This window comes from Dama dama, chromosome 33, assembly GCF_033118175.1.
Source record: "Dama dama isolate Ldn47 chromosome 33, ASM3311817v1, whole genome shotgun sequence".
NCBI lineage: Eukaryota > Metazoa > Chordata > Mammalia > Artiodactyla > Cervidae > Dama > Dama dama.
Genome location: NC_083713.1, coordinates 29,579,291 through 29,686,463, shown reverse-complemented (window position 1 = coordinate 29,686,463; position 107,173 = coordinate 29,579,291). Strand labels below are relative to the sequence as shown.

At 35.5% G+C, this 107,173-nt stretch overlaps 5 protein-coding genes and 1 non-coding gene across 16 annotated transcripts; 2 read left to right on the top strand and 4 right to left on the bottom strand.

The window, feature by feature from the left end:
- Positions 1-1,881: 1,881 nt before the first annotated feature.
- Positions 1,882-35,145, bottom strand: FASTKD1 (FAST kinase domains 1). The gene is made up of 15 exons (XM_061135527.1): positions 34,838-35,145; positions 32,758-33,277; positions 31,175-31,243; positions 25,134-25,259; positions 22,748-23,146; positions 20,914-21,024; positions 20,041-20,172; positions 15,461-15,947; positions 14,110-14,224; positions 9,281-9,409; positions 8,465-8,596; positions 7,982-8,095; positions 4,145-4,283; positions 2,884-2,998; positions 1,882-2,333 (listed from the first exon to the last, which is right to left on the bottom strand). Exons 2-15 carry the CDS (start codon positions 33,090-33,092, stop codon positions 2,238-2,240), a joined length of 2,499 nt encoding a protein of 832 aa, XP_060991510.1. The 5' UTR covers positions 33,093-33,277; positions 34,838-35,145; the 3' UTR covers positions 1,882-2,237.
- On the bottom strand, positions 5,739-6,124 carry LOC133050801 (ATP synthase membrane subunit K, mitochondrial). The gene has a single exon (XM_061135058.1). It carries the CDS (start codon positions 6,031-6,033, stop codon positions 5,857-5,859), a length of 177 nt encoding a protein of 58 aa, XP_060991041.1. The 5' UTR covers positions 6,034-6,124; the 3' UTR covers positions 5,739-5,856.
- Positions 17,545-17,651, bottom strand: LOC133051373 (small nucleolar RNA U13). The gene has a single exon (XR_009691867.1). It is a non-coding gene; the product is annotated as a small nucleolar RNA U13 (small nucleolar RNA).
- Positions 35,146-38,980: 3,835 nt separating the features above from the next.
- Positions 38,981-79,658, top strand: PPIG (peptidylprolyl isomerase G). 9 transcript variants are annotated; one of them, XM_061135506.1, is made up of 15 exons: positions 38,981-39,115; positions 53,468-53,533; positions 54,750-54,796; positions 55,046-55,180; positions 55,282-55,356; positions 55,912-56,019; positions 57,020-57,064; positions 57,756-57,843; positions 61,882-61,911; positions 62,005-62,144; positions 69,603-69,816; positions 70,541-70,702; positions 72,085-72,172; positions 73,658-73,794; positions 73,961-79,658. In XM_061135506.1, exons 4-15 carry the CDS (start codon positions 55,120-55,122, stop codon positions 75,066-75,068), a joined length of 2,256 nt encoding a protein of 751 aa, XP_060991489.1. In that variant the 5' UTR covers positions 38,981-39,115; positions 53,468-53,533; positions 54,750-54,796; positions 55,046-55,119; the 3' UTR covers positions 75,069-79,658. The 9 variants fall into 9 exon arrangements, with proteins under 9 accessions (XP_060991489.1, XP_060991495.1, XP_060991490.1 ...); XM_061135513.1 differs by lacking the exons at positions 38,981-39,115; positions 70,541-70,702 and adding exons at positions 39,323-39,526; positions 70,367-70,492; XM_061135511.1 differs by lacking the exon at positions 38,981-39,115 and adding an exon at positions 39,347-39,526 and having other exon boundaries at positions 55,075-55,180.
- Positions 79,659-79,778: 120 nt separating this feature from the next.
- Positions 79,779-101,162, bottom strand: CFAP210 (cilia and flagella associated protein 210). The gene is made up of 11 exons (XM_061135387.1): positions 101,129-101,162; positions 100,419-100,716; positions 100,143-100,354; positions 98,565-98,791; positions 95,440-95,613; positions 95,150-95,343; positions 92,283-92,439; positions 88,462-88,601; positions 86,362-86,554; positions 85,532-85,696; positions 79,779-80,561 (listed from the first exon to the last, which is right to left on the bottom strand). Exons 1-11 carry the CDS (start codon positions 101,160-101,162, stop codon positions 80,217-80,219), a joined length of 2,139 nt encoding a protein of 712 aa, XP_060991370.1. The 3' UTR covers positions 79,779-80,216.
- On the top strand, positions 100,339-105,900 carry PHOSPHO2 (phosphatase, orphan 2). 3 transcript variants are annotated; one of them, XM_061135140.1, is made up of 3 exons: positions 100,339-100,628; positions 101,142-101,175; positions 105,138-105,900. In XM_061135140.1, the coding sequence occupies exon 3, from the start codon at positions 105,164-105,166 to the stop codon at positions 105,887-105,889; it is 726 nt and encodes a 241-aa protein (XP_060991123.1). In that variant the 5' UTR covers positions 100,339-100,628; positions 101,142-101,175; positions 105,138-105,163; the 3' UTR covers positions 105,890-105,900. The 3 variants fall into 3 exon arrangements, with proteins under 3 accessions (XP_060991123.1, XP_060991121.1, XP_060991122.1); XM_061135138.1 differs by having other exon boundaries at positions 100,340-100,504; XM_061135139.1 differs by having other exon boundaries at positions 100,340-100,594.
- Positions 105,901-107,173: the final 1,273 nt, after the last annotated feature.

Below are 107,173 nucleotides of genomic sequence, written 5' to 3'. Positions count from 1 at the left end.
TTTATCACACAGTAGGCTCTTAGTAACTGTGTTATGAAATAAATATAAGACAGAAAATCATTATCCCCTCAAAATGTATGGGATCAGACCAGGTCAAGATTGGTCTACTTTGGGGGCTTCCTAGTGGCTCAGTGGTAAAGAATCTACCCACCAGCGCAGGAGACACAGGTTCAATCCCTGGTTTGGGAAGATCCCACATGCCACAGAGCAACTAAGCCTGTAGGCCAGAACTACTGAAGCCTGCATGCCCTAGAGCCCTAGTGCTCCACAACAAGAGAGAGAGAGAAGTCACTTAGTCGTGTCTTCGCGACCCCATGGACTAGCCTACCAGGTTCCTCCATCCATGGGATTTTCCAGGCAAGAATACTGGAGTGGGCTGCCATTTCCTCCTCCAGGAGATCTTCCCGACCCAGGGACTGAACCTGGGTCTCCCACATTGTAGGCACACACTTTACCGCCTGAGCCACCATGGAAGCTCACAACCAGAGAAGCCACAGCAAGAAGCAGCCCAGGCACTGCAACTAGAGAGTATTTCCCAGCTCACCACAGCTGGAGAAAAGCCCTCACAGCAATGAAGACCCCAAAATAAATAAATAAAGACAGTTCTTAAATAAATACAAGTTTTTAAAAGATGGGTCTACTTTCCCCTTAGCTACAACCCCCTTTCTTTGCTTTCATTTGTAAGAAAACTATCTCCTCCCACTTTTTTTTTGAAGCAGTCAGGCTTTCATAGCCACCACTTCACCAAACCTACTCTTTTCAAGGCTAACAATGATTTGCGTGTTACTAAGTTTAATGGACACTGCCCAGTCCTCATCTTACCTGAACCATCAGCAGCATTTGGCTCTTCCTCTTCTTGACTTCATGTTGGCGCGCCAGGACTTCAATCCTCAGACCTCTCCTCCATTCACACTCTCTTCTGATCACATTTTTGCGACTCTGTCATCTCTCATCACATTAAAAACTGCTGTCACCTTACAAATTTATAACTAAGGCCTGGACCACTCCCATGACCTCCAGATTCATTTATTGAATTGCCTGCTTGATATCTCCTCTTAGATGTTTAAAAGGTATCACAAACTCTATATGTCTAAAACCAAACCCATGATCTTCTCCTACCCCCTCTTCCTCTTTTCATAGACTTCCCAATCTCAGTCAATGGCAATGACATCCTTTTAGTGGCTCAGGATAAGAACTTAGAACTATCTTTAACTCCTTTCTCTCATACCTCATTATCCAATCAGTGAGCAAGTGGTGTCGCTTCTGCCTTCAAAATACATTAAAAAACTGACAACTTCTTGTTACCTCCCCTGCCACTACTCTCTCCAAGTCACTTCTTGTCTGGATTACTGCAATCACCTTTTAATGGATTCTCCTGCTTATACAGTTGCCCCACTGCAGTTTTTTTTTTCTTCTCATCAGCTAAACAGAGTAGCAAAAGTGATCCAGTGAAAACACGAGTTTTTATTTCTTTACTAGGAACTCTCCAGTGGCCTCTTAGCTCAGGGTAGCCAGGAGGTAGTATATATTTGACACTGTTATCAGGCTTACCCTTTAATATACTTCTAACCTCCACCTCCCACTTGTTCTGCTCCAGCCACAGTAGATTCCTTGTTATTTTCAAACATGCCAGGAATACTTGCACTTATTGGTTCTTCTGCCTACAATTCTCTACTCCCAGATAACTCCTTATGTCTTGACTCAAATATCACCTCAGTGAGCCTTTCCCAGATTACCCTATGTAAATTACACCCACCCACAATATTCCTATCACTCCCCCACCAAGGTTCAAATTTTTCTCTACAGTTTTTAGTATCATCTAAGATATTGATATAACAAATTGTATTAATTTATTGTGTTTAACTCAACCCATGAAAGATATACTGTACTAACTCCAGTATACCCAGTGTCTAAAATAGTTCTTGGAACAAAAAATAATTAAAACAAAATAAAAAATAAAATAGTTCTTGGCACATAGTATGCACTCAAAGAATGAATGCCAAACTATTTAAGTTTCCTAAAAGCTATATGTCTTTTATCTTAAGAATTTTAAACAGTTTCCCAACTAGACAGTAGAGAAAATAATTGTAAAATGTCTGTTAATTTTAATAGATATTCAGTTGACCTAGAAATCAGTCAATTCTACCTTATTACTTTTTAATTGAATCAAGTCACTTTAATTAAAGTAAGTCCAAATATGACACAACATGATAACTAATTTTCAGTAAAAGCTACAGTCATGATTTGCCTTCTCCAAATATCCGTTCTCTCAAGTAGTCCATTCGAGCAGCCTTTGTTGACAATGCCATGGAGTTCCATTCGAAAGGAGGGATCTGTAAAATTAAGTAATGTAGTCTAAACAAAAGCTCAAAAGCAACAACAAAAAAGATCAGGGAAGGCTCCTAAGAATACTGAAAAGAGCTGTAAGACCCTAAGACGTTAGTTTACATAAGCATAGCCTATGAACCCTTTTTGGGAGGTTTTCCTTCATGACAACAGCTGGAAGACCCTTTTCTGCCTCAGAGTTTTCATGCTCCTAGTTCCTACATAGCAAAAATGGACGTTTTTTCCTGTGTGCCTGTCTTATATTTATACACTAGCCTTTTTCTCTTACAACTCCATCCATCTGCATAGAGCCTCTCTTCATTGTAAAATAAATATAAAAATCAAGAGATCGTCTAGAGACAATTTAAAAACTGATTTTTATTTGCTATTCTTCAAAAAAAAAAAAATGGAGAGTATTCTATTTCAGAGTTATTTTAATATAGCTTTTCTTAATATTAAAAAAAAAAAGGTAAATCTATAACTTTCACCTTAAAAGAGGATACATGTAAAACCAATGTCTCTGGGGTTTTTAGAGGCTGAATTATAAGTATTTCATACCTGAATCACATGATAGCCCAAAATTTCCAAATGTCGTTTTTTCATAGCAGATTTTCCTTTTAAATGAGGGATGTTTCTACAAAATGCTCTTGAATCCAAAAATTCCAAAGCGATCCTATGTAAAAAAAATAAATATTTGCTTTTGAAATTAGAATGAGAAACTGAGTAATTACAAACACTTCAGAAACAAGGGTGTATCCTTATCAACTAAAAAAGCCAACTGAGTATACTAAGTTATTTTTCTACTTAAATTAGTAATGACAAGTAATCCTCTCCATTAGATTAAACCAAATTATAGTATCTACATGCTTTCATCTGTGTGTTTCTCTGTCCTGCATATATTTATTATTCACCTACCATATGTAAGGCACTGTGAGAGACATAAAAATAAAAAGACACAGCTTATAGTCAAACGTACTAAAAAGCAGAGACATCACTTCACTGACAGAAGTTCATCTAGTCAAAGTTACGATCTTTCCAACAGTCATGTACAAATGTGAGAGTTGGACCATAAAGAAGGCTAAGCGCTGAAGAATTGATGCTTTTGATTGGTGGTGCTGGAGAAGACTCTTGAGACCCCCTTGGACTGCAAGGAGATCCAAAGGAGATCCTAAAGGAAATCAGTCCTGAATATCCATTGGAAGGACTGATGTTGAAGCTGAAGCTCCAGTACTTTGGCCACTTGATGCTAAGAGCTGATTCATTGGAAAAGACCCTGATGCAGGGAAAGATTGAGGGCAGGAGGAGAAGAGGGCGACAGAGGATGAGATAGATGGTTGGATGGTATCATCGACTCAATGGACATGAATTTGAGCAAACTCCAGGAGATAGTGTAGGACAGGGAAGCCTGCCGTGCTGCAGTCCATGGGGTCACAAAGAGTTAGACACAACTGAGCGACTGAACAACAACAAACAGTCAAACAAAGACCATAAGATATACAGCACATAACTGTAATTCAGTGTGGGAAGCAGCGGTGTGCTTTTCAGAAAAGTAGAGAGGCATGGGAGGTCCAAAGAAGAAGATACTATTTATTTCCAATGAGGACAATGGGAAGGTTAGTGCTTTAGAGATTGCTCAGCTTTGGACAGTGAAGGATGGCACTTGAGGTAGAAAACACAACAAAAGCAAATGTATGTAGGTAGAATTTGTGACATATATGAGGAATATATTCTACTATAAACAATCCTTGATAGTTGAGCTCATTAAATTGTGTCAAATTTAACATTTAGATAATAAAATCTGAAGCTAAGAGAAAGTTACTTTTCAGCTCCTGGTGGCAGTCTTGATCCAGCTATTTGAGTATTTGATTCCAAGTGTATTTTTGGCAGTTTTTCCAAAGTTGTATTATGGCTTCCATAAGGAAGAGGGTTTCTCCTTTTATCCAAGATACACTCAAAGTCTATAAGGAAGCACAGGAACCAACAACATGAATCAGGTAAATTCTTATAGGTAAAATTTTAAGATATATCTTAAATATTTACACTGTATATAAAGACACACGCTCACAAACATGAAGAATGAGGTACCTCTCTAATTATCCAACTTGTTTCATTTATTTACTTATTTAGGCCACACCGTGTGGCATGTGGGATCTTAGTTCCTCTGCTAGGCATAGAATCCATGCCCCCTGCAGTGGAAGTGCAGAGTCTTAACCACTCGACTGCCAGGGAAGTCCCTATCCAACTTATTATATGATCTAAGAGCACCTCTCTTTGAAATCGATCAATAAAAATCAACCAGCAAATATTACTAAACTATTGGTTAGCATGAAGGCTATAATTAGCACTGAACTAGGCCAAATCACAGCTTCCTTGGTAGCTCAGACGGTAAAGCATCTGCCTGCAGTGCGGGAGACTCGGGTTCGATCCCTGGGTCAGGAAGATCCCCTGGAGAAGGAAATGGCAACCCACTCCAATACTCTTGCCTGGAAAATCCCATGGATGGAGGAGCCTCGTAGGCTACAGTCCATGGGGTCGCAAAGAGTTGGACACAACTGAAAGACTTCACTTCACTTCAAGCCAAGTCACATTAAGAAGTTTTATCGTAATCCCTTTAAATCTCTTGTTCACAGTCTGAGAAGCTAAACCAACTCATCAGAAAATTAGCAAAGACAAAGATTCAGGCAAGTCTTTCCTGTATGAACTGTACATCGGGTAACTAAACAGGTGACACAGGAAAGATCTTTTAAGACAAATTCCAGCTAATAAATGCAGAAGAAATGATAGATGTAGAGTACCACTACTTTGCTACCCCTGATGAATGATGCATTTAGATAATAATTTAAATGGCTGCTAAAATCATTAGGTGAAAAGCTGAGGAGCAAACTTCCTAATGGATGAACTGATGACCTACAAACACACAGATGAATCTTAATATAATAATAGTAAGACAACTAGAATTGTATGTCTTATGATAAGATGCAATAAGAAGCACATACCACTTATGAAAGAGCTGGCAAAAAAAACCACCACTACTGTCCCCAAACTAACCTAGTTGACTAGTCTAGTCAAACCTCTAGATCTAACTTTTGGTTTACAGGAAAAATGGGGGATGCAGGAGCATGTTGAATGACATCACAGAACTGCAAATGGAAAAGTTCAAAATATGAAAAAACAAAAAACTTATTTTCAATAAATAAACTGTAAGGGGAAAAAAGACAGAAAGGTAGAACTTAAAAAGACAGATCACCCAAAGGTAAAATTTGGATTCCAATTTTAACAAACAGTAAAATACAACATATACAAGATAACGGAAATACTTAAATGTTGATAAGCAATATAATATTAAGAAATTATTATGAATAGTTGTAGAGATGAAAATGATGACACTATGGTTATATATCCTTTTATTTTTTATTTTTTTTATTTTTCCAGGTTCATAATTTATTGTACAAATTGAGTATCACATGATGAGTTGACATTAGCTTCTTCAGGCATGGGAACTTAACAGATAATGTACAGTTCAGAATCTGTTTATGTTGCTTTCACAGCTGGAGTTTTTTTAGACCTTAACTTGAAGTATAAGACTATCAAAGCAATACTTCCATATGTGGCCAGCACACAATTCATTCTCCCTGTGAGAGTGTAAGAGTTGAAATATTTTTTGATACCAGTGAAATGGAACTGGGCATCAGCTTCTGGACCTGCCATGATTTCAATCTTTCAAGGGGTTCAAACTCCACAGCCTATGTCCTTCACCGTACGCTGCTGCCCCTCGACCCCACCTATATATCCTTTTAGATATACATTCTAAAATGATATATTATCTGTGATTTGTTTGGAAAGGATCAGGTGGGATTCTGGTTAGTGAGTATTGATCATTTTTAATGCTGGATGAGGGTTCATTATACTATTCTCTATTTTTGTATATGCATGAAATTTTTCTCATAATAAAAACAATGATAAAAGTATTAAACCAAGAAAAAAAAAAAGAAAAATGAAAAAAGAAACAAGGAATGAAAAAGAAGAAAGAGTGGATTTAATTATCTATTCTTCAGGGAAACTGAGGCACTGAAGTATCTTCAAGTTAATTACGAAACATGAAATATACTTTTCTCATTTTTAAGAGAATGAATTCTGGAGCTAGAATGCATAAGTCATTCTGGCTTTGCCATTTGCCAGCTACATAACCTTGGGCAAACAACAATGTCTCTGGGTCTCAGGTTCCTTATCTATAAAAATACAGTATTTGCAAAACTTAAAGGGATAAAATAAGCTTATTATATATAAAGCACTTAAGGGCTTTCCTGGTGGCTTAGTGGTAAAGAATCTGCCTGCCAATGCAGGAGACATTCGTTCGATCCCTGGTGTGGGAAGATCCCACACGCTACAGAGCAACTAACCCCAGGAACCACAATTACTAAGCCCACGTGTTCTAGAGCCTGTGCTCACAAGAGAAGCCACTGCAACAGGAAGGGCACACACGGCAGCTAGAGAGCAGCCACGCTCACCACAGTTAGAGAAAAGCCCGTGCAGCAACAAAGACCCAACACAGCCAAAAATAAGTAAGTAAAAGAATTAAATAATGTCTAACATAATAATCAATATGTGAGTGTATCAATTACTATTATTATTGTTATATGAAATTACAGCATTGTTTGAGAGATGCACATAGCAGCAAAAAAACCTTAGTAAACTATAGCATACTCATTCAATGAAATATATACAGTCATTTGTTGACATAGAAAAAATATTCACAATATACAAACAAAGTTGGGTTCCCTGTGGCTCAGCTGGTAAAGAATCTGCCTGCAATGAGGGAGACCTGGGCTCGATCCCTGGGTTGGGAAGATCCCCTGGAGAAGGGAAAGGATACCCACTCCAGTATTCTGACCTGGAGAATTCCATGGACTACAATCCATGGGGTCACAGTCAGGCACGACTGAGTGACTTTCACTTCACTTTCAAAGTTACATACTATAAGAAGTCATTTTGGTTTTAAAAAATCAGAACTTTTTAAGATACATATTGCTTATACACATAACAAGTACTTGTAAAATTTAGAAAGAAAACAATGTCATTAAAAATGAACAAAAAAAAGTCAGAAAAACAGACATCAAAAGCAAACAGTGGTTGTATCATGGGTGATTTTCCTTTTTTTGGTTATCTGTCCCTTCTCTATAAGCATGTGTTATATATCATGTAAGTAAGTGTTTTCTTTCCAATCTTAGTACCATTGTACTAAGTGGTACTAAATGGTAATCATACCATTGTATTAAATGGTACTAAATGGTAATCATACAATTGTATTAGTTATACCATATCTTCATATACAAATATTACCAATTAAATCTTATTTTTAATGACATATATATTTTCACATAAAAATAAGCTTCTTGACAACATGAGGTATTAATACAAATATGAACTGGCAATACAATGGGCTTGGGACATAATAATCCCAGTTTCCTGACCAGGGATCAAACCCTTGCTCCCTACAGTAGAAGCACAAAGTCCTAACCACTGGACTACCAGGGAATTCCCTGAAAATCTTCAAGATAATGAAATAAGTTTTTTAAAGTTTTAAAATTCCAACTGATGAGATGATTCTATTTAGTCTGATTTTCTGAAAATTGTTAATAACCTACCAAAGACTTACCTATTGTGTAGTAATAAGGTGTAAGAACCGAGGCTTTCACAAAATTGATTCCTCCCAGGACCTCTGCTAACATTTTATAAATCTGCTGTTGTGCTCCATTCATGCTGCCAAAATCTTCAGGAGATAAAAACAATTAGTTCACTTAAACTAATCAGTTTTTGAATGAAAATCATTCCACATCTACAAACTAAAAAATAAAGATTAATATTTCAAACAAGAGCCTTGCTGTATTGATAATACCATATGCAATGACATTAAATTCAATACAAGTTCTTTGGCTCTCTACCAAAAGAGGTTTAGTGTCCTAAATATTAAGAAATTTTTACAACACAAATTTTATCTACAAAATATTTCCCTTAAACAAGTTATGGCACTCTTGGGAATTCTGGTGTCATGATAGGTTAAATAATAAAAACAGTGCATACTACCTAATAATGTGCTTTAGATTTAAACTTTCCTTTCTGACCCAAAGAAAACTCAAACCTTTATTATAGTGTTGTCGACAGAAGCGGTCGTGAAACCATGGAATCTGATATTCAGGACATTCCAAGCAGACTGCTCTATTTAATTCCATAAGACGAAATTGGACCTTCATATTTAGAGATGAACATATAACTGAAATTTTAAAAATACATTAATAGACTTTGAACTCAGCAAAGACAATTCATTTTTCACATTCATTTATCCCCATTAATGAATGTAACTTTTATTTTCATATTATAAAATCATTTCATTTGTATATACATGTTCTACATTTTTAAATTATTACACTCAATGGGATCATTAGGACCAACACCTATGTTGTTCTAATTATGAACATTAAAACCATATTTTAAAAAATACTGCCAAAGAATATTCATTGACCTAATATTCCACATTTAGCAATTTATCCTAAGGAAACAAAGATGAGGGCAATGTCAGATTCTATTTAAAAAAAAATCATGACATAAAAAAAAAAGGAATGGCATGAAAAATTTTTCAAAATATAGTTCAATGATAAAAGGCAACAGACAAGTGAATATAATTCAAGTTTTGTCTCAAAACATATAGCTATATCTACATATATATATGAAGGTAGGAGACATTAAAGAAACATTCTAAAATATTAAAAGTGGTAGTTTCACTTGGTGGTAAGATTATGAATAATCTTTCATTTTCTATTTTAGACTGTTCTATTTCTACAATAATAAACAGAAAAAAATCAGTATGAACATTTAAATGCTTTAAGTAGGTAGGCAGAGCTGAAACTTGGATTTAAATATAAGTGATAATTTATTAAATTAAATTGCTGATACACACGTTCAAGTTGAGAATCTAATCTGGCTAAGAATTTGATGTTAAAAATTGCCTTCAATAGATCTTCTGGAAAATATCCAAGTGTGGCCAAAGAGTAACCAAGAAACACTAACACGAGAGGATCCAATACACCTAAAACAAAATTAAGAAAAAAAAATTAAAATGTACAGCTGCTTCACATACATGTAAGTACATACTTTATTCAGGTAAAACCTGGTTTTTAAAAAATGATACAAACACAACCTTGACAAAATTAATCTATACTGTCACAAGTAAGGATGGTAGTAAAGTGGTTACCTTTGGGTGGGGGAAGAACAGGAAAGAAAGCCAGGAAGAATGTTACCATGCTCTTGATAATATTCTATTTTTTTGATCTGGGTGCTGATTTCTTACATGATTCACATGTAAGAATCCACACACACTATGTATATATGTGTGTGTGTGTGTGTATATATATATATATATATATATTTATGTAAAGGATGTATAAACATGTTTGCATTATTATTATACTTCCAATAAAAGTCTTTAAATGGCCTTGAAAAGAGAAAGACTGGAAACAAAGGCCATACCACCAAGCCATCAGCCACTGCAACCACCTACAACAGTGCACCCAGAGGGGAATTCAGGATGAAGAAAAACAGGACACTGGCCCTAGGTAGTTAAGATTCATATCAAAGGAAAAATTTCAGTGAGCCCAGACTCTTGTATTTTACCACACATAGAAAAACACTAAAATCATTAACTTGAGATGTCTGTTTTTGTGATTAACAAAAACTTTTGATGTTCAAGTACACGTGTTTTTGTTTTTCAATAAAGACTCCTATACATTGGGGGGGGGGGGGGGGGCGGGAAGAAAAGGTCAGTAAAGTATGTAAAAATAACCAGTCTCTACATACGGATGATAATATTGCTCAGACTGTGGAGAATCATTCTAAGCACTTTACAAATATTGCCTCATTCAAAACCTCACTTTAGTGTACAATAGGAATGATTATTATCTCCACTTCATAAACCAAGTGTACTGAAGCACAGAGAAGTTGAATGACTTGCCTCAGCATGATTGGCTAGTGGAGGGTGAGATTTCACTTGGGAGAGTCCAGCTCTGGAGTCTGAACCACCGTGCTACGCTGCTTTCTAAGGCTCTCAGACCTCCAGGCTGAGTGAGGACAGAAGCATATGAAGATCAGGTCTCATCTAGAACCTCCTCCCTGACATGTCAGCCAGCACCACACTGTGTATTCCAGAGTATAAGGCTTGCAGTTACTTACCTGATTTGCCTCATCCAAGAAGAATTTCCTTTCTCTCTTGTTTTTTAATTTTTTATTGGAGTATAGTTGATTTACAATGTTGTGTTAGTTTCTGAGGTACAGCACAGTGATTCAGTATATATATAACTATAATGGAAAAGAGTATGAAAAATAAAGAGAATATATACATATATTCTCTTCTTTCATACTTTTTTCCATTATAGTTTATTACAAGACACTGAATACAGTTCCCTGTGCTATATGGTAGGAACTTGTTTATATACTTTATATATAGTAGTTTTTATCCACTAATCCTAAATTCCTAATTTATCCCTCCCATCCCTTTCCCCTTTGGTAACCAACCATAAGTTTGTTTTCTATGTCACGAGTCTGTTCCTGTTTTGTCAATAAGTTCATTTGTATGATACTTTAGATTCCCCATATAAGTGATATCACATGGTATTTGTCTTTCTCTGCCAAAAGACATTTCTGATGAGAGGGAAGGGATCACCTAAAATGCACCATTAGCAGCAAATGTTCTTAACACAGGATAAAAAAAAGATGTTAAATATTCCAATTGTTTTGCTGAGTTTATTAATAAAGCAAGATCAAGGTTATATGATGATCTCTACCAGCAAAACTGATCTGTCAAAACTAATGTTTATTCAAAATAAAGAAAAGTATCATTCCATAAATTACTTAAAATTCAGCTTTAGGTCTCCAAGAATTTTGCAATCATTTTCACAGTAAAGTTTTCAAAAATCAAAGCTGTACTTTTCAAACTCTCATCTCTTATATCCCTTATTTGAAGAAAAAAAAAAAAAGAATGTACTTTCACTTCCTCTGGTTGTTGACACACAACTGAATAACCAAGAAAGCATATGCAAAGTCTCATCTTTCAGTTTCAAGTCTCATCTTCCTATATATAGTCTATTACTAAAAGGGGAGTATATATGAATGCCACACATGCATACATCTGTACATGTATAAACACACACGTCACAGTCGCATTTTACTTGTCTATTAGAGACACAAAAATAGGTCAGGCACAATCTGGCACAAAAAATATACCAGAATCCATGAACATCATACTGACATCATTAATATATTTATACTGTCTCACACAGCCTAACTAGAGGTCTATAAGCCTTGAGAAACATACCATAAAAATAGAGCCTAACATCTTATGCTGGACACAGAAGCCCTCAGTTAAGCATTTGCTGCTTGGATAACAGAATGACTATTTCTTACTCTCCAGGCACAGCAAAAAGTTCTGAGGAGAGCCAGTTTCTTCTCCTATCAACTTGGTCTCCCCTATTCCATTCCTGCCACACTGAATCTGCTGTCCTACAAAGAAATCAAGCATGTTCTCACCTCATGGCCCTTTGCACTTGCTTTTCTTTATCCTGGGATGCTCCTCTCTCACTTCATTCAATCCATGGTCAATGACATCTCCTTACTCCATCTGGCCCGCCTCACCGTCCTCCATCCTACACACCTACCCTGCTCTGGTCCTTTTAGATTCTTATCACCATTTGACCTTATGAACTTGCTTATTATGTATGCCAGTTTCACCCCGCCAGAAAGTAAACTCAATGATGATAAAGTCTCTCTGTTTTTTTACTCTCTTCTATATCTCCAGTGACTAACGACCACCTGACAGTACCTGGTGAATAGTGACTGAAAAAGCAGCAACTACTGAGCCAGACATTTCACCTCTGAAACTCTCACATTATCCTGACATGCAAGAAGTATGAATCTGAGAAGAGAAGCCCCATAAAGCCTTTTTCTTTAAGGCCAAATAGAAACAGATACAATTCAGGACCAAAATAAATGAAAAGAAAAACATAATTCCATGTCTTTGCTGTCCTCACATACTGCTTCTGCTAAGGCCAGTAGTAGGAAGGAATATTTCTATTCCACTTTTTTTCTGGTACTAAAACACTATTTAGACTTTTTAAAGAGACATAATAATCAGCACCAGAGCAACAACCTTTCTGACAATTAATAAATATCTATAAAGGACTTTAAGAAATATTTGTTTTCTATTTTTAAAAAACCAAAACTATTAAAATTGACAAAAACAATCAAATGTTACATGTCTCCAGAAACGATACAAATATCAGATATACAGCACCACATACAAAACATTTTTGCTGAAAATGTTTACTCTGAATCTAGCCAAGCATCTATAACTAACTTCCAGTTTACCAAGGATACAGATGATGGAGGAGCAAGTTAGAAGAAAGCACTCAAACAAATCCAGAATGTGGCACAACCCATACTAAAAGGCCAATCCCTTTTACAAAAAAAAAAAATCAAGAGATAAAAAGATAGAAAGTGATATAGCCCAACATTGTTTTCTTTAAAAAATTTATCAAAGAAAATTTGGTGACAATTGGGAAATTTTTATTATGGATTGAGCAGGCAGTAGTTTCCCAGTTGGCTTAGAAGGTAAAGAACCTGCCCACAATGCAGTAGATGCAGGAGACACGGGTTTGATCCCTGGGTTGGGAAGATCCCCTGGAGAAGGGAATGGCTACCCACTCCAGTATTCTTGCCTGGAGAATTCCATGGACAGCAGGCTATAGTCCATGGGGTCACAAAGAGCTGGACATGGCTGAGTGACTAATACTAGGTAGTAAGTGGTACTTGTTCATTTTCTTAAGTGTGATACTGGCATTGTGTTTACATAGGAGAATGTCCTTATAACCTGAAGTATTTAGGGCTGGCACTTCAAATGGTTCTTCATATACACAGACAGACACACACACACACACACAAACACACAGAGAAAATCAGGCAAAATGTTAGAGAGATAACCTACTGGAATGAGTGAACCTTGATCGGAGCCTGTGTCCAAAATAATCACTGTAAATAAGGTATTTTGGGAATAATGATGGAGACTTAAAAATAGATTGTATATTACATATTGTTGTTGTTTAGTCTCTAAGTCATGTCTGACTCTTTTGCAACCCTATAGATAGTAGCCCTCCAGGCTCCTCTGTCCCTGGGATTTCCCAGGCAAGAATATTGGGATGGGTTGCCATTTCCTTCTCCAGAGGATCTTCCAATCCAACGATCTTCCAACCCTGTCTCCTACATTGCAGGCAGATTCTTTACTGACTGAGCTATCAGGGAAGCCCTATATTATATATCAGGGGACAATTAATTTTCTCTGTGTGATAACAGCATTGTGGTGACTTAGGAGATCATTATTCTTAGGAGGCGTGTGTCTAAGCAATTAGATGTAAAGAGTCACATTGCCTACAACTTACTTTGAAATGGCATAGAAAAAATCAGAGCAAGAGAAACAATAAAGCAAATATGATAAAATGTGAACAATTACTGAATCTACCTAGTGAGTTCACGGGTGCTACTTGTTCAATTCTCTACTTTCAAATGCAAATTTGACATTTATTATAATAAAAAAGTTTTTAAAAATGGATCCAAAACATTTTTTTGAGGGTATGAAACTTGTGGCTACTTTTGTTATCCTTTAAAAAAGCGGTATGTCTTAAGAGTAGCAGCAACAGTATTCTCCAACCTCCTCATCCATGTAGTACTAAACAATATACCTACTTAAGTAAGAATTAAGGTGTTGAATACAAGTTCCAAAAAATTCATCCCTTTGAGGTGGATCATAGTTCAGGGTGCTGAATGGAAGAATAATAGCAAGAATTGCAAAAGGATGAATCTGTAAAAAATAGAACAAAAAAATTACTGTTTAAACCTCAGCAAAACAAAACAAAATTTAGCCTAATTATTATCCTAAGTAGAACTCTTTATCTAACATGCCTATAGTCAAATGAACATGCCCACAGTTAAATGACACATATATCACTATTAATAAGTTCTCTACCTATCTATAATCTATTTAATTCCATCACTAATCTCTAGTAACTCTAAATATTAATGCAGAAAAAAATAAATCAGATAAGCTACAAACTGATTTTATAAGTATAAAATTCTGTTCCAGAATTCCTTAGTCATTGAAATGACAAGAAGATAGTATCACTAATTTCCATGATATAAGTGAATTTTATAGACTCATCATATAATATAATAAGAAAACTTCTTAATTTATAATAATAATAATCAGACTTCATTTTTCTTTCATTCTTTTTTTAAAATTCATTCATCCAATACTTAATAAACGGCAGGCACTATGCTAGGCAAAAAGAGAGACTTTTATTTTCACTTATTAGAAATACCGTCTTCTAAGTAAAAGCCATATTCTGATATATATAATTGATTTTGTAAGTGACTGTTTTCTCACATAATTCAAAAAGCATCATTGGGGCTTCCCTGGTGGCTCAGTGGTAAAGAATTCGTCTGCCAAAGCAGGAGACATGGGTTCCATCCCTGGTCTGGGAAGAACCTACATGCCATGGAAAAACTAAGCTCATGTGCTACAACTGCTGGGCCTGTGCTCCAGAGCCTGGGCTTCCAGCAGCAAGAGGAGCCACTGCAATGAGAAGCCCATGCATTGCAACCAGAGAGTAGTCCCTGCTTGCCATAACTAGACAAAAAGCCCATGAAGCAACTAAGACCCAGCACAGCCAAAAATAAATAAATTAATTTAAAAAAACCAAACAAACAGCATTTTACAAGTTCCAGAAATAAAACTGTAAGAAGACACACTGACAATTCAATTATACTAAAGTCAGTGACGACCTACAATTTTCTCAGTTTTCACATTTATCTTACTCTTTTGAATAGTTTTAAATAGTAAAAGTATCACAGGATTATGGAAAATAAGAAAAAGAAAGCAAAAATCATACATCTCCATTATCCTAACACAACTATTATTATTTACCAGAAACTAGAGCTTAATTTTTAAACTTCAAATTCCAATCAAGTTCTTCAAGCACTTATTATAAACATTTATGCTTCTAGAAGTTGACAATAATATGCAACATTTCAATTTCACCTTTTCAATCTGTTGAAGGACCACTGAGGCTATCTTATCAAGTAGTGAAGTACTGAGGATGTTGGTTCTAGAAATAAAAGATGCAATCCCTGCAACATTGATGTAATTAATTTCATCCATCAAACGCTGTAAGGTAACAACTGTTTCTTCAAGAAGTGAATCAGCAAACCAGTCTCCTTTTAAAGATTTAACTTCTTCCCACAGCAGATTCAAACTTTTACATTCTTGTAGTCTCTGATGACCATAGTGATCTAATTTTTGAAGTACTTTCAACTGTTTCCCAGGAATATTATCCAGATACATGTGATCATACTGAATACATCTTAAAACAGATGCTGCAAAAATATTCAGGTCATGTAAGTCACACTGTGGCAAAATGGCTTCAATCTGAGACATCCTCACTTCGTCCAGGTGAGCAGAAGGGAGCATCGAAAGAGCATAGACCAGGATGGAAATCTCACTAGGTATGACACTGACTTTCAAATAACTATAAAGAAAGAAGGAAAAATAAAAAGAACAGAATGAATGTATCAGTAACAAAACTTAGTTATAAGAATTAAAACGTGAATATATAATTATTATTATACTTAATAGGTGTGATAGTTTTAAATATAATTTTAAAAGGGTTAGGGGCTTCCCTGGTGCTCAGTGGTAAAGAATCCGCCTGCCAGTGCAGGAGATGAGGTCGATCCCTAGTCCAGAAGATCCCACACGCCCAGATCAACTAAGCCTGTGTGCTACAACTACTGAGCCTGTGCTCTAGAACCCAGGAGCTTCAACTGCTGAGCCCACATGCCGCAAGTACGAAAGCCCTTGCACCCTTAAAGCCCGTGCTCCACAAGAGAAGCCACAGCAATGAGAAGCCCATGTACCACAACTAGAGTAGCCCCTGCTTGTCACAACTAGAGAAAAGCCTGTGCAGCAACAAAGAGCCAGTACAGCTGAAAATAAATAAATAAGTGAAAATAAAATAAATAGAAAGGGTTACATAAGTTCAAAGGTGACAAGTTTCACAAAGGCTTACTAAGGGAAGCCTTAAGATGTTCTAAAGCATATCCTCAATTTTTTATGCAAAAATAAAACCACAGTCCCTGACAAACAAAAGGTCAACGTTAGAACAATGTCTGCAGAGCTGTTGTAAGAGACAGAATTTGTACTGAATTTCTGAATATGACCTGTCAGAAGTTGGTAGGACCTAGAACAGGCAAAGAGTGACCACTCAGTAACAGTGATCCCCTTCTTCTGCAACGTAAGAAGCCCAACCTTTAAAAAAAACAGACAAAAAAGACAAACAGTGCATACAACTGACCCCACTCTCTACTCCTCCTTCCCCAAATCCCTATGCTCAGAGTCCCACCACCAGGACAGCAGTTGTTAAAATACAAATTAAAAACGGGAGCTTTTAAACCATCTTTTAAGTTTAGAAGTACTAGAAGAGATAATCAAATATAAATTAAAAGAAAACTGATTTACTTTTACACATATTGAGTTAGCATATTAAAATAATGATGATATTCAAGGCTAGCAAGGGTATATTGATGCGGACTTTCTGATTCACTAATAGTAAATTTAAAAAAGTTGGTGTAACCTTTCTGGAAAGTAATTTAGCAGTATAGCTTAAGAACTTTAAAAGTAACTACATCATTTGACATGATCAATCTTTGTCTAGTAAACTAACCTAAGAAAATAATCTAAAATGAAGGCAAACATTTTATGTTACGTTATTCATCATATTTTTTATGTGGCTAAAATTTGAAAACAGTCTACATACCCCAGCAAGGGGAATAGTTATGGGAATTATGATACAGTCATATGATGGGCAATATCCAATCACTAAAAACATTTACAAATAGCTTTAAATGATGTAGGAAAATGCTGTTAACATTAAGCGTGTGGGAGGAGGAACACAAAACTGTACATTCCTGATTCTCAACTACGAAGAAAACATATAGATGATATAAGTATATACCACAAGCAAATAAACCAACCAAATAAACCAAACTGTTCACCATAAATGAAAGGGCTTACAAATGATTATTTTCTTCTTTATACTTTTTTCTGTTTTCAAAATGATTTTTTTTTCACATGAGATGGGTCATGTGTTGACCTCATAACAGATCTGAGGGAAGCACATCTCATATAATAGTGTGAATACCCAATTATTAAGCTTATGAACTACAATCAAAATGATTTTCACATAATATCTGGCCCATTGCCTGACACAAAGTAGCTACTCAATAAGTACTAAATGAGTATTTTATTCTTATAACCACAAAAAATTAACATACTATTTTATATAAAGAAAAGAAAGACCTCCAGAGTTGTATCTGTTTACAGAATTTACCCAAGAGGCAGGAACTCTCAGTATTTGCCAATCTTGTGATACTAATCTGAAAATAAACCTCCAACAGACACAAACATGCCAGACTCCACTTGATGCTTTCCTTATTGTGTTCCCTAAAATTCCAAAACTCACAACAGATGCAATTGCGTTTATTTACATTCTACCACAAATCTACCGGCATGGCTAAAATAAAAATGTACCAAGTGTTGGTGAAGATCTCAAGAACCAGGAATGCTCACATTTTGCTAGTGGTAAATAAACTGGTACAGTCACTTTAGAAAACTATTTATAGAGTTTCCTGGTGGACTAGTGATTAGGATTCCGGGTTTCACTGCTGTAGCCCGGGTTCAATTGCTAGTTGGGAAACTGTTAAAAAAAAAGAAAAGAAAAAGAAAGAAAGACAAAATAGAAAACTATTTAGCAGGATCTGCTGAAGGTGAACATGTTATAACATATGTATAATCAACAATCATACTCCTCAGTAAATACCCACAGAGATGTATACATATGTTCACTAAAAGATACGAATGAGGGTGTTCACCACAACAGTATTTATAATAGCCAAAAACTGGAAATAAATCAAATATCTATCAACATTAAAATAGACTAAAAAACCCTGTTACATTCTTACAAGAATATATAGCAAACACATGGGTAAATCTCATAAATAAAATGTTAAACAAAAGAAGCAACGCCCTAAACAGGCAAAACTAATCCATGCAGTTAGAAGCAGGGACAACAGTTAGCCTGGGGAAGGGGGTAGGGGTATAGAGGAGAGAGTAGGGTCATGAGGAGGGAATATGTCTATTTTATGTAGATAGTTCAATATATCATCTTTTTTTTTTTAAAGAACATATTATTCCAGTACATGAATTTCCTGGGTTCCCCAGATAGTTTCAGGAGATATTCACACATTTATGTGAACTATTTTAACTAGGTTGTATTCCTTCGTACAACCTGCACTGAAGTGGGGGAAGGGTTAAATTTAAAACTACGGAGGTATGTAAGGGCTCTTGCTATGCAGAATTACTAAACTTCAACATTGCCGTATCTGCTTCAAACAAAGCATTACCGGTAAAGTGAAATCTCCTGTGATACTCCTACTCCTGTCTTATTTTTCTGTTAGCATACCTGTAGGCCAACAGTATTGTGTAATTTACTATTTAAAGAAACACTGTACTGGCCAAATAAATCATGTCTCTGGGCCAGTTTATGATATCTAATTTAGAACTTAATTACATTAAATTCTTAATTCAGAGGCTATATGAAAGTGGATGTTATTAATAAATATGGAGTATTTATTACTCCATATATTATTACTCCATTTATTACTCCAAATAAGTAAATATGGAATGCTATATTCATAGAAATGCAAAATTTTTTTAATTATAAAAGGGAAAATCATATGAAAATACTTTATTAACATTGCCACCACATATTTTAGTTTTAAAATTTTAAATTTTAATATGCTTTGGACTTCCTGGGTGGCTCAGTGATAAAGAGTCCTCCACCTGCCAATGCAGGAGACACAGGTTAGATCCCTGATCCAGGAAGATCCCACATGCTACGGAGCAACTTAAGCCCGCGTGCCACAACTATTGAACCCGTGCTCCTAGAGCCCAAGAGCTGCAACTACTGACACCACATGTCACAGCTACTGAAGTCTGCAAGTCTAGAACCTGTGCTCAGCAACAAGAGAAGCCATTGCAATGAGAAGCCCGTGTACCACAACTAGAGAGTAGCCCCCACTCACTTCATTTAGAGAAAAGCCCAGGCAGCAATGAAGACCCAACACAGCCAAAAATAAATAAATAAAATTTAAAATAAATTAATTAACCAAATTTTAATTATTCCTTAAAACAGGCAAGTAAGCAGACTAGAGGCCTACAAATATGAGTACTCCTAAATGGAGTTTTGCCTTCTTCAGCAGCTCTAATCTTTTCACCGATGGCTATTCCATTCCTGCAGGAAAGGACAAAGGCTTGGTTTTATGTGTTCATGCCCTAAAGCTCTCATCACCCCACTGACCTCACTTCTATTTGAAAATATATCAAGGACAAGCACTAGCAGGATGGGCAAGGCAGCAAGATAAGTGTCTTAACAATTTTAATAATAATCTACCCATTTCTGTCTTCGAAAGTTCCAACAACTTTTATATAACTAAACTTATACATAACTAAATAAAACAGGCTAGATTATACAATGAAAGACTTAAACACATCTATTTTAATCTTACCTAAGCAGTAATTCTCTGAGTTTCACAAAAAGTTCTTTACTTTGAAAATGTAGAAAAATCAACGCTTGAGTTATTCTCAACAACTCTACTGGTTTATAGTTATCCAAATGTTTATGCAGAATTGAAGTAATCCTAAAAAGAATGATAAAACATGTATTATAACCAGTTCACTCATGTACTATTATTAAACTTTTCCTGAGAAGCTGTTTCATGCCAACCATGCTCTGTGCTAGAGAAATAGCAATGAATGACCCAAAGTTTTCTGTTCTTGAAGAACTGTCTCAAGATGACGACAGAAATGTAAAATGAATTTTCTTCCTTAAATCCAGGATGGTCCTCTAATGGAGATGCATAAAAGCAATGAGAAATACAGTCAATAAATTCGAGGAACTATGGCAGAAGGAATATTTTTTAAAGGAATATATAACACATAATGAAATAATAAATATACACAATCTGAACCACATATTTTTGTTTCTTCTTAAATCTCAAGTTTAAAAAGCCAATATGTTGCAGTATAATTTCAAGGTAACAACTATAGTATGAAACAATTCAAGTTCATGTAGATAGATGTTAACAGTTCTACAGAAACTGTCCTTTTAAAAAGTCACTTGTACTTTATGCTCTCCACTTTCCTAGATTGTAATCCTCTGCCTGAGAATAAGAATAGCAGCAAATGAAATGAAAGATGTTGTAAACAATTAAAAACCTGTTTTGAAAAATTATTTAGAAAATAAACAGTGGCTTAAATGTTAATTTCTTATTTCTTCAAAACCAAGATTATAGGAAAAAAAAAAAACATTTTTTTCTCAAAAAAAAAGCAACTTATGAATGTCAACTAAACTTAACACCAAGAATTTCAGGAAAGTATACTTTTTAATCAGACGTGAATTTCTGCTTTCCATCTCTTCCATTGCTCCCATCACTGCCAGGGCCTGCTGGCCAGTCAGCTCCTCTGACATCAATAATATAGTTGATTTAAGTCTAGAAGCAAGGAAAAATATGTTAGAAAATTAATGACTAGTTTATTAAATTTTTATAAATAATAGTTCTTAGGCAATAAATAGAAATAATATAAACAAAAACTTAAATTAAAAAATAGATTAAATATATAATTCCAATTTCTTCCCCACCTAATTGGTGATAACACAAAATATTATTAAATAAAGAAAAATGTATTTTCTTCAAAGTAACTAAGGCCTTAGTACAATCTTAAACTGTCTCTTAAAAAATAGAGGCTCGGCACCCATAAAAAAAAAAAAAAGAAAAAAAAAATAGATAAAATGTTTTTAATTAATGATTTTCAAATAAGATATGGTTTCATTGGCTATAAAATACAATAATTCAATGAAACTATTCAGTAGGAGAGAGCTATGGAGCGAACAATTGATATTTCAATATTGCCCCAGTTTTTTAAAACTTACTAAGATCTAACCAGGAAGTCAACATACCTACATATTAACAGAAACCTTAACAACACTAAATACTTATTATAACACTATAAACTGAAAATTTACAAAGTTGGTCCATTTTGAAATCATCCAATGTAGTTCAGTCTTTTAGAATAATTTAGAAGGCAAGTCCAAAATATGAAATCTGAAGAAAGCATGGCAAACTAATTGTCTATTCATCCTGGATAGTTCCACACCATCCTTTTCACCAACCTTATCAAGTATTTCAAACCCAGCTTCTTCCCATAGCTTTTCCCCAACCATTTTAATCCACATTTTTCTCTTACTTTTCTGTCTGCCCACAGCAATTACTATCTATATCTATTTAGTATACTCATAGACTATATTGACGTGTCATGGTATTTACATATTTCAATTGCATATTTTTATCCTTCCAAGTAGAATAAAAATTCCCTGAAGTCAGAGACCCAAAAATTTGTACTGCCCTGGCATAAGAGATTTTAACAGCACTGGGTGACAAGAAAAAACTTCCAATAAAAGTTTTTCAATAATCATCTTATTTCCATCTTGATCCAGTCTCTTAAAATGTACCCTTAAATTTCTTCATGTAATTTAGAGGACTCTCAAAAACTCTCTATGAAGTCTTTGCTAACAGAAACAAGGACAGCTACATATACCCAATATGTAATTCCTGGAACCCCTGCTTAACTGAATCTACTAATCACACTTAATCTGTTTGCTCATACCTAGTAATCATGTATTAATATTTGCTCATCTTTACAGGGGCTTCCTTGGTGGCTCAGTGCTAAAAATCCCACTTGCCAATGCAGGAGACACAGGTTGAATCCCTGAGTCAGGAAGATCCCCTGGAGAAAGAAATGGCAACCCATTTCAGTATTCTTGCTGGGGAAATTCCATGGACAGAGGAGCCTGGGCGGCTACAGACCACGGGTTCACAAGAGAGTCGGACACTACTTAGTAACTAAACCACCACAACCACCAACGCCAGTCACGTGGCCTAAGAAGGGCAAAGAATAGCACTGATACTATGTTCTCCTTCATCACTGCTACGTTGACCCCCAGGGGATTACTGACCCCCATTCAAAACACCTTAGGAGACTGAGTTTGAGATATAAATTAGAATAACCAGAGAAAGATCAAGGAGCAGAGTACTCAACTCCCGTCTACTTTTGAGTGGAGTGACTTTTCTGACTTCTAGAACTGCAAGGAGATCTATGCGTGAAGACTCCACATATTCTCAACAGGAAAAGTAAAGCGCTTTTAGCTGAACTTACTGTTTCTTTTCTTCAGGTCCTGCCATGGGTCCCAACGCTACAAACAATTTTACACAGCTAGCAGGGTGGTCAAACAGAGGAATCATTTCTGTTAGCCTCTTCTTAGTCATTAAAATAAACTCAAAACTATGAAACTGTAGAGAGTGGTATAGACTAAGTATTTTACTGATGGAGTCCAAATCAAGATGGTTCATATTGCTCAAAAATACTTTATTACACCTTTCTAATAGTGGGTAATAACTATATTTAATATTTCGAAGAAATTGTACTATTCTTCTTGCAGTGTTGACCTGGGAAGAATCCATAGTGTCAAAAAGTAATTCTGCTTTGTTCACTAATTTCTCTTGAAAACGCTGTGATATTAAAGAGGATATGCTGACCATCAAAACAGACAAGGACCTGAAAGAGGAAGAAGATGCAAAAGGTTTACATTATCTAAGAATAATGAAAAATTCTGAGACTAAATGCTTAGAAACAGAAAGGAATTGATAAAAATACTACAGGCTTTGTACAACAAAATTTCTCTTTTAAATACTAATGGAACTTGAATTCTGATCTCCTAGTAATCAAAAGCCTGCAGACAAAAAAAGGATTGAATAATAATTTTTACTGAATGTGTATAATGTCTTGTTCTATAGATAAATACTTTGAAGGGAAATATTTTAATGAAATTTACTCAGAAATCACTCTGTACCAACAGCCAATTGAATGCAACACGGAAGGTCTTATTCTACATTTTCAGAAGAAGACTTTGCTTTATTACTCCTTCCTCTGTATTTATAATCTACCAGTAAAAATATTGGCAAAATATTTCTCACTAATAAATGACTTCCTATTTTTGATGTTTCATGCTATATTGATATTAATATATAACAGTAGGACAATACTGAACATGAATATTTCTTCACTCAATAAACACTTTTAAGAAACATAAATCAATCTTCTGGCACTGTGGAAGACACCAAAATTACAAAGGTGAGATTTCTCTTCTCAAAAGGAGATAGTTCTTACATGATACAAAAATCATAAAACTCTACATACAAGAATACACCTAATAATGAATAAGGAATGTAAAATGTAAAAGGTATGATGTAACAAACATGTGGGGATGATAATTAGAAAACATCTACAAAAAAGACATGAAAATGTGAATCTAAAACTAATCTCAAACATTCCACTATCTCAATTAGTGAAACTATTGAAGTTTTTTGTTTAAAAAGTTCTTCAATCTTTCCAATAAAACAAATTATTTTTTAAAAACCCAGCTTCTCTAATACTTCAGCTTCTCTAATCCAAATGTTTAATGCTAACATCAGTTAACATTAATTAGTAACCTAGTGTTGCTATTTAGTTTAATCATAAACTTGGATATGATTTTTTAAATTGTTTTTGTAATTGCAATTTGGAGTGGGGAAGTACCCAAAGATTTCATTAGATTCTCAAATGGGTCTATAAGAATTTTTTTAAAGTTGAAAAAATTTACAGTGATTTTTACTATCTCTGTTTTTATAAGCTACTTCCATGTGTGTGTAAAAATATACATAAGGTAAAATTTACCATTTTAAACATTTTAAAGTATACAGTTCAGTGGTATTAAGTACATTCACATTGCTCTTCAACCATCGCCATCATCCACTGCAGGACTTTTTCATCTTCTCAAACTAAAACTTCTTACCCATTAAATAGTAACTCCCCATTCTCCCCTCCTTCAACATCCAGCAACTACCATTCTACTTTGCTTCTGTGAATTTGACTGCTCTAGGTACCTCACGTAAAGGGGATTCATACAGTATCTATCCTTTTGTGTCTGGCTTATTTCACTTGGCGTAATGTCTTCAGGGTTTATACATGTTGTAGTATATATCAGAATTTCCTTCCTTTTGAAGGTTGAATGATACTCCATTATGGGTATATACAAAATTTTGATTGTCCATTCATTTGCTGATGAACATTTAGGTTATTTCCTCCCTTCAGCTAATGTGACTAATGTTACTATGAACACTGGTGTAGGCTACAAACCAAACTATGCCCTCTCCCCACAAATGTATAGGTTAAAGCCCTACTGGCAATATAGCCCTACTATATTTAGACATAGGGCCTTTTAGGGAGGAAATTTAAGGTTAAATAAGGTCATAACGATGGCAAGCAAACATGTTAGCTTGCAAGTAAGGAAAAATCACAGAGTTAACAACATTGTGTCATAGTTTGCATATTTTATGTCTACTTCCCACAGCCACATTGCACAGTAGATTCCTGTTTTGTAGGTGAGGACAGTGAACTTGCAAGAGAATAAAGTCACATAGTTAGGAACTAGCAAGTCTAAGTGTGTGTGCATTCAAAGCCCAGAATCTTTCCACCACAACACAAAGCCCCTAAATAAACTTACCTTAAGTCCTGTATGTTTTCCAAGTTCCTATTTACAATATCAGCTATTTTTCCCATTAATGGACTATAATATAAATGTTGATCTGCCAGGCAAGAGGAAAATTTTGACAGCACACTAACATCAAACCTATTAAAGGAAATATACAAAGGGGATCCTTACTATTTATTTTCACTTAAAACATAATACACAGTTTAAAATAGGCAAAAAAAAAAAAAAAAAAACAACTAATATATTACTAACATAACATAAATTTTCTAAAATGTTGATTATCTATTCTTAAAAGTAACCCAAGCTAAGAGTTAAAAAGCCAGATTCTTCTGAAAGATTTTTAAAAGTGGGAAAAAGACACTCAGAATTATTTGAACCATTTTACTTATTAATTTTTTCAGGGGACAGAACAATTTCAACTCAAAGTTGTATGTGAAAGTGAAAGTCACTCAGTCGTGTCTGACTCTTTGCCACCCACCCTGCCAGGCTCTCTGTCCATGGGGATTCTCCAGGCAAGAATACAGAAAACAACAAAATTCTGTAAAGCAATTATCCTTCAATTAAAAATAAAATTTAAAAAATCACCCATTAAAAGTTTTCTGCAAAAAACAAAAAAGAAATAAACAGCTTTAAATAAAAGACATTGCTTTTTAGCACACACACAGAAAAAGAATACTGGAGTGGGTAGCCATTCCCTGCTCCAGGGGATCTTCCCAACCCAGCGATGGAATCCAGGACTCCCGCATTGCAGGTGGATTCTTTTACCATCTGAGCCACCAGGAAAGCCCATATTAACACATAAAACCAAAAATATTTTTTAAATAAATAAAACAATTTCTACTATAATCATGCTTGAAAAACTTGATTTTTTCTATAGGACAAATGACCCAATTTCTTCAACAAAAATGGCAAGACAAAAGAGCAGAAAGGAGAATTGTTATAGATTTTTAAAGACTTTGAATTCATTAAAAGACAAGCATAAGCAATTTCACAACAGCACGATATGTAATAGCAAAAAAAAGAAAAAATGCAAAACAGCAACAATCTCAATGTCTATCAAGAGTACAATGAATAACGGCACATATTCCTAGAATTCCATAGAGCAATAAAAAAGAATAGTGCAATATCACAGAAGAATCTTTAAAATACATTGAGTGAAAAAACTAGGTGTAAGAGTTCTTACTATAGGATTCCATTTTTATAGAAAGAAAACTAACTTCTGGTGTTAGAAGTCAAGACAGTGGTTACTTTTGGTACAGAGAAGTGGAGAGTGCCTGGAAGAGAGCATGAAAGAAACTTTGGGGAAACTAGGGATATTCTGTGCTTTGATCTTGGTGCTGTTACACAGAAGTTATGAGTATTTTCAGTATGTGAAAATTTATCAAGATGTATACTTATGACTGGTATAACTATAAAAATTGGTATATTTTTATGATATTCTTTAATGAGGATTTACCAGAAAAAACAAAAGCAGAGAAAAACTTGAGACATGGCAACTACATGCAATGTGTACACCATGTTTGGATAGTTATTTAAACAAACTGCCTTTAAAAAGACCTTTATAGAGCAGGCAAAGAAATTTGAACTCAGACAGTTATTAGGTGATAATAAGGAATAATTAATCATTTTTATTAGGTATAATAATAGCATGGTGATCATACATACTTTTAAAAGAGCGCTTTTTGTCTCTCAGAAATACATACTAAGGTATTTACTGGTAGAATTATACCATAATTTTAACTATACTGAAAGGTAGGGAGGGAACTGGAGATGATCCAGACAAAACAAGACTGCTATATGTTGGTAATTATTGACACTGGATGATGGGTACATAGGAGTTCATTATACTGATCTCTCTACCTCACCAAAGGACAAAGATTGGTCTCCTTACCCTGGACAAAAAGACAGTTACAGGTAGAGAGAACGCAAACCTACAGATGAGAAGACAGATAGGTTTAGATAATGAGATTAACTATAATCACCATTCAGTAAATGGATGTGGAACTTCTAATCCCAGAGATTCGTTGGGTCAGTTCAGTTCAGTTCAGTTGGCTCAGTTTTGTCTGACTATTTGTGATCCTGTGGACTGTAGCATGGCAGGCCTCCCTGTCCACCTCCAACTCCAAGTTTACTCAAATTCATGTCCATTGAGTCAGTGATGCCATCCAACCATTTCATCCTCTATCGCCCCCTTCTCCTCCCGCCTTCAATCTTTCCCAGCATCAGGGTCTTTTCAAATGAGTCAGTTCTTCGAATCAGGTTGGAGGATTGGAGGCCAAAGGACTGGAGTTTCAGCTTCAGCAACAGTCCTTCCAATGAATATTCAGGACTGACTTCCTTTAGGATGGACTGGTTGGATCTCCTTGCAGTCCAAGGGACTCTCAAGAGTCTTCAACACCACAATTCAAAAGCATCAATTCTTTGGCGCTCAGCTTTCTTTATAGTCCAACTCTCACATCCATACGTGACCACTGGAAAAACCATAGCCTTGACTAGACGGACCTTTGTTGGCAAAGTGATATCTCTGCTTTTTAATATGCTGTCTAGGTTGGTCATAACTTTCCTTCCAAGGAGTAAGCGTCTTTTAATTTCATGGCTACAGTCACCATCTGCAGTCATTTTGGAGCCCAAAAAAAGAAGTCTCACTGTTTCCATTGTTTCCCCATCTATTTGCCATGAAGTGATGGGACCAGATGCCATGATCTTAGTTTTCTGAATATTGAGCTTTAAGCCAACTTTTTCACTCTCCTCTTTCACTTTCATCAAGAGGCTCTTTGGTTCTTCTTCACTTTCTGCCGTAAGGGTGGTGTCATCTGCATATCTGAGGTTATTGATATTTCTCCCGGCAATCTTGATTCCAGCTTGTGCTTCACCCAACCCAGCATTTCTCATGATGTACTCTGCATATAAGTTAAATAAGCTGGGTGACAATATACAGCCTTGACATACTCCTTTCCTGATTTGAAACCAGTCTGTTGTTCCATGTCCAGTTCTAACTGTTGCTTCCTGACCTGCATACAGGTTTCTCAACAGGTATGTCAGGTGGTCTTGTATTCCCATCTGCTTAAGAATTTTCCAGTTTGCTGTGATCCACACAGTCAAAGTCTTTGGCATAGTCAATAAAGCAGAAATAGATGTTTTTCTGGAACTCTCTTGCTTTTTCGATGATCCAGTGGATGTTGGCAATTTGATCTCTGGTTCCTCTGCCTTTTCTAAAACCAGCTTGAACATCTGGGAGTTCTCGGTTCACGTATTGTTGAAGCCTGGCTTGGAGAATTTTGAGCATTACTTTACTAGCGTGTGAAAAGAGTGTAATTGTGCGGTAGTTTGAGCATTCTTTGGCATTGCCTTTCTTTGGGATTAGAATGAAAACTGACTTTTTCTGGTCCTGTGGCCACTGCTGAGTTTTCCAAATTTGCTGACATATTGAGTGCAGCACTTTCACAGCATCATCTTTTAGGATCTGAAATAGCTCAACTGGAATTCCATCACCTCCACTAGCTTTGTTTGTAGTGATGCTTCCTAAGGCCCACTTGACTTCACATTCCAAGATGTCTGGCTCTAGGTGAGTGATCATTCCATCATGATTATCTGGGTCGTGAAGATCTTTTTTGTATAGTTCTTCTGTGTATTCTTGCCACCTCTTCTTAATATCTTCTGCTTTTGTTAGTTCCATACCATTTCTTTCTTTTATTGTGCCCATCTTTGCATGAAATGTTCCCTTGGTATCTCTAATTTTCTTGAAGAGATCTCTAGTCTTTCCCATTCTATTGCTTTCCTCTATTTCTTTGCACTGATCACTGAGGAAGGCTTTCTTATCTCTCCTTGCTATTCTTTGGAACTCTGCATTCAAATGGGAATATCTTTCCCTTTCTCCTTTGCTTTTCTCTTCTCTTCTATTCACAGCTATTTGTAAGGCCTCCTCAGAAAGCCATTTTGCTTTGGGTACCTTGCAATCTGTTGGGTACATTGTTTAATTTAACTCAGCTCACACCACAAAAGCCTACAGAGCTCACCCTGCAGTCATGTATGACTACAATTGTAACAATTTATCATTGTTTACACTTTAAAAAGCAATATGCTAAAAAAGAATAATGAGGATGACTAGTCCTCTCATCTACAAATAGTTACTGTTTCTTATCTTAGGCAATCCTTTCTCTTCTGCCCTAGGTTACTATTTGGTTTGGAGGGAGTGTTGTTCTGTGGTTTCCAAAAGCTCCTTTCTCTTTCCTAACTTGATTTTCCTTTCGCTCATTAATATTTGTTTTATCTCACTAGTAATGGACCATGGCTACCCAGAACCCTTAAGTTTAAAAATTCTAAGTTTTCAGAAATCACCAAAATGCCCTCTGGTACAGCTAAGAGCCCTCAGCTGTTTTATAAATGAAGAGCTTTTCATGTATTCTTTTATTATTTTTTATATATTCTTACAAAATATAAATAGTATAGTACAGAATATAATAGGCTTCTCTGTACTCCAAACTTTCTAAATTTTCTGGCAAATTAAAAAGCAGAGACATTACTTTGCTAACTAAGATCCATCTAGTCAAAGCTATGGTTTTTCCAGTATTCATGTATGGATGTGAAAGCTGAACTATAAAGAAAGCTGGGCACCAAAGAGCTGATGCTTTTGAACTGTGGTGTTGGAGAAGATTCTTGAGAGTCCCTTGGGCTTCAAGGAGATCCAACCAGTCCATCCTAAGGAAGTCATTGGAATATTCATTGGAAGGACTGATGCTGAAACTGAAACTCCAGTACTCTGGCCAACTGATGCGAAGAACTCACTCATTGGAAAACACCCTGATGCTGGGAAAGATGGAAGACAGGAAGAAAACGGGACAACAGAGAATGAGACAGTCGGATGGCATCACTGACTTGATGGGCATGAGTTTGAGCAAGCTTCAGGAGTTGGTGACGGACAGGGAAGCCTGCCGTGCTGCAGTCCATAGGGTCGCAAAGAGTTGGACATGACTCAGCTACTGAACTGAACTGAACTCATAATACTCTGAATAAATTTCATATTTTTCTAGATATTTTTTATTTTCTCTTTTTTTTTTTCTATTTTAATTTTTTTACAAACTCTGTGTCGAGGGCAGACTCGCAGAAGGGAGCTGCTCTGCTATGAAGGAAACCCCGACCCAGAAGTAAATTGTCTATGAATGCTTTAGCACCAGGTTCCCCACAAACAGGTGAGCAGGCAGCCACCTTTCTGGCTGTTCCCTGTTTTAGATGATCATTGATTATGGAAGATATAGCCATGTGTACAGTGGGAAAGATATCTGAATTGATACTATTCACAGTAGTGGACCTGAAATATTCTAAGACACCTGTGAGCTCTATTCATTGCATCTTCATAAAAATGAAGTGATAAGCAAGTACCTATAGATGTTGTTAAGCAGTAAAATCTTTCCTTTCTCATAAACTTATTCTTCTTTCTCTTTTTATGAACATCTAGGGATTTTACTGAGAGCCTATCACTCAGAATTTTTTCCTTCTGAAGCAAAACTCTTTCAGAAAAGAAAGTTTAAAAAGCATAGTCCAAAAAAAATAAAAAAATAAAAAAAAATAAAAAGCATAGTCCAAGAATAGCAGTGACTTTAGCTTAATTATATTTTGATTAATTATATATGTTTAAAAGCACTTACATTCTGCAGTCTTCAGGAATATTTGAAATATTTTTCTTTCTCTTAAGGAAAAAAACACATTCCCCATTCTTTTCCTACAAGATTTCACTGTGCTAGAAAAACACACCTTAACACAAACAAAAAACCCTAAAACTAAACTGAATTTAAATACATTTTTTTCTTTAAAAAAATTTTTTGGCCACATCACGCATCATTGCAGGATCTTAGTTCCCCAAAATGGATCAAATCCGTGCTCCCTGCAATGGAAGTGCAGTCTTAACCACAGGATCACCAGGGAAATTCCTAAATACATTTCAATAAAGCTTGATAGTTAGGCAGCAGCTCCCTATTCTTCCCCTATAAGATTTCACTGTGCTAATCCTGAAAAAGAATAACCCTGATCTTAGCTGAAGAACCCAGAGTACTTGCCTTTCCAGTCTTCTCCATGCTTCTGTAACGAGTGCTTCAACTAATGAGTCATGGGCCTCAATACCAAACCTCAATAAAATCAAGAGAAAATAATTTTCCACATAGAAACATTTTAAAATTATTAAAAGCACATATGCAGTAAGAATTATAATGCAAAAGTGAACCTCAAGTTACTACACTCTTACACAGTCAGCCCTTATTTCTGGTCTGATCCCATTTCATTCCTCTGATTTCTCAGTACTACCTAATAAACACCTATACTTTATCCCATGCCCTTCTCATCCTTTTATCTGTAACATTTCAATGCTGTCCACTGAACAATGAAAATGTTCAATGATATATTTTATCTTAAAAGTACACCTAACATGTACTACTTTGCTCTGATTACAAAAAGATTTTTAAAAGAGAAAGCTTGTAAAATAAAGAAAAACTTCAATTGGGTAATAAAAATAATTTATAACTCTGCTACTCATAAACACTCACCATCATTAATTTGTAGCATTTCTTTTCCGTTCTTTTTCTGCACACTTAATGAAATATATGTATTTCTTTCACATGTTTGTATCTTGCCTCTTTTAGTAAGTTAACACTATATTGTGGACATTTGCCCGTTATCTTTACATATACTTCAAAACATAATTTTTAATGGTTGCATACTATTATGTGAATAAAATATCATTTAAACATTTACCTACTTACTAGGATCTTAGTTTTTCAATATTATAAATAATGCTGGAATGAATAACCATGTACAGGAATCTTAACATGTATCTTAGATTACTTTCTTAGGATAAATGTTAGAAACAAAATTATTTTGTTTATAGGTATATCACTATAAACAGTATTATCACTGATATAAGACGTATATCATTCTTTTTTAGTCTAACCCTACCCCCCAAAATAAGAAAAGCCTTAAGCCCCTTTCTTTATACACTGAGCCCTAATAAAAACAACAGTATCTCTGCTCTGTGCCGTGCTGATATCTATAGTTATTTAGGCAGTATTTAACTTCAATAATTTCCACCAATGAGATAATAAACAGATTAATTTTAATTTTTTTGCTCTTTTTTCTTTGTACAGCTGCTGAATTCCTCTCCAAATAATGTAAAATTTCTTTTCTTTTTAAATTTTTTCCAGCTTTATTGATGTATGATTAACAAATATTGTATATATTTAGGTTGTACAACATATTTTTTTTAAAGAAAACATGATTTTAAACATTCATATCTTATTCATTTCTAAATGTCAGAGTTCTCGGTCAGACTTGAAAACACTTCAAAAACAAGTCTTTGGCAACCTCCAAATTATTCTTGGTGACCTTAATATCCCTCTGGCCATAGTCTTGGGATAGAGGGCATACAAAAAGCCACCTTCAGTATTAAGTTTTGATACACACATACACAGTGGAATGATTACTGTAATCAAAGAATATCCACCAAGTATCTTTAAAATATTAGATAATCAGGAAAACTATTTTAAGGGAAAAAACCACATTGCTTTTCATTTCAAAGAGATTTTTATAAAGTTAAAATACAAAAATAAACTATAATCATTTTTATAAAACCTAAAAGCACATTACTTACTGTTGTATGATGTATAACACATTCACCAAGGTACTGTCGCTCATGAATCCCATTTTAGTTGTAGCTAAATTACGAAGAGTAAGAAATTGGGGATGGTTTCTAATACAGTCCACATTTTTTACAGAGCTGGTCTTCTGCTTTTGAAACTGCCAAAGCATACTAAGTGCACATCCCACTTGTTTTTCTGAAAGTAGGGATTTGTTTTTTTCAATAAGACCGAATATTTGCTCTTCATCTGTACAATTATTCATCTGACTAATAAATGGTTCAAAACTAAAGGGTCGAAAGTGAAATACTCTCCAGGAGAATGGACGAATAGCTCTTAGGCAAAGCATATTGTAAACAATGAATCTAGGGGAAAAAAACTATCTTCTCATTTGCATCACAAATTTTCTTAGGTAAAGAAAACCATTTGTAACTAGTAGTCAGGTGCAATATGCTGGTATAAAAATAACTGTTTTTCCTTCATGTATTTTGCTTCCATTATGATGACTCCAAATCCCATTTCAATATGCAGCTTCTGTAAAGAAATTGGTTTAACATGGTCATACTTATGTTATTAATACCAAATTAATTCCAAAATTCTCATTACAGGAACAATTTTTTTCCTGAAATAACTACAGACTTTGTTCTTAGCCTGAACCAGAGAGCAGGATTTGATCCAAAGCGATATGTCCAGGAAAAGGAGTTTCTTTCTGCATTTCATCTAAAAAAATGTTAAGTCTGGACTTCCCTGGTGGTCCAGTGCTTAAGAGTCTGCCTGCCAATACAGGGGATGCGGGTTTGATCCCTGGTCAGGTAAGATTCTATGTGCTGTGGAGCAACTAAGCCCTTGCACCACAGCTACTGAAACCTAGAGCCTGTGCTCCTCAACAAGAGAAGCCACTGCAATGAGAAGCCCCTGCTTGCTGCAACTAGAGAAAGCCCATGAGCAGCAAGGAAGACCCAACACAGCCAAAAATAAATAAATAAATGTTAAATCTGACACATAAAGTTTTCAAATTTGACTATAAAACCAGATGCCTTTATAGTTTTTACAAAGAGTAGCCATGAATTCATAGCCACAATTTTTCAAATGTTTTTTTCAGAAGGATAGTCTCTGGTATATTTAATTCCAAGATAATTTCTTGCTTCTCTCTCCTTGTACTCTAAAAGCACCCAAACAATTTAATCACTATATTGGCCTTAGGTAGGTTTTAAGCAATAAACGAGATGATTAGAGCCCAATCAGGAAATATGAAGAAATCAAGTAACGTATCAGGGTGTGGTGAAGCAACATGAAAACCAAAGATTATTGTGAAAAAGAATAGTTTGTTTTTAAAGTATGTCTAAATTTCTAGTTGAGAAGCTATGGTTAGAAGAGCGGGACTAAAACCATATCATCTAACACTTCTACAACAGTTTACAACGGACTTTTAAGTATTATCCCAATAAATTCTCTCAACCCTCCAGAGAGATGCTATCGTTTGAATTTTACAGATAAAAGCTACTTTCATAAAGATTAAAAACCTACTCTAGTACTAATGAAGCTGGGACAACCACATAGTTCTTTCACTCTTTCAACCTGAACAGCCTCATTACATGAACAAACCAATTTTAAAAGTATATCTCAGAATCCTCTCTATCGCTATGCCAAGCTGTCTGCACAGAAGAATAAACGATGAGACAATATGGGCTACTCTGTGGCAATCTGCACTGAATCCTGACCCAGCCTGACTTGCGACACACACAGACACAAAAATCCCCGCACAAAGCAAAGGTATCTTCAAGAATCTCCTGCCTGTTTACAGCTGAAAGACGAAGTAGCTCACGGCTTAGAATACCAGTGTCAAGTCTAACCGACCCAGCTAACCGACCTTGGGAAACTCACGCTACCAAAGGAGGGATCTCGGGACTATAGAGGCAGGTACCCGCCGTGAACAGGTATAGTGCAGGGTACATAGTGCAGCAGCACCCTTTGAAAACGGCAGGCATCCTCGGCGCTTGGCACACAGTGGCGCTGAACGAATGTGGTCTCCCGGTCCCGCTGCGAGAGAGCTCAGCCCTGCCCTAGTCCTCCGCGCTCCGGGAAATACAATACCTGGAAGGAAGCCTCCAAACTCTCTACCCCGGAACCGAAACGTGCTGGGTACAAGAAGAAAACCTATCGCCGTCACCCGATCCTGATTTGCGGGCAAATTCTTTCCTCAACGCCAGGGAACTTTTCTGGAGGATCGCGGGGAAGGCTCAGAACTCATTGCTATTCCTGGTCCCCTAGCATGGGACGCAACAGGCTTGGTTATGTCACTCACGCCTCCCTTTCATCCCAGACCTTTCTTCTGGTGGTGCCCTTTCCAAAACCCGGAAAAAAAGGCCAAGGGAGCCCAACGTGTACGGCCAAAAGCACGCACTACATGCCCCAGGGGACCTCGCGTCGAGGGTCGTGGAATAGACGTGGCATACGCATTTTGGGGGAATTCTGGGTATTGTAGTTCCTCATTGAGAGAGACTTGGGTAGCACGTCGTAAACCATTGTAATTATAGGTCCTTGTTGTTTAGTCGCTAAGTCGTGTGGGACTCTTTTGTGACTGCATGGACTATAGTCCACCAGGCTCCTATGTCCATGGGATGGATTTCCCAGGCAAAAATACTGGACTGGGATGCCATTTCTTCAGGGGCTCTTTCTAACCGAGAGATGGAACCTGCGTGTCCTGCATTGGCAGGTGGATTCTTTACCACTGATCCACCAGGGAAGCCTTTAGGGTACTTGTTTCTCAACTTTAAGAGGTTTTCTGCCAGTCCATGAAACACTGATATTTTTATAACATACAATATAAATGAATATTTAGAAAAGTGAAATATGAAAACTTAAATGTGGAAAAGACATGTGCAGATTTTTATTTCTTATTATATTCAACATGTATGGAATAGCTATGGAATGGCTACAAAAGCGTCAAAACTTCTCTCCATTTCTGCACTGTGTCATGGCAGACAGGTACCAGTTCTAGACCACAAATGTTTTTAACAGCTTTATTGAGAAATTATTTACACACCATACAATTCACCCATTCACAGTGTAAAATTCAGTGACTTTTTGTAATTCAGAGTTGTGGAACATCACCACAATCAATTTTTGGCCTTGTATTATCTTGAAAAAGTTTAACAGGGATTTTGCTCTAGATTGGCTACTATGAGGAATTTACTGGACATCTTAATAAATTTTATCTAGAAGGCAGAAAGAATGAAGCTAAGTTAAAGCTGGGATTGGTAAAGAAGCAGCTGTCACTCCTACTAGCCACAACAGGTAGATGTTTGGTCATTTTTTGTGGTTTGGACACTACTGTGTTTTGTCTAAGTTCAGGTATGATTATGGTATGGTCTTGTTTTGGTCTTGACGCATCAGTCAGAAAGTGGCCTTGTTTCATGTTGGTATTCTGTGCAATTGTTATGTTCAGCAGAAATACCAAGGCTAAGCTATGAGTGCCAGACCAGCTCCCGGCAACAATAGGCCTAAATGATAGTGACAGTATTCTTTATGGCCCAATTCTCACATCCATACATGACTACTGGAAAAACCATAGCTTTGATTATATGAACCTTTGTTGACAAAGTGATGTCTCTACTTTTTAATACACTGTCTAGGTTTGTCATAGCTTTTCTTCCAAGGAGCAAGCATCTTTTAATTTTGTGGCTGCAGTCACCGTCTGCAGTGATTTTCATCTGCAATGATTTTGGAGCCCAAGAAAATAAAATCTGTCACTGTTTCCACTTCTCTACTTGTCATGAAGTGATGGTACTGGATGCCAGGATCTTAGTTTTTGTAATGTTTTCCTGATGGCTGAAACTCAAGGCAATACATTCTAACCTAATCATGCAATGTCGAGGCCCTGGAGTAGGTTGGAATTACATGTAAGGAACATAATGTCCTGACTGACTATGTGGAGGGGAGTTGCCCTTTGATCTGGCCCACTCACCAGACCTGTTATTTAAGACAGAAATAAGTCCTTTGTTCCTTAAGCCAGCATATTGTTGGAGGTAATACTTCCTTTTACTTGCAAGAGCTTCCTTCCTGGAACAATAAACCATGTCAAATTTATTTGGGAAAGTTTTGGATTTCAAAGACCATTGAACTTTCAACATGTTTGGGACCCAGCAAAGCACACCAGTTTTTCATTCGTTTAAGTAAGGACATTCGGATAAAGAAAGCAACTACCACAGTCTAAGAAAAGATGTGGCTTTTGGGATTTTAGTTCCCTGACCAGGGATTGAACCCAGGGTCCCAGTAGTGACAGCGCTAGAGTCCTAACCACTGGATCAGCAGGGAATTTCCCCCCAAAACAACTCTTCTTAAGAAAAGAATAGTGAAAACTTTGTCATAGTTCACCACCAGCCACCAGTCTTTGAATTGACATTTGTAAAGATGCTTCAAGACTTCTTTCAGGAATCCTCTAAAATGTGACCATTTATAATGTATACTATATCTAAGTAATTATTAATACTTTACTATTAAATAATTCTTCAGTCACTTCATATAAAAGTCTATCTAAGAAAAAAGTATATCCTGGAACAAATTAGTAATACTACCTTTGCACACCTCAAAATGTTAACTATGGTATAATCTGTACTATATCCTCAAAGATTGTCTCTAACTGAATGGATGAGAAAGAGGGAAACTACACCAATGTCATAGCAATGTTACACATTACCTCTACAAGTAGAAATCTAAGAAATGAATTTGTATATCACAGCTAAATAAAAGTATATTCTAAGGAATCTGAATTAACAAAAGTCAAACCAATGCTTTAAAAAATCTATCTCAATATACTGCCCACTATAAATTAGAATTTTAAAGAATTGCCCTCCTCACTGCAAAGTGTGAACTCACATAACCTCTAAATCGTTTGAAGATGAGTATGATACTACTTTCCTGCAATGAAAGCAATGGCTTAAAGTCGCCAAGATTGTCCTCTCAGTTTTACAGCTAATGAAACGGGTGAAGACCCTTAAATGTACCTACCACATGCTCAGCTGTTGTTGATAATTACTAATTTACCAAAGATGAAGGAGTGAAAATTTTTAATGATTGTAACTTTCTTTTCATACAATAACAAAATCTAAGTCCTCTGTTTCTTTTTGTTTGTTTTTACAGAGAAACAGATTTATTGTAAGGAATTGGCTTACAATTGTGGGGGCTGGAAAGTCTGAAATCTGTAGGGTATGTGAGAAGGCTATAAGTGCACATAAGAGTTGATATTGCAGTCATGAGTTTGAAATAAACACAGCAGGCCAAGCATGTTGGAAACCCACGCAAAGTTACTATAATGCCATCTTGAGGCATAATGCTTTCCTGCTTAGGAAATCTCAGCCTCTGCTCTCAAGGCCTTAAGCTGATTGGATGAGTTCCACCCTGCTTTACTTTAAGTCTTGGAATTGTAAATGTTTATCACATCTAAAATATACCTTGGGAACCACATCTAGACTATTCTTTGACCAAATAACTGGGCACCATATCCTAGCCAAGTTGACACATAACACTAACCATCACAAGGGAGCTGTTTTCTTTAAAACACATGGCGTATCTTCACAATGACTGCCCTCAACTCCCCTGAATATCAGGGGGAATTATGATAATTCTAACAATCTAGGAACTCTTAACCTCTTGAAACAATTAAATAGCAACATGTGTCCTAAATAGTATTCTCCCCAGAAAGCACTGGATTTGGAGTCAAAGCCTTACTTTGGTATTTGGGAACAATGTATTTGGGAAGGCACTTATCTTCCTCGAGCCTCAATTTCTTTGTCTGTGAAACAAGGATAACAACATATCATGGGGTTGCTATGAGAAAATTTTTAAAAGACAACAAAGGGCGTCAATGTCCTCTATAATTTCCTCCTTTCCTCAAATAGCACTTTGTTCATTTCTTTCTTTCTTTTTTTTTAATGTGTGTCACAGCATTAACTAGAAGCTGTTCTGGGAAGCTCTTTGAAAGTAGGGTCTCCTTCCCAATACCCTGGCAGAGGCTCAATCAATGTTTATTAAGTGAAGCCTTCATTTCACGAACGACTTGGCATTCTAACGGTTACAAACGCTGTCAATCAACTTACACAAAAAACATTAAGCTACCTATGGGCCAGGCATTTAACTCGCTCCAAAATCCTAGAACTCCAGGGAGGGTGAGGTAACGCAAGCAAGGGATCACCAGAAGACACGGGCCACCGAGAAGTGACGTATTTCCGGCGCGACGTTTCCCCTCCACGCCGGGACTGGGTTGTGGGGGGAGGGAGGCGGTTAGTGGTCTTTAGCGCCTTTTCTGGCGGCGGTAGATTTGAAGCGCTTTAAAGGACCGGACCTCGGGAAGAGGAGACTGGACTGGTGCAAGTAGGTGGCGCAGGGCCTGTGTTGTTTCGGTACCGTCCTTTGCAGCAGTGTCGGGGTGCGAGAGCGGGAAGGGCCCTAGAAGAGGGGCGGAGCCGGCGCGATAGGCCCAGACCGATTTAACCGTCTTCCTCTCAAGATATTGGGGCTGCCCGATCCCAGATGGGTCCCCGAGGATCGTGGCGCTAGTTTTGCAGCAGGTGCTGCTGGAGAGGGCTTCCAGCCGTGCCTTCCGGACCTGGAAGATGGCCCTCCCCCTGCCAGCCCCCGCCCTCCCTTCTCGGGCGCACACCTCCCTCCCTGACGCATTTTGCCGCACAAGCTGTAATATGGCGGCAGCGACGGTGGCCTGAACTCTAGGGAGCCGGGGTGATTTTGATGCTTCAAAATCGTAAGACCGAGCACGAATGCGGGGTAGGTGGGAGGATAGGTGGGGACACGGGACGCGTTACCTGCCATCCTGTCAGATTAGGGGTGGAGAGTGGCAGACGGGGAGCCTGGATCTCAGGTTAAGATTAGAACGAAGAGAGGCTTTCCCCCTGCTCCGACCTTTTCCTCTCGTAGCGACTATCTTGCGTAGTGTAGTGGCACAGGCCACTTAGTTCTCCCCAAACTCCAATCCAGGCTCTTCCCTTCTATCCCAGAACTGACTCCCAAGTTCTCCCACGTTTCCGAAGAACTGTGAGCAGCGCAGGCCTTTTAGGAGGAATTACTCTTGGAGGAAGGTGATGGCTTCGGAATTCCAAATGCTTTGGGGGAAGTGTGCGAATTTGGCTCGTCTTTAGTCTTTTAAGGTGCTGAATCGAGGTCTGCAGGAATGGGAAACTCTTAGTCGTTTTGAAAATGTTATAAAAGCACCATTTTGTGCATTGATTTTCATTTCTAACCACAAGGGTACTTTATGCAGGACCAAGTGTTTGCAGTAGTGGTCAGAAATGCGTCCAAGGAACAATTATATATGGAAATTAGGGGGTAAGCTTAATTTTCAGTAGCCAAAACCAGATAGAAAAAGTGAGTCTGTGGATTACCGTTTGGCAAAGAATGGCCGGCTTGTACCGATGATGGAGAAGGGGGTGTGTAAAACCAGTTTTGAAGTCGCGGTATAAAATCCAGAAAAAGAATGGCTGTTTCTCTAATTCATGTTTTTTATTTATGTGAAAATATACCCGTTTTATCCCCCCTCCTTTTTTTTTTTTTAGTTTAATCATTTAAGATGGGATCGTCTCTATAAGGAATTACATACATCTGTTTTAAACAGAGCTCCCTTTACCTTAACGTTTTCTTTATGGTTCAAGAGTATTGGTGTCCTGAGATCCTAATGGCGTCTTGTCTTGTAGTAGAATTCTGTGCCTTTTTAAAAATTTTGTTTACTTTTTAAGGTTTTTGCTTTTGCGAACTTTTGTCAGGCTTGCCTTCCCCTGTTGTCAGGAGTGTACAAGTAAGCAAACTTACAAGGTTAGAAATTTTGAGTTCTTTTCTGATCCAGCCATCTTTCTGAACCTCACTATTTTTTTCATCTATAAAATTATATTCTAATTTCAGGCTATTATCAAGCTGTGGGCTTCAAAAGTAAATATTCAGCTTTGTTAAAATTCTGTGTAAAATTAGCTTTGAGTAAGAGCTCAGTGGTTCCCCTATGAGGGAAAAGCATACATTACATTTATTGTGACTTACTAAAGGCCTTTCATTTTCGGTGCTTGATACTGTGGTCTTGTAGTATCTGTGTTCTTTAGGTAAAGACTTTATTCTTTTGATATTTTGCCTATTTTAAGTTAGATTTCCTGTCAGGCAGCATCCATTCTCCCAAACATTGGGAAATTGGTAATAGTTCATAGTAGGATGAACTAGTTCTACTAGTTGTCAGGGCACCATCTACAGTTCTTCAAGTGTTGCTCTTTTAAGAAATACATGTTGATGTTTTCCCTTATTGTTTTATTTATAGGATATTTCAACAGGATTAGAATGTATTATTTATTCTCTGTATCCTCATGTACTAAGGTGTCTTACTTGTTATATGTAGTTGGAATCCATAGATAATTAATTCAAGTTATTTGAAGAGTTTATTGCAAATCTCTCTGCTACACAGTATTTTTTCTTCTTTTTTGTCTTTAATATTAGTACCAGTTTTTAGTTTTCATTTAAGTGTCAGTGGTTTTGACCTGGTTTAATGAATATATGGTCTCCATAAGAACTCTGTATATTTTTATTTCTTTAAGGCAAATCTTGCATCTTGAAATATACTACAGGCAGTGTTATAAATTCTCTGTATGCTGTAACTGGGACTTTGTACTTTTAGTACCAGACAGGAAATGTTTTACACTTCGTTTTAGTTTGAGTAGTGGCTTAAAATGATTACCAACTTGTTCTTGGAATTTAATTATGTCATACTTATGGGTATCAATTTTTGATATTAAAATGGTTATTTTTAAATCATGAATGGTTCCTTAATGTACTGATTTTTAAATTGCATGAAACCTGATTATATATGTTAATAAGCTACTGTTAATTGCACATAAACTTTAGCTTAAGGTTTATTCATAATTAAATCTTTGCATCGTGGTCACTTGGTAAAAAGTTAAATTATGTAACCATTATCTGGAATATTTATGAATGAGCTACTTTATTTTAATTGGAGGATAATTACAATATTGTGATGGGTTTTGTCTTATATCAGTATGAATCAGGCACAGGTTATAAGCTACTTTCCACAGTGAAGATATAATTTTAACCAGAAAACTCTTACTTTTTTTTCCCTCCACTTGTGACTTTGAGCCAGTCACTTCAACTCTCTAGTCTTCTTGTTCCCAAGTCTATACAATTAGAAGATTGGACCAGATTACCTATTTCCTTCAAACTTCAAAAGTCTGTAATTTTTTATTTAGGAGTTACTGGATTAAATAACACACTGCTAGGATGGTTTGGTTCTATCTCTTGAGACAGTGGGATAAGTTTATTGTTATAAGAGCTTAGATAATTGCAGGTACAATATTAAGAATATTAGCAGAGATTTCCCAGTTGGTATATGCTTTTTAGTTTGGCACTAGCGTAGTTGTACTAGATTTTTATGTCTCTCAGATTGTACGTGCAGCAAGTTATTTAACACCAAACTTGGCATCATACCAGCTTTTCTCTTTTTAAGTTTTCTGAAGGATTTAGGAATTTAGTAAGTGCCTGAAAGTGAAGTGAGTTAGTTGCTCAGTCATGCCTGAGTGTTCGAGACCCAGGGAGTGCAGCCCACCAGTCTCCTCTGTCCTTGGAATTCTCCAGGCAAGAATACTGGAGTGGATAGCCATTCTCTTCTCCAGGGGATCTTCCTGACTCAGGGCAAACCCAGGTCTCCTGCATTGCAGGCAGTTTGTTTACCATCTGAGCCATCAGGGAAGCCCTACTAACTGCCTATACACTGTTAATCATGTTTTTAATCAGTGCAGAGGTTTGTGACTGTCAGACACTAAGGGAAAAGGAACTATATGGTGCCTTTTCTGACACCCCAGAATGTCAATTTGTTTGTGCTTAGTTCACTAACAACCTGGCATTTGTAAATATATTTAGATATCTTTTAACCAATCTGTTTTAATTTTTCATTTGATTTCTATGAACTACATTAAGGTAGACAGTAATGTAAAATGTGATGTTAGATTGCTATCTTTGAAAGTCTTCAATATCTGCTATGCTTTTAATTAGTTTAATTTAATATGATTGCACTTAGAGGTGCAAGTCTTCTATGAATATTGCTACCTGTTTTATTAAACTTAAACAGATGAGAACTTCCCATCTTTATTTCTTGGTCTTGAACTGAAAATGCTCTCTCTTATAGTGGATTCTGTTTAAAGAAAAGAAAATAGATACTTTGTTAAGAGAATGCAGTCTCAGTAGGCATATCTAAAGAATAAGCTCCTTTCAGTTGTGGAATAGGCTGAGAGGATTTACTCACTACAGATACATATTAGCAATACTGCATGTGGGAAGCAGTGCATGTGGGAGAAAAGGCCCTGAGTAACCGTCTTCTGCTCAAGCCTTCACTAGCATTCTGTTGGGCAGTGTAATGCTGGACCAGGCATTGTGCTTGGTGTTGAAGATAGAAAGGTTCTGAGTTCAAGGAGTTTGCTATTGTTTGGTTGTTAAGTTTTGTCTGATTCTTTTGCGACCCTATGGAATGTAACCCACCAGCGCCTCTGTCATTGGGATTCTCCAGGCAAGAATACTGGAGGGGGTTGCCATTTCCTTCTCCAGACAAATTTATGATAATGAAAATAAAATTCAACAATCTTTTTAACTTCAGAGGGTCAGGGTGAAATTCCTAGAGTGTACTTTGGCTGTGTTCAATCTTTAAGGACAATTAGGAATTAACCAAGGGAATCAGAAAGGGCAAAGACCTGCTTGTCATTGCAATAGTTAAGAGTATTTACTATCTCCTTTTTCAAGACTTAGTACTCTGCAGACTCCCTCATACTGTGTGAAACTTGCAAGTAATTCTTGGAATTAAGAATGTAATTCCATGTAATGAAGAATGTAATAAAGTCACTGTGTTATTTATTGCCTAATTACAAATTTCACTTTCACTTTGGGGCTTCCCTGGCAGCTCAGCTGGTAAAGAATCTTCCTGCAATTCGGGAGACCTGGGTTCAGCCCCTGGGTTGGGAAGATCCCCTAGAGGAAGGCGTGGCAACCCACTCCAGTATTCTTGCCTGAAGAATCCCCATGGACAGAGGAGCCTGGTAGTCTACAGTCCATGGAGTCGCAAAGAGTTGGACACCACTCAGCAACAAAGCACGATTGCAAATACCATGTTTTTTTTACTATATGTTTTAATAATTAGTTGCCTATGTCCTTCTGCCCCCCACCTCCAACCTTCATGTTACTTTAGGTGAATATGGAAATTATTTCATGTCTGGAGCTATAGGATTAAACTTTTTACTTATGAATTTGTTTCATCTCTGATATTTTTATGAAATATATTTGTTGCAAAAGTTTCAGGTGGAGCAGTGGTAAGGAATCTGCCTGCCAATGCAGGACACATAGGAGACACAGATTCAATCCCTGGGTCATGAAGATCCCTTAGGGTAGAAAATGGTAACCCACTCCAGAACTCTTGCCTGCAAAATTCCATGGACAGAGGAGCCTGGCAGGCTGCAGTCCATGGGGTCACAAAGAGTTGGACGCAACTGAGCGCAAGAGCACATGGCATATCATACATCCTACCATTTAATATTTTGAAACTTTTTTGCATTATATATTGTTGACATATTAAAGTGATTATGATACTGTTGATAAATAAAAATGTTTAATTCTATCTGCTTAGAAGAAACTCAAAGAATATACATTAAAATTTTAAAAGTTATGGCTTAATTTTATGCATTTTTGTGTACTTAGCTTTTTTCATGAGCTTGTTAAGCTTTACTGATTATCTTTAAAAGTATTTTCTTTATAAATAAAGTAGGTGGAAGTATCAAATACTCAGATTTCTGAGGGAGTCAGGCAGGTGAGGTGAATGCAAGAGCTCCAGTAAATGATAAATGGTAACAGCTAACATACAGTAGTGGAAACTAGGTCAGACTGGAACATATGTACCTCATCTGATGGGGTATACTGTGCTGGTTGCTGTACAGGAATGGGGCATGTTGCTCGATATGATTTTTTTTAAAAGAAAAAATTATAGCTGCATTTTACAGGAATAGCTGCAACTAACTTAGATTAAACAGCTATGCAGTGAACAGTTCACCTGAAGATTATTGCTCTGAAAGCTTTGTGAACTATTCTTAGGAAATTCATGACTTATTTTATTGAAAATTGCATAGACTTGAAAATTGTGTAGACTTGATTTTTGTCCCAAATTGTGTTTTTGGTATCTGTCAGTATTGTTTTCTCTTTGTGTACATGCTGAGTTGCTTCAGCTATGTTTGACTCTGTGCAACCCTATGGACTGTAGCCCACCAGGCTCCGCTGTCCAGGGGGTTCTCCAGGCAAGAATACTGGAGTGGATGACCATGCCCTCCTCCATGGTTCCTCCCAGCTCAGGGATCGAACCCGCATCTCTTACATATCCTGCATTGGCAGGCAAGTTCTTTACCACTAGCGCCACCTCTTCTTAAAAAGAAAAAATTGACTAGGTGTTTGTATTGCATTTTTTAGATATTGTAATAACAGGAAATAATAGTTAAAGAGGGAATACTAGAGGGAATACTACATCCTATTTCTGATTAGATAAAATTTGATACCAGTAATGTTAGAGACATAGCTTTGAGCCATCTTTCATTGTTCTTCATTAGCTATTAATGTTAGAACATTTACATACTTAAGATATTTATATAGTGCTTTTAATAATAATTTGCTATCTTTCATGTTTCTTAAATTTAAAGCATATTTGATTTGTTATTTCAAGATATCATTTAAATCTGTTTCTAAGAAAAGTATCCCTGTGTGGTGTTACCTAAATGCATATTATAACCACACAGAGACATGTACATTATAATCTTAGATTGTATGTACATTTTTTATTCTGTTATGAATTTTTTTATTTATAATAGCAGTTATGTTTGTTAAAGAAGTAGAAAGAAGTACAGTGAGGCAAAAACATCCTTCAGTGTTTTTTTTTTGTAATTGGAACATAGTTGGCTTACAGTGTTGTATTGGTTTCTGTTATTCACATATAGTGTATCAGCTATACGTATACATACATATATCCCCCACTCTCCAGTCTTAAAATCAAGTACTGTAGTGATTATTTCCTTTCAGTCTTTTTTCCTTTTTTTGTAAATCTTTGAATTTGAAGGAGTAGTTTATGTGATTATAATAATATTGCATTATTGTTTTATATCTTGAGTATTTAACAAATTATGAGCATTTTCCAAATTATTGATCACTGTAAGCATTGCTGCAACAACTGTGATATTTTGTCCAACTAGAGATCATAATCTAATCATTTTTCATAATACTGAAAACACTACTTCGGATAGTATAAAAGTAGCACCAACATGGCCAACTTTATATATGAAGGCTTTTTAAGATAGTTCCTTACAGTGGATTTCTAGCAATTGGGTTTTTAAGGTGTAAACCAGTTTGAGGTATAAACAGTTTTTACATACATTTCCAGAGGATTTGCTTACTGTATTGGGAATTATTCTTTTAAAAGATCTTTGCTATTTCAATAAGAAAATTATCTCATTTTGTTAGTATTTCTTTAAAGATATTTTCCTGATTATAAAATTATACCTGTTGAAGAAAATTTGGAAAACAAATACATAAAAATTACCCTTAAATTCATGACCCAGGTATTATCAGTGTTAATATTTTGTTGTAAATCCTTTTGATTTAGATGTAATTGACATATAACTTTAAATTTGTTTCAGATGTACGACATGATCACTGTGTATATATATGATTATGTGTATATAATTCACTGTGTATGTGATTGATGTTGGTGATGGTTTAGTCTCTTAGTCATGTCCAACTCTTGTGACGCCATGGACTGTAGCCTGCTAGGCTCCTCTGTCAGTGGGATTCTCCAGGCAAGAATACTGGAGTGGGTAGCCATTCCCTTCTTCAGGGGATCTTGCATTGCAGGCAGATCTTTACCTACTGAGCTATGAGGGAAGCCCATGTGTATGTGACTGTGTGTATATATTGCAAAATGATCACTATAGTAAGCCTAGTTACCGTTCACCTCACATATAAATTGTTTTTCCCTGTGACACGGTCGTCTGTTTAGCAGCTCTCCAGTACAGAGCACACACTGTGCGCTGTGTTCTTGGGGCTTCCCAGGCGGCACTAGTCGTGCAGTGCAGGAAATGTAGAGACCTGGGTTGATCCCTGGGTCGGGAAGATCCCCTGGAGGAGGGAATGGCAGCCCACTCCAGTATTCTTGCCTGGAGAACCCCCTGGACAGAGGAGCCTGGTGGGCTACCGTCCATAGGGTCGCAAAGAGTCCGACCAGCTGAAGAGACTTAGCATGCACACATGCACACTATTTTCTTGGGACTTTATAAGTTCAGATTTGGGTTTTTTTGTTTTGTTTTGTTTTATGATTCCATGTATGAGATTGTAGTGTTTTTCTCTGCCTGACTGTTTTCACTTAACACAATGCCCCTGAGGCCCATCCATGTTGTCACAAGTGGAAGGATTTTCTTCCTTTTTTGTGACTAAATAATATTCCTCAGTGTGTCTGTGTGACACATTTTCTTTATCCGCTTATCAGGGGACACGTTGTTTCCATGTCTTGGCTACTGTAAGTAATGCTGCATAATTCATGATTCATTAATATTTTGATGTAAATCCTATTTTTCCTTTTAGTTTTATTGAGGTATAGCACTGTCAAAGTTTAAAGTGCATAGCATAATGAATTGACTTACACATTGAAGAATGATTGCCACAATAAGTTCAGTTTAACATCCACCATGTCATACAGATACAAGGGAAAAAATGTTGCTTTTTCCTTGTGATGAGAACTTTTAGACTTTTATTCTCTTAGCAGCTTTCAAATATACCATACAGCAGTGCTAACTGTGTTAACAATGTCGTATATTATGAATATCTTCTTATCCTTGAATGGTCTTTGATAATTTTTCTTTTTCAGTATTTTTAAATAACTTTTATTTTTAAAAGTTATTTTTAAAGAACTTTTAATGGTAGAATTAGTGTGCTTTAGTATCAGTAGTGGCATAAAGTTGAAAAAGTTTAAAAGTTTAAAAAAAAAGTTAAAGATTTTTTAAAAAGCTGAAAAGTCATAAAATTGAAAAGTTATACAGTAAAAAAAATCTTACCCATCTTCCCCAGCTACCCATTTCCTCTCCCACCAGATGCGTCTATGTTAGACAAAACACATTTTTTAAAAGTTCTTTTGAAAAAATACAAAGAAAATATACCATATACGTTTCTGTAGTTTGTTGTTGTTGTTGTTTTGGGGTTTTTTTTTTTTTTTTTTTTTTTTTTCACTTAAAAGGGCTGGGAGATAGCAGATATCCAGCTTCCTCATTCCTTTTTATAGCCGGTAACTTGTATGGAGGTCATATGATTTATGTAACCTCTTCCTCCTCTATATACAGTTAGGTTTATAGCCTTTTAACTATTACAATGATGGTGCCTGTATGACCCTGTACTTACCTTATTTCACGAATGATGTATAAATTCCTCGGAATAGGGTTATTGAGTCAAAGGGTCATTAATGCATTTGTAATGTGTCTTGTCACGTTGGCAAAGGATTATCAAATTTACCCCTTTGCTAGTGTCAGTAGTATATGAGGTCAGTATTCTTTATTTCCTTCAATCCAGTTGGTGAAAATGTTACCTCTTATTTTAACATATAAGAATATGATTTCCAGTGGCTAGATGAATACTATCCATTTCACGATGATATCATTTATTTAACCAATTTCTATTACTATACAATTTATTTTTTTACTATTATAAAAAGCACTACAGTGACAGTGTATATGAATTGTTTTACCCTTAAAATCCTTTTAACTACATAATTTTGCTATTTTTACACTTAAACATTTTTTCCACGTTATGTTAAAATTATATTTTCATAAGCAGCGTAGCAGTCCATCATATGAATATTTCTTAATTTACTTGTTATGTTAGACATTTAGGTTGTTTTTTTGTTTATTTTTTATAGAAGTATAGTTAATTTACAATGTTGTGCTAGTTGCAAGTGTACAGCAAATTGATTCAGTTGTGTGTGTGTGTGTGTATTCTTTTTCAGATTCTTTTCCATTATAGATTATTACAAGATACTGAATATAGTTCCCTGTGCTATACAGTAGGTCCTTGTTGTTTAGCTGTTTTATATACGGTAGTATGTCTATGTGTCTATAATCTCCAACTTCTAACTCCCTCCCGCCCCATCCCCTTTAGTAACCATAAGTTTATTTTCTGTGTCTATGAGTTTATTTCTGTTTTGCAAATAAGTTCATTTGTATCATTTTAAGTGATGCCATGATATTTGTCTTTCTCTGACTTACTTCAGTTAATATGATAATCTCTAAGTCCGTCCATGTGGCAGCACTTGGCATTGAATTCTTTTTATGACTGAGTAATATTCTATCTTGTATATATACCACATCTTCTTTATCTTCATCTATCGACCAACATTTAGGTTGCTTCCATGTCTTGGCTGTTGGAAACACTGCTGAAATGAGCATGTATCTTTTTGAACCGTGTTTTTCTCTGATTTTATGCCTGGGAGTGGGATTGCTGGATCATATGGTAACTCAGTTTTTAGTTTTTTTAAGGAACCTCTATACTATTTTCCATAGTGGCTGCACCAGTTTACATTCTTATCAACAGTGTAAGAAGGTTCTCTTGTCAGCCTCTCCAGCATTTGTTGTTTGTAAATTTTTTCAAAATAATTTTATTTATTTTTGGCTCTGCTGGGTCTGTGATGCACTGGCTTCTCATTGCAGTGGCTTCTTTTGTTGCAGCTCCTGGGCTCTAGAGCATATTCTTAGTAGCTGGGGCACTTGGGCTTAATTGCTCCAAGGGAGGTAGGATTTTCCCAGATCAGTGGTTGAATGCATGTCTCCTGCATTGGCAGGCAGATTCTTTACTACTGAGCCACCAGGGAAGCCCTGATTTTTTTATTATGGTCATTCTGACTGGTGTGAGGTGATACCTCCTTGTAGTTTGGAGTTGCAGTTCTTTTAATAATTAGCGATATTCAGCACCTTTTCATGTGTGTTTTGGAACATCTGTATGTCTTCTTTGGAGAAATGTCTATTTAGGTCTCCTGTCCATTTTTTTTTTTATTTTTTTTATTTTTTAGGCTGTGTGAACTGTTAGGTTGTTCCTAATTACTATTTAAAAAATTTTAAAAGCCTTAAAGAAGATTTTATTTTAAATGGTTGCCTTTAGAGACATTTGAAGAGTTTGAATTACTGAAGTGTTAAAGGTTAGAATGATTATGAATATATTCTTGGTCTACAGTGCCAAGTTGTTTAGCAAAAGTTTTCACGCTGTTTATATTTTGATTTCATTTTTTTATGAATTGTTTGTTTATATTCCCTTGGGTAGCCTTTGTGCTTTTAATTGTTTCCTGTATGGACCCTGTGGTCCTCATGGAGGGAAGAGGGAAGAAGGCTTCTTTTGGTTGTCACATGGACTGATATTTACCAGTCAGGACCAAAGGTGCTTCATGTTCTACAGTAAGATGGGCCTTGCCAGTGTTTTACAGGAAGGAAACTTGCACATCATGTTTGGAAATATTTCCCCCAATTTTTTACTTTCTAATTTCCCTTTGGAAAATAGAAATAATACATTTTTTCATAAGATCAAATCTGTTTGTCTCCATCATTTATTTCTTTATTATTTGTTGTTCAATCACTAAGTGGTGCAGTCCCAAGGACTACAGCACAACCAGGCTGCCCTATCCTCCACTATCTCCTAGAGTTTGCTCAAGTGTTGATGTCCACTGAGTTGGTAATGCTATCTAATTGTCTCATCTTCTGCCCAGCTCCTTCTCCTTTTGCCTTCAGTTTTTCCCAGAGTCAGATCTTTTACAGTGAGTCAGCTCTTCACATCAGGTGGCCAAAGTATTGGAGCTTCAGCTTGAGCAACAGCCCTTCCAATGAATATTCAGGGTTGATTTCCTTTAGGATTAACTGGTTTGATATCCTTGCAGTCCAAAGGACTCTTAAGTCTTGAATGCTCTTTTGAAGAGTTACTTTTACAGGTCTGAATTTGTCATAGAAAACTTGGAAAATGAGAAAATTAAAACAAAAATCGTCTATGACTCTTTCACTTAGAAATAGGCTCTAAATATTTTCACATATTTTCTTCTATTTTACTTTGAAGACATGTCTTTCTTTAAATTGGAAACTAATATGTGAACATATTCTTGTTGCAAAAAAATCAAACATTATAGTTGAAGACCCTCATTGACTTCCATCCTTACTCCTGTACCCCAGCAGAGTACTTACTGTTTGAAGTTTTGGTATTTATCTCAAGACCTTTCTGTGGAAGCAGAATACTATTTTAGGGTATTAAAAAAAATACTTGAATGCAGCTTTGTTTTTCCTTTTCACCTAAACAGGTGTTTTGGATAGTGTGTGTAAAGACTTTTTAAACTGTTTTATAGTATTAAATAGCATTGTATACCACAATTTACTCAGATGTTATCTCATTTGGGGACATTTTGGGTGTTTGCTTTTAATTATTGTTATTGCATTGTTGCAGAAAAGCATTCTCATACATGCCTATTCTTCCTTGTATGTTTATTGATTTATTAAATATTGATTTCCTGCCATAATCAAGTACTGTTTGAGTTACTTCAGAATCAAGAGGGGAGCAAAACTGAAAAGGTCTCTCACATCATGAAGCTTATATTTTAGTAAGAGGAAAATATATAAAAACTTAAAATATCAAGTAGCAATAAATGCTGGGAAGAAAAGTAGAGCAGAATAAGGGAATATAAAGTGCTGGGGGATTAGGACCTGCTTCTGTGAATGTACTGGCAAAGAATTATTTCCATGAGAGGGTGATATTTGAACACTAACTTAAGTGGAGACATGAACCATGTGAAGATCTGGGGTAAGACCATTCCTCAGAGGGCATAGTAAATGTAAAAGACTTGACAAAGGATAGGCCTTGGCTGTTTTGGCTTCCCAGGTGGTGCAGTGGTAAAGATTCCACCTGCCGATTCAGGAGATGTGGCTTCGATTCAGGAGATGTGGATTCGATCCCTAGGCTGGGAAGATCCCGTGGAGAAGGGAATGGCTACTGGAGTGGCCAGTATTCTTGCCTGGGAGATCCCATGGACAGAGGAGCCTGGTGGGCTACTGTCCACGGGATTGCAAAGAGCATGACTGAGCGTGCACGCACACGCTTTTGAAGAACAGCAGGCTCTCTGGTGTGGCTGCAGCCAGCTTGGGAATGTCCCATAAAGTTGTAGAGATCAACGTGAGCTGAAGTGTTTAGGACCATGCTGTCCAGTACAGGAGCCACCAGCCACATGTGGTTATAGAACATTTGAAATGTGGCATAAACACTGATTTCTGGAAATTCCCTGGCAGTCCAATGTTTAGAACCTGACTCTTCTGCTGCAGTGGCCCAGGTTTGACTCCTGGTCAGGGAGCAAAGATCCCACAGGGCCTCACAGTAAGGCAAAAAAAAAAAAAAACCTGCTTGATTTCCACGACTTGTAAGACTTGGTAACATGGCAAATCATTCCATTATTCTTGCCTGGAAAATCCCATGGACAGAGGAGCCTGGCAGGCTACAGTTCATAGGGGTTGCACAGAGTCAGATATGACTGAATCAACTTAGCACAGGATAGTAACAGAAAGAGAATGTGAATTATCATTAATAGCATGTTATGTTGATTATATGTTGAAATAATATTTTGGACATATTGAGTTCAATAAAATTTATGTTTTCTTCACTGGTAGCAGCTGCGTTGGACAGTGGTGTTTACTGTTTTGAGAGAGTCAGGGGTAGAGAAATAAGAGTTTTATTTTTAAAATGATATTTATTTATCTATTTTTGGCTGTGCTGGGTCTTCCTTGCTGCTCGGGCGTTTCTCTGGTCGTGGCAAATGCGGGGCTACTCTTGGTTGTGGTGCATGGGCTTCTTGCAGTGGCTGCTCTTACTGTGGACACTGGCTCCAGGGCGCGTGAGCTGAGCAGTCCGCAGCTCCCGGGCTCTAGAGCGCAGGCTCAGTAGTTGTGGTGCATGGGCCTAGTGCTCTGCAGCGGGTAGGATCTTTCTGGATTGGGGATTGAACCCATGTCTCCTGCATTGGAGGAGACACCGGGAGCCCCAAGAATTTTGTTTTAGATAAAGTTTTAACAAAGTTTTACTTTGTTTTAACAAAGTAAATTTAGGGTAACATAACATACCAGAAACTACACATATTCTAAGTGGAGTTTAATGTTTTCCCAAAGTAAACTTACCCATGTAAGCAGCACTTAAACAACAGCAAAAAAAAAAAAAAAAAAACAGAGCAAACTGCTATTCTGGTAGCTTCCACTTATACTTCTAACTCCATAAATTAGTGATAGCATTTATTGCAATTTCAAAGTCTCAGAATTATAGGATTGTTTACAGTATGCCTTAGAATTGAGACACTTGGAAAATAATCAAATACTTTGTCTAAAAGGTTAAGGGTATTAAGAATTACTTTCTAAGCTTTCATAACATTTACCTGTTTTTCAAATTAGGAGTTTTTAAGAACACTATAGGAAATCAACTGTAATTGTAAACAATTTGGTATGTTTTGGGCAGTGCTATCTATACTATACTCCTTTTCTGAGAATGGAAATCTTTGGGATAATTGTGGCTAAACAGCTAACTTTAGAAGTTTTTTGTGGAGGCAAATAATTAAATCTCTAAATTTCCTCTTTTTTTTTCTGTCTCCAAATGTAGAGAATTTAAGAAGGCCTGCACAAGTTATTTAGAAGATAAAAGATAAAAAAAAAAAAAGATAATCAGGTACTAAGTATCAATAATAATTTAATATTTTTCTTTAAGATAAGATAGTTTCCTCAGATTTATGAATCCAGTGTATTCTCAACTTCAGATGTGCATCCATTGAAATTTTATACAAATAAAAATGCAACAAACTTAGCAAGCTATTAAAATTAATAAGTTTTGTTTTGTTTTATTGTTTTCAAGAAGTCTGTGTCTGTAATCTTCCTGGAGGATTGAAAGGCCTCTTTTTGTTTCATATGAAACAAATTTTAGTTTGTTTAGTTAGTATATATATTGTATCTTTTAGAAATAAAAAATGGAGGAGGTTGCGGGAAAAGTAGTTTGTACCCCTCCCTTTCCATTCAATAATGAATAAATACATTGGATTTGTATTTTTCAAATTGTTGGTGATTTGCGCAAAGTCTTCCATGCTTTTGTTGTTGACTGTTCTTACCTGTGGTTGTGGTGTGTGTAAAATTGATAAGGAATGGTGGTAGATAATATGTACCTATAAAATTTTGTAAAACTAAATAAATACACACAAATGAGTCCGGGTAGAACTGGGGAAATGTGGATCGTGTCAGCATTGTTATGCTTTTTACCCTACAGCTGTGCTATTATACTTTAGTTTTGTAAAATGTTACTGTGGGGAAACATGTATCCCTGTGTATTATTTCCTATAACTCTGTGAATCTATAAAAATTTCACTAGATTTAAAATATCTTTCATTGCTTACTGAGATTACTGAGCTACTAGCTTAAGACATAATTTTCGCAAAAACATAAACATTTCAGTCTCTGTTTTGAACAGATGAACAGATTTTTATAGTTCATTGTTTTGAATGCTGTTTACACTAAGTACCTTTGTTTCTTTTGCTTTTCACTTTATCCTGTCATTCTCCACCAGGTATTACAATTTGGAGGAAGTACTTAAATGCTTATGAAAACAATGTCTTAACTAGTAGCTATCTGCTCTGTAGATAAAACTTACATAGAGTGTCTCACTTATTGATGTTTTTATCTACATTAGATAGATCAGTATAGGCTGTTGTTCATGATCAAAAAATAATTTCATATGTAAAGTGTAATGTATTTTTACTCATAATGTTAATCTACCATATATATAACTATTGTTAAAGTAGCTCACTTTCTTTTTTCCTTGAATTATTTTTAGGAATTTGAATATTTTTCTTTTTAAAACTCCACTATTTTAATCAAAATTTATTTTTGTTTTCTAGGAGCAAAAGATTGGATCAGTTTGTCCTTGATTTTTCCCTATTTGAAGGTAACCTGTCTCTAGTTCACTAAATCATACAGACTTAATACAATTTTCTGTTTGAGGTGACAGTCTATATTTGGTTTTTAAAATAGCAGTTGTATTATATAATGACTAAACCTTTTATGTCTTTTCTATAAGATGCGGTCTAATCTTTCAAAGAAAATAATCATGTAATTTATGTCATGGAAGTAAATATTAAAATCAGACTACATTTCTTGTTATGTTCCACAGAGTTTTGTTTTGTTTTCTCTTCAGAAATTTATGAAAAATCTTTGCTGCTTTAGTGTGTTTGCCTGAAACTATTTTACTCAGATTGAAGTATTGACGCCATGGGAATAAAGGTTCAGCGTCCTAGATGTTTTTTTGACATCGCCATTAATAATCAACCTGGTAAGGAAATTAATGTCCCTATTTAACATTTATGTATGAATATTTAATATTTTAAATTATCTTTACATGAAGAAATATAAACCAGCTACCTTCTTTTTCAGCTGGAAGAGTTGTCTTTGAATTATTTTCTGATGTGTGCCCCAAAACATGTGAGAACTTTCGATGTCTTTGTACAGGTTTGTTGACATTTTCACTCACCCTAATAGTTTAAATTTAACACATTTTAGATTTTTTCTTGCATTCTTTCTCAGCATGCTGATTATGCAACATTGACTAGACATGAAAGTAATTCTTAGACATATTAATTGTAATAGGATTGTATCAGAGATTGATTTTTCCACTCATTAGAAAAGCATGGGTGCTTCTTAAATGAATTTTTAAAAGAATTCCTGAGAGGAGTGAAAATTCTGTAGCTTAGAGAAGTCTTTATAGATCAAGAGAAATAATTTTTTATTTATTCTTTTTATTTAAATTTTTCTTTCAGTTTTATTGAGATGTAATTGGTATATATCACTGTATGAGTTCAGGAGTGCAGCATAATGGTTTGATTTACATACATCATAAAGTGGTTATCACAATAAATTTAGTTAACATTCATCATCTCATATAGATACAAAATTAAAGAAGTGTGGAAAAAATTTTTTCCTGTGATTTCATCATTAGTATTGCTTTAATACTATTTCCTTAATTTCTTTTCTACTTAATGACATACCGATTTTTCTTCTCTTTAGGTGAAAAGGGGACAGGGAAATCAACTCAGAAGCCATTACATTATAAAAGTTGTCTCTTTCATCGAGTTGTTAAAGATTTTATGGTTCAAGGTGGTGACTTCAGTGAAGGTAAGACTTCAATTCTTAAAAAACAAAATCAAATATTCTTTGTTTATAAATTTATGTTCTTTTATGTACATGGATCTGAAAGTTAGACAAGTCTCTGGAAGTACTGGTCTAATTTTCTTCTGAGCCCACTTAATCTTTTGGTCAAAAAAAAGTACTGGAAATTCCTTGGTGGTCCAGTGGTTGAGATACGGAGCTTTCACTGCTGAGGGCCCGGGTTCAGTTCCTGGTTGGGGAACTGAGATTCTGCAAGCTGCCTGGCATGGCCAAAAATAAAAATTAGAACAACTCATAGAAATAGACATAAAGGAGGAAACACATAGGAAAAATTTCATCTTTGGTGCATGAATTAATTTCAGAAATTTGCTTTTGGATAAAAAAACATTGGCTTCCCTGGTGGCTCAGTGGTAAAGGAGCACCTGCCAAAGAGGGGGATGCAGGTCCTATTCCTAGGTCAGGAAGATCCCCTGGAGAAGGAAGTGGCACCCCACTCCACTATTCTTGCCTGGAGAATCCCATGGCCAGAGGAGCCTGGCAGACTACAGTCCATGGGGTCACACAAGAGTCAGACACGACTTAGCAACTAAACAACAACAAAAAACCCACTATATATCTCCTAGTAGCCTGTCTGTGTTCATGTTTGATTTTGTCACATCCAGTTATCTTTTACTACAGTACAGTTTTTACCTCCTTTCTTTTTGTAAAAACACTTTGAAAGCTACTAGTAATTTCTGGTAAAGGACCTACACAATCATTAGAATCTGAACAGTCTTTTTTCTACAGTTATTAATAGGCTTTGTCACACTCATATTGTTGTATCAGAGAGGAGAAAAGGTAATTTGGGATCTTGTCAGTATTATCTTTTATGATTTGCTGTGAACCTTTGAGTATTGTTGGTATAAAGTCGTTGAGGTACCTACTTTGTAAGAAACATTTTATTTAGGACTGCTTCAAGGAAATTACTGACCTAACAGTTCTAAGAGTCCATGCTTTTCATTCTTAGGAAATGGACGAGGAGGAGAATCCATTTATGGAGGATTTTTTGAAGGTAAAAATGTTTATGTTTAAATTAAACATTTTAATGTTTACTTTTAAATTAAAGGCTTGATCTTAATCTTTATTAAAAGAGAGATTCAGCTGTATTTCTTAGTGATAATACCAACATTTTTGTATGTCCATTTTTCTATGAAGATTTTTAAAAAATCTTTGATATTCTAAATTTGGCTGTAATGTTTTCCCCAAATTTAAGTTTTCTCTGTGGAATTTCTGTTAATGTGAAGATCATTTGAAAGACTCTAAACATGTGGTTGTAGAATTAATTTCATATTACCCATCTTTAACTTTTGGGAGTCAGTGAAATTTCACGTTCTACCTGCTTTTTTTCTTGTTCTAATACAGGATTGGAAGACAATCTGCTTTCTTTGCAATAAGCTGTTTTCTCTATCAATAGCAGAAATTAAGTTAATGAGTGCCTATGTGTGCTAAAAATAATATTGAAGAGAGATTGATATAGTATTTGGATTTTATAGCAGATGATTGAAAATTAAAAATATTTTAATATGAAAAGATAGGGGAGGGAATTGGTTGATATTAGATTTCTCTTACCCTGACTTTTTAATCTAAATTTTGCTTGGTGCTAAAGATCACATGATAGGAACCCAAGATATATAGAGGAGTGAAAAGGAATTTTGAGGGGGAAATTATGCCTATAATGTAACTGAAACTTTGCTTCTCTACAGATGAGAGTTTTGCTGTTAAACACAATAAAGAGTTTCTCTTGTCAATGGCCAACAGAGGGAAGGATACAAATGGCTCACAGTTCTTCATGTAAGAATTCATGATCTGACTTAAAATATCCCTTTTTTGGTGTGTCATTTTTCTCAGTTCCTGCTACTGATCACTAATAAGAGAGGGACCTACAAGGGGGAGAATTTTTAAAGGTGGAAGAACAAAGAATTTAGCAATACAGCTGACCTCCCCTTTTGCTGCTAAAGTTTTCAAATGATGAAAACTTTTGTCAAGAGGACACAGGAGCCAGCTTGAAGAGTTTCCAATCATCTTAGTAGTAATTGATCCAGGAAAAAATTATCTATGGAGGATAAATTAAGGAACAGAATATTTGCAGTGAGCATCTCTTTATAAATTACTTAATTAGAAAAGAGTAAAAATACGGGTTGTTCCTCATTTTTCAAAGATTCTTTATTTGTGAATTTGCCAACTCACTAGGTTTATTTGTAATCCAAAGTCAATACTACTACTGTTTTCCAATTCTGACAATGAAAAAATTGTTACCAGGGCTCATGTCAGCAATTCATGTTTTTTATCATGTTCCATGGGTAAAAATTTGCTCTGCTCTTCAGTAACATAAACTCTTTTGGTCTCAGAAGAATTTAATCTGTCAGCACCATATGGATTATTTATGTGTTTTCAATTTCATATTTGTAACTCCCTTCTTCAACCATGAGAAATCTCTCTTCCATTATGTTAAAAAATTTCTACCCATTTGTTGAATCCTAGATTTAAAAATTGCCACCCTATAACACTGGGAAAAGTAACGTACTAACTAGAGTTCACTGTTTTTAGCAGTTTTTGTCTTTAGAGTGAGGGTATGTAGTTATCGCATTTAAAAGTGACTTCTGTTAGTACTTTTTAGTATAAATTTTGTATGGTTTTATGACTCAAAATATGTTATATTCATTTGTTTCTGATTATATTTCATTTGTTTTTCCTGCCAGATTGATTTGTTTGTTGTCCTTTTTTTTTAAGCTTTTAAAACATTAACATGATTCTAAGAGTCAAAGTAGAGAGAATACCATTGAATTATCACTCCCACCTAACTCTTCACTCCATTTCCATTCCCCCATTTTTTCACCCCTTTTTATACCACCTGTCCATATTAGTAACCAACCTCATTAGTTTCTGGCTTATTTTTCTGTATTTCTTTTTACTAACATAAGCACAGATATACACTTTTTTCTTATTTTCCATTTTTTCTTATACAATAGATAGCATACTGTACATAATGTTTTTCTGTCTTCACTTAATGATACATCCTAGAAATCATTTCATATCAGTTCGTAGAAATCTTTTTCATTTTTTTCACAAATGCATAGTACTCTATTGTGTGTATATATACTGTAATTTATTCAGCCAATTACCTATGTATGGATGTTCCTGATTTTTTAAACAGAAACAACTTATATCACATTGGTTAGAATACACAGGTAAAAAGAAGAAAAACAATCCTCTCCCTAAGAGCATCTTTTCATGGAATAAAAATATAAAGTTGCATATACTCTGTAATCAACTTTTGGATGTAATATACATCTGGTTGTGTGTTACTAAATATGAATTAGTAACATTTTAATAGTACATGTTAATCCATTGTTTGAATGTACTGTGGTTTTATTTATTTAATCTCAGTTTTGAACATTTGGTTGCTTCTTTTTGTCAAACTGCTCCAGTGAACACTGTTGTGCCTATTGTTTGATGCATTTTTAAATTCTTCTATGCAAGTGACTGGAAGTTTACTTAGTCAAGTATTTATACATGTTTAAGGCTTTACATATATATTGCTGCATTGACTTCCAAAAGGAAGTGGTAATTTTACCAGATCCTCAGCAACACTGTTACCATTTATTTTCCCTTTTTAAAATAAAATCCTTCCTGTGCTAACCAAAACCCCTATGTTAAATTCACATGTATATTCTCAGAATCTTCCTAGTGTTGGTTTCTCCTGACTCCTTTCCAATTCTGCTTAACTCATCTTTACTTCTTTGTTCTTTGTTCTTTTTTCTTTTTTTTAAGGAAACAACTTCAGTTTTTTAATTTTTTTAAAAAAATATTGTGGTAACATAAAAAATTTGCTGTTTTAATCATTTGTAACTGAGTCAGTGATATTATTTATATTCACAGAATTGTGCAGCTACCACCACTATTTCCAACACTATTTCATCATTCCATAGAGTAGCCATTTCCCCTTCCACTCAGCCGCTTGATAACCTTTATTCTATTTTCTGTCTCTGAGAATTTGCCTGGTCTATATGTATGAGTGGAATCATACAATATTTGTCCTTTTGTGTCTAACATATTTCACTTAGCATGTTTTGAAGGTTTATCCGTGTTTTATAGCATGTACCAGAGCTTCATTCTTTTTTGTGGTTGATTATCTTTCCAGTGTATATACAAACCACGTTTTGTTTATCCATGTTTACTTGTTAGCGGACATTTGGGTTGTTTCCACTTTTTGTCTGTTATGAGTAATGTTACACTGAACATTGGCACACATATATATTTGTTTGAGTCTCTGATTTCAGTTCTTTTGGATATATACCTAGGAGTAGAATTGCTGGATTATATGGTAATTGTATGGTTTGCTCTTTGAGGAACCATCAAACTTTTCCAGAACAGCTACATCATTTTGCATTCCTACCAGCTTTATACAAATAATGCTAGCTTCTAGCATTGTTTGTTCTAGTTTTGCCATTCTTATCACTTTTTCACCAATCTGAGAATGACTGTGAAGCACTGCAAGTGTTGATTTAGGGGTTACAAATAAATTATAGTGAGTAAGCCCGTGGGCAAATATGAAATCTGTGAAGTGAGGATTTACTATATCTTGATGCAAATTGTATATACTGAATATAACACAAATACATATATAGTGTACACCTAGGTTTTTACATTTCTAGGTGCTTTTATCAAGTTGAGGTGATTACAGCTGTTACAGTGAGAAAACAATAAAAGGTTATCACTTTTTAAAAATAAGGTGAGCTTATTTTAAAGTTCTAACATGTACATGAAATACATGTATATGTTAGAATTTTTTTAGTAGTATCGTTTCTGTTTTAACCAAAGGTTAGCTTAAATTGTGTTCCTTCTTTCAAATTTCTAATGTTTTTTTTTTAGATAATAAATCTTATATAGTACCCATCTTTAGTCCATTGTACCAGTATGTCTTCATAGCTACTCAGATAGCAGCTTTAACTACAAAGTTTTAAGGTTCATTTGGAGAAAAAAAAGGATTTTTTTTTTAAAATGAATTTTTGCTTACTTTAGATTTTGTCTAAATTTTAATGCAAATCTCTTTCTTCAACTTGAGATTTACTTTATGTTAGGGATAACAAACTCTGAGACCCATAGGTCTTAGGCAGGTAACATAAGGGAATAAAGACTGCTGGAATGAGAAACTTAATTATTAATCTTTCTATTAGAAAAGACAGGGATATTCAGCGTGACCAGTTATTGCCACATGCCAAGTGCCACATCTTCCAGGTTTTAAAAAAGGTCTGGAATATGGATTTTTATATAGAAGTATCCAAATTTGTAAATCTTGGCAGCTAGTTTAAAAAATTTATGAACAGTACACAGGATGGACCACTTCTATTCAGGCCCCATGGAACACGCATGAATGCGGCAGAATGTGACCTGGGCTCTACCTGTTTAAAATGCTAAGGCTGAAAACGTACTGTTATTAAACTCAAACTGGTGCAATGTTTTGGTAAGTTATGGTATACCCAGATAGTAGAACATTGTACAATTATGGATATTCAATAAGAACCCAATTATTTGTAAGAAACATGAATGGATAGATGTAACAACAAAACATCAATTTAATTTCATGTATGTTTTCAATAATGTATAGGTATTTCAGAACAAAATTTTGAAAATGCATTATGTCAAAAGCATCTTGTATTCAATTCTATTTAAGGTTAAGGTAAATAAGATTCTATTATGTTAACGTATGTATGAATTCTTGTTTTCTACATTGTTTCCAATGCAGTTATTTTCTTTTCCTTTTTAGAGATGCTAACTTTGTTTTTCTCTGACTTTGTTTTTATTCTTCTATCTGATGACTTCCAAAAGAACAACAAAACCAACTCCTCATTTAGATGGGTAAAGATTATTTTCATGTATTTTACAACCTATTTTAAATTAATATATTAAAGTAAGAAACTTTTATTTAATCATCTTTACTTGACTCTTTAGGCATCATGTGGTTTTTGGGCAAGTGATTTCTGGTCAAGAAGTTGTGAGAGAAATAGAAAACCAGAAAACAGATGCAGCTAGCAAACCATTTGCTGAGGTGCGGATACTCAGTTGTGGAGAGTTAGTTCCAAAATCTAAAGGTAAAAGCAAGTATATGCTAACTTTTATGTGCACAAAACAGTCTTAATTAGTTGGCATGAACTTTATACTAGAGTGAACATAAGTATGACATTTTTGTGTATTTTTAATGTATTTTTGTATTTTTTAAATGTGTTTTACCTTACTCCATATTTTGTTCATTTACTGTGAAACTGATTAACTTTTCTTCTCATTAATTTACAGTAATTTGTCCTTTTGCTTCCACATTGTTTTTTAGATTTTTTGAAAAGTGTAGTTGTCTAAATAGTGTGGTAAATATTCTTCTAGGAAAAGAGTGTGGGGAGGATGACAGTTGAAGAGATTAACATAAGCTAACAAACTTTATGGGAATAAATTATTTCCCCTTCATGCACTGAGTAGATTCATAAGCACCTGGCATGTTTGAGACACTTTTTTTGCTTAAACAAGAACACTTCAAGTTAAAACAACTGATAGTTTACTATGATACTATCTGATATTGTAAGAACTTGGTTTTAAGTATTTAAAGTCTTTATATTAAATATGAAATATGTAATTTCTATTGTTTATTACACATATTGAGTCTGATAAGTCTCAAAGTAATGAGGTGAGATTACCTTCAAATCTGTATGGAAAACAATAAAATATTGAAATGACCTATTCTTAATTATCTAAGGAATAATAAATAATATCAGTACTTAGTTTTTCATGTTTAACAAATGTGAGAATCATCTAACCTTTCTTTTCTGATCCTCACGAGAACTATATAAAACTATTTCTCTCCATTTCACAAATATGGTCAAGGAAATTGTTATTTACCACATCAGGGAACTGGACCCAAGTTTGCAGGCTCCAGATCTAAAGCTTTGTTAGGTGTTGCTAACTCATTAAAGTCTTTAATATTCCTTTCAGAATTGCCATAAGTAGAGCATTCTGTTCTCAAGTGTAAGTATACTGATGTGCTCTGTAATATGTACATTTCATTTTGCTTTAATATAAAAAGACCCACAATGTTTCTGGAGGAAGATCCCCACACACACACACAGATGCACACAGACAGGGTTTGTGAGATCTTAGTTCCCCAACCAGGGATCAAACCTAGGCCCACGGCAGTGAAAGTATCAAGTCCTAACCACTGGACTGCCAGAGAAGTCCCTGAAGAAGACTTATTTTTAATTTTCTTTCTCTGTGTTTCACTTTGATTCAAATTATTTCATCTCTGTATGTCAAATATATACCTTGTAATCCTTTACAGGAATATTGCTGCAGCTCATACTGGGGCTGTTCATGAGTCTGGCTATCTGTCCTTATTTACAAATAACAGTTATAATGCATACCTTGTGTTCGAGGTGATTCAGAAAGAATGAGTGTTGTTGAGTATCTTACCTTTTTTAAAAAACATTAAAGCTAAAAAGCAATCTATATTAAACTTTGCAAATTTTAGACCCTGAATCTTGCCATTTTATTCTTCAAAGTGTTGTTGGTACAATTAGAATATTTTGGTTTAAGGCATTTCTTCCCATATCATCTAGAAAATCTTCATATTTTATTTTGTACTTAATCATTTTTTGGCTTTTTTCTTGTGTTTTATAATTTTTAAGGATCTTGTGTTAGGATCTATTCTCTGCTTATAACAGTTAAGAATGCTGTGTGGTTACATATTTAGAAAGAGATTGAGGTAATTAAAAAGCTTACATCTTAAACCATAAAAGTTATCACAGACTCTCTAATACATTTGGTGTAAAATTCTTTTTGGTATTAACTGGTCAGTGTTTGAATATTTGCTGAATGGGTGAGAAGGTGAATGAATATCACTGTTGATATATTATTATGTTTTTGTCATGTATTTTCACCTGAATTCATAAATACTAATTTTGCCTGTGCCATTGTGGCCAGGAAGTTGTGCTGAAAGTTGATGTAGTGTTCTAGTGTGTGTTTCTCAGACTCATGCTGAGGAAGCATATCTTGCCCTGATCCATTTCATCAATTGAGGAAAACCTGTCCCTTTGTTAGTGTCTTCCCAGGAGTTATTGAAAAGATGAGGTTTGTTTCAAACATACTGTCCATGCCTGCTCTGTTCTGGATCACACTGTGGAAGAAGGAAAAGAGCACCTATTACCCTGCAGTCCTTCAATTATCAATCAGAACATTGGTCAGAATGAATTTTGTCATGCTTCTGTATGATCTTTTTTTTTAGGCGTAGCTATGTCTTACATCCAGTTTATATTTTATGGCCTTCTTACAGTCTTAAATTGGAAATAGTCAAAAAGTTTTGGGTAGCACAGTGGTGTTCATCGTCGTCATACTCAAAACCTTGTTTGAGGGATACACACCCCAATTTAAAAAAAAAATAAATATAGAATTTTTTTTTCTTTTCTTTTTCTAACCTCCTTAAAGAAATCAAAAAGACTTCTGAAGAAATCTGACTGTCTGGGCCCACCTATATGTGGTCTTGGTGAGTCTAGGCAATCATCTTGTGCCTTTGTACCTTTGCTGTTGTGAGATTGGAAATTCTACTTTTTCTGGCTATTTGAATGTACCTGAGAAGGTTCAGAGTCAAGGAGAACATCCTTCCAACAGGCGCAGAGGGGGAACACTGGAGACTAACCAAAACTGCATCCCTGTAGAGGCTATCAAGGGGAAGAGTGGAGGATAGAACACAGACCACTGCTTTGATAAGAACACGTCCTGGTTTTTTAGAAGTTACCACGATCTCAGATCATGCTGGTCTCTTCAGAGTTCACTGCAGTTGTTAAAGAGATATCCGTACACCTTTACCATGCAGCGTGAGATGGAACCAGTGATATATTACAGAGTACATAGAAACACAAGTGCTGAGTTAATGGAAAATGGCAGTAAACAGTTAAGTGAGCAGAAATTTTGCATATATGTAATAGGAAACAGATTACCTGGCATTACAAAAAGAAGAGCACAATAGAGGAAGCAGCTGGTGGATCTTGTTCTTAGGAAACAGTGGAAAAGATCAGACACTCATTTGTATGGTGACAGGATCCCATTTCAGTGTCTTTATTCTGGAATTAAGAGCCATGATGATGGCACTTTTCATGGAAAATAGTGGGATATTAAACTTAGAAAGTGTTTAGAGGGGAGACCCAGTAATTTTGAAATGAAAAGAGTATAGGTATAATTCCATTCTTTACTTCAAACCTTATTTTGATGATGGCCTGGAAAGTTTCTTCAATATAAAGGTTTCATGTGAAATTCATTGGTATAAAATTTATAGCTCTCAAAAAACTAGTAAAGCAACATTTTCTTACCTTACATTTTTATAAGTAAAACGTTCTGGAAACTTGTCTTTTCACCTTAACGTCATACTAGTAAAGTCGTAAAGTCAGTATCTGGTAATGTTATATACCACACCCTACCAAGAGTTTAAAAGTGTTGCTCTTTGTAATTCCTTTTTATCCATTATGACGCTTAATGATTCTTAACTTGCATTGTGTTTTGCTTTCAGTACTATTTCATTTTATTTTAGGGATAGTTATATGCTTATAAATGATGCTTTGAAATAGATTTTATTTAAGTGGTTAGACAGGAAGTAGGTTTTTTGGAGAATGTGCTGACAACTGTTGTCAGACTTGAGAGTTTTAAATTTTCTTCCAATTTAAAAGTTAATACATTTTGTTCAAAATTTAGAAAGCATAAAACTATAGTCATTGAAAAGCCTTTCCTCATATCTATCCATATCTCAGGCAGATTATATTGCCCTAAAAATAGTTAGGAATCTCCTTCTGATCTTCTATACTGCTGTGATATTTTGCTTTTCTCAAACGCTTACATGAAAAGTGATGTGAAAACGAAATAATGGTTTCTTAAATGTATTTAATACATTTAGAGGGCTTTCCTGGTGGCTCAGACAGTAAAGAATCTGCCTGCAATGCAGGAGATCGGGGTTTGATCCCTGGGTTGGGAAGATCCCTTAGAGAATGGGGTGGCAGAGCACTCTGTGGACAGAGGAGACTGGCGGGCCACAGTCCATGGGGTCGCAAAGAGGTGGATGCGGGTGAGCAACTAACATTTGCACTCTCAATACATTTAATAGGGAGACTGGGCTTGATTTTTAAGAAACCAGCTGCAGTGTATTTCTCTGGAAAGAATCACAATGTAAAATAAATAGGGATTGGAGCTGGTGAATAAAGCTTTGTTAATCATGGGGTAAAGCATGACTATGTTTTGTCAAGTAATTTTAACAGCTGTATTCTGTGCTTGTTGTTGTTGTTTAGTCACTAAGTTGTGTTCAGCTCTTTGCGACCCCATGGACTTTAGCCTGCCAGGCTCCTCTGTCCATTGAGATTTCCCGGGCAAGGATACTGGAGTGGGTTGCCATTTCCTTCTCCTGGGGATCCTCCCGACCCAGAGATTGAACCCATGTCGCCTGCATTGGCAGGCAGGTTCTTGACCACTGAGCACCAGGGAAGCCCCTTCTGTGCTTATGTGAAATATTTTTATTTTGCCTGCATATTATATAGTCCCAGATATTTTTATTTAGAGTTTCTCATATTCATTATGAATTTATTTCCTTCCTTAGGTTTCTTTAACTTTTATTCTCCCCGCTAGTCCCCATACCTCAGGTTTTTAGTATATACAAGTAGGTTTTTCAGTTCGCATACCCACTCTGCCTCACCAGCAACAGTGGTCTTGGGACGAGATTAACAGTTGGATTCATGAGACAAGAGAGGCTTCACTCAGCACTAAGCTTCTTTGTCATTGTGAAAGGATATAGGGCAGGAAACAGCTCAGCTTGGACAGCAACGTCATAGTGGAGGTCTCTGGTTCTAGGCAGAGCTTGCATGTGTCCCGGGCATCTCATGCTTAATAGGTTCATGGTCCTGAGAAGCATGCTTGGGTGAGAAAAGACTACCTTAGTTTAATGAAGCTTTTACCTCTGGTATCCCTTAAGCTTTTATACCTAGTTGCCATTCTGCAGTGCAGCAGCATCTTGTCAGTACTAGAAAAACAATCCTGATGGTGAGTCACAAACCCTGGGTCAGGTGTACAGTAACTCAGCCAGATTCTCATTTACCTCTGCAACTCAGTGCACTCCTAGAAATTCTGAGTTAAGAGTTTCAAGAGTCCCCAGCAATATCAGCAGAGCCCTGGAACTTCCTGTGTCCAGTGGTTAAGACTCCATGCTCCCAGCGCAGGGAGTATGAGTTTGATCCTGGTCAGGGAACTGAGATCCCACATGCCACACAGCATGGCCAAAACAGCAACAGCAACAATGAATCAGGAGATCTCAGCCCTGTTCAGCAAAGCCACTCAGCTGACCTTCAGATTTGTGAGAAATAATAATTGTTCTTTTAAGCCACTAAATTCATTAAAGAAAAAAAAAAGAGTTTCGAGAATCATTTGATCAAGTGCCAAATCCTCAGGTGTTCCTGAGAGGGGAACACAGAAAGGTTAAACCAAACCAACTGTGAACCCTTTCAGTTAAGGTCAGTAAACAGACAGCCAGTAGTCAGTCCCAAAGATAAATATTTTGTCCTCTTTGATTTTTTAAATTATGGAAAATACTAACATTTACTAGAATGGTTGAAATAGTATAACAAATCACCATGTTCATTACCCAGCTTTACCAATTAATTTATGACCAATCTCATGTTTCCTATCCTTGGCCACTTTTCCATTTCCTGTTTGGAGCAAATTCTAAGCATAATGTTTTTATTGATAAATTTTTCACTATTTATCTCTAAAAGGTGACTTTTCTAAAAAAAAGTAAGCATACCATAAGCATATGCAGACATATACACATATATTCCTAAATGTAAAAAATCTTTACAGTGTTCACATTTTTAAGTTTATAAATGTTAATATTTTTGATGTTTGAGTTTGAATCCAAATCAGGTTCAAGCATTTGGATTAGTCTTGTAATTTGTTGGTTTGTTTTTCATAGATTCTCCCACCATTTCTTTTTATGTTTTCTTGAGATTTATTTGTTGAACAAGCTAGGTCATTTTACCTGCAGGGTTCTTTCCTATTGCACACACTGAACTTTACTACTTGCATTGTTGTATTATGTAATGTGTTCCTCCTATGCTTCTATTTTATATAACTTTGTCGTTAGACCTAGAAAATTGATCAGATGCTGTTCTGTTTTGTTTTGGCTGTGTGAGTCTTAATTGCTGCTCAAGGACTTTCTCTCTTTGTGGGTGGGGCTACTCTGTTGTGGTGCCTAGGATTATCGTTGTGGTGGCTTCTCTTGTTGGGGAGCACAAGCTCGAGGCGCGTGGAGATCAGTAGTTGCAGCACACATGCTCAGTATTTGCGACTCATGGGCCCTGAAGTGCTGGCTCAGAAGTTGTGGCCAATGGGCTTAGTTGCCACGTGGTATGTAGGATCTTCCCAGAGTAGGGATCAAACCCACGTCCCCTGCTTTGGCAGAAGTATTCTCAACCACTGGATCTCCAGAGAAACACCCCCTGCCCCTGTTTTAATTGGATAGTTCAATTCACGTCTTTAAGTCCACCATGGTTTGAATTAGAATACTTGTAGGTGGCCAGGCTCTATCCAGTCTGTCATGTCTTTCCCCAATTCCTGATTAACTTCACTTATTTGTGTTAGTTTCCTAGTCCTTAAATCATTTGAGCTTGGTGACCCCTTTTGAAAATTAAAACTTTCTTTAACCCAAAATAAAATTTCAATTTGAAATTAACTTTTGGGGGGCTTCCCTGGGTCTTCATTGGGCTTTCTATATAATGCAGCATGTGGGGGCTTCTCTTGTTGGGGAGCACAGTCTCTAATCATTAGAGGCATGCTCAGGCATTGAATAAGCCCGTTCCAATGGAATCGTGCTTCTTACCTTTCCACATTCATGCAAAGTATTTTTTTCTATTACTCCTTTCCTACAGTTCTGCTTCCAATATTGATAATAAGAGAAAAAGTTGAAAACTATAAGAATATTAGAATCTGAGATTCTTGAGTGTTATTTCTGTGCTTTAAAAAAATGTTATTCAACTAATTCCTGAAATTGACTTAGTTTTAGTGTTTTCACCTGTTAACTTTTCCAGAATTCTTTAGATATAAATATAACTCAGACCCATGAATCTGGTGGGTATGTGCAATGTGCACATTATCAGTGATGCCCAACTCTGTGTGACCCCATGGACTGTAGCCCACCAGGCTCCTGTGTCCATGGGATTTTCCTGGCAAGAATACTGGATTGGGTTGCCATTTCCTTCTCCAGGGGATCTTCCTGACCCAGGGATCAAACCTATGTCTCTGACGTCTCCTACATTGACAGGCGGATTCTTTATCACTGAGCCACCTGGAAATCCCATGAATCTGAAAGTCTGGATTCTAATCTTGAGTCTTAACTCCTTTCCTGTACTGCTCAGTTCAAATAGCTGGATGAACTAAGTATTAAATACTGGACTTGGAGAATCTCCCAAAAAAAATCTAAATTTCCTCTTACAAAGTTTATCTAAAAAGTGTTGACCGAACCATTTTGCTTTTTATTAAAGCTAAGAAAGAAGAAAAGAAAAGGCATAAATCATCTTCTTCCTCCTCCTCATCATCCAGTGACTCAGATAGCTCAAGCGATTCTCAGTCGTCTTCTGATTCTTCTGATTCTGAAAGTGCTTCTGAAGAGAAATCAAAAAAAAGAAAGAAGAAACATAGGAAAAATTCTCGTAAACACAAGAAAGAGAAGAAGAAGCGAAAGAAAAGCAAGAAAAGGTCTTAATTTACTTTTACAGTACTGGCTTTGTATTCTAATTACCTTCTGTTTATATATAAACCTGTTGGGATATTGAATCAATTATATGGTACGTGAAAATATTAATACTTCGTAGCATGACGTTTAAGACCATTCTGATATTCTATAGTCTATAGATTAAATTTGGATACATTTCAGTTTTCAACAAAATCATTCAGTTCATTTTGTCTGAACTCAAAGACTTTTTTGATTAGATATGTTTGTATTTTATGGAAGGAATTTAAAATTAATAAGAATTATAGGAAACCAATGAGTATTTTCCTTTTTTTTCCTCCTATGATAGCATAAAGCAAATTATGTCAGCATATTTACTTTTTCTTTTCTGTTATGTCTGAAAAAAAATCTGTCTTTGTACTCAAGCTCATCTTCATAAGCCTGTTGCCTCTAAAGCAGTTTCTTTATGTGTATTTTGAATTTATCAGTGCAGTGCATATGGAATATTTTGGTTCCATTTTAAAGGAAATTATTTTTTGAGAATGTGATAATAGATACATTTGGTTTTGGTTTTAGGTTGGTTTGTCAGAGGAACGAGTATTTTCCCCGTGTAACTGCATCTTTGGTCAGCAGTTGGGGACCGGATGATAGATGGATAGTATATTTACAAAGGAAAGAAAGACCAACAATTGGAAAATTGAGGTGGGTACATAATAACCAAATGGAACTTGTTTGTGTATTTCTGTTAAGCGCATCTAGTGAAAGTGAGGCTGAAAATCTTGAAGCACAACCCCAGTCTACTGTCCGTCCAGAAGAAATCCCTCCAATACCTGAAAACAGATTCCTAATGAGAAAAAGTCCTCCAAAAGCTGATGAAAAGGAAAGGAAGAACAGGGAGAGAGAGAGAGAATGGTATGTCAATATGTTTATTTTACAAAGGGCCCTACATTCTCTATCATAGAACCTTTTTTTTAAAAAAAAAAAAAAAAGCAACAGATTTAAAAATTTTAGATAAGATTTAATTGGTGACCTTGTCCTAAGATTGAAATTTTTTAATTGGATAGTGTTAGCAAAGCTCCTTTTTGCCAATCTCACAGCTGAAAAGATAAATTGACTTAATTTAGACACATTTTTAAATAAAAGTAACTTTTTAAAAAAGCACTGCAGATGGCAAAAAGGTATGTTAAGTGGCATTCCAGACAAATTCCATGTAAAACAAATGTTTTACTCTGTCATTTGTGTACCTTAAATTTTTAAGCCAGTAAGAACCTTTATGTTTCAGTTTGTCTGGTGGGAGAAAATGCTGTTTTCTTTGCCTGGTTTACAATATTGTGATATTGAAAATTGATACTATATTCAAGTACCTTGAAAATTTTTCTACATAATTCACAGAATTAGTAGTTCTGTTGGTTCTTTATGTATCATTTTAATAATTATGTCCAAAAATAGGAAAAAAAGGTGGATATCTTTCTCTTATTTATGTTCAGAAATAACATAAAAGTGGTAAAAATCTACTCATTCCCCCTATACTTTCACAATACAGTAAAAATATAAAATAAGTCTTGGTTACTTGAATTGTGTTAATTTTGATGGATTGAATTGAGTTTACTCAACTGTTAGGAAAGGATGTTTCTAAGGAAGTAATATTAAGGAGAAAATATTTGAACTACTTTAAAATGCATTTTCAAATATAGCATACATGAATGTTGTTAGTGGTAATATTCATATTATTATTTGAAAATAAGTAGTTTCCCTGTTTTATATAAAGCATGACATTAAATATTTTTCTAATTCAGACCAAGTTATCTCTGTTTAATTCACATCAATTGCACTTATCCATAGTTTTATTACCAGTGAATAATTGCTGGTAGGTTAATGAGGTACTTTAGAATAAGATAGCTCTTAAATTGTTCTCTGAACAGCATACAGCCTACTCCAAGTTTTTTCATGTTCCTTAGCACTATCAAGTTGACTTTATCTTCGTAAAGATTATGTAACAGTATGTCTCAAGAGAACACAGTTGGCATTAGAATAGTTCTTCATCCTCATGCATTACAAGATTCTAGCATTCCTGACTTGTGGTCACTCAGTATCAATAGCACCCTCTCATCATTGACAGTTGTTAAAATGCTCCCCTACTTTTCCAAATACCTACTGAAATTGATAATACTCCTCATTGAGAACCACTGATTATATGTAAGATTTTGTTTATTAGTTTATATTAATAGAGCTATGTTCTCCAGATTTATTTTTATTATATAATGTGTTTTAATTTTCCCTTTGCTTCCTTCTAGTAATCTACCTAACTCTCAGCCTCCTTCATACCAGAGACGACTTTTAGTTACTAGGTCTGGCAGGAAAATTAAAGGAAGAGGACCAAGGGTAGGTGACTATTTTCCCAGAAGTCCTGATAATACTGCATTTATCTTAAATCTTGGAGTGTTTAATTTTTTTTTTCACATAAGTAGTTAAAATTTAGAGTAGATGTGGATATTGAATTGTATGTTCTCTTTTTATAGTCCATCTTTGTGTTGGTTCTTCTACGATGAAAGTCCATGAGATGTTAATGGATTTTACATGTATGGTATAAAATGAGATTGAGGTTTTTCTTGTGCCTCTTTGTTACTTCCTGACCACTGTGTGTCTACTGTTGTTAAAAATTAATCCTATTCTTACATTTCATACTCTTTTTCTTCACTGGATTGTCCTCTTCAGAATTTAAATATCTTCTTATGTTTGCAACATTTTAACAAACAAGGCTATACTTAGTATATTATTTCTTCACTTCCTGTTTGTTCCTTAGTCATTTCAGGTTGTCTTCTGCCATTCTCCTGAAAACAGCACTTGCTTTATGGTCAGTTCCATGTCACAAAATCCAGTGGATCCTTCAGTCTTTATCTTTGTTGATCTCCCTCCTTGTAATACTCTTTCTCCTTTGCTTCCGTTGTCTTTTCTTCCTGTCTCTGGCTAGTCTATCTTAAATTTCCAATGCCAGTTCATACTACTCTGCCTGATCTTTAAATATTGTAGTACCTCAGAGTGCTAACTCTTCTCACTCTGTATTTGCTTCTTGGACAGTTTGACTGCCCAAATCACTCTTGTAATTTCACTGGGTACCTGTGCACTGAAAACTCAGTTTTTCATCTGCTTTTCTGGTACCAAAGCCTTATTTGATGACCATTTAGATGCCTGGTGGACACTTCAAACTCAGCATCTACAGTGTTGAGCATAAGCACTCTTCTTCAGGCCTGACCCTCCTTTAGGTTCCTGGTCTCAGTGATAAACACCTCGATTTGTGCAGTTACTTAAACCTGAAGCCCAAGAATCATTTTATTTCTCATCTTTCTTTTCTACCATTTATACCTATCTGTTGCCAAATCCTGTTAGTTCAATCTCTCTGATACACTGAAATCCATCTACTTCTCTCAAGTTCCACTCCTACCATCTTAGTTCGATTCACTATTATATAGTCTCTGAACTATAAATGGCTTCCTAACTGGTCTCATGGCAGTTCTCAAACTTTTTTGTCTTAGGACCTCTTTACAATCTTAAAAATGACGGAAGATTCAAAAGAGCTTTTGTTGATGTGGGTTATAGCTGTCAGTATTTACTCTTTTAGAACTTAAACCCAGGAATTATTTAAAACAAGAGTATATAAGCACACATTTCATTAGCAGTGGGAACAGATATCAAACCATGTCGTGCCTTGTTGATTTCCTACCTGAAAATTGGGAGAGTTTAGTTATTTTAGAAGGCATGGAAATATCAGACATTTTTGGAAACCTAAAAATACATACACTTTAGCAACTGTTGTAATGCTTTCATATTTTTATATGTTAATTTTTTTCCCCCTCTATTTTTTTAAAGCGTTATCGAACTCCTTCTAGATCCAGATCAAGGGATCGTTTCAGACGTAGTGAGACTCCTCCACATTGGAGGCAGGAGATGCAGAGAGCTCAGAGAATGAGAGTGTCAACTGGTGAAAGATGGATTAAAGGGGATAAGTAAGATTTAACTCTTATTTCAAATGTGCTCATTGGTATTTTTTTTTAACTATTTTAAATTATTTGATTTAGAGTCATTTTAGTTGTTTCTGAAAATCTTAAGGAAAAAAGAATATCATTTCAGCTAATAAAGTTTCCCCAAAACTGTTTTTTCTTCATTTTTTAGGAGTGAGTTAAATGAAATAAAAGAAAATCAAAGAAGCCCAGTTAGAGTAAAAGAGAAAAAAATAACTGATCATAGGCATGTGTCTGAGAGTCCAAACAGGAAAAGTGAAAAGGAAAAGAAAATTAAAGACCATAAATCTAACAGCAAAGAAAGAGAAATCAGAAGAAATTCAGAAAAAGATGATAAATATAAGAACAAGGTAAAGAAAAGGGCCAAATCAAAAAGTAGGAGTAAGAGCAAAGAGAAATCCAAGAGTAAGGAAAGAGACCCAAAGCATAACAGACATGAAGAAAAGAGGGTGAAGTCAAGGAGTGAAGAAAGGGATCATGAGAATGTGAAAGAAAAAGAAAAGCCTGATTCTAAAGGAAAAGATCAGGAGAGGAGTAGAAGTAAAGAGAAGTCTAAACAGTCCGAATCCAAAAGCAATGAGCACGATCATAATAAAAGTAAGGACAAAGACAGACGTGCACAGTCTAGGAGTAGAGAACGTGATACAACTAAAGGCAAACACAGTTACAACAGCAGAACAAAGGAACGAAGCAGAAGTAGGGACAGGAGCAGAAGAGTGCGCTCTAGAAGCCATGACCGAGATCGCAGCAGAAGCAAGGAGTATCACAGATACAAAGAACAAGAGTACAGGAGAAGAGGAAGGTCACGGAGCCGAGAGAGAAGAGCAACGCCAGGAAGATCAAGAAGTAAAGATAGGAGGAGAAGGAGGAGAGATTCACGGAGCTCGGAGAGAGAAGAAAGTCAAAGCAGAAACAGGGAAAAATACAGAAACCAAGAAAGTAGAAGTTCACACAGAAAAGAGAATTCTGAGGGTGAGAAGAGAATGTACTCTAAAAATCGTGATCATAGTAGTTCAAATAATAATAGGGAAAAAAAGGCAGATAGAGATCAAAGTCCATTCTCAAAAGTGAAACAAAGTAGTCAGGACAATGAATTAAAATTCTCCACTTCGAAAAATAAGGAGGATGAGAAGATCAGATCCTCAGTGGAAAAAGAAAACCAAAAATCAAAGGGTCAAGAAAATGACCATGCACATGATAAAAATAAAAAATTTGATCATGAATCAAGCCCTGGAACAGATGAAGACAAAAGTGGATGAGTGAGTTATGTAACTTCTTATTTCCATTCTGTCTCAGATTTTAAGTTTTAGAGACTTGCTGATGATCTTCCTTATGTTGTTTTTTTCTTTTCATTGTTTTGAGGTTGTTTGTCCTTTTTTTTCCCCAATGTGGACTTTATTGAGTTGATCTTTTGATAATCTGCAGCCTGGATAATTTGTACTGCTAAAGTTTTAATAAACTTGAAATGAGAAAAACAGTTTGGTGTAATACTGTGTGCTGTGTTTAACTATTTCATGTACACATTTTTGTGTTGCAACAATCAGCCAGTAGCAAACATGCTCTTCTTTACCCTAATTTGTGTGATCAGCCAGTTGGAAAGAAGGATAACTGATTGTTGGAATACATTATTATAGAAGCTTGTGTTTCTCATGATTAAAGTAACCTTAGAAGCCACTTGGTAGAAGAAATCTTATATAGATTTTTCGATTGCATTTATAATAGAGGCTTGCAGTAGCAGCTTTTAATTATACAGAAGTGGGACCCTAATAACTTGAGATATTAAGTCATCACTTTTGATTTTATATTAATTTGTGCTTTAAAATATTTATATTGCACTTCCTGTGTTATTCTTTATAGTGCTACCAGTAGCTGGTTTCTTATTTTTCCTGTTTTGTTTTTATCAACTGTCTATAGATATAGTTGAGTATTTTTTTTTCAGTTGATGTACTGTTTGGGCTTGAGTTGCTGTTATGCAGCATCTAACAAGAACTATACCTTGAGGATCAGGTTGTAATTCTCAATTCTGTGTTGCTTTTGGTCTGAAGAGATGAAACTTGCTTTTGGCAAATGTTCTGTTATTGTCATTGCCCTTCTCTAAAATGAAAAAAATACTTTCCTCACTAAAACATACCACTTGTGCAGGTCTTTGTTAGACAAATTCTAAAAATTGTTGGTATTGACACATAAACTTATGAGATTTCTCTTTTTGGCCACTAACCTAGAGTTGAGTGTTAACGTTGCATGGTTGTTGGTTGTTTTTTTTTAAAACTTGAACTGACCTCTCTAAATCTCATAACTGAGTTTCAACTGGCAAAAAAATGCATCTCTTTTATATATGTATCACAGGCTGTAGCATGTTTATGACTCTGATTTCTTTCTATTCAGGTGGCTTTATATCATTACTATTAATCATTATTTTAACTTGGCATGTATAACATTGCCACATAGAGTAGAGTAGAAAGTGGCAAAATTTGATAGCTTACAGAGTTAAACACTAAAGATATTCAAAGTCCATTTAGAAGTTTGTGTATTGTATATTGCTATTTTAGTGAAGTGTGGCCTTTTATTCTGTAATTTCTCTTCTAAATAGAATACTGAACATCCAGTAAACACAAAACCTGCCTCATTTGAAAAGAAATTTCAGAATTCCAATTAGTAGTTGCCTTTAGAGTGTTTTATACTTTAATATTTGTCAATATAGTATCAAATAGCTACTTACTTATCCCTTATTTGATACTTATAGCTACTTATTACCAGGTAGCTCCTTGGTAAACCCAGTAGCTACTCATGCTATTTGTACTGAGCAAAGCAATGCTTATTAATATAATACTTCCCATTATTGATTAATACAGTAATGATACATTTGGCATTGTGGTAGCCACTTACATAATGAATAGGGTGATGATTATAAGATTGTTTGGATTATCCTGAAACAAATATCCATATCAGGGTCTTACTGAATCTTTTTCCTAATGATAAAAGTAATAGATGTTTGTGATAATCCAGGGTGATTGATTCCTTAGAGATTTTGATTACAAACCTTAGAGATAATTGAGTCCTGAGTCCCCAAGCTGTATAATGTGTTATATATTTTAAATTAGTTTTTGCTTGTCTTAAATTCAGTGAACTGCATTTAAAAAAATCTTTGTTATAAACTATTTGAGCTTCAAGAAAGGTGCTGTTTAAGAAAGGATTTCTAATAATAACAACAAAAAAAATCCATGCTAATTAAAAAATACTTGTATGTTATCTGATCCCAGAACTTTACTAAGAATTACAGATAAGTAACCATAGGGGGGGAAAACTAGTAATTACTTTAATATGCTATTTTGGTTATCAAAGAAGCAGTTCTATGCTAAGCATTATTTCTAGACCTATAAAAACTGTTAGCTGTTTTTACAGTGAGGTATGGTGAAGGAGTTGAAGTGAAAGATGACAATCAGCTAGATTTTATTTTCAGAATGTAAATAACATTTAGAAAGTGATCAAACAGCATTAACCATACGTCTGCTTTTGCATCTGAACACTGCACTGACCAAGTAATTCTTTCATTACCTTTTTAATAGTTGTGCAACCCTTACTTTTTACTTTGAACAACTCTTCCTAAAAGTCAACTATTTGTTTCCTGCCAAATTGATATTATAGTTACTTTGAGGTAAATTGTAAACTCAAACATCTTTAAGCAGATTTAAATCCATTTAAAAATTTTTACTTTGTTTTTATTGCCTGATTGGCAATACCTGAGAAATGAGAAATTTTTTATGATTATTTCCTGTGAATTCTTTTTCTGTGTAAATCATCTGCCACAGAACTGACACTGCAGAGAGATTAATGTTAATGAGCTTGTAGGGAAGATACCAGGTTGCTTTAAAACATTTAAAAACTACTCCATAGTTAAGAGAGTTCATAGAGCATGATAGTTTCTAAGTTTCTTAATCAGATCCCTCACAGAAATTTCAAAGAATTTGTCTTATAAAAATCTATCTCTGCCCAAATGTAATATTAACTCACCTGAGCTTTGCCTAATGGCCTTTGATTCTTGTGCCCAGTAGAAAATATGAAACTGAAAAGTAAAAATTTCTTTAATATTGGGGATAGGAATACATTGGTGTTCTGGTATTTTGAGTAATAATATTACTTGGCAGTTCTAATTTGTTTTCAAGTTAGTGAGTGAAACAAATTAGTATATTTTTTAGTAGTTGATTTTGCTTTACTCTTAGTGGCAGTTTGTTTTTTTTTTGTAATCACACTGAACTTTTATAGTAGATGTCTATAGAAACTTGTTCCCTTTACCTTCAATAGAAGGTACTTTAAATATACACCATATTGTTGTTACAGAGAAACATGAAATGGGCTGTTTTTCTGTCTCCTTTTGGTTGTATATACTGTAATTGTTCAGTTTGGTATTCCTACATTTACTGTTGAATAGACTCCCCAAGAGTAGTAAGTTTTAACCTGTTTATTGTGAAAAGATCTGTTTTGCTACAAATTCTTGTTTAAAAAATAAACTCCAGAAGTGTAACATTGGCTAATAGTGACTTCCCAACTGCCTTTAAAGGATTGAGGCAAATGTAAATTCTGGCCTGTGTTGTGACACAAGTAAATATGAAAGGAAAAGAAAAATCACAGATTTTTAGAAATTTCATCAGGAAGGTTGAAGAAGGGAGTTGTTGGGGGCTTTTGTTTGTTTTTATGTACGCGGGGGGAATGGTGGAATTGATTTGTGTGTTTCCCCACCACCACCTTTTTTGCAAGCAAATAACCTATGTTTACCAAAAGCACATGCTGTATATTTTGTTTCCCCCTTTGTGTGTTTATAGTATTTTGAAGGATAAATTAATTGGGTATTTGTATGTGAGGATGTTAAAAGTTGTGGCTGCTCTCTGTGGAAGGGAAAAACAAATGAGGTTAAAATGCACTTCTTTTCCTAGCTCAAAAGTCACTGTGATGTATATTTTTTTAATGAAATTTAGGAATAAAACTTGTTGCAGTTGTATAATTAGTTTCAAAATGCTGCTTCTCTTATCATTAGTCTAGTAACTGTTAAACTGTTTTATGCAAACTGCATTTTACAGAATTTAAACTGAAACTGTATCAACTTTTATAGTTAAACATTGTATTAAATAAACTATACTATCAAATGGTTTGTTTTGTATTTTTTAAATTATTGATTGTATTAGTTTATTTGGACTTTTATTTCATTATTAGCTTTTAATAAAAATAATCATTTAATACTTTTATTTTACCCCTAAGAATACAGAAGTTGTATTGGGGGAAAACTGAGCAGAGTTTTAACAGTGCTGAACTTCTTTTAAGAACTGAGCCAGCAGTGACAGTTTCCGGTTTAGGGATAAGTTTTAGTGTAATTGTTTAATCATAATGCTTCACGTTGCAAGGTGTCTTTTGCCTCAGCAAACTTTTAAGGTTATACATGGAATTACTATCTACTGGAATGCTACCATTTGCTTTTTAATTCCTCCAAATTTCTCAGCAGTGGCAACATTGTATTATATCCTGTGCCTGCTAGTTTTATTATAACACTTAGCATTATAAAGCCATATAAACGTTAACTAAATTTTATAAAACATACTGTCTAGTTTTTTTTTTTAATTTAAATTAGACATCTTTAGGGAAAATGAACCTAGTTAACTTGAGTCACTGAACATATATATGCTTAAATAAAAACATTTTGACCATTCAGTGATTTATATGTGTTAGTAGGTGAATATTATTGAATTCTCAAATTCTGAAGTGTTTTTAAATGTTTTATTAAGCCAGGAGAATATGTAAAATGTGAGTGTGTCATATGGGCTGTACAGATTTATGTATTAAAATACTTTTAGTTTCAATTTGTGTTTTCTAGTTTCATTGCTTTCTAGGTTTCTTTCCTAAACATATTTCCTAATATAATACTGTATTTCTTTTTATTTTTAAGTAGTGCTGATTCATAATTTTTACACCTCCCTCACCCCCAAGACCTCTCAATAACCCAAAATGTTTTAGTTCAAATTTACATCTTTGCCACAAGTTTTAGCTATGTTTTATCAAATTAGTGGCTTAGAACAGTTGTGCACTAATAGGTACAGATAACAGGGTTTCCATTTGGAACAATGAAAAACTTCTGGAACTAGATAAATGGTAATGGTTGTACAATATTATGAATATACTTAATGCCACTGAATATTCTTAAATAGTTAAAATGACACATTTTGTTGTGTATATCTTTTATCAGAATAAAAAAGAGAATCTGACTTAATCTTGAGTGGGGAAGAATCAGTTAGGTCAGACATAAATGTACTTCGATGAAAAGCAGCTTTATTAACAAATTATAAGCATATAATTCACTTGAATGTGTAGCTCAGATTAGCTACAAATTAGTCTTCTTAATCTTAAAAATAAACTTTTTTCTACCATGTAAAACCTAACCTTCTCTTAGACTTTTGAAAATTATTATATTTCGATCCCTGAGAGTTATAAAAAGGGAGCTGGACTCCAGTGGTGTCCTTTGCCTGATAGCTGGGTCTTAATCCACCTCTGCCCACAAGAACTGGTCCACGGCCACCTCCAGGTCCTTCCTCTACAGCTTTTACAAGAGGATAAATATACTTGTTTGTTGATTCAGACTCAGATTCAATTACTTCTCTGGCATAATCCTGAAATTCCTTCTCCTTTTCAGCCACCAGAGCTTCAGTAAGTCTGCAGTACTCTGATTCTGCTTGTTTTTCTTGCAGTGCATTAAACTTATGTTTGGCCTGTTTGGGGAAAGAGAAAATATAATTACATATTGATACGTTTAGAAAATTGACCAATTTTCTAAACACACATAGCATATGAAGTTGTAGATAGAGCTTGTTTTTTTTTCTTTTTAGATAGAGCTTTTAAATTCATTAACATTTGACAAGTCCTGACTTAACTATATAATTTATTTCAGAAATTCCCCCATGCTTCTCACAATATGTTCAAAGCAGTGGCTCAGTGAAGCTTACCTTAATATGTGATTGTACATCTTCAAACAATATAGCATGAAATTAAGATTAAAATAACCAAGTTTAAAATCCTGTTTCTACCAATTATAAGGTGTGTTCTTTGACAAGTATAGAAGACATACCAATCACTGTCCCAATCCATCCACTATTTTGAAAGGATGCATTCAAACCTGCTATCCCAAACCAGCCACATATACGATGTGACCCAGCCACATAAGATTAAATCTTCAATGAATATCTGAATTAAGTTAAACTAATTACATTCTCTGTTTCCTAAGAATATGAAGTTGGAACAAGTGACATTTATCAGTGTAGGTTGATCAGGAAGGAGCTAGGTAGAATAAGCAATCTATCAACTAGTTTACTAACATTTCATTTTTTTTCTTTTTATAATTTACAAACACGTTCTGTTTATATCGTATGAAATGACTAATGGCTTTGTAAAGATTTCTATGTTTTGGTTGACAGCTTTTCATTGTATCTGATGCATTTTAAGAAATGAGTTTATAAAAAATTCACTTGTGAATGTATTATATACTCATGCAAATAAATTTTTCAAAATCAATAACCAAACACTTCAGCATAAAATAGTAGCTTAAAATCATAAACTGAAATTTGTGATGAAATAGAACAACTATTTTGAATTCAATACAAAATACCAAATTTTTATTAGAATGCTATATTTCAACACTAGGACTTTTATGCTATTTGTTGAATAGGAACAGACACCAGGAGTTAAAAAAAATAGAAAATGACATTAAATAACATTAGGAAAAACAGAAAAGGCTAAAAACTGTCTCATCAACGGTAAGATGCTGAAATTTGGGATCTTGACAAGGAGCAATTGGGATAAACTGATTTGGTAGCAGTTTTGTAGAAACATTGAGGGAACAGGGATAAACGTTTTTTAAGTACAGAAAGGAGAGTGGAAGGAAAGGATAACCAAAAGATCATATGACTGGTACCTCAAACTTTATATACATCAAATACAGATTTGTAAAATATTGATTGGTTTAAAATCCTAAAAATGATCACATGGTGGGTAAAGTAACAAATACCTTAGGAGATGTTAGCTAATTGGAAACTCAAAAAAGTGAAAATCAAATATTTATCCTGTCTTTTAAAATTGTATTTAAGGGAAACCAGTTGCTGATCATGAAAATTTATTTGAACACTTAAGCAATCAATGAGAAGGAAGGAGAAAATACATTTTTCCACCTATGAATTAAATCTAGGTAACAATCACCAAAGTTTGCTTGTGTCACAGAAAGTGAGACAATAGTCATCACATGCCTCCTAGTGGAAATACACCAGTTATGAGGGATTTTCAGCAAAAAATTGAGCCTGAATCTGACTTACTCTGAATTTTGCATGAAATGTAAGGAACTATACTACCCTGCATGGATACCCACAAAATCCAGACTATAGTAACTCTAAAAGACAAGAAACCCAGTTCCTTCAACAAACAAATGGCAAGATAATGAAGACAAGGAGAAAGAACAAGAAGCATGGGGATGAAGGAAGAGTTACAGGTTACAAGAAACTTGAAAGATATAACAATCAACCAGATAGAATGTATGGATCCTGTTTCATCCTCAAAAAACTTTAAAAAATAATTCATGAGACAATCGGGGGGAAATTGAAACAACACTGAATGTTAAATGTTACATATTTTTCAAATGTCTTAGATGTGATAACAGAATTGTGATTATGTTAATTTATAAAGAGTCCCTGGGTTTTATAGATAGTGAAATATACATTGATAAAATTATAATGATATTTGGTATTTGCTTCAAAATAAGATGGCAGATCCTACTTCTGATAATGGCCACATGAGGTTGGGCAAAACTGCAGAAAAGTTGATTCTTAAAAGTCAACCATTTCAGAGCACTGGTAAATGAGTATGTACAGGCAACTGCTTGCGAAGTGTTTTTTCATGAAAAACTGCTAAATCAAGGTAAGAAGTACAAGTTCATAACATTCTTGTCCAGAGGGCATTGCTATCACTCCAGCTCAGGTGGTGAAAACATGCAGATTACTGGACAATGATGGCAGATTCTATTTGGGTCAAGTGACAAAACAGCTAGAAATTTGAGGAGATTCTGGAATGAGAGAAAAGCTGTAATGATAAATCTACACACATCCCTGACTGATAAAAATACATCCACACAGGAGGCATAGGAGTAAAAGCATTACTGGCTAACGGTGTCTGAACATAAACTACCCATATTACTGGATGACTGTCAAACAAAACCAGTACAGTGAGGAAAGAACCCTAGGGATCCAGGGTTTAAAACATAAAAGTGAGCAAAGACATCAGAGGTACTGTGGTGAAGGCAGATTTCATAGCTTGCATCCAGGGAAAGTAACTGCCTACTAAAAAAGCAACCCTCAACAAAACAGAATCTGCAACATTTTCTATATAAAGTGTTGGATTTTCAACCAAAAATGACTGCAAAGTAGTAGAAAAATATTTTCAGGAAAGAAAGTTCAACAGAAACAATTATAACTAATAGTTACAAAAGTTACAACTTAATGAGACTACTTATTGACTTTGGCAATTAGATTTCAAAGCAGTTATGAAAATACCCAGTAAATTAAAAGAAATATGCTCAGAACAAGTGAATTGGGAATCAGAATTAGAAACTATACATTAAAAAAAAAACAAAACAGAGTTGAAAGTTCAATAACTGAAATAAAAAATTCACTAGGTGAGCTCAGCATCAGAATCAGTGAATTTGAAGGTAGGTCAATAGAAACTATCCCATCTGAAGAAAAAGAGAAAAATATTGACTAAAATGAACAGAATGTCAGAGATTTCTGGTACAATATCAGATGTCTCTATGCATGTGCAAACTGGGTCCCTGAAGAAAAACAAAAGGATAAAGAGGCAGGAAAAATACTTGAAATAGTAAAAAAAAAAAAAAAAACTCCCCACATTTGGTGGTATTAACTAGCACATCCAAGACCCACCACAAATCTCAAATAGGAAAAACTCAAGAAAAACATCACAGTCAATCTGCAGGAAGCCACAATAAAAAAGCTTGTAATCAGCAAGAGAAAATTGACACATACAGGGGACAAACAATATTATTAACAGATTTCCAGTCATCAATGGTGAAGACCAGAAGGCACTGGAACAGTCAAAAGACTGAAAAAAATAATGACATCCAATTAATTTCATATCCAATAAAATGAAGGCAAGATAAAGACCTCCAGAAAAACAATTTATTACTAGTGTACCTGTGCTGTAAAACATGCTAAAGGAAATCTTGAGACTGAATGGAAATGGCCAATAAGTATATGAAAAGATGCTCAATATCACTAATCATGAGGGAAATGCATGTGAAAACCATAAGATATCACTTCAAATCTATTATGATAAGCAACAACAAATACAGAAAACAAGTGTTGAGAATTTGGAGAAAGTAGAACTCTTGAACATTGCTGGTGGCTCCGTTAAATGCTGCAGCTGCTGTAGAAAACAGTATCGTGCTTCTGAAAAACTACATAGAATTACTACATGATCTAGCAATTCCACTTGTGGGTATATAAGCTAAAGAATGGAAAACAGGAACTCAAACAGGTATCTATCAATATAGCAGTGTGCACAGAATCATTATTTGCAATAGCCAAAATATGGGAACCACCCAAACATCCATTGATGGATGTGTGGATAAACAAAATCTGGTATATATGTACAGTGGAATATTATTCATCATTAAGAAGGAATGAAACCGACATGCTGCAATATGAATGAAACTTGAAGATACTATGTTCAGTGAAATTAAAAAAAAGGACAAATACTGTATGATTCCACTAATGTGAGGTACTTAGAATAGCAAATTCACAGAGACAAAAAGTTGAACAGTGGTTACTAGGAACTGGGAGGAAGGTAGAACAGACAGTTACTCTTTAAAGTGTACAGAGCTTCAGAGTAGGATGATGAAAAAGTTAGGGTGATGGACAGTGTTGACAACTGCACCTCAGTATAAATGTGCTTAATGCCCTTGGACTGTATGATTAAAAGTAGTAAATTTTAAGTATACTTCAGCACATTAACAACCCAACTAAATAACTGGCAAAAGATTTAAGTAAACACAAAATAAGGCACAAAACAACTAAAAAGAACATGAAAAGATGTTCAATATCTTTAGTTGTTAGGAAACGCAAAACAACACCATGAGATAACACTATACTAGAATTGTTAAAAATTAAAAGATGGCAATAACAAGTGTTAGCAAGGATGTGGAGCAACTTGTCTTTGCATACATTGCTGGAAGGAATGGAAGATGGTAGAGCTATTCTGGAAAACAGTTTTCAGAAACATGATTACATGCCCGGTCCTGCATACATGTTCTAAAATCTCTGGGACCCCCACTCACCTCAAATATGAAACCTATGAGATCCCAATCAACATATTCTCTGGATAACAGTTATAAAGAGGGGAAAAAGTAAAAAGCATCATGGCCTGCCATATGCATTTGTATTTTCTTTCACATTTACTAAAACGCAATTGAAACTAAAGAAAGATAAATATCTGTACAAAAGACATAAACCTAGTACAGAAACCTCAATATTGATAAAAAGTAACTCTTCACATTTTTAGTACATTTTATTGTATCATAACCATAGCAACTGTCTAATCTTACTTGATAAAACTGTTTTGGGAAACAAAACTCATGAAATCTATATTACATATTTATTTATAAGTATAAACATTTAGGAATAATTACCATTTGCTGAATATGGGCATCTTGAACTTCTCGACGTTCTTGATCAGCTTTCCGCTTTTTCTCCTTTTCATGCTCCCAAAAAATTTGGTCTGCTTTTAGGATAGCTAGCAATTGTTCTGTAGCCTCTATTTTCCTTTGTCTTTCCTCTTCCTCTTTATTCTTCATCTAGATGATAGCAGGCAAAAGAAAAAATTAAAACCATTTTTAGCAACCAACAGCTTTGAAGTTAGAAAGTTCCAAGTGAAAGTCAGCCTGGCACAATGAAAGGGCCAAAAATTGGGGTGACTCCCACATGGCCAGTTTACTTTTTGTTCTAGTAATATCAAGAAACAATGAAAACATAAGTAGAATGATGGGTTTAAAAATATATAGGAACAGAAAAGCAAGGCCATCTCAAAATAGGGAAACATATATAGCATTATATAATTGCTACAATGCTTAAAAACTATCTAATTTAAATCTTATGAAAGTCAGTCATGTAAGGGATAAATTCTGAAGTATCAAGATATACAGAAACACAATGGGGTAGTTTTTACTTGGTTTATCTTAAAAACATTCAAATGAAAGTTAATAACTTTTTTACATTTCAGATGGTTCTGAAACAGAAGAGACTATTACTTTGCATCTATAAAGATCTTATTTGTAATTACCATGTCATCTTCTGTAGAGAGTAAACATGGTCTGTTTTCAAGAATATTGGAAGATAATTTTATACACTGTTTTTCAAATCTCTTAGTTTTTTTGTCAGAGAAGCAGAGGGAGTAAGTTAGAAACTACAGCAAAGGGCTCAATTTTGTTTGATTTTTACTTGTCATCAGTGAATTGCTTACCACAAGAGCTCTATGTTCTGCGATTGCTTTTAATTCTGCTTTGTTTTTTTCATACTTTTCTCTTTCTCTTTTTTCCCACTCAGCCTCAGCTTCTGCAATATCTCTAGCAATAATCAAATCTTCATTGTCAAATTTCTCTTTCATTAGTTTACTCAGGAAGTTATTTATTCTTTCTCTCCGTTCCTCCATTAGCCTATAACAAAATAACCATTTACTAGTCAAGTCTTCAAGAATGGTTTTATTATGGAGCCAACATACTTTAAATGAAGATAAATAACTTTCCTTTTGTACAGGGTAAGTCCTCTCTCTAGTTCAGGGCCGAGCATAGTGCCTGGCACCTCATCAACAATAACTACCTATCTGTTAAAGGAATGGGGGCATTTTGGTTTAGGAAATTGGGCAAAAACTTTCAACTGTAGCTGTGACATATTCACTGATCACTGAATGAATCTGTGAAACCACACTGGAGAAATGAAGAGAAAGGACACAATGCTTGCCCCAAGGAAGTGACCATCTCAAGTGGGAAAAGGGCTTCCCTGCTGTCTCAGTGGTAAAGAATCTGCCTGCCAATGCAGGAGACACAGGTTTGATCCCTAGTCTGGGAAAATCCCACATGCCATGGAGCAACTAAGCCCAGTCCACAACTCCTGAGGTCCACATGCCCGGGAGCCTCCGCTCCACAGCAAGAGAAGCCACTGCAGTGAGCCCACCCACTATGCCTAGGGAGCAGCCTCTGCTCACTGCAACGAGGCAAAAGCCCACACAGCACCAAAGACCCAGAACAGCCAAGAATTAATTAGTAAGCAATAAAGTGGAGAAAAGGCAGTTATGTAAATAACTATGCAGGCAAAAGGTGATAAATGCCACAATAAACCTAGAACGTGATATGGGCAAATGAGAAAAGGAAGACTTCATGGAAAAAGTCACATTTCATCTAGGCTTTCAAAAACAATATTTTAAACACTTTTATTGATTATCTACTTTGTGCCAGGGACTATTGAAGTTATTGGGACATAGAAGTAAACAAAAACATTAAAAATCTCTGCCTTTGTGGAGCTTTCACAATAGCTGGGGTAGAGACACAGCAAACTAAATAATTAAAATAGTACTGTATCACCAATGAAAAAAATAAAGCAGTTAAAGTGATAAGCAATGTGGGGTGTGGGGTTATAATTTTAAATAACACAGGGATGTCCTGAATGAGAAGGCAGTATTTGAGTAATGATCTGAAAGAGTCAAGGGAGGTGAGAATTTCCCAAATAGGGTACAGGAGAAGTTCAGTGTAAGTGATCAAGAGGGAAAGAAAGAGAACAGTAAGAGATGAGGTTTGAGAGAGGGAGTTAGGGTCACTGGGAATTAGGATGGGTACAGAGCCTTATGGGCGATAATCAACACTCTAAGTGTGGTGTGAAGTCACCAGAGGGTTTTGCACAAGTGAAAAGCATAATATAGACAGAAACACGGTGTACTGTATCTTCATTCATCTCATCCCAAATTGCTCACTAAGGTAAGCAACGACCTCTACATCTGAGGACTGCTTTATTTTAAAACTCTCTCCCTCTGGTCATCTAACACTAATGACTGCTCTCTCCTTACTAAATTCTCACCACCCCAACCCGCGCCACCCTTTGCAGTTTCTTTGCTTTTCCTCCATTCTCTGGAAACTATTCCTTGGTCTTCATATTATCTTTGTTCTCCATTTGACCTTTAACTATGGATTTCCATAGGGACTATGTCACCTTCATTTCTTATCTGCTCCCCATAGGTGAGCTCACCTGTACCCACAGTTCCAGCTGCCACTTGTCTATCAATGGCTCATAATCTAATCTCTAGCTTTTAGACAGCTCTCATACCCATCTCTTAAATCAGAGATTTTCAGTATTTCCAGTCATCTATCACATAGATGACATCAATATTCCAACAGAACCCCAATTCACATGCTCCAAGCTGAAATCACCAAGTGACTAAATGCCCTGATATACATAAAATAATAAGATCTTTATTCCTAAAGACTGCACTCTCATATCACAACTTCTGATTTAAAATAAAATAATTTCAGATAGTACTTTATTAAGCACAAAAATTATTTTAGACACTGACCTGTGTGTTTCAGCGTCTTTCTCTTTCCCCATTTGTGTAAGACGCTTTTTTGCTTTGATAAATTTTCTAATCTTTTCATCTTCTTCCTCTTGCTGCTGCCGTTCTACAGCTTTGATGACATGTTTATCATTCAAATGTTCCTTGGAGGGGAAAAATTGTGTTATCCTATCACAAAAGTTTCAACATATAGATATCTAACAGGAACCTGTCAAATGGACACAGTTTCTAATATAATTATTTCTCTCTTGGAAATTTATCTCAAGGAGATAATAATAGCTGGGCATTAAACTTCATGTACCATGTAATTCATCTCAGAGTTACTTATAATATTGAAAAATTAAAAACAACTTCTAAATATTCAATGATGGAGAAACAGTTAAACTATGCTCTCAAGGACATTGGAGGATATAAATAACAATCAGTAGGCAGAAGGAAAAAGCAGAATATAAAGCACTACCACAGTGTATTTTAGTTTTTCAAGCACATATAAGTTTATATTGAATATATAACTGTAAGAAATGTATCAAATGTTAACAGTAGTTGTCTCTAGAGTATGGGATTATAGGTGACTTTTACATCTTCTTAATTTTCTGTATTTCTTTTCAAATATCTCATTTCTTTACAACTATGTAATTTAAAACAATACTATTAATATAATAAAAAATACAGTAAATATGTATAATCTCACTTAATATTTGAATAGTTAATATAGTCATATGCTATACAAATTTAAAATATTTTAAAAACACATAGTGTAAAATTTTTCCTACCACATCCACTATCCTCCTATGCCTAATTCCACCCACCAGACTCAATTACTCTGAAACTAATTTCTTGTCTAGGCTTTCTTTTTGCACATATACAAAAAAATTATCCAGATGTATATTCTAACAAAAATTTTAAAAATAGGTCATTTTTTAAACAAAAAATAAAAATCTGTTCATATCAGCATATATTCTACTGCCTGACCTCAGTTAGTCATCACAACAATAGGTGCCTTTGAACACAACAGCCCGGGTATATAGATAGATCAGTGCTTCTGTTACCAAGAGTAGAAATGAATTCAAGGTAAAAGTTACTAGGTGCAATTATTATATTTTTAGGTGCAATTATTTATTATTCCAACAGATTTATAACTCAAGATTACTATGTACCTACTTTGCTTAAGTACTCTTCTATTTTATGGGATATTACTTTTAAAAGCCTGTAATATGGTTAGGAGATAGATTAGTTGATATGAAAAGGTAATGAAAATATCAAACTCTTAAAAGTGATTGTTTTGAATTATTTCTTAAAAGCTTTATTTTATTGTTTTTTCTAAGTTATTGTAATATTCATAAGGATTTTTATAATAAGAAAAGAGTTAGAATTAACACAAAGTTAATTCTGATTTTTTAAAACCCAAAAGCCTCAGCTCAAGGTCACATAGCTAGTAAGTGGCCAAGTTAACATTAAAAAAAAAATAGGTCTGTCCTATTCCAAAGTGACTTGGAGAGATAAAAATATTATATTCATGAACCAAGAATAAGATTTCATGCAAAAGGAATAATGATATTACTAGTATGACTCTTAGAAATTAAAACTTTGATCACTAAAATTAAAAATTCAGTAGAAGATTTAGAAGACAAAGTTGAGGATAACTCTCAAAAGTAAAAAAAAACCCCAACATGGCAGGAATAATTAACTGCCTCCTGAAGAGTCTTTCTTCCCTTCTGCATAAGTAGGTGAACCCAGATTTTGTTCAGAGAGGCAATATTCTCAGCTAGAAGACTATATTTCCAAGCTTTCTTTTCAGCGAGGTGTCACTAAATTATAACCAATGAGATTTAATGGAAATTGTTAAGTGGGAGTTCTGAAAAAGTTCCTTAAAAGGAGAACAGATAGTTAGAACACTCTTCTGTCCTTCATCCTCTCTTCTTCTTGCTGCCTGGAGTCTGGTCAAGAGGGTGGGAGCTCCAGCAGTTATTCAAGGCCATGAGGCAATCCTGAGAACAGAAGCCACCTCTGTTCTGAGAAGAGGAAGGCAAAAAAAGAAAAGCTGTCTCATTCCCTGTTGATTCTGGAGGAATCATATCAGCCTTGGAATGATTAGCTCTGCTCTCAAAGAAAGCTTTAATTTTTAAGGTACTGTTGCAATTTATTTTGTAATTTTTTACATTTTTCATTTGGAGTTTTCTGTTATATGCTTGTACCCTAACTAATAATATGAGAAACTATTTTTTTTAAATTAGAGCATCACTTCAGAAAGTCCAGAAGGGTTCTAGAACAGAGAAAACAAAACAGAAAGGGATAAATTATAGAAGAAATAAGAAAACTTGACACATTTATGGGTTAAAGCATCAACTGAGTGCTTAGCAAAATGAAAAAGACCTAAAGAAGGTATGTCTCTGTGAAATCTTACAGCTACACAGATAAAGACTCTGAGAGCATTCAGAAAAACAGAAGGAAAGAAAAAAGCAAACACAGTAGATTACATACTTAAGATAAGACCATAAATGGAATAAAACTTCTCAATAGCAACACTGAAAGCTAGACGATTAAGAAACTATATAAAACTCTGAATTCTGAACCCAGAATTCTACATCCAAACTATAAAGCCAGCATTACATTAGATGATAACCTTTCCAGATAAGAATTCAAAAATTTCACCTCCTCTATATCCTTTCTTCAGAAGCTACTCAAAGATGTATCTCAGCAAGACGAAGGCATAAACCAAGAAAGAGGAAGGCTTAAGAGTGAGGCAATAGGAGCTGTGACCCAGGAAACCGGCACAGGGAAGGCCCAGAATGGCAGCTGAGCAGCAGGCCGAGAGAGCAATCAGTCCAGAAGGCAGAGGACGGAGGACTCTGGATGTGGGAGCACCAAAAAACCCAATAACATAGATAATTTAATATTACTTAGTTGAACACTTGAAAACTAGTATCATCCATTTGACAGAACATGGAACACATGGAAAAAATTGAGGTGTACAACTTTAAAGCAAATGAAAACAATTAATTATTTTAATCACAGAAAAATATTTATGGAAGCAAAAAATATAGTCATAGTATGTTAACTCTTTGATGGACAATAGTCATTTAATCATCATAATGATTAAACTAAAATTATGCCCTGATTATTTAGGGAGAAGAGGAGAATGGGAAGAGGGTAATATTGGAAAAGAGCTAAATCCTCTTTAGGGCAGAGAGACAGAAAACATTTAAAACTGATAAATCAAGATACATATCTTTAAAGCTTAATATAGATTATTTAGAATATAATTTTCCAAGAAGCAGAAGGAGTGGAGCAAGGACTACTCCTCTTAAGCGTTTTGTGATGTTTGATGTTTTAAATCTGTATATATGTAACTTTGGAAAGTCAGACACAACTTAGTGACTAAACAACAACAATGAATATGTTACTTAAGAATAAAAAATAACTTTATAAAGAAAAGGATGCTAAAAATAACAAAATAAATTACAACAACCATAAAACAAATATTACCATTTATTGAGCACAAATTAATAGTGGAGCAGATACTGAACATGTATCACCCCATTCATTACTTGTAAACAGCTCTCATTTTAAGGATAAGAAAATTCATTTGACAAAAAGTCTCATTCCTTAATCCTATAGCAAATATAGTTCCCCTCAAAGTATACTTAGAAACCCAACTTAGGTGCTTGCTTCGGCAGCACATATACTAAAACTGGAAAGAAACCCAACTTAATAGTAAACTTGTTTTCTACTCCACTATTGTTTATAAAAAAATATATTGAAAATTAGGCATTGGACTTTGTACATTTCTTGAAGAGATACACTTCTGAGTATTATCTACTTACAAAAAATAGTCTCCTGCTTTCATTGATCTCTTCTTTTTTCTTTCCTTGTTTTTTTTTCATTTCTATTTCATATAATGAGTTCTGTCGCTTTATTTCCTCAGCATCCTTTTCTTCCTCTTTTCTCCTTCTTTCTTCTTCCTCTTCATGTTCTTTTATTCTGAAGAAAAAAAAAAAAACTAAAGTTGAGAGTGAAGCAGAAAAATAGAATATGTTTTAAAGAAATGAATCAGATTCTTACTGGGATGATTTGAACCTGTAAAGGAAAACTTCTGGGTTTCTTTGGGGACAAGAACAGATAGGTAAAGAGCAGTGATAAAAACCAAATCCAAACTTGGTTATCCGAGGATTGCCAATTATTTTTCTTCCTTCAAATTTGTTTCATTACTCACCAAAATTAAGTCCTACACCAGATTCAAATGTTTCTTTCCTTTAGAAAGAACCAGTTAACTGAACAATAGATAGTATGCTGAAATGGTGACATTTTTACAGAAAAGTCCCTAATCCCTTCTGCTTTTCGATTTCAGCACTACAAGACACTATCTAAGCTATGGACCTGGCCCCTCAGAAAATGGGGTTTGATAGAAGGCCAACTTCCTTACCCTGCAGGCCATGTTGGTTGTTATCCCTCCCTAGCTAACACTAATTATTGATGCCTTCTGACTGATGAGTCATCAAGTGCTGGTTCTCTCACAGGGCTTACGTGTGAGCTCTTCAGCGATGCCTGAGCAGCCTCCTCACTGCAGAGCTCCGATCCGGATTTAGCACCAGCTCTGTACAACCCACCCCCTCAGCCCCACTACCATCACAAGCAGCAGCATGTACCATCAGTGGTTTATCACAGAGTCTGCCTGCCCACATTTGGTATGATCCTCAGCATACTGGCAAGACAGCTCCAGCCTGAGGTGTCTGTGTCTGTATATCCACGCATCCCACCCAGCCAATCAACACATGTTCCTGCCCTCAAGAAGCTTACATGTGGGACTTCCTTGATGTAATCAACCTCATCTATACTTTTTAAGTGTCTTTACAATAATTTTTTTTAAGGTTGTCGATCAAAAATCCTCTTTGGGAGGATTTTGGTGTCACAGAGTCCCTCATTTGCCCTGTCCTCATCATGCCCACTGAGAGTCACGGGCAGACTCTCATACTGATCGAAGACAAACAATAAAATAGGCCATATTTTCCAAATACTGATGACAAAAATCTGCACTATGTCTAATAAACTAACATCTAATATATATACATATACTCATTATCAGTTTTTAATCAATTAATCAATGATTAACATATTCTTCCACATTCCAGGTAGCTCAGTGGTAAAGAATCTGCCTGCTAATGCAGGAGACATAAGAGGTGTGGGTTCAATCCCTGTGTCAGGAAGATCCCCTGGAGGAGGAAATGGCAACCCATTCCGGTATTCTTGCCTAGAAGATCCCATGGACAGAGACTGTCCTGAACATAAATATTAGTAACTGCAATAAAACATTCCAAGGTGACAGCTATAAACTCTTAATAATGGATACTTTTAAATTTGTTATTTATTTATTTTTGGCTGTGTTGGGTCTTAGTGGCTGCATGGGCTTTTCTCTAGTTGCAGGGAGTAGGGGCTACTCCCGAGTTGCAGTGTGTGGACTTCTCTTGTTGCGGAGCACACTCTCTAGGGCACTCAGCCTTCAGAAGCTGCAGTGCAAGGGCTCAGTGCTGGGTCCTGAGCCCTCCAGCACCCAGGCTCTCTATCTCTGCTGCCTGTGGGATCTGCCTGGATCAGGGATCAAACCTGTGTCTCCTGCTCTGGCAGGTGGATTCTTTACCACTGAGGCACCAAGGGAGCCTAATAATGGCTATTTTCAAAGAGCAAAAGGAAAATTAAAGACATTGAATAGAGTGGAAATAAAGAAGAAATTCTAAATTTTCCTCCAAATTTTGTTATATTGCTTGAATTTGAAACAATAGGCATATGATTCATTTACAGTTTGTGAAATTTAAAAGAAAATTTTGAAGAGCAGATGAATATACACTCATATGTTAATAGTGCTTAATCTGGATCAAGCATTTCTGGTGGTTTTTAATTTATATCCTATTTTATTTAATTATATTTAAAAATAATTAATGGTGAATGAATTAATGATGTAATACTTAAGTATAAAAATCATATTTTTTCTTTAAAAATGGTAAAAATGTCCACAAACAGTATTGTTTATTTTTGGGGGGGTACATTAATACAATGTATATATTAATACATTTAAACTATAGTATGAAGGAAATGGTCTCACACAAGGTGGCTGGTGGACAAGGAAAAGACTTTTCACTAAATCCCCTTTGTGCCTCTTCCTATGTGCACGCATCAGTTATTTAGAAAAGTAAGTAAAATAACACCCAAATATACTCCTCTCCATATGTACAGTAATAGCTACTTTTATTTTTTAATAATAGCTACTTTTGAAAAAATCAGCTTTGATTTCCATTTACCAACATGGCAAGATTTCATGACATACCAGGGGCTTCCCAGGTGGTGCTAGTGGTAAAGAACTGCCTGCCAATGCAAGAGAGACAGGTTTGATCCCTGGGTCGGGAAGATCCCCTAGAGTAGGAAATAGCAACCGACTCCAGTATTCTTGCCTGGAAAACGCCGTGGAGAGAGGAGCCTGGAAGGCTAAAGTCAATGGGGTCGCAGAGTCAGACACAACTTACTGACTGAGCCACCAAAAGGAGTAATAGTGATTCTTAACTTCTTTCTTTGTATTTTTTTCCTACTTATGAGGTATATTAGCATATGTTACTTTTATATATATAATCAGAAAAAAAAAGCTATATCCATTATGAGAAGAAGAAAAACGTACAAAAAAAGGTAATTTATATATACATACTGTTTTAAATGATCTTTAGCAAGAGCTACTCTATCTCTGCGTTGTTTTTCTGCTTTTTCTCGTTCTTCTTTAAAAGCTTTTTCAACATTGAGTTTCACTTGTTCCTCCCATTTTTTATCTGATTTTATTTTACTCTTTTGGAATTCAATCTGTGCATCCCGTTCTTTCATAACTCTACTAAGAAGTAGTCCTGACTACAAAAAAAAAATTGCAATATTTTAAGAAAATGAAGTCTAGTTATATACAGATGTATTAAATATATATAAAATGTAAGAAAACCCAAGTAGTACATGAAAGTTTTTCACTCGTTCTGTCTGGTAAAATTGGTATTGCTTTGCAAGTTCAATGGCCTTTTTCCTTTCTCCTTGTTTGTATATTGCTTCTTCTATATCAAGAATTTGTCTTTCTGCTTCTATTTCTTCATCACGCTTCTTCTTGGCTTCAAGTTTCTGTTCTTTCATCCCCTACAAAAAGATAAAAGCAGTAGTTTGTTTTCATTTTGTAATTTAACCTGACAAAATTTAACATTATAATTAGAGCTTTCCCTGAGCATTGGATTTGCACATACCATTAATAAATATGAGGTTATACTTATGAGCTAATCTTTAATTGAATTTTTTAGGTAAGTAACACAATTTACGTGGTTCAAAATCCAAAATATTACAAAAGTATATAATGGAACTCTCCCTCCAGTTCTGATTTCCATCTGGAATCTCTAAGATTAAACACTTCCCTTCGTTTCTCACATTTACTTCCATAATTCCATTCTATATTTAATAAATAATATTACGAATTTTGTTCCTTTTATTTATTTATTTATTTTTGGCTGTGTTGGGTCTTTGTTGCCGCGAGGGCTTTTCTCTAGTTGTGGTGAGCCGGGACGACTCTCCAGTTGTGGTGTGAGAGCTGCTCACTGTGGTGGCTTCCCTTGCTGGGGAGCGCGGGCTTCAGTAGTTGTGGCTCCCGGCCCTGGAGCACAGGCTCAATAATAGTTGTGGAGCACAGGCTTGATTGCTCCACAGTACGTGGGATCCTCCTGGATCAGGGATGAAACTGTGTCTCCTGCATTGGCAGGCAGATTCTTTACCACTGAGCCAGCAGGGAAACCCTTTAAAAAATCAACAACAGCATATTTCACATGTTCTTCTACACCCCTGAGGAGGTAGCCAATGTCTCATGTCGATGAAGTCATTTTCTCCTTTATGGGTCATACTTTCTACATCTTAAGAAAATCTCACCTACCCTGAAACCTTGAAGCTATCCTAGGATTTATTTTTAAATGCTCCCTTTTCCACATTTAGGTCTTAAATCCAGCTGAAATTCATTTTTGTATATTCTGTACCATAGGGATATAATTTCATCTTTTCCATATGCCAATTATTTCAGTACCTGTTATGGAATTTCCATCTTTTTCCATCTAATTTGCAATGACATTTCTAGCACATGGCAGGTTCCCACGTATAACACAGGATTGCTCCTAGGCTCTCTCTGCTGATGGATCATTTTGCCAATCCCTGTGCCTATACTGCAGTTTTTATTATTATGTTTCTACTATACTTACTACATTTTTTTTCTTCTTTAACACCCATGAAAGCGTAAAGTATTAGGTGTAGTGTGGTACTTCTGGAAAAAAAAAAAAAACAGGGAGTATATTCCACACCCCCATCTATTTATGGACCAAGGGCTTTTCTAAAATCAAATTTTTTACAGTATATGTTATAGACGCTCTTTTAGCATACGGTTTTACAAATGCATAGTCACTTACAGAACAGTTCCATCCTCCCCCAAAATTCCCTCATGTCCTGTTAGAGTCAACAACTCCCCCTATCTGTACCCCCTGGCAATCACTGATCTGTTTTCTTTCCCTGTAGGTTTTGCCTTTTTCATAATGTCACATACTATATTACACATATGATATCAGTCATGATGTAACTCTTCCCTCTTTTAGAAAAAAGAGAATTCATAAATTATCAACACTGTTCCTAAAGCAAGGAAAGACAAGATTTCTGTGTCCCCTCCCAAAGACACATAATGTTCCTTGCAACACAGAAAGAAATATGCAAAGTTGGGGGGTAGGGAAAGGTCAGAACTCGCTAAGCAGATATTATGCCTGCAGAGTTTTAAAAATTCTACTAGAAAACAGGAAAAAATCCTGCCTCTCAGTTCCTTATGATCCAGGCAAGTGCTATAGTGAGATGAGAATATCTTTTCCCAGCATTTCTCCCCAGGTGAGATAATAAAAGGAGTCAGAGGACACCTCCCCACTTTGAAGTAGATTCCCACTCATGTTCATAGCATTAAATGAAGGTTACTGTACCTCTTAGGTAGAGAATCTTACAGATGCACAGAGAAGGGCACAGCAAAGACAAATATCATTCTAGAAAAAAATGGAATGACAGACAAATCAGAGGCAGATGAAAAGAAGCTGCCTGGATTCCTCAAGAAGCTCCTTGGTTCCTCAGTTTCAAGACCTGTGTTTCTGCACGATCCTCCATCATAACAATAACCAGCATTATCTTGATATCCAAACCAGCCAAAGAGATTTCAAAAAAACCAATATCATTTCAAGAAGACCAATATCCCGCATGAACACATATGCAAAAATTAACATTTTAACAAACTGAAACCATCAAAAAGATAACATATGACCAGCAGATATTTATCCCAGGAATGCAATCTTGCTTCAATGTTTGAATACTGATCAACTCACTATATAACAAAATTAAGAATTAAAGCTTCATGATTACGTCAACAGAGACAAGCAAAAAAAAAAAAAAAAAAAAGCACTTTAAAAATCAAACATCCATTCCTGTACAATAAGGCAAAAAGAAAAAAAAGAGAAAGAAAGAACTAAAAGACACCCAGATTGGAAAAGAAGTAAAATTCATAAAACTGTCTTTACTTTCTGTTGCAGCTCAAATGTCAATATCTGCTTGATGTCCATCCGTCAACAACTGAGCATAATAACAAACTGTGTTATATCCATACAATGGAATACTGCTCAGCAATAAAATGAATTAATAATTGATACAAATCATGAAAGAATTTCCAAATAATTGTCTGAGTGAAACTTATAATAGACAGCAGATCACTGGTTGCCTGGAGACACTGGAGTTAGCATGGTGAGCAATGAGAGGAAGTAAAATGGGGTACAAGAAAACTTTCTGGGGGGCAATGAATATGTTCTTTATCTTGATTATAATAATGGTTGCAGGGGTAAACAGGCACTTCCAATCTTAAACTGTACACTTTAAATATATCCAGTTTACTGTATGCCACTTATACCTAAATAAAGCTGTTGAAAATGTGTTACAATGCACTGTTACGCTATTTTACATCTTAAAAATATTTATAAAAGAGTACTCAGAAGAGTAAGTCTTCAGTGCACGTGTACTCCGAGGTGGTTAATACTTACTGCATATGTATTAGTCCAATGTTTTACCACTTCTTGGGACCGTAAATGCATTTCTTTCTTTGCTTTTCTTTCTGCACGAAGGCATGCTGCTTCTCTTGTCAAACTGTCCAGGCTATCTCGAATCCTTTCCCACTCATTGTGTGGAATTATGGTGACCTGCCGGAGATCTACTTTGCTAGGCAGAAGAGGTGGATAGAGAACTTGATCTTCTTCACAGTTCTTCATTTCTAATAAATTTTTAAAAATGAGTTAAAAACTTTCAAGAAGAGTTTAAGTGATTTTTCACAGACATTTCTATATTGGCATGATATCTGGAAATTGTATCAAAGAATAATTTTATTCTTGTTATCTCAAGAACAGCTGGGATTAAGTGGAAAGTATGCAAGATTTAAAAATCAGAAGACATAAATTTGAGTCCTTGCTCAGTCAATTCCTTTCTATGTAAACGTGGGCAAGTTATTTAACTTCTTGGAGTCTCAACATCTTCCAAATGAAGATAAAATTTACCAGTGAGGCTCAGATGCGAACTTCTGAACCAACTCCCAGAGTTAAATCTATCAGGTAAATATTTTAGCATGGCACTTTTTTTTTCTTTTTGCTCCCTGAGGTTTGAGGTTAGTTCCTCCACCAGGGAGTGCAACCAGTCCAGGCAGTGAAAGCATCCAGTCCCACCACCAGGGAACTTCCAGTGCAGTACTTTATATACAGGAAAGTGAATACGTGAGAGCAATTGTGTTTTTTCAATACATGCCCCTTAAGTACTGCCTCCTACATGTCATGATCCTCTGCTGGTACTTCTTCAGTTTTCCACAGTATAAATATGCACGAGTGCCCACTGGGTGGGAGAATGGCTGGCTCTCACTTGGCGCAAGGAACTCGATTGCTACTGAAGCAATGACAGGAAGAGAGTCTAAGTTCCCAAGGTTCTCATGTCACCATAAGAACATTAATTGGGAATTTACAGACTTAAGAAACCCAAATCACTGAAATTAATGAAGAGTTCTTTAAGTGTTCGAAGCTACTTCTATTACAAAATCAAATTTTTATAAAAGGTCATGTGAGTTAATGCACCTTAAATAGCATTATTTTTACACTCTGATATATCGGACTATATGCCGTAGGGTGAGACATTACCTTCATTCTAGATTTGAAGAAATGAGGCTTTCCTTCAGACACTTTCCTAAAAGCACTCAGTAGGTTCATAGTAGAGCCAAGACTCTAATAAGGTCACTTATATTTCCAAAATACATTCCAAGTCACTCAATGAATAACAAAGCGTAGGTGCGCGAGAATTCAGCAAACACCAGACTTTTGGAGCTGCAACTGCGCAGCTTGAGACCTAGACCAGCTAGTCAACTGTTAAGTTTATGACTTCTTCTCTACCCTTATTTCTGTAAACTTCCCACCTACACAGTCATCCATGGTCAAAACTCTCTAATTTACACGGAGCCCGACGATGCCCACAGTGCTGTTTTTATTTGGTGGAGCCCGTTTCAGAAGGTAATGTACCCTCGCCTCTCACCCCATGCTTGGGAACCAGAAACAATCCCTGTGCCGGGATGGGCCAATTCAGCTCACCCATGCTTTCCTTCGCCTGTCCACTGCGCCTTCCGAATCGCACCAGCATCTCTAAGGTGCCCACGGCGTTCTCACACTTGGAAAGGCGATTTGAAGCCAAAGCTCCGCGGCCTCCAGGCGGCAGAGTTTTCGCCAAACCACGCAGTTGCTTAGCAACGCCACCGGAAGTGACGGTAATCGTCGCCGAGGAACGAAGAACGCGCAGTTGTAGGCTATGGGGAAGGGAGATTGCGCCTGCGCGGGAAGTCAAGGCCTGGTGTCCGAGTCAGGCGGAACTCTTTTTCAGGCCCCCGGACGAGGCTGGCGGACAGAGTACGCGGGAGCCGCGCCGAGTCTAGCATGCCTGGGGATCCCTGGCTTCGGTCAGTGAGGAGTCCTGGGGACCCGGCCGCGCTTGGCCTGATGCTCCCATCGTCATCCCCGTCACCCCGCGGGAAACGACACCAAATTAGGTTCCTGCCCGTATTTTCGGGATGTACCGGGCAGGTGTGTGGGAGAACGAGGCCTGGGCTTGTCGTGTGTGGCCCATGGACCTCCTCGCGGGAGTAAGAAGGGCAAAGCCCTGCTCCCTTAACTGTGGATACTCAAGAATTAATTGACAGAAAATCTGTTTTTAAATACTTTGGTTTCTAAGGCATGGTCCGGACTAGATGGGGCGTAGTTGTTTTTGTTTTTTAAATCGGAATGTTAAAACTTGGATTGAAATATTCATGTTATGACCTTTAAGAAATCTTTAATCGCTCAGTAAATATACTATACTAAATTGAATGTATTTGGAGGACCAGTCAGACCTCTAAGGACACACAAACCTGTTAAGAGTGGATAGAGACTTGATTTCAAAAGATCCTTTCCTAACAAATCGAGGTACAAATGATTACAAGCTAGTTGGGTACAACACATAACACATTAGGCATCAAATTGGAGTTGCTCAATTTGGTAAGGGAGGTAAGATTTTTAGTCACTAAAGTTCTAACACATAGTCGTACTATTTTTCTTCAGGTTTTCTATCAGATGATCCATCGTAATAATGCTGGTAAGTATGAGAGGATTAATAAAAATACTTGTTGACAGAAATATAGTTTTGCACATATAACATTGGTGGGTTTTTGGAAGCATAGTTTTAAAAAAGTAAGAAACTGGCAAGAGAGAGATTTTACTTTGCTTGCATGCTAACAACTTAGCCTGCCACAGTTTTGTAGAAGATGCAGCCCCCTAGATACGTGATGAATTACAGCAGTATCCAGAATATCAGTAATTTTGCCCCAGTTGCCATAGGATGCCTGCCTTTTAAAACTGTTCGCTGTACATAATTTTTGAGACAACAGTCCAGAGCAAAGGGCAGTGAATACCTTGTTTACAAGATATGCAGAACCACTAGAGACCCAAGGAGATGATCTCAACAAAAATTCTGTGGAATTTTAACTGAATTGGTTACAAAAAGTATTGAATCTTACAAGATTTGGTGTCAGTAATTTGCCAGTTTGACATAATGTTCAGTTATGATTTCACTTAACAGCACTTGGTTCTAACTGGTGCATGGATCTCTACAGCCAAGTGTATCTAAAATTATTTACACGCTATGACCTCCACTCCTTTTTTTCCCCCCTTTGTTGTGAAATTAAGAAGGTAGCATATGCACTTTGAAACAGAGCTTAAATTATTTGGAGGGGAACACCTTTATTACAAAATCAGTGTAGAAACTGCAGTTGATGCTACCACTGTACACAGATATTTCTTTTTTAAAAACAAAAATGAGATTATACTGTAAACACTCTTGTGACTTGTTTAATTTGAACATCTTAAGCTTTTACTGGTGAAATAGATGTTCTGTTATGGGACTATCATGTGCATATCTTATTTAAGCAGTTCCCTATTCTTGTATGTAAGTTCTAGTTTTCATTATTGGAACTTACATTAGCATGACATTCCCTGTTTTGTATTTAAACTTTTTGTTTAAACAAAATTTTATTTCTCCCAGTGCCAGTAGGTGCTTTTCTGATGTAAAAGAAAGCATATTAGAAAACATAAATTTTAAAATGTCTTAAATTCTTTTATTTTACAATTTAAGAAGTCTCCATTCCCTTGCTCCAAACCAGAAGACTTTTTCCCCTGCATATAGCGTAGGAGTAATGTTGGTTAGAAACTGGTGGGTGTTTAAAGATGAAGATAGTCATGACTATTTAACCTAAGCTGTATGCTGAAGGAAGATTGTCTTGGAAATACTAAATTGGGTAAGTATTTTTTTTAAAAAAGGTTTGTGTTGAGTGGTGGGGAAAAAAACTAGTAGAAAAAGATCTAAAATTAGGAAAAGTACAGTTGATAAAAATTAATAGTTAGCAGTGAAACTGAGTTAACACAGTTGAAACTTTGTTAACTTCAGATTTATGATACATCTTATTTGGAGGTTAATATTGCAGGGATTTTAGTAACTTGTGGCTGATTAAGTCTAGGCTTGAAACACTTTTCAACCCACAGTGAGTTACATTTGCAAAAATTTTTTAAACTATGTATAAATTCAGAATGCCTAAAAAGCATTTTAATTTAAAATGTGCTTAGGTGCAGTTCTAATGGGATTGTCAACTGTGCTTTATTGTTATTTATTACATTGTTTCTAGGGAGAGTGAATTCTGCCCTTAAATCTCTGAAAGCCAATCAGAGACCCCTGGATAGACATTTAGAGATTCAAGGATCCAGACTATCAGAATATTTTATGCCATCTAAATGCATACAACAGGAGATACAATCTCTCGGTTAGTTGTTCTCCAGATTTTCTAAATTGAGAGACCAAAAATGCTTACTTGTATATGAGTCATGAGCTCTAGTCTCAGTTTCAATTAGTGCGTATCTATCATAAACCAGAGACTACATATAGATATGATCATGTGTGGCTCAGATGGTAAAGAATGTGCCTGCAGTGCGGAGACCAGGATTTGATCCCTGAGTTGGGAAGATCCCCTGGAGAAGGAAATGGCAAACCACTCCAGTATTCTTGCCTAGAAAATCCTTTGGACTGAGGAGACTGGCAGGCTACAGCCCATGGAGTTGCAGAGTTGGACACGACTGAGCGACTTCACTTCACTCACATATAGATAAATATCATGTTTTCTATTTTTAATTGATCTCTTCTTTTTTCTTTTTGATGAGGTTCTTCATTTTTCTTTTTGGAACTTCTTACTAAAACCTCAGAATGGTTGTAAAGTAGATCACAGATACAATATCATGGTTAGTGTATACATTGAAATTAATTGGTGTTTTTATATTTAACATCTTTTCATCAAATTGGCTTACTTAGTATTTTATTTTAAACTGATTTATAGTCTTTATTCTACTTCTTAGGCACTAGAATGTGTTACTAAAGCATGAACTTTGGAGTCAGGCAGACTTGAAACCAAATTCTAGCTCTGCCATTTAACTAATACTTAACCAACTTAATACTTGAGCTCCTGTTTACATATCTTTAGGTGTGCTTAGAAGCTCAGTCGTGTCTGACTCTTTGTGACCCCATAGACTGTAGCCCACCAGGCTTTTCTGTCCATGGGAATTCTCCAGGCAAGAATACTGGAATGGGTTGCCATGCCCTCCTGCAAGGGTTCTTCCCAACCCAGGAATCGAACCCAGGTCTCCTGCATTGCAGGCTGATTCTTTACTGTTTTTGAGCCACCAGGGAAGCCCTTACATATCTTTAAGATGAAGATAATAATAATTCCTACTAAATGAGCTTCTGACAGTTAAATGAGATGGTGAGATTGTGAGGTTTTTAGTCCAATGTCTTAGTCCAGATATCTCAAAAAATATCAATTACTCTTTAAAAAAAATATTTTTTTTTAGTTTACAGACATTAATTGCAACTTTTCCTGGGAATTCTGTATAATTACCTTTTTTACATGATGATATTCATACCACCTATGACCAGTTTATTCTTTCTTTTTCTCTTGAAATTTACAGCTAATGACCTTCATTATCTTTTAATGAAAATAGAGACTTGAGTAATTGTTATATCAAAAGCAGTGTGATTACTCACTTATATACAGATTATTTGGAACTCCAGAGCTAAACTGTCTAGAGAAAATATAAATAAATGTGGTTTTGTTAACACAAGTTATTTCTAGTCTGGGAGAATTTAATCCACTTCCAGTTCAAGTAATTTGTTTAGAATTTCAGGTACAGCATCAAGCAACCATTTGATTAACATTGGCAATGATTTCAAGCTAAAAACCTTTTTAGAAAAGTTATTTAAGGTTTACAAGATTTCACATTATGTTAAATTTGGTCAGAATTTTGGTTAGTTCACAGAGAATCTGTATTGTACATGACCTATTATTTAGTATGAAGATTATTGTAAATATTTTAAACTAATAAGTTTGTGATCGATAATTTAAAGACAATAAGAATGATTAGCCTACATTTTTCTGGTCTTATTTTACAACTTTTCTGAATTAAACTTGAAGGGGATAATTGTTTAATTGCTTCTCTCGTTGAATTGCTCTATAGTTTAATTGTGAATGCTCAAAGAATCACTTCCTCAGGAACACAATAATATCATGAGTATCCTTTTTAGATACTCTGTTTTCCATTCATTTAACATACTCAGATATGAACTTTGCTTAGGGAAAAGTGCTTAAATAGTGGGTCTTATAGTGCTTGGTCATTTTAACTTGTTATTCATCCTTTGTTTTTTAGCAGATTAAGAGTTGTTAGATAGATAACTATAGCTAGGTGGGGCTTCCCTGCTGGCTCAGATGGTAAATAATCTGCCTGCAATGTGAGAGACCCAGGTTCCATCCCAGGACGGGAAGATCCCCTGGAGGAGGGAATGGCTACCCACTCCAGTGTGCTTGCCTGGAGAATTCCACGGACAGAGGAGCCTGGTGGGCTACAGTCCAAGAAGTTGCAAAGAGTCAAACATGACTGAGTGACTAATGCTTTCACACTTCACCTCATAGCTAGATATATAAAACAACATATGTTTAGGAAATAACATTTCTTCTTTTCCAGGGTAACCCAAATCTGTTTCTGGAACCATGAAAATTTTGTTGGTTTTTGACTTTGACAATACAATCATAGATGATAATAGTGACACCTGGATTGTACAATGTGCTCCAGAGAAAAAGCTTCCTATTGAACTGCAAGATTCTTACAAAAAGGGATTTTGGACAGAATTTATGGGCAGAGTCTTTAAGTATTTGGGAGATGAAGGTGTAAGAGAAGATGAAATGAAGAGAGCAATGATATCAATGCCTTTCACTCCAGGGATGGTGGAACTTTTAAACTTTATAAGAAAGAACAAGAATAAATTTGACTGCATCATTATTTCAGATTCAAATTCAGTCTTCATAGATTGGGTTTTAGAAGCTGCCAGTTTTCATGATGTGTTTGATAAGGTGTTTACAAATCCAGCAGCATTTGATAGCAGTGGTCATCTCACTGTGGAAAAACATCACACTCATTCTTGCACTCGGTGCCCCCAAAATCTTTGCAAAAACGTAGTTTTAGTAGAATTTGTAGGTGAGCAGTTACAACAAGGAGTGAATTATACACGAATTGTTTATATAGGTGACGGAGGAAATGATGTCTGTCCAGTAACTTTTTTAAAGAAGAACGATGTTGCTATGCCACGGAAGGGATATGCGTTACAGAAAACTCTTTATAGGATGTGTCAAAATCTTGAGCCTATGGAATCTTCTGTTGTATCTTGGTCTTCAGGTGTTGAAATAATTTCTTATTTACAATTTCTAATAAAGGAATAATATGCCAACAATTGAAATGTGTATCAGTTAAGGTTAGATATAGCAGCATAAAACTCCAAATAACAGTGGCTTTTAAAAAGAGAAAGAGTTTTTCCTCTCACTTAAAAGAATTTCAGAATTTAGTATCTCAAAGTCTGTCTGCTCTACCAACCTCGGCACTTGGCTTCCAACTCATGATCCAAGATTGCTGTTCAAACTCCATCTGTCACATCAACATTCTGGCCAACAAGGAGGATAGTGAGAGAAGGTTGCAACCTCATTTAAATTTCATTGGTCAAAACTTACAATACCTAACTACAAGGAAGGATGAAAAATGTACCTTTTATTCCAGATGGTCATATGCCTAGGAAAAATTGGGGGAAAATGGAGTACAAAATTGAGGTAAGTGCAACTAGTGGTCTCTACCAAAGATAGTTAATAGACAGATTAAATTTATTCCCAGAGAGAATAGTCTGAGTTTCACTTAGGTATTTATTTCCAAAGCATATCTAGCAGTTACAGATCTTAAAAATATAACCTAATTCTTAATTTACATAAGAATTCACTAGTTCCAAATCAATTAATTTTAGAGATAAGAATTCATTATCTTGTCCCAGTTTTCATCAATTTCACAATTTCCTTTTGAAATGAAATACAAATTAATGTTCTTCAAATATTTTTTACTTGAACTTCGTATATTTGGAATACAAATGAAGAAGGGAAATTCACACAATTGATAAATGATAAGTAATATGCTTTGGGTGTAGGAGATAACTGCAAATCCCATTTCTCAGAAAACTTTGAACAATGCATTTTATAAAAAAAAATTACAAATGATTACAAAAATGGAGAATGAACAGTTTATGTAAAGGATAAGCCTTGTGAAACAAAATCACTCGTGCTAAAACTTGCTGAACATTATAAGTTCAAATGATATTAATTTTCTAAATCTTTGAAAGGCCAAATATTTTATTTATTTATTTATTTTTTGAAAGGTCAAATACTTTATTTTATTTATTCAAAGTAATTTATTTCCTCTTCTAGAACTAAGTCAGGAATAAGTTTGGAGAAGTGATTGGAATGTCATTTACAGAAGCAAATATTTTAAATTAATATCATCATCACAGACTATAACTCCAGAATGCTGATTTAATCAGTATGTTATTACTCTTTGGCAGTTAAGTATTGAGTGATGTAATACATAATTTGTAGGAATATTCAGCATTTAAGAAGCTGTTTCATATAGGGATATTAGCAAAATGTCAACTGACCTAGAACATTTTGTAGTACCATGTTAATTTCTAG

Coding starts and splice junctions, on each gene's coding strand:
- LOC133050801 (XM_061135058.1), bottom strand. CDS start 6,033: ATGGCAGGTCCAGAAGCTGATGCCCAGTTCCATTTCACTGGTATCAAA.
- FASTKD1 (XM_061135527.1), bottom strand. CDS start 33,092: ATGCTTTGCCTAAGAGCTATTCGTCCATTCTCCTGGAGAGTATTTCAC. Junction 14,225..15,460: donor TCCTTCAACAGATTGAAAAG/GTGAAATTGAAA, acceptor TATTTTTTACAG/ATTCATCCTTTTGCAATTCT. Junction 9,410..14,109: donor ACACCTTAATTCTTACTTAA/GTAGGTATATTG, acceptor ATTTTGTTTTAG/GTGTATTGGATCCTCTCGTG.
- PPIG (XM_061135506.1), top strand. CDS start 55,120: ATGGGAATAAAGGTTCAGCGTCCTAGATGTTTTTTTGACATCGCCATT. Junction 62,145..69,602: donor GTTAGTTCCAAAATCTAAAG/GTAAAAGCAAGT, acceptor TTTTTATTAAAG/CTAAGAAAGAAGAAAAGAAA. Junction 72,173..73,657: donor TTAAAGGAAGAGGACCAAGG/GTAGGTGACTAT, acceptor ATTTTTTTAAAG/CGTTATCGAACTCCTTCTAG.
- CFAP210 (XM_061135387.1), bottom strand. CDS start 101,162: ATGGATCATCTGATAGAAAACCTGAAGAAAAATA. Junction 100,355..100,418: donor GTCCGGGGGCCTGAAAAAGA/GTTCCGCCTGAC, acceptor CCTTCCCCATAG/CCTACAACTGCGCGTTCTTC. Junction 85,697..86,361: donor CAGAACATAGAGCTCTTGTG/GTAAGCAATTCA, acceptor GCTATCATCTAG/ATGAAGAATAAAGAGGAAGA.
- PHOSPHO2 (XM_061135140.1), top strand. CDS start 105,164: ATGAAAATTTTGTTGGTTTTTGACTTTGACAATACAATCATAGATGAT.